Consider the following 144,179-nt stretch of genomic DNA (forward strand, 5'->3'; position numbering starts at 1 on the left):
ATAAATTCTAGCAGACCAGGTCTCCAGTACTTTTTTGACTCCTATTTCAGTGTCTATGCAGTTCAGAAGTATGATTATATAGATTAGAGGGAGAGTTCCATGTTAATTATTACTTTGTGTTTTCTTTCTTTTTTCTTTTTTTTTTTTTTATGATACAAAATCTTGCTCTGTTGCCCAAGCTGGAGTGCAGTGGTGAGATCATGGTTCACTGCAGCCTCAATTTCCTGGGCTGTAGTGATTCTCTCACCTCAGCCTCCCAAGTAGTTGGGACTATAGATATGCACCACCATGCCCAGCTCATTTAAAGAATTGTTTTTTTATAGAGGTGGGATCTCACTATGTTGCTCAGGCTGGTGTTGAACTCTTGAGCTCAAGCAATCCTCGTGCCCCAGCCTTGGAAAGTGCAGAGATTACAGGCATGGGCCACTGCACCCGGCCTACTTTGTGTTTTCTTACACATAACTATACCATTTGTCAAGGTGAGTAAAAAAAAAAAAAATCTCTATTCCTTGACCCTCAAAGAGCTTAACTAAAATAGGTTCCTCATACTATGCCTACCTGTCCCACGAACTCTTGAAATTCTTAGCATATCAATCAATTTGTATCTTTTCTTTCAAAATCCATTTTATTTCTTGTTTCCCCTGATGAAAGTGGGATGAAAAGGAAAAGAATAAATCTTACTATGGTGCATAATTTTGTTAACACTGAGTAAAAATTCAGAAATAACTAGCCTATTTAGGCTATATGTACTTTGGAAATTAGAAAAAAGAAAATATGAGCTGGAAAAAAGTGTATGTTGCAATAACCATGCAGTAGAGACCATAGATACCTATATCTTTTTAGAAATTGAAATATTTTAATATAATATATAAGGATATATTAGTTAACCATTGAACAACATGGGTTTGAGCTGCATAAGTCCATTCGTATGCAGATTTTCATCTACTTCTGCCACTCCTGAGATAGCATGACCAACCCTTCCTTTTCTACCTCCTTGGCCTACTCAGTGTGAAGACAAGTATGAAGACCTTTATGGTGATCCACTTCCACTTAATAAACAGTAAATACATTTTCTCTTCATTATGATTTTCTTAATAATATTTTCTTTCTTCTCACTTACTTTATTATAAAAACTCAGTATATTATATATACATAAAACATACAAAATATATGTTAATCAATTATTTGTGTTATTGGTAAGTCTTTTGCTCAATAGTGGGCTATTGATAGTTAAGTTTTGGTGACTCAAAAGTTACACCTGGATTTTTGACTTCATGGGGGGTTGGCACTCCCAACCCCTACATTATTTAAAGGTCAAGTGTCTATCTTAACTACTTTCATAGAACTACTATTTTTTTCTAAAATGACAATTATTTTTATATGTATTGTCATTTAATACAGTGTTCCCTTAGTGTCCACCGAGTATTAGTTACAAGACCATTGATAAATACCTCAATTCAAGGATACTCAAGTCCCTTAAATAAAATAGTATAATATTTTAATGTAATATACTTGTCATATACTTGTACCTCCCATATACTTTAAATCATCTCTAGATTACTTATAATACCTAATACAATGTAAATGCCATGTATGTAGTTGTCATACGGTATTGCTTTTGTTTGTATTATTTTCTCTCATTGTATTGTTCTTTATTTTTATTTTTTAATATTTCTGATCTGTAGTTGATTGAATCCGCTGGTGTGGAACCCTCAGATATGGAAGGCTGACTCTATTAGAAATAACATAAACTGTAGTAGAAATTAGCAATGATGTTATTTTCTCCACAGTCTTAAAACAGCATATTGAGCTAAAAGTTTGTTTGTAATACATATATAGCATCATGACAAGAATTCAATATATTTAATAAGTAGTTAGAGAGCAGACATTTCTCTCAGGGTTATAGCAACCTATGACTAGGATTATTCAGGTACCAACGTTATTAAATAATATGAGAATTGAAAGAAAAATCAGTATAACATTTAAAATTCATTTAAATGCTCAATTTTAATAGGAAGAAGAACTATATAAAACAAAGTAGAACTAAATTAATAACTGAGCCCTCACTTTCTTATGTGCTAGCTAGAAATGCACTGGTTCTTTCCACAAGTTTTCACTGTTATGCTATGGAAAGTCTGCATTAATTTTTAAAATGCTGTGCACTTTTCCTTAACAGAAAAAATAAAGTTGAATAAGCTGAGAGATGAGAAAAGAAGAACAAACGTTGGAGTAAACATTGCAGCCGAAACTAAAGTAACTGAAGTGAAAATGTTTTCGTAATGAACTTTGATGTTTAACAAGCCCAGACACTTGGAACAGCATAAGCTATATTAAAGCCTTTTATGAAAGGATTATGTTTTGTATGATGAGTGTTTTAATATAAGTATGGTACACAGCTTAAAATATAACTACATTCAACTCAAAGTAATTATGAGAATTCAGGCAAAATTATTTTCTCCTGTACTATCACATTGATACAGAAACAAAAATCTTCTGGAACCTTTCACTGACATGTCTCTCTCTATTTCAATTATTTTTGGCAGTATGTATTGCGTCTTTGCCTCAGCTACCTTTTATATCGACAGTTGGTAGCACAAGCCTTTTAACTCACAAAGGGTAGCAGCTCTTCAGCCAATCTGTGATAAAAGGGAAAAAATGAAATCACTATGGAAACTGCAGGAAGGATCTAAAAGCTCTCTTTATAAAGTAAACGTCTGATGTTTGTGACTGCAGGGGTAAAAAATTCATAAATCTCTATGATGCTATCATTTCTGATTTGTTATCACTGCAAATGCCAACTCGATATAGCCTGACCTTAGCTTCATTGAGTGCTGTCGGTTGAGAAACAGTGACTATTCAACAGGAGGAAAAGCCTGGTCGGCAGTCAGGTCTCGGGACTCGGCGGATGTGGTGGGACTGAGAGAAGAAACTAATTTTCTTGGAATGTTTCCTTTCTTTTCTCATCTGACTGGCTTTTTCTTTTAAGTCACAGTGACTTGATGGAATCAAACACACCAAAATGTTATGAACTGAGTTTTGTTGTTTTGTTTTATTTTGTGTCATTCAGAAATGGAGCAAATATCAGACCGAAATTCAAACAGAAAACTGTGTTTTGTCCCATGGACATGTCTATCTTTGATCTTGAATTGAAAAATGCTAACTCTCTCCTTCCAATCAGAAAGCAAATAAATATTACGGAGAAGCCATTCCCACTTCACCACCTTGGGCTCCAGGAGGAAAAAATGAAAACAGTTTTGACTACATAAGTCCGATAAATCAAGTCTGACAATAGCCAGCAACAGACACCTGTGTCAGGAAGGCATTTCAGAATATCAGTCAGTTCTCAGAAGTTAAGTGACTTTTATAAAAGAGTTGTAGTATTATTCAGATGGGGCTCTTTTTATTTGATAAGAGTTCACCTATGGAAGAGAGACTGTGGGATCAAGAGGACACTGACAATTTCTCCAATGTGAAATTCTTCACATTGGAGGATAGAGTCTAAATTTAGAGCAGATGAATATTCAAGTAAGTAGACCAGTTTCAGCATTACATATGCTACTATGCTTATTTCTCCAATGTTTACAATCAAATACTACTTCATTCGATTTTCAGGCAATAGAAACTCTGGCTTTGTACAAAAGTTTGTGGCAACTGTACGACAGTTGTAATGCACTAAAATGTCAAAGATTGATGTGCATAGTAATTGATTTCATATGGTCATGCTATATTTGGACAATTATAAACATTGCTAATCTAATGTTTCAAGGTACTTATGAACAATTAGCAATTCTGCACTAGCATCTCAAACACACTTTTGATGACAATAATATACTGAGATAAGTTGTATAAATCCCAAAAGGGCTGTTGTGTAAATGATATTAGAAAAAAATCAGAAAATAAAACTAGAGTATTCTAGTAGTAAGCATGCAAAAATTCAGTAAAATTAGCAAGGAGACTCTATTGCTTTTCAATAAGGTGCTTGTTTAAAATAAAAATTATGCCATCTGCAATACTGACTTATTTGGACTTCTACTACTATTAATGACTAACTTGGCTGTGTAGCCTTTAACATTTCCACAGTGCTTTCTCATATGTTATGAGTGCTTTCTCATACGTTATAAGATCAGTTATACAGAATCAAATGGAAGTGTGTGTTTGGGTACCCTAACATAAATACAGGCATACTTTAATTTGAAAATATTTAAATGCCTCATACATACTGACTTCACTGATTTTTTGTGTGTGTGCTTATAATGAAAGCCAATTATCTGTGGAGAAAAACTTGACTGGGTGGAAGGAAATTAAATTGTTTTTAAAAGAATTCCTTAAATAGCAATAGCTAGAGAAAGGTCCAGTAACATTTTAGGTCAGGAGTATAATGACTTTACCATGTAAATAAATCATGCTTTATCCTGACTTTTGTCAGAAGATTTGGATGGAGAAGACTCCACATGACAGAAGGAAGGGAGATGAGCACTTTCATGTGATGCTCTGTCTCAGAATAATACTCTACCAATTGCTGTGCAGATCTACCATCAGCTGTTGGAGAAGCTGGGTAGTCCTGTGTTACTTAAAGAATGGGATGTAGAATAATAACATATGTCTAGTAAGAAAAATTTCTAGAATGGCAATTCTGGAAGAAAATATGCATGTTCTAGAATTTCTGAGATTTTTCAAAAATGCTGTACAAAATAAATGTAGGAAAATCTTCACCACTTTTTTTCTGCCCAATTCCTTGGGGGAGTTTCCCAACTTCTATGAAATGCTTATGTGTTAAATATCAACTCTCATCAATCAGCTACATGGACATTTATTTTCATTGTGCTGTAAGCCCCAGACTACTTAAGAGCGCATTCATAGAAACATTTATGGAAAACATATTGTTTCATTTTCATATGCAGCAATACATGTCCTTTCCCTTTGTTACCATTCAAAATGTTCACATTCTGGTCTCCGTGTGCATGTTCTTAGAGTTGACTTCCAGCAGCTACCTTTGAATAAAGAAGGCAAAATACTCCATTGTTACTTCTAAATATCTGATTGCTTACTAATTAATGAGTAAAATACTTCATTGAGCTTTTCTGAAATGAATTTATCTCATTTAAACTGTAGGTCAGGAAGTTGATGAGGTGGACTTTGTAAAATGTGTTATTACTTTGCAGTGAGAGGATTGTTAGGGAAAACGCATATCTTTCCTTCTACTAATTACCAAATGGTCATACTATAAAATGTTGTAAGCATGTAGATGGTATGAAGTAACTCCTAATATTTTCCATTAAGTGTTCCATCACTTTTTAGAACATCACTCTCAGAAATACTGTTTTCACTTAGTTATGGATTAAGTGGAAATCTAATGTTTCTTCTAACCTGGATCTTAAATACTGAAAAGCCTTAGTTTATGTTGCATAGTACGTTTTCTAGTCAGTCAAAATTACATGATCATATTTTTCAATATTTCAATTTTGAATGTAATAATGGGCATAATTTCCTCTCACACCTGCAGAAATTTCATCTCTCATGTCTTTCTCCAACTCTCAAACAAGTACATTCCTATGGAATAGAAGTTACCAGGGAATCTCTTCATGTCACTCTATACTCACCATCTAAGGAGGGTCTCAGAAGTTGTTCATAGTTTTGCGTTATTTTATTTCTATTAGCAATACTCTGTAACACTGCTACTAATTTCTAAGCTGCGATCATCAGAAATCTTGATTCCGCACGAGCTTTCATTGCCAAACCCGTATTTGCTCTCTAATCTCAAATCGGCCAACTGAGATAAGATGAAGACTTTTAATTAGAATTTTAATATGTAATCTAAGCCATTTGTAGATTATGCACAGAGGTGATCTTCTATGTATTTAATAACTGCATGGAGAACTTAGATTGTGGAGAGATGATTTTTAACTTTGGTAGAGTTGGGTTACTTTTAGCATTCCCAGAGAGACTCTCAGAAGTTATGTCAGCATGAAGTTTATTGTGTGAATGAATAACTGAATGTAGCTGGAGCATGTCTTGGGGAATATTATAAAAATCAGAACAGTCTGTAATATAAAGAAGAGATTCTGTTTTCCTTTCACATTTTTTTTTCTGGGAAACCTAATTTTAAGTTGCTCACATCAAGTGATGTGGATGAAAAGGGATAGATACCCAGTAGATTCTCAGGAGCATTAGCCTGCCCCTTACTACTATTAGTGAGTGGTGTCTCTAATCCTCAAATGTTTATTTCTTAAAATCCTAGCACATGAAACAGTTATGGTTTGTTTTCTTTCAAGAAACAGTTGGCATTTCATGTTGGACTCTTGCTTGACATGAATTATTTGGCAAATTAGGGACTGAAGTGTGAATTATAAACTCAGAGCTATATAATGGACCTCAGGGGTATTCTAGGGACAGATATTTTAGTAGAGACTTCACAAAAAATTTTATTGAGAAAGAAATGATGCTTTTGCATACTCATGAAGCATATAAAACATGTATTTTGCACAAGTATGATACTTCTTTATACACACACACACACACACACACACACACATCCACACTCTTTATGGTGTCTCTGTGTTTTATTTTCATGTGCCCACGACTCTCATTAACGGTGATAACCCTCTGTATATACCTCTAGAAAATAATGGAGCCTGACCGTGAGAACTGTCTGTATTCAAACATGTTAAGAGCTGAATATTTAAAATTTGTTTGGCTCACCAAGCTTGGCTTTCTGAAGACAACAGAAGTGGGATAGAGAGATCAAAAAGAAAAAAAAAATCATAAAAGGGAATAACATCTAGATGGGTCCTGGGTAATGCTCTAATTGAATGTACTTACATCTAAGTCTTATCACATGCTTAGGAGTGAGCGCTTAGATGCCTCTTTCAAACTGCAACATTAGTCAGTCACGGGGGCCTTGCATGGAAGCTGTCACCTCCACTGTGATTCAGCTCTGTTCTATATGTGTACCTACCTATAATCTATCCTACTTTCTTTCACTGAATGGGCTTCTGCTATTTTGCTGTTAAGATAGTAATGTGAAATAAGGTTGTCCTTTGACCTTACAAAGATACACATGTTCTTTAAAATGGGCTTGAAAATAATCAGTTCATGCCACTTAGAAGAAGCAGGCTACAAGATTCTCTTGTTTTGTTCTTGGCTTATAGGTTATGATGAGTTTAGTGAGAAAGCCCGTATACTTTTCTCGTCATTCAGGCAGTCTTTTGATGTCCTTTCCCTTCTGAACATAATAGAAGCTCTCCCTGAGTAGAAACCACAAGGCAGCTTTTTCAGAAGTCACCAAGTTAAGCAATTTTGACTTCTGAAAGAGTTTCTAAAGCCTATATTAATTGCTCAGTCCTAGCTAAATTAGCATGACCTGAAATATTTTTAAAATGCTGGGATTAGGACAAGAGACAGTATGAAAGGAGGTAACTGTATTTTCTAGGTTGTTTTTTGTTTGTGTGCGGAGTTTTGAAACATCACGCAATCTCTTATTAGTTTCTTTCTAAAAAATAAAGAATACAAATGCTAGATATTTAGAAGAAGCTGTTTGGCAGTGCGCAGATATGTTCTACACATCTCATTACCATTAACAGGCATGCATGGCTAAACCTCCCCCTATTGCACTGAGGATTTACCCTCTGGCTTTGTTAAGTGATGCCTGAGTGTGGATTTTACAAAGGAGTTTCATAACCATTTTCTACACTATGCAGCACACCTACTATATCAGAATATGCTTCTTGGGTGAATGGTAGCGATTAATGAGAATTGATGTGTATTCAAAAAAAATTCAAAGAGCTTGTATATTAAGTCTTCTGGGGAAGGAGAGTTCCATCTCTTATTTTAACTAAATGACAAGCTACTTTTTGTTTTTCTATTCCTTGTCTTCTAGTATTGCTAAACAATCAAATGCAAGGTATTTTGTCTTCTTTCACTCCTTAAAAGAAAATCAATCAATTAATACACAAAGATAAAAGTGAGAAACCTACTGTAATCTACTAAGGTCCAGGAATTTAAAGAATCAAATGTACCTTCTGGGTTTCAGAATCCACCGGGGAGAATGTAGAGTAAGTTATTTTTCTCTGACCTTCCCTAATTTTGTCTCACTGCCTTAGATATATTTCAGACACTGGTGCAGTACTGGGGGTGGGAGGTGTTTTGGGGTGCTTGAGAAAGCAGTGGGATCTAAAAAAGAGACACCAAAGACTCTAGCCTCTAGGGAAATAGGTCTGTTGGGGTGGCTTTTTGTGCAGGTTTTCAATGTGCCACACCCCTTTGCAAAAGGTTGGGACCCCTTGGCTTTATTCACCCGGTTTGTGTTGGAGTATATATATTTACACTCGGGATGTTTTGAACAACCCTTATTCCTCTCTTTTTAAATCGGCTGCACTGTTCATCTTGAATATCAAGGTTTTCCTATACTTGCTAAGTCTTGCTCATGTAATCTAATGCTTCATTTCTTCCCCCCAAAATAAGATATTTGCATTAAATTCAGCATTTCAATAGCAAAAATCCCTCTTTGTAAAAGATACAGGATTAGTTTCTGCTGTGAGTTTATCTGTATCATCTCCATTTATTTCTCAGGGGTGATGAGAAGACTTTGCATTTGACCAAAAAGCACTAGTAAATAAGGAGTTAAAATGAAGGCAGGCTCGCTGGTTTGCTGAGATCTGTCAGAGTCTGACTGGCTGGCTACATATCTGTCTCTGGAACAATAGGTACCTGTATTCTGCACGGACTGCTGGGCAGCACTAGCACTCTGGAGAAGGTCTGCCGCTGTCTGCACTTTCCTGGTGAGAATCCCCAATGACAGTCCCACTTTTCAGTGGAGGAGAACAAAATATCTGTCTACTCTCTTGAAGAAGGGCACGGCTTTGATCATATTTGTTCAGGCTTGACTTGGCCGGAGGTTTTAGGTTCTTAGTCTCAAGTCAGCAGTCTCTCTCTCTCTCTCTCTCTCTCTCTCTCTCTCTCTCTCTCTCGCTCTCTCTCTCTCTCTCGCTCTCTCTCTCTCTCTTTGAAACACACACACACAGAGACGCACACACATACACAAGCGCAAATCCTCTCTTTCTCTTTCTCTCATTTCCCCTCATAGGTTCTATGCAGGCAGATGAGTGTCACAGCTGTAACTGAGGCACAGAGCAGTACACATAGTGGAGCCGATTTCCGCGATGGCGAGAGGGGGCACCGGAGGTGACAACAATAACAAGACTGTCCTTCGGACAAGTTTTAGGTAAGAAAATATTTATGCCCTGATTCTTGTATTTCTGCACTTTGTGTCTGCAACATTGGGATAGAAAGCGACTCTGGATAGGGAAATATTTTTGTGAGGGTATCATCTGTGCTGTCACTTGCCTGCAAACCTGTGTTCTCGGGGCTTTGTGTTACTGGAATCGTCGGAGGTGAAGTGTGAGCGGAGCTGAGTGGAAGGGTGAGCTGCTTTTTGTGTCTGTCTGGTGATATTCAGCATGCTGTTTAAATTTATATCTGGAAAAAAATTCTGTTTGATGATAGTTAGCAATGTTTTGTGCAACGTAGAGCAGCATATGGCCATGCAGAATTCAAGGGATGCTCTTTCATTCTTAATTTGTAATTATTTTTACACTCAACTGTACTGAGGTCAGAGAGGTTCAAAAATTAATGAGATTCCCTGTGGAGTTCAAATAGTAATATCTACGTGAGCTGTCACAAAAAGATAAGATTATGATGGTATGTTTTCAACATAGATTTAACTGTCTTATTTGGAACATACTCCATTTGAAATATATATGAAATGTACAATAGTTTATGGAAGCCTATATGTTTTTGGAAATTAGTCGGTTTTTTTAATGATGAGGAGAAATTGACTCAAAATTAGACTGTAGAGGATGAACACTTTGTGTAGAGATATTACTAAAACTTAATAGACATTGTTATGGCAATAGAGAATATCTTATACTTTCGAGGAAATAAGAAATAATGAATGAGTCGCACGCCAAAAAGAAATCTGCAAATGTGTTTTCATTTTAAGTAATACAAAAAAACTCAGCAGATATTTATAGTGAAACATTGCTGGCATGAACAAAGAAGCAAGTGTACACATAGATGAGAATTCTTTGTCACAAAAATGAGTCCAGGACATCGATTTAGGAGGTTAAGTGATTTTTATGTTCTTAGTGCCCCACAAAAGGGAGTCTATTGGGATGAGTCCAGACATTTAAAAATGTACCAAAAACTTTCATTTCCCACAATTTAAAAGCATTGTTTATGTTCCTGATACAACACATTGTTTAAATGAGGGGGACCGAAAAGCAGTCTGAATATGCAGTAATCGGGGCTAAAGATGGTTTTTATCCCCAGGTCCCCATTTACAAGATCCATTCGGAGCTTCCTGTGATATATTGTTATGTAAATACTGTTCAGCCAGGGAAAGCAGTACTATGGAGATTCAATTTACTTTGAAAGTTGTTCATTATAGCAGGGATGAATGTTATTTATTTGATGTGATTCAAAGGCTGGAAATGACTTTTTCATTGTGGCGCCTTTTGTAATGGGTGCAGGGTGATCTAATCTTTTTAATTTTGGCTTTCACACCAGTGGAGATGAAAAGAGATCTGAACTCATTTATCGGTTGCTAGGTCCTTCTGGAGGCCCAAGTCCTGTTGGTGGTTGCTATGGCCAGTCTGACCTCAATCTCCGTGGTTTTGGGGACTTAGCAGTCTTTTTTTTTTTTTTTTTATTGAGGAGCATGTACCTTGATTTATGTCCAAAATTGTGGCTGAACGTCTTTGTCTGCAAGTGATAAATGGTGCCGAGCAATTCATCAGTTCTTACAAGTAAACACTGCTGTCCCACTAAAAATATGTTTTGTTCTGAGTTAATGGTATGGAACAAGGCAGCCTCCACAAACAGCTATCTTTTATTGTGGAGGGGCCACTGAAACTTGGAGCAAAGTGGAGGAGATTGGCATTCATTTTCTTGTACATTAGCATTTCATTTGTGATTCGGATGATGCAGCTCTAGGTGGATTGACTATTAAAGGGTGAGCCTTCCATCTCCTTACCTTCTCTCTAGTTGGGGTGCCTGTGAAACCGGCAGGCTCTCTCCAAATGCCTGGATTCTGCTGGGGGAGTAAGAAGTCAGGAGTAGTTTGTCTGATGGTATTGGGATCTGCTTTGCAATTGCCAAGCTCTAAGGCACAAGCTGGCAGATGTGCTGCGGCTCTGCTACGGGCGGCTCTGTCGCCTTAAGTCGCAGGCTGGTTCTTTGGGGGAAAGTTTTATCCAATATTGGTGACTCCCGGGAATAGTCTGTTTGTGTGCTACTTAATGGTCTCTAGGCTTTCTTGTCTTGTAGAACCTTGTTAGAAAGGAGCCTTGGTGATTAAGAGGCTATGGAGTACACAGCCTTGCTTAGCAGATGAGCCCTTATCCATTTCCCGTTTCCTTAAAAACGGCTAATTGATGGATGCTGCAGAAAACATGCAGTCTGCTAATAAGATGCTGATGACAAAATAGGTATCAGGAAAGGCATTTATTGCTTATAAGCACCATCAGCTTCCTTTCGAGTGAGATTGTGGCTTTGTAGTAAAGTTTTTTTTTTTAAGTAATATGCTAATAGTTTTATTCTAAATCGGCCAGCGCTGAATATCTTCAGGAAAATGGGTTCCATGAGAAGTGACATCCTCCTCGAGTCAAAAGGTAAAAATTCAACATTTTTAAAAGTGCAATTTTCAAACCGTTTCCTCTACTTCTTGCCAGTAGCATTGGAAAACTGCTGTCTAAATATAATTATTTAAAATTTGATTTTTTAAAAATATTAAAGGTTAAAAGAGAAGAGCTTAGAGAATTTGATTGTTATCATTTTCTGAAGATTGGCTAGCTTTGGTGATAAAATGCAAGCAGGTGCTCCCTATGTTTCCCTTCAGCCTTGAAAATAAGCAGCTTTTTATTTCTTTAGAGAAAATGATCATTTTGGAGATCAATAAAAGTAATATTTATTTTATGTGGATTTTATTTCTAGAACTAGTAAATAAAGAAACAGGGTTAGGTGATGTCAAAAGGTCTCTTCCGGCTTGAAAATTCTTTACGAAGTACCAATTTTCTAAGGGAGCCAATAAGCATGCCTATATTATTGTAATCGCACTTATTCAACCAATGTTTAGCTTTCTTTTGTAGAGCAGCAGCAAAAGTTCCATGCTTCGGCGTACAAGTAATCATTGTGGCTTGAAGTAATTTCCAAATAATTGATTTTTGAAGGTATTAAAAAAACCCTGATATATTAGTGCTTTATTAACTCTGGGGTTTTACAGAGCTCAACTTGTGGCTCCTTTACTTGGGTTTCTTACTTCAAGTCCTCTTGAAGGTAATATTTTATATAAGTGGTTAATTTCCCAAGATTTAATTTTAGGTATTTGGAGACAAGTACTCCTTGGTATGTATCTATTATGTATATGAACACATTTTAATATAAAGTGTCTTATAAATTTCACATTGTGTTTTGCTTTGCTGTTATTTCAAAGGATTTAAGTGAATGGTGGATAGTGCTCAATTTCCTGAAATGATTAAATTCACTCTCTGAAGAATCTGGGGAAAAGGCCTGTAATGACATTTTGATGACTTTCATTTTAAGGTGTAATAGAAATTGAGTAAAATGTTTTAATAGCTGTTCTCTAATATCTCGTTCCAAATACAATGTTTTTATTGCTCATTCTAGCTTACAATTTTCTGGTGATAATAATGTTGGGTGGTAATTGTTTCTTGTATAGAAATCATTTTATCCTTATGTAAAAGTTATTTCAGAAAAGTCTTCATGCATTTATCTCAGCTGAAGCAATTGCATTGAACTCTTGAGATAAAACAGTGAGTATTTCCAGATTGCGCCTACTTTAATTTGACACTTCCTTAGGAGAATCAGGAGTGTCTTAAAGGGAAGAATATTTGATATGATAGTTTGTAGTTTAAGGAGAAAAACCAAAGAGGCATGCAAGTCAGAGAAGGCTGAGAAAAGAAGGAAAGAAGGAATAAATACTATGAGTGATTTTACTTTGCTTGGTTTTACTTTGTTTGCCAGATGTCATATATATTTTAAAATTTAAAATTGGACTAAGAAATAAAAAATGCATGTAAATATGCTGTTGTTATAGCTATCTTCTTTATTAAATAGGTAAGTGCAGAGATATAAACGTGATAAGATTACCGCTAATGTTACCAGGAACATCTTTGCACCTCAATTCTTTCAGGAGATGTACACACAAGTAACGTTAATCACATAGCTTTTAAAGAATCATGTCTTTTGGGAGCTAAAGTTATGACATATTAGATCAATTTTCGTGTAAGTCAAAATGAAATCCTGACATCAATTTTTCTGTGCAAGTTACACAAAGCCAATAGCTTCCAGACTGCATTGTTCTAAATGCTAATTAGACAAATTTTTATACAATTTAACTTGATTATAGTAAATAATTAGTCAGAATATAATATTGCTGAATTAACACACCATTAGTGTAATTTTTTAGAGAAATAAAATTAAGCTCTGGCATCTGATTACATTATTCTCTCCTGATATGTTTACTACATTTCTCCAAGTTTGCCTTCTTCTTGTCATTATGTTCCTTTTCAAATACCACTATTACAGACCAGCTATTATAATACTTACTTATAGTTTCTTTCTGCCTACTATAATTCTGCCTTTGTCTTTGTGCTGTGCCATTATTCTTATCTGTCCCCTAGAAAGTCGTATTGAATTTGAAGCTGTTTATCTGACCCATTTGCCTGAATTTGGGAGAGGTGGGGGAAAGGCTAAAACTTGGTTCATTAGAAATTGTGTATGAAGTGCTAAAAGATTTGAATTGGCTTTGTATGTTCACGGGATTGATATTAGGATATGGATTTTCTTAGTAGTAGCCAGTTATTTGTGTAATTCAATAAAATCTTTTTTTCAGCTATCTTGGTTTATTTTCCACAAAACAGAGCATCATCTAGGAAATTTATTATAAAGAATGCACTGCCAGGGAGCGGCCCTCTTAGATAGCTAGTAAAAATATCACTCTGAGTTACTGTTCTACCTTGTTGGCAAGGATTCATGGTAAAGCTTTATCTACAGGTTTTGTGTTTAATCATCTTTGTGATCCAACAGCAAATTTTCATTTGTTTCACTATCAGTTGGATAGCTGTTGTTTAAATGCTACCAGCATGATTTAAGAAAAAAGTTATCCTAAAAAGCTTAATTACACAGTCTAGGACTCACTAATAATTTATTCAGATTTTAAAATGTGAACATTGTATTTGCTTAATGGTGTTTATAATCTCTTTTTCAAGAGAAGGGCTATATAGACTCGTTACGTCCCTGAATCCTTCTAAAGTTGCTAGACTTTATGATCCTATAATACTACACTGTATATTGTACAAAACCTTTTCCATCCTTACTAATATCTCTAAGCCGTTCATTCATGCCCTTTACGTTAGTTGACATTATTTAAGCACAGTGTTCTTGTGATTTATAAGTCTGTGAATTTCCTGTGTTTTTCTGACAATTGAGTTCGCAGTTCAAATGCAGTTACTGAAGTATACTGGTAGGTTAGTAGTTTCCTTAGAGAGATACAAGGTAACACACAGTGGTCAGGAAAATATGGTTTGTAGTTAATTATCATGATCTCAAGTGTTTTAATATAGTTTACCGTAGAGATCCTAAAACATGCAGAATTTCCAGAAAATATTTAAAGAAGAATTCAATCTGCTAGAAATTGGAAACATGGAAGTCAAATGAATTATTTTAAAAATCTCCTCCCATATGGATTTAGAAAGCATTCATTCATTCACTCATGCATCAAATGTTTGTTCAGTGCCTACCGTGTGCCAGACACTATTCTCGTGGCTCTTGATTTGTCACCATTAGTTCAGTATTTAATATATTTTCCTGATTTTGTAGATTATGGGAATCTTACTAGTGATTTATACATCATCAGTGAATCACACATTGCAATCCAAATTATTTTGGAGCATATATTTCTCTTTTCTACTCTTTAAATGGCTTAAGATATATATATTCTAGGCATATATAGCAATTTAGTAAAAGGGGAAAGATTTATACAATCTGAAGAGAAACCAGTGTGTGTGTGTGTGTGTGTGTGTGTGTGTGTGTGTGTGTATGTGTGTATACATATACACATTTACAATATATATAATTGTATACAATATATATAAATGTATACAATATATACAATTTAGAAGAAGATATTGGTAAAACAGAATGTGCTTCAAGAAGTTATCTTATTGATATGTATTTAGAAAGTCTAAATTTATCCCATTTTCCTTATTATTCAGGCCCACTCTGCAGCAGACACTAAATTGGTTTTACTGTTTTTATGCTTCCTTCCAATGCTTCCTGTATTATTTTAAGGGATTTCTAATTCTAATTATGAATGGCTAACATTTACCTTCTATATGCCAGACAGTGTGCTAAGACCTTTACCTTCATTTTCTAATTTAATCTTCTCAGTCACTTTATGAGAATGTTATCATCATTACGTCTGCTTGTAGATGAGGAAACTGAGGTTTCGAGAAGTTAACTTCTTCAGGGTCACAGAGCTAACGAGCAGCTGAGATGACTTAAAATCTAGGTCCTTCAGGTGCCATTAATTTTTCTTGTTATTCAACACATATTATGGAGCCTCCGTAATGTCCTAGGCTTGTTCAAGATGTTCAGAATAAAGCAGTGGATAGAAAAGGCTTTAAAGCCCTGTACTTTATTGCCCAAGTCAATGTCCTTAGAATACAGGTACCTCATAACTACCTTGAGGCTTTTATTATGTTATTTTCTTCTGCATTCAGGAATTCCCCAGAGCCAATAGGATACAATTTTAAAATGTCAAACCTTTTTAGATCTCATACCATTTGGCTTCAGTCCTTCTTTCCAACTGTATCATTGTCTATTTCTAAATAGGGATGGTCTACACTGTAAGGCTGATTTGCTCATTGCCCCCACAAAGTTTGTCTTGCATTTTCTCTGTTCATTCCTGCACCTGAAATAATTTTGCCACTGCCTTCTCAAAGCCCTCAAACCTTCAATGTCTGGGTCAAAGCCCTTGGCTCCCAGGAAGCCTGTTTTAGAAATTAAATCCCCAAGTTCTTTTATCTGCATTGATTATTTAACACCTAACAGTTGCAACAACTAAGATGATTTGAGCGAGATAATGCTCCACATTTTTTACCGTGTCTGTGTTTGTAGGTGTGCCCAACTGACATACTGGCTAAGAGTTCAGGGTCCCAGCAGTGAAATAAGAGAAGAATATTAAAAAGATAGGACCCGAAGACTAGGAAGTAAGAGCCTCCACTGCCTAGCACAGTGCCTGGCATAGGGTATGCAGTTCATACATGTTTTAGGCCAGGAAAAAGGAGAGGAGGGGAGGGAGGAGGAAGAGAATGACAATGGAGGAAAGCTTGCAGGGAAGGAGAAAATAATACTCCTAAAATCATAATCTAAGGCCTTTAAAGGTCTTTAAATATTTATATTAGGGTTAGAGATATCATTAAGGAATATATTAATATATGCAATACATTTTTGATTCTTCCTGGAATAGATTGTCACTTTTATCTACATTAATACATTTGATATAGAATGGACTTTCTGGTGTTTCTAAGGGAAAGTGCAATTGTGTTGTGTTTGTGTGTTTTCCATCACAATTCAGGCCTACAATGCTGTTAACTCTAAGTTGATTTTGCTGTTTTACACTCTAAGTGATTATTTTTCTGATTCCTGGGATATATTTCAGTATCATAAAAGTTGCTGACCACCCACCACTCCCCAAAAAAGAGCCATTTCCTTAACCATCATAAAGTTTTATTAGCTAATACCTCATGTTGGGTTTTTATTTTCAATAAAAGCCGAATTCAACATTCAAACTCCTAGTGCAAATCTCCTCTATCAATAAACAGTACTTGTGGTTAATTTTTTTTATATTTTTGCTTGATTATATGCAAAGGTGTAGCCTCGAAATCTTAAGAGAGATACGTGTCTGTATTTTTATGAACACACAAACCAAGTTATTAAGATAGAAATTTTACTTCGTAGGAAAATCCAGGTGGATATTTAAAAAAAATCAAGTACTACTTCTGACCTCTGCTGTAAGGCTGTTTTACTGGCTGTAAGAGTCAGATTAATGTAGATAGATATATAGATAGGTCTTCCTTCAAGGGGGTATTACTTTTGCATAATATATGTGTAGCGTGTGTTAATTTTCCTGGGTGAAGCAAGCTAGAAAAGTTGCTTCTTAAACCAGTGACTGTAACAGGTTGTGTGTACCCTCTAACTTATATGGGAGGACCCTGCTGAAGCAGCCCCATTCTTTGGGAATTCCTACCTGCTAGTGGAGATAAGTGAGCATAAAGCTTTGGCCATGAGGCTTTGAGCTGTCCTGATTTTAAGAAACAAGAGATATTTCCACAGTCTGTCTTGTAGTAGTAGTAGCTGAACAGCCCGTGAGAGTTCCAGAAATGAACTGTGCTCCAAATGCTTATCACATGCTGTGTTGATGTCGGTAAAATGCAGAGGATGAGCTGGGCTCCCCTTTAACCCTAACTTTCTATGGTGATTTCATTTTGACACTAATTTCAGGCATGAACCTTGGCCCTTAGCTACAGTGTGTAACTGTTGGCATCTCGCTGCCACCTGGGTGCACAATGAGAGTAGCAAATGGAGAACAATATTTAGCCTCTGTGATTTGCCATAAGAACGCACAACATGCAGCTGGAAAGGGAAATATTTAATCAGCCAGTTTTCTCAATGCAGTCCCCATCAGTTGAGTTGGTTGAAGATTCTTTTTCCTCCGTATTAACGGCTTGTTTTGTCACTGTGAAGATAGATCCTTTGGCTTCCTCTTGAATTCTTATTATGCAAATTTGGGGACATTGCATATTAATTTGAACATACAAGCATAAAGGAGATATTTTATGCCAAATTCATAGCTCACTTTGGTCAAAAGATTTTTTTAAAAAGCTCCTGGAGTCCTCTGTTTTGTTAGTTGGCCGTGGACTTAATATGTGAAAGGCTGTAAGTGACGCACGAATAATACCATTCCATTTTTAGGCATGTTGTATGATGATGCTGTTGATCTTTAAAAGAAATTCCATTTGGTGACATTTACAGAAATAGTTTTGTGTTAGCAGCTTTTAATTTTAATTTTAAAAAATATTGAGAATGGTGTAACTTTCAAGTGGTGAGGAAGTCATCTAGAAGGTACATACTTACGTAATGGAAACTAGAGACATACATGGACTCTCATCAGATTTTGTGCTTATATTCAATCCAGGGAAACGATTTGACAAGTAAGAATATGGTATAGTGCAGAATGCCAGTATAAACAGGCAGATCGCCTTAAAGACTCAGATCCATTTTATTTTAAGCCTGATGTTTTTAAAGTGCTAGGAAGATCCGAATCCAGAGTCAAGTAGTCCTCACTTGAATCCTGCTGATTCAGTGCAATGCAGTCCAGTCCGTGACAATTAACTCAGTTACTTATTGATTGGATCTCTAATATTTATAAACACTTTAAACTCCTCCAGTCAATTATCTCTTTGATAATATTATTTTATCTTTTGGTTGGGTAACTAAAATAAGATAGATGGGTACATATGACAAAGAATTTCTGGTTCTTTCCCACAAAAGAAAATATTTCAGAGTTCAGAATTTCTACATGGTTTGGAAATGTAATTTTTCATTCCAAATTGGGTAAAAGTTGGTATAGTGTACTAAAATGGTTTTGCTTTGACCCCAATAATCACAATTATTATTATAACTTCGGAAAGATTTTCAATCATTCATTCACTCAATCATTCAATTGGCTTTTTTTCTTAATTATCTCATCTGAACAGTGTTGCTAATGGCACTGTGAAGGATTTTATAAAAGGAGAAAATATAATCGTTCTCTCATCAACTGTAGTAGAATTGGAGAGAAAAGAAAACCTTGAAGAACTAATTGAATAATATAATAAAATTACTGTTAGCAATCATACTTTAGTACTGTGAAGGGAAAAGCTATTTCTGCACAGGTAGAAAGCAGTATTAACAATCAAATATAACTTTTAGGCTCAGAATATAGGTTCAGATTATTTGTTGTGAGAATAATGAGAATATTCAGAATAAAGGCTAATTCTTGGAAATGGATTTTAGAATTTTCAACTAATTTCATCAGCAAAAACATAAGGCTTTCATTTCATAAAAACTTTAAAAAATGTAACTATGTCATCCTGTTAGTGATTAATTCAACTGTCTAAAAATTACAAATATTTTACTTTATTGAAGGTTTATAGTAAAATACGTGTGTGTGTATCGAAGGCTGGGGGCTTGGTGGATTTATTGGTGCCCTTATTCAACTTTGCAATAGTCTTCCGTAGTTTGGACATGAATGTAAATTGAAATATTTTAAAAATGGTTTACATCATTGCTTGTGCCTATCTTTTGAAATATGTCAACTTCCTCACTATCTTGAGAAGATAGGCTAACACATTCTATGTGATGGAAAACTTTTCAAAGCTGTCTTTCACATCCCAGGATGTGTAAAGCCCTGCCCATAGCTTCATTCTCTGGCAGAAATATTATACCATTTACCCACATAGATAAAAACACTATTCCAAATAAAACTTAACATTAAGCAAAGAGCTTTGGTATTGGTTCAATTCTCGCTTTCTATCTCAAATAGGAAAGTTTACTATTTTAAGGAAAAACAACTTTGTTTGCATGTTCATAATCATTTTCCAGGAAAGCCAAAGATTAGCAGGCCAAAAAGAATTGGAAAACTTCACTTTAAAAGCCTTGACATTTTTGCCCTTAGTTACCTGTGTGTTGAAAAGCAAAGGCCTAATAATGACTTAATTATTCTCTTCTTTTCTCTGGTGGAGTTTGTGTTTTGCAGATGTAGAAAAAAGAGCCTTGACTATTTCTGGCTTCTCTGCCCAGGGAAGGGAAGAATTGGCTAAAAAAGTACACATTCCTAGCAGACATTTCTTATTGACAGTGTATGGTGTTCTGTGAGCTGGGGAAGACAGATACCCTTTTATTGGGGGCAGGGGGAGGATGTAGCAAAGGACCAATTTTCCTGGAGATCCTATTATGTGAAGGGACTTATACTGGACACATCATGGAGAAAATCAGAAAGAAGGCTGCTTAATAAGACCCACTCCTGGATGCGGCCACTCTCTATTCTCAGTGTCTTTAGGAAGCAAGGTTCGCCATCCACTTGTCTAAACAGATAATGATAGCAGAGGTGCTACACACCTTCTCCCTGTGACTTGTGAATGCCTTTCGTGTTCCCAAATAAGGAACTCCTCTCACTGCTGTCTGCTCTGAGCTGTATTTCATTTTGATAGCCATTTGCAGGAGACACCTTTGAACTCCATGCCATGTAAAAGATGTGGTTGAGAAATTCTTCAATGGAATTTCTTCCCCTTTTCCCCTACCCTCATTTTCCTCTGGGTGATTTACAGCTTGAAGATTAGGTACTTAGAGACAGTATGTCTGGCCTACCTTTAAAAATACACATTAAGACACACACAATTTGAAGAAAAAAGAAGCCAAAAAAAAAAAAAAAAAAAAAACCTTGAGAAGGACAAAGGATTATATATTGAGGAAATATAGTATATGGTTAAATTTAGAAATCAGAAGAGTTGAAAGAAAATATGTGGAAAAAAATTGTTTTTATTGAATTACAGATTCAGCTATTCCCAGTTTCACTTTCGCTTGCTGAATCATAATGTCGAATGTCTTCTTCAAATTTAATTTTAGTGTCATGCCTCTAAAGTAAATATGTTTGAGAGTAGGCATACTCACTTTGTTACTATTAGGAGACGATACACCTCTTTGGTACATCTCCAGTGTACTCGTTCATAATAATTTAACTTTGACATAAATTGCTCATTGCCTTCTGTCTTTTCCCCAATAAAGTAGCCAAAGTATTTTGAGTAATGTTGCTTCCGAAAACAAATACAACTTCTTAGCTTTCATCTTGAAATATTTAAACGTGAAATCTAAATTACAGTGCTACATCAATCAGTGTCCAGCAGCACAAATTGATTGTCTTGTCCATATCTTGTCAGTAATCAGTGAGTTTCTACTTCTCAGGTGCATGTTTATTTTTCTAGGCTACATTGATCAGTCATGGTTTCAGCCATTTTTACCTTGGAGTGTGTGCCCTGTGATTTGAGGGCATTGGAAGGCTTTTGAAGGTCTAATATTCTAGTATTTGAGCATACACTTTCAAGAGAGGGTAATTGGAACACAGGCATCTATGTCTGATGGCATTTGGAAGATCTTCTCAGCTGATGTCACCTTTTCTTTTTCACCTTGGGGCTGTAAGAGAAGCAGCAACCTCTGTGGTAGGAAGAGTACAGCCTTTGGAGTCAAATCAAATTAGATTAAAATTCCAGACCTACTATGACCATGGACCAATTGCTTAGTATGTTTGAAACACAGTTTCTTCCTCTGTAAAATAAGGATTATAATAACGATTATAATACCCACCTTAGTATCTTTTTTTTTTTTTTTTTTTTTTTTACCATTTCCCACATGTCAGGCATCATTTTCACATGGACTAAAGGCAAGCATTATGATCCTTCACACTTTGCAAGTTACTATACAGAGGTTTAGAGAGGTTAAAAGAAAAAAACACCCAAGAACACACATAGTTGTTAAGTAGTGGGTCCTGTTGTTGATTATCTTATTCCAGTAGAATTTGTTTTTAGGAAAGGACGTGCAGGGTTCAAAAATATGTACATAATAAATATGTTTCCCAAATGCGATTTAGTTTAAGCCCTTGGTTATGATATTAGAGATATACTAAAGTATTAATACTACAGTGTTAAAGCTGTAATTTCTATTTCACCCACGTTGCTGCATCACATACCGATGTTGTTTGAGAGTGTGCTTTTAAGTGGCCGTGGAGGACTATATGCTATGAGAGCTGCTTTATGCTTTTCTTTTTGAAGATGTTGATGGTGCTCTCATCTTGATGAGCACAACTCCTTTTCAGTAAAGATTCTGGATAAATGTCTGTTGCATGGAATTGAATGCTAGTCTATAAGGCAATTTTTATACCTTAGATGAAGAGTGGATGCCATTTGCAGAAGAGCTTGACATTCTCAGGGAGTCATTTTATAGCCTAAAAGAATTTTATATTTGTGATTGTATGACTCTTGATAAAGAATAAAAAAAAGAGAATGATTTACTGGGAATTTAAAAGTTTCATTCTACTGTGGCTTCATCTGCTGCCCATTTGCAGGACACTGATAACTTCAGCTTCTTCTCCTGCTTCATCTGCAGGCTCTTGAAGTCTGTGGGATGCCCAAGTGTGTATAGAAACTCGGAAATAGCACAGTCCCTCTGGTTAAGAATAACATGTCAGTTTTCTTCTCTTGCTTTTGTGTGCTCTCTGGAGCTCACCCATGCATGATGTTCCAGTGGACTTCAAAGGCAAGTCTATGGTTGGATTAGCTCCACAGGACAGAGAGCAAGGTAAGAAATAGGCTTAGTGCTATCAAGGCCCACTGGGGAGCTGATAGAGCCAAGCTATGTGGTTTCCAAAATGATTTGTTCATTCATGTCCTCATGGAAGAATAGGCAAATTTGCATAATACTTTCTATTTTATTATCACCATTACAATTTCTGCATTTTCAAAATGGTGTCTGGACAGTACTCCAAAAGGCTGATTTATAGCTATATAATACCTGCACTTGAGGGGTTGAAGATCTAAAAAAAGAGATATAGATATAATAAATTTGGAATTAGAAAATACTACTAAAGTCATAAAGACATAAAATATTCAAATCATAGGGTAATTTGGGATATTAAAAAAGGAATGGAGGAAAGAATGGTGTGTGCTTCAGAAATTGCAACTAAGGGATATTTGCTTTCCAGAGGTTGCCAGCAAAGATGGGCTTCTTATAGAATTCTAGAGCCAGGCATTACTGAGGAAAGGAAGGTGGAAGATTAAGTGATTTAAAGACTTAGGAAAGACTTTAGGGGAAGGTTTAGAAATAAAATAGGAATGGTTAGATTATGAGGGTACGGAGGTGACTTGACTGAGAAGAATATGGCAGACTAAAGAGGGTTAAGAGACATAGTGCATGGGGCAGAGTCAGGTGCCCACATGCGCTTTGAAGTTAGGAAAGCCAGCAATATAAAATATCAATGTGGAAACCTAAAGAGGAAGTAGATGTGGTGAGGTCCGTGGATAAGCAGTGGAAGCAAACCTAGCAATCCTGCTGAGCATTGATAATAGGCTTTTTCATGAAGACTTGGAACCATGGAAAGGCACATGAAGAATCTTAATTTTCAGAAATCAAAAGACCAGATAAGAAAGGCCACAATAATCCAGGTGAGAGTGCAACAGATCCAGGACTGAGACTATAGCTATGATGTGAAAACCAAAAAGGGGGATAAATTTAATAGTTGTAAAAAATTATATAAAACAAAATAACAATAACATCAGCACAATTTAACACTATAGAGAGGAGGACTCAGAAACATAAAGGATAGAAAAAAATTAAAAACTGGTCATAGGTTTTGCTTCTCTGATAGAAAAGCTACTCATAGAGCGGACTGAGTAAGAATACGCAGGATCCCAGCAAACCTTTAAGGGAACAAACATACTTAATGCATGGTTTTTCCTCTGTCTCTGCAATGAGGAAGAGAAAGGATAAGGTTATTTCTTTGCACTGTGATTTATACCATTTTATCTTCAGGATCACAGGTATGTGTTGCTTAACTTTATATAAATCTAAAAGCACTTTTTAATTGTGTAGTTCCCCTCTGCCAGTTCTTTGAGGTCATTTTATTCAGCATTGTCTAGGGAGACACGGCAGAGAGAAATTGCAATCTGTGTGGTAAAGAAATCCGTGGACTTGGTATGACTGAATGTCAGGTTGAATCTCAGCTGTGGTTATATCCTTCTAGTGAACAGAGCAGAAACAGAAATGAATTATTTGTCTCCAGAAATTGTCTTTCTGTCTTTGCTTTTGGAGACAGTGGCATATGTACTAAGGCTGGAACAATTCTGCTTTGATTTGTCATCAAACACTTGGTATTGGGCTTTGAAAGGGAAGGAAAATATTGTGTAATTCAAATGAGCTTTTCATTTGAAAGTGGAAGGCTCTTTGTATAGCTATCGTTCCTAATTATCAGTAGATATTTCTCTTCTAAGATGTACACCATAATTTTATGACCTGAGAACTACTCAATATTTGCTTCAGTATCTATAAAACACATTTTGATTTAATTTCTTACATCGTAGAAAGTATAACCAGATTATCTGTAGTCTTCTCTTAACTGAAAATTCTGGTAGAGGAAACCATGAAGTGGAAGCATCTCATTTCATTGTCGTAAGGAAGGCTGAACTTGGAAAAAGGACTTGTTTAAGGTCACACAGCTAGGTGGTGACAGAGCCAGGAAAGTCTCAAAGCTATTTATACCCAGATGAGCCTCCTTTAACTTATGGTGTACTGTCCCTTCTCAGTGTAGGAGATTCTGAACTGTAGACAAACACCAGTGAGTATAATTGGCATTCCCCAATAAATCAGGTATCAGTTTGGATGTTTCATAGTGTGCCCATACACCTATCATACAAGCATTATTATAAATAAAGTGTAAGCACTCTGATAGTGACTGACAGGGCTTAAATAGGAGTTAAAAAAGAGACTTTTAGTGAACACTAATTATTTAAGAAATTGCCTTTTGTCTGATTTCCTTAGGAGATTTAACAAGAAAACAATACATCTGACTCCGTTTTATTCCATGTTTTGCTTGCTATAGAGCCTGCCATCCTAGGACCAGGGCAAATTGCTCCCAAATTTTCTCAAATGGAAAAAAGAAGCAGAGCAGCCTCTAGTAGAGCTGTGGTCTGGGTTGGCACTCGGGCACCAGTGTTCCGTGGCTCAAGTGCATCCATCCATCCTCATGTTTCTTTTGTCCCAAATGCCCTCTCCCTTGTCCTGGTCCCTCTCCATTATTATTCTGATCTCTCTCCTTCTCATCTCATTCAAACCTCTTGAAAATTTGGTGTATCTGTACTTTGGGTGTTTCCTTGTCTTTGCTTTTTTTTTGTTTGTTTGTTTGAGACAAGGTCTCACTCTCTTGCCCAGCCTGGAGTGCAGTGGCACAGTCATAGCCCGCTGCAGCCTCAAACTTCTGGGCTCAAGCAATCTTCCCACCTCAGCCTCCCAAGGAGCTAGGACTACAGGCGCACACACCACTGTACCTGCCTAATTCTTTTATTTTATTTTATTTTTTTGTAGAGATGGGGGTCTCTGTATGTTGCCCAGGCTATTCTACAACTCCTGGCCTCGAGTTATCCTCCTGCCTTGGCCTCCCAAAGTACTGAGATTATAGGCGGGAGCCACAATGCCCAGCCTTTACTTTGTTTTACAATTCCCAGCATCTGGCTTCTGCTCCTACCTTACTACTGATGAACCAGTAGTTCCTGAATTGCTAAATCCAGTGGGCTTTTAAATTATTTCCTAGATCTCTCTGTGCATTTGACCCCATTGATAGCTCCCTCCCTCTGAAAGTTGCCCATTCCCCTGGCTTCCACTGTATCGTACCCTCTGGGTGGTCTTCTAATTATGTCTTTTTGCCTCCTTCCTGGACTTCCCTTCTTCCTCTTCCCCTGGGTTCATCCTCAGCCCGTTGCTCTTGCCCTGTACACTTTCCCTCAGTACTTTCATCCACTATCATTGTTTGTACCTACTCAGACATTTTATTTGTAGTCCAGTCTCTTGTCTGCAGTTCAGACTCAAATATCCAACTGCTTGCCATGTCCAACAGGCACCCTCCAACCTAACATGTGCACACTAACCTCATCACCATCCCCCTTAACGTAGTTTCTCATTCTATGCTTTCTGTCTCATTTTGTGGCACCGCTGTCGACTCATTCATCTAAACTAGAAACCCAAGAATCACTTTTGGCTCTTTTTTGCCCACTTTTGTTTTTCATATCAAAGCCAGTACCAGGAACTGCTAATTTTTCTTTTCTTTTCTTTTCTTTTTTTTTTTTTTTTTTTGAGACAGAGTTTTGCTCTGTCACCCAGGTTAGAGTGCAGTGGCCTGATCTCGGCTCACTGCAAGCTCTGCCTGCGGGTTCACGCCATTCTCCTGCCTCAGCCTCCCGAGTAGCTGGGACTACAGGCGCCCACCACCACGCCTGGCTAATTTTTTTTGTATTTTTAGTAGAGACAGGGTTTCACCATGTTAGCTAGGATGGTCTCAATCTCCTGACCTCGTGATCTGCCCGCCTCAGCCTCCCAAAGTGCTGGGATTAGGGAACGGCTAATTTTTCACGCTAAACATTTCGTGAATCCATCTGTAAGGCTCACGATCACTACCACTGTTGTAGTTCAGAACTACTGCTACTTGTGATGTTTCATCTCTTGCTTGGACATTTGCACAATACAAATGACCTTTCTTCCATCAGCCTTGTCACCATGCGATCCACCTAACATGCAACCCAAAGCAGACCTGCTGTGTGCAAGCTTAAAACCCTCTAGTGTTTCCCTACTCTGCCAGATAAAGTACAAAATATTCCCAAGCTAAATTCTAGCCTTAAATCTGCTGCTTCCTCCCTCTTTCTAGTCTTATCTCTAACAATTTCCTGTCTTGCACTTTGCTTTCCAGCTACATGCAACAGCTTGGAATTCTACACATGAACCATATTATTTCTTTGCACATACTGTCTACTTTGCCTCTAAGTCTCTTCTCACTCTTCTTTCCTGGCCCACTCCTACTTTTTCTTCAGTCAACACAAGTGTGTCACCTCCTCCAAGAAACTTTCCCTTATGTGTCCTGTCCCCACCCCCATCCCAACTATCCTTAGCCTTATCAATACCCCGTACATAATCCAGTCATTACATTAATTATATCAGTATCCAATTTGTGTTAACCTGAGCTATACAGTTCATTGATAGCTGTTAGCAACTTATTTTCTTCAACTAAATTCAGACTTCCTTGAATAAGAATTTGGCACAGAACTGGAACGATCTTTGTCTGTTCCACTGCTCATAATTGAGTCATGAAGTTGTTCATGTAAGGATGCATTTATATATTTTTTAACTTTTAATTTTTTTTCTTTCATTTCTTCTGAGGAAGAGCAAACAAGTCACAGATACAAGTATCTTTCCTCTTCTCTTATGACATCCATACTTTATGTATATTTTACTCCAAAAAGAGGCTAAAATTAAGGAAGATGAAGTTATTGGCTTGCATATCATAGTGTCAAAGTGTCACAAGAATCTGTTTTCTGTTTCCAGAACAATCCTCTTACTATTTTATTACCTTGTTTCTCTGTGATTTTTTAAACATTTAAAGGTCTATTTTATGTTAGCTTTATTCAGTCACATACTAAGAACACGGATTTCCCATGGTGGCCAGTTACCATGCCAAAGAAAGGCTTTTAAAAGCTTTATTTATCCACATTTCAGATATATTTTTTTCATACCAAGAAATAGCATGCTTAGCTTTGCTGTCCCCAAAAATACTACACATGCTATTTTCTCAGGAAGAAGAGTGAGGTTTATTTTTTGTTAATGAAATGCCAAACAAGCCTGGCCAATGTGCCAGGCAGAATTAAATTGCAGCGTCTTTGGCAGTAGTCTTCATTGTTCCATCCGTGCAAGTGTTTTATGAAAATTTAGCTGAAGCATTTTTAAAAAATGTTTTGGCCAGATTCTTTTTAGAATAAAGTTGGGACATTCAGAAATTTGGGCAGTACTCATGATATTATAAATATTTCCAAGACTGGCTAAATAAGCCCCATTGTGATCTTACTCATTTGATTCAGGCTGCTCTTTCCACATCCATCTCAAAACTTCAGCCCTTGGCCAACACGAGCATGAATGTAGTGGCAAAGTTCAGATTTACAAACATTGTTTGTAAAGTCATTCTATTTTTAATTTAAATTCCCTCAACCTATGTTTTACAACACTGTTTATTCACTGTCTCTTTTTGTTCCTCCTAATATCAGAGAAGGAACAAACATACATGCCTTAAGGAATCCCTTTGGAAACCAAAGTTTCCAAAAAGCACACATCAAAATGGAAAATAGACAAAAAGTACATTCCAGTTTTTAAGTACATTGTCCAGTTTTTATTAACATCTTGGGGATTGGCAAACTTTTACTGAGCTAGTTTAGTCAGTATTTTAGTTTTTGTGGAGAATATGAGGTCTATTATGAATACTCATCTCTTCTGTGGTAGCTCGAAAGCAGCCAGAGACAATACGTAAAGAGAAGAGTGTGACTGTGTTCCAGTAAAACTTTATTGACACAAACAGGCAGCAGCCTGGGTTGGGCCACTGGTAATGGTTTGCCAGCCCTCCATGTAGCTTCCCATTACTCCTCATTACTTCCATTAGTAACTTTTTTTGTTTTGATTTTCGACATCATGGAAATAAATATTAATGCTTTACTTCCGTCACGAGTAGAATTGTAGGTTATATCAAAGACAAATGGAGGAATTTCTCAAAGATTAGAAAAAATTGATACTCTTTTAGATTTTTAAATCTATTTATTATTTAATTTATTTAATATTTAATTTATTTATTATTTATTTAATAAATTAATAAATAAATTAATTAATTATTTGTTTATGGGGGTGATTAGTGCAGAGGAACCCAGAAGCCCCTCATGCCAAGCACCACCCAAGATTTTTTCTATTTTTGAAGTTCCTGCTTACACAATTGTAAGTTTCTTGAGGGGAGCAAATAGCTGAGAATTTGTCTCACACTTTCACCATGACCAGGTGCATGGCTCACGGGACAGTCATATTTTCAAATGAATGAATGAATGACTAGGCCACTGTATGCTATTGTCAGTTTGATAATATTGTAGACAAAATATCAGACCCGAATTTTTAGTTTCTTGGCCCTTTGTGCTCTGTTATTTCAAACGTTCCCATATTAGTTGCACTAATAAAGGGCTAAAGAACCACGCTGTTGATGATGGTGAAAGTGGGATGTGCTTTCGCCTAAGCCCATGCTCTGAAACAGCTACTCATGGAGATTTTTGTGGTAAGCATGTATAGATAGGTTTTTTAAAAGTAGGGTACGATTTTTATTTCTAGTGCTTTAAATCTGTTCAGTTAAAAACAAGAAGGAACATTCTTTTTGTGGTGAATGTGGGCTGACAGCAAGATGGATTTACTAGTATTTTCTATTCTTCAGACTTGAGGTTAACATGGGCATAATGTTCTGGATGAAGCTTTGGAAGTACTTGTGAAGGGTAAGTGGCCGTAAGCCAGAAAAGATGCTATGTCCCTCAATTTAAAAATGTTCATTTTACAGAACAATGTGACCAACAGAAATTGGTAGGCTCGATGATTTAAAAAACTTGTAATTATACTCAGTGTTCTCTATGTGGAGGTGCTATGACTTATATCTCCTTCGTTTCTTTAAAAAATACTTGTAAAAATAATAGCTATATTGAAATTTAAATAGTGAAAAGGAGCTGTACCTCCTCCTTCCCCAATTCTACTTCTTTTCCCAGAAGTATTAATTGATTCTTGTCATTCACACTTTTTTCTGTAAGTACACTTGTCTATGTGTGTATGTAAAGCCCAAGTGGGACAATATTATACTTAACGTTCTACAAATTGCTTTTCGACCTAATGTATGTAGTGTATCATTCCATGCTAGCCAATGTAAACCTCCTTCATTCTATTTATTACTGTACTGCCCTTTATATAACCATTTTATACTTTTCTTTCTTTCTTCTTTAAGCACTATGGACTGTGCTTTGCTTATATTCTGAAGATACTTGTATTAGTTAATTAAGGAGATGGGAACAGCTCTTCTTCTTGTGGTGGGGAAATGAATATTTACCTTTATTAATCTAGTTCTACTTTTAAGTGATTTATAAATGATTGTCGATGGCGTTGTAGAGTTTTATAGCCCTCTGTCAAATATGTCCTCAGTTCTTACAGTGATATATGTTTGTATAAATGTGTGTGTCTATAGCAATTCAACCATAAGAGCTATGCCTGCACATGCACGCACACTCACATATGCAGATTTATTTATTTCAAGTAGACAGTTCAGATGGCCAAGCTCAGAAGTTGATACCATTCTGACATGTATCTGCCTTTTGTGACAATGGCATCCTAACAGATATAGTGTGCAGATGCTGAGCTTTTAGAATATTCCACCATCCTACAATAATTGCTACATGCTTTTAGTCATATTAACAACAGCATCTTTAGCTTCCTATGTGCCAAAACCTTTTTACTATTCAGAGACAGCTATTTTTAAAATTTCAGAATTTGCTTGCAGCCTTATTCTCTGCAAGATCTTCCCATCTATTTCAACTGTGTCAAACTATGATAAAAACAGAAGAAAACAAGGATAGACTATACATGTCACTCACGTTGGCTGAGAAATAAGCTGAGAGAGCAAGAATTGGATGAGGAAGGAATAAATGTAACATCATTTGAAAAAGAGCTCTTCTCTTTCAAGCTATATATAACTCTTCCATTGTAAACTAAGACTATTAATAACAATAATTATAATAATACCTTAGACTTCTCTAGTGCCATATAATTTACAGAGTCTTCCTTAGCTTTTAATTCCTTTCATCTTTTTGACAGTCTCATCAATTAGTCAGCACAGAGCTTATTATTTCCTCTCTATTTCCCCTTTCTGCAGTTGTCAGCACAGAGCTTATTATTTCCTCTCTATTTCCCCTTTCTGCAGTTATATCTTGCTGCTCTTTCCACACCTGGTGCATCAGGGTCAGACACGTAGAAGACTTCCCAGCCTTGAACACTACCCACAAGGCATTATGTTTGGGCAACATCCTTGGTGATATGTTAGAATGTGGAAATTTGTGCTGAGGTTAACATCCCCTTAGGAGAATACAAATCATCAAAAATCTCTGGTCAGACAACTTAGAATGATTGAAGTCATGCTGCATTTTTGAAATAGAGACTTGTGACTATTAAAAATGGATAGCATGGATTAATTCCAGAGATTTATTCTCAGTTATACCATAGAGTCATTTGCATTCCATCCATTTCTCTAGTAAATTAGCCACTGATAATCATAATTATGACCCTTAGGTACAATAGGACAATTAAATGCCTCCTGAATTATTAAAAAGTATTAATTTATGTCTACTCTATATGCAGTTTTTGAGTATTTTACTGCATTTCCACTCACTGAAAATTGGTTACCTGTACATATGATAGATACATAAGATTAAATTTTACTCATGGTAATATTTCATTAGAAGAAATTCCTATTCCTAGTGTTAAGCAAATGTGGTTATGTTATACACAGATTTCCTCTAGATTTCTGTTTGATATCCATGATCTTGACTGACTTGCTTGTTAGCTTTAGGTAATTACTTAAGAAAAATAATGCCAAGCATCTGCCTGATAATTTGTTATGAGCCAACATTGTCACATACATTATTTTATTTATTATATGAGCCCTCAAAGGCATTGTTACCAGCATTTTATAAAATAAGCCTCAGGAAGCATAAACGGTTTGCTCAAAGCCACATAGCTAATAAGTGGCAAAGAGGAGACACAGTTCCATCTGTCCAAGTCAATAACTTTTTCCATCAAGGCGCAGCCATCTTGGAAACTAGTCTCTCAGCATTTACATCAGGGCATTTCAGCAAGCCTTGGGCCTCTCCACATGTAGGCCCACCTGGCAGTGTGTCTTTTTAGAGCTTGTCCAAGCAGGTAATATCAGCCAACAAGTCAGAGATCCAGAAAGCTTGTAATCCTGATTATCTGTGCAAAGGGATAATGTTTCCCATAATACATTGCATTCCATCAACTTGGAGATAGGTACACAGAATGCATCCTTTTGTAGAGACTGCTTTATTTATTCTACAATACAAGCAAGACCATGATAGAGTAGGACCCTTTGTAATAGTCTTTTACCATAGGTAAGAATGGTAAGCTTTGAAAAAAAAATACAGATATAGACATTCTCCATTTACCTTGGATACAAAACAAGTTTTCCGCCTTTGTCTGATAAAAAGAACAGGCAGTGCGCACTCTAAAGAGGCAATGTGAAATAAGAGAGAACTCTGAATGGGCTTGATAATCACCTCCAGCTTTTTAAAAAAATTCTAATCAGAAATCTGTTTTTAAACAAGCTGCCCTAATGTGAATAAGTGACATGGCAAAGTCATTACCTTGAACATGCTCCTATGAAAAGCAGCGAAAGGAGGTGAGGGCCATCTTTGAGGAAGACAGACCTTTGCCATTAATATTAAATAATTATTTGTAAGAAACAAACGATGTCTGAAAGTAGGGCTGATCTAGAGAAATTGGAAACATTAGAGCAGGTTTCAACTTTTTCATGAGATATTACTGATACTGAATGTAAATTTCGAACCAGAATAAAGCTGATAACAAAGCAATACTACATTCATTCATTCTGGAATATTAAATAGAAATGGCTTCTGTATATATTAAGCCACTTATAATTATTTCTGACATGTTGAGTGTACTGGGGACAGAGAGAATAGAGGGTGATTGGGAGAAATGAATTTTTAATGGGATGTCAGTCTTTAAAGATTTGAATGAGTGGTCCCAGAAATGATCATTCTTTAAGTATGACATTGCCACTTAATAAACGAACAGAGAAAATACTGAAAGGAATTCTGTCAACATTCTGGAACGACTGTAATTTTGCACAATCAAGCAAAATGACAAGATCAAGCTTGATGTCATGCTATACGACTTGTAATTCTGTGAAATTATAAAACTTATGAACAAAAGGGAATGAGAAATGTGTAGCATTGGCATTGGGAGCAGCAGGGAGATGCGGAGCCTGAGATTCCAGTTCTGTCCCCTCTGACCTTGCTGATATGCAAATTGTTTCATTATGTAAAAAATAGCAGGGGTGAAACAATCAAGGTTTCCTAAGAAAAGAATTTCCAGTTTCACCACAGAAAAGATAAGTTTTGCATTTGGAACATCTGAGAGCATCTGAAGTGTTGTCTCATTAAAATTTATGATCATCAGAATTAATTCACATTCATTTCTTTAAGAACCAAATCACCTGGGTTGGATTTGTGTGTGGAATCATAAAAAAAGGATAATGAGAAATGACAGCAGGTCTATGGAGTAGCCAACGAGAGACACTGGGTAGATGTGAGCTTTTTTAAACTTTCCATTTGATATTTGGAGATTATTTGTTAGACTTTGTATATGATATGAAATAAGGAGTATCCTTTCCAAAACTTAAGTTAAAAGATCTAAATGTCTTTAAAAGAGACCTAAACATGCAACAATAAGAAAAATGAAACTGCCACAAGAAAATAGGAATTTTTTAATTTGTTCAGAAAATCTGAAAAGCACGTTTGATGGACCTCAAGCAGCTGGGGTGGAGAGAGTGGGGTATGGAGTAGCAGTAGTAACAGCTGCAGCTAATAATGTTTGTTGAAGATACTGGAGATAACGCTGTGACTGACACTGTGCTTAAGTAACTTAAAGATGCTCTCAGATAGAAAGTCTGAACATCAGATAACTTCCCCACATAGTTACTGCATGAGTCCATTCCCTTGGCTAGGGAAGCCTCATCCTCTCCAATGAAACCAGGTTGCCTTGTTTAGCTCCTCGCAGTCTTTGTTCTTCACATCCCCCGGTTGTCTGTGCCAGTAATTCACGGTTGAGGTTGCTGACGGTCTCTTGCCAGTAGAAGTCATTTGTGTCTTTCCTTGTGTTTCCATTTTCCTCCTAATCAGTTAATTGCTATGAAGAATTTATTTCTTCTCTAACACTTCAACCGTCTCCTTCTACCCCCACGGGTTCTAATTCTAAAACTGCTGCTCACTCTGTGAGACTTTCGGCAGAAGGCTGTCTCTGGGACATGCCATCCCCATCTAGAGACCTGGAGACTAATGATAGCTGAGATCCCATTTCAGGATGAGAGTTTTCTGGCCAGGCGCAGTGGCTCACACATGTAATCCAGCGCTTTGGGAGGCTGAAGCGGGTGGATCACCTGAGGTCAGGAGTTCGAGATAAGCCTGGCCAACATGGCGAAACCCTGTCTCTACTAAAAATACAAAAATTAGCTGGTGGTGCATGCCTGTGATCCCAGCTACTCAGAAGGCTGAGGCAGAAGAATTGCTTGAACCTGGGAGGCGGAGGTTGCAGCGAGGAACCTAGGTGGGTGCAGTTGGGATTCACATTGAGACACATTGATCGTGCCTTGTTTTCAGTCTACTCTCTTTGCCCCAGATGAGGCTACACACCAACCCCTTTATTCAAAACTTTAATTCTTGACCAAGGCACTACCTATATACATCAAGACTTTCTTTCTTTGAGGATTGCCAAAGAATATCTGGTCTCTGAGGTACGGGGAAATGAGGCAAAAGTGTCTCTCTTCACTGCTAGCTCCTTGGGGACCAGCAAGCGGCTCTCAAGTTGCGTCGTGGCCCAACTGGAAAAAGGCAGTTCGGTGCATCCTGGGAATACCCAGGTGAAAGTGTGAGATTTACCTAGAATAGGTTCTGGGCCTCTGGGGTTTTCACGCTGTCTCTGGTGAAGGTGTCCATTTTAGAACTGAAGCAAAAAGGTTTCAATCCGTTCCGTTTTCTTTGTATAGCACTTACCCAGTAGCTCCATACAAGTGAGCACTCAGTAATTAATTTTCTCCTAGTCCTTGCATTACACTTTCTTTGGGATGGAAATTTCTGTTTTATGCTCCAGAATAGCCATTTCTAACTCACCCATATGGCCTCAAAGAGTTGGGACTTAAACATAAGCCTATAAGCACTCAGATTATTGAGAAGTATGCATAAAAAATGGACAAGCTGAAGATATGGACAATTTTACTGATGTTTAATTGCACAATTGTTAAAATTGCATCACTGCCATCGAGGTCAATTTGACTTAAGTAACTCTGTTTAGAAATATGAATTATGATATAAAAACAATTAAGCAAGCAATACTTTTATGTTATTTAAAACCTTGCTGTATAGGAAAAGCTACTTTTAGGCCAGGCACAATGGCTCACACCTGTAATCCCGGCACTTTGGGAAGCTGAGGTGGGAAGATCGCTTGAGCTCAGGAGTTTGAGAGCAGCCTGGGCAACATAGCGAGACCTCATCTCTACTAAAAATACGAAAAATTAGCCAGGCATGGTGTCGTGCACCTGTAGTCCCAGCTGCTTGGGAGGCTGAGGCAGGAGGATCACTTGAGCCCAGGAGATTAAGGCTGCAGTGAGCTGTGATCGTGCCACTGCACTCCAGCCTGGATGACATAGAGAGTCCCTGTCTCAAGAAAAAAAGAAGGCTACTTTTAGCTTGTTAGGTGATAACATTGTAAACTCTGATGACTTTTTAGGTGGTTCTGTCACAATCTGTAATTTGTCTATTTTCTCGAAAATAGGGGGAATAAAATTACTTGTGAAAATATGTCTCAGTGAATTTTTAAATCCAAATTGTCCCTGTGCTGAAAGGATTTCCTGTGAGAAGAACCAATTTTTCTTGAATCTGTGTTAATACTTTCACACTACAATGACAAATTTTAATTGTTAATGCTTAGTTGCAGCTGAAGGCTAGTCTATATAAACTAAATATAATAATAACAATAGTTCATATTTATCAAATGCTTGATATGTGTCATGCACTGGGGTAAGCATTTTATATGGATTAATTTATTTAATCTTCACAATCCTAAACTGTAGTACTATTTTCATTCCCATTTTATAGACAATGGAACTAAGTCATAAGGAAATAAAACAACTTGTCTAACTTGAAATAGGTAGCATCAGGATTTGACCTCAGTAGGCCTGATCCCATGAGGTTACATTTAGGTACATGCTCTATTCCTAGGCCCAATTTAATCATTTTTATTCTTACAGTTCCTTTCTTATGTGATAGTTTTCACATTTACAAACATCTTAAAATGTAAGTTTTGAAAGGTGTAAAGGAAATCCTGAATGAGATTTAGAAGAATGAGTGAGTGAGAAATAGAAGAATGAGCCTGGCGGACGGACAGAGTAGTTTACAGAGTAAAGCTCTAGTTCCAGGCATGTTAATTCCACTCATATAGGAAGGAAAGAGCCAATGTAAAAACACCACTTTTTAATTTAAATCTCTATGCATAATGATATGCCAGTTTCAACACTGTGGCTAGGCCAAGCACGGCACCATCTAAGAGAAAACAGACACTGGCGCCAGACTGCACAGATTCAAATCCATCTCTACCATTTACTAACTATGGGATCCAGGGCAAGTTACTTGCTGTCTCTGTAATCCTGTTTCGTCATCTGTTAAATTGGGCTAATAGCATCTATCTTACAGGGTTGTTGGGGGATTAAATGAGTTTCTATACACAAAGCATTTAGGACAGTGCCTGGCACATAGTCAAGTACCATAAGGATGTTTGCTATTTCATTATCATCACCACCACCTCCACCACCGTCATCATTATCTTCATGTGACTAAAATATGTTTGGCAACAATTTTATATTTATATTTAGACATTCTCAGGGCTTTCATATAGAAAAAGAAGATACAAAATTCAACTTATCTTGGATGAACTTTTCTAAACAAGGCAATTAGAGCAACTGGATTTCTTTTGTTTTATAATTTGAATGGTAATTTAAAAAACTAATCAGCCAGATGTTGTCATGACTCCATCTGAAGTTGGAAGTTTGCACCCAGCGAAAGGGAATTTGATGTATAAATTGCACAACTATCAAACTGAAGCAGAGTGACTGAACACTTATCTTGAAAATCTTACGTTGGGATTGGCAAAAAAAGAAAAATAATGAGCTACTCCCATTTGCAAAGTCCAAGTGATTAGGGAAAATGGGTTTGAGTTTGACCTAATTAATTTATTTTGGGGTGATATTGCTAGAAGTAAGTGTATGTCATAGATAACAGTTCTGATAGATTCCCACACAGTTAAACCTTTGCTTCTGCTTTCTTCGATGAATCGAAATGCATGCACTCTGAAGCCCTCTGAGAGCATTCACAGGGGTAAGACAGGCTTTATTCCTCCAATGCAATTTGGTCGAACTCTGCAGCTCACCTATGGGGAAGGCTGGCAAAATTCCAAAGGTGATTAGTGTCGTTTCTATTATTTCACAGGGTGGAGTGTGTTTGAATGGATGGAAGGGAAAGCCTATAATTTCATGGCTGTTAGTAGAACATTTCTGCTAAACCACTTTTTATCTAAAACGTTCCAGATGAGTTGAGGGCACGGTACTGTCACCAGAATCGAATGCACCCATGGATGTTACTAAATCTTAACTAAACAAGTCAGAAAAATGTAAATATTTCCTCCAAAATGTTGATTACCTTTTAACCTGTTTGTGTGTGTGTGTGTGTGTGTGATCACAATCATCTTTTTAATTATTTAAACTCTGTGGATTTCTCTATTAATATAAGATTAGCATTGCGAGCTTAACCTGGACCAGTTGGGAAGAGGTATTGCATTTTAAAATTGTGCCACCATTGTCTTGTTTAGGAAGAATGACTTGGGTAATACCAAATGTTGAGTTATCAAGTATTTCAGTACCCATATGCATCATCTGCTGTAAGTGTAAGCATCTTCTCATTCTTATGGATTCTTTGAATTACATTATAAATGACTACCATGTCAATAGATTAGAACAACAATCGTGTCATGGCTTTTTTGTTGTCATGGGTCATTTTCATCAAATGTTCAGTAATTTCATTGCACTGTGTAATTAGGTGAAGAAACTCCACCCGAGCGTCCATGGGTCAGCTATGTGGACTCTAGCTGCCAAAGGCGCTTCTCCTTCTGAACAGAGCGCTTTGCTCAGCCAGTGTAGACATGGCCTGATAAACAATGGAACTTCTCCCTTGAGAACTGGAGTTTGGATTGATCTAATTCTTTAATTCAAAAATGTGCACAGGTTTGATGAGTGGTTAAAATGCCTGACTTTTAGTGAAACAAGAGCTTAAATTGACAGTACTGTGAAGAATTCAGTAATTTATAATGAACTTGAAAGGCAGTCGCACTCACTGTTGCAAAAGCTAATCAAGGGACTATCAAATCAAAGTTTTTACATGAGCTTAAATATCTGTGGCAGGGAGGTTGTTCGTGCAGGTTTATATCTGTCAGATCTTAACACTAAACCTGCCAGAGTGTAACATGGTCCTGTCACTTTTAACCAAGATGTCACATATATTGTGGGAAACACGCTGCTCTGCATTTTCTTTTCTAGGATTTTACTAGGAAAAGCAAATGTAAAATAAAGTTTTTTTGTTTATTTGTTTGCTTGTTTTTTTTTTTTTAACGCTACATTTTTATTTTGCAGATTCTCAGGATGATGGAGTGAGTGATGGAATAGGTTGCCAACTGTAATTACTCCACTCAGCACAGAATGGCTGCGGGGAAATATAATCAGACATGCCCAAAGAAGTCTGCTTAGGGTGAAACAAATACCTTTGAGGTTTAAATCAGGTGTGTAAAGAATATTGGAAACATGACTTCTTGTTGTTTTGTTTTTGTTTTTGTTTTTGTTTTGCATTTGTGTTTGTCAAGAAAAGTAGAAAGGCTGATGCTTCTTTCCTGTTTTTCCAACTCTTTTAATGCTATAAAATGCACCCCAAATTTAACCCATTCTCTCTCCTAGGATTTGATATACCCTGTTTACTCCCTTGAAGGTCCTCTATCTCATCAAAGCTTTAGATTTTAAAAGCATGATTGTAGATTTTTATTTTCAAAAAGATTTTGATTTTGGAGATATTTTAAAATTGGGAATTGAACTCAGATAGGCTTTACCATTTGTCTATTTTCTTAGAAGAATAAATGCTATTTGCAATATAAGAGTTAGCTGCCAGAAACCTAAGAAAGTTATGTTCAAATTATTTTTACAAATAGATGTTCACATCACCTTTAAACAGTAGTAATGGCTCAGAAAAAATCAAGCAAAGTTAACATCTTTTAAAAAATACAAACCACATTGCTGTACAGGATGAGGTTGTGCTTAATAACGTATGCTTAATTCATTCAGAAACTACACGATTTTTGTTGCTATATTTTGTTAGAAAGGAAGGAGAGACTGTTTCTACAGGTGTCATACAAATATCAATACTGAGCCAAGGATTATTGGATCCCATAGAACCACGGAGACTTGGCAGTGAAATTCTTCCAAAGGTGAGTAGGGTCATTGATTTCCTTTCCCATGCCTGCAGAAATATGACACAATTAACAGAGGCTAAATTTAGACAGGAAATAAGTCTGATTTGAAACTGTACTGTAAAAAAATTAGTGATACTTTTTTCAAACAAATAAATGAGAAAATGTAAGTAGAATTTCAACATATACATTTCTCTTATTTATTTTCTTAGATTCTTTTCTTTATTCTCTTGGGTACTTTTGAAAAATAAACCCCCAAAAATGGACTCCTTGACTGACATTTTATCTGTAATTCAGATCCTGTGATTTCCACGTGGAATACTTGCATTACACGATATAAAAGAGTCTCTCTCTTAAACCTATAACCAAGAATGCAGCAACCCGTCAGTTTCCAAGAAAAAGCATATTATCTGCATAATCACAATCACACTTACAAATATGAGCCCATCACTAACCTTCCTTATTTAAGCTATGTATTTTTCTAGCTAATTTGTGCTATAATTTTTAGACACAAACTTGTTTGTTTACATATTTTACAGTTTTTTCTAGATTTCTTAAAGCTAAAAAACTATACATAACATACTGATTGTTTGACTGCATTACTTAGCATTCCATCCGTGCAGGCAGATGGTGTTCCTAGGTTTGGAAATATAAATCCCATGGGAAGTCAGCTGAAGACCATTTTATGCATCACTCATCCTGTTAGAGCCCTGTGCTGTTCTGTCTCTCTATAAGGTAAGAGATTTATTGTGAATTGGCTTCCAGAAGTAGAAAATGTTGTATGCTAATGGATGTTCCTTCAAAGTGGCTTCTGGAGCTCATATAGAAATTGTTTTATAAGCAAAAGAATAATTGGAACAATTCAAGTTACGCATACATGCATGTTCATCTGTCCCCAGGTAGCATTTGGTTGTTCTATCCTGGGATCCACATTCTATAATATTATCTTCTTCATGTGAAGTGAGATGGTAAATTGTTAATTTTTATAATGAATTTGAGCAGAGTAGAGGATTAAGGAAAATAATTTAGGCCTCAAAGTAGAAAATTGACAAATTACCATCTTGCTTTGTCTGGGGATAGATATAATTTGAGTTTTAGTAATTTGTGGGATCAAAAATGGATTATAAGAAAATTAATCTGGGTGCAGTGACTCACACCTGTAATCCCAGCTACTTGGGAGGCTGAGGTGGGAGGACCCCTTGAGCCCAGGAATTTGAGGCTGCAGTGAGCTATGATTGTGCCGCTGTACTCCAGCCTGGGTAACAGAGACCACATCGCTATAAATAAAATAACATTAAAAGATAGTTAAAATATAAAATGCCTGCACATTCACAGTAATATAAAAACCTTAGTATTTTTTTTTAGATTATTACTTTTTGCTGGCCAGTCAAAAATTCTTACTTTTTTTTCCTATTCTGAACTTTCAGACTGGCTGAAACCACAATGGTTGTTTACAATTTATGCTCTAACTTTGGATCACCTAGTTAATACTCTGACTCCGATTATTACCAAAGACAATGTTCTATAAAAGATATTCTCTATTAGAAGGATGCTTCTGCATTATTAATAAAATCACAGGGAAAATGCAACATTTTGGATGTCATATCTGATAAGGTAAGATTTTATCATGTCTCGTAAGATGTGGTTTCATACGATTTTACCTATGACTATCCTAGCCCCAGGAAAGTTTTCATTTATCCATTTGATATAGAAATCTATCATATAAAGCTTCATATACAATTATTTAAACTGTGACCTAAAAGCCGGGCTATTGAATATCTTTTGTTTATGTGTAAGTCACGTTATTTTTACTGTTTTTTTCATCCGTTGCAGCTTAGAAAAATATAACTCGGTACACCATACAGCATATTTAAATTAAAATATAAATTGTGTACATCATTATTCTTATGGGTGGGGAGCCGCTGGGAAAGGCATGCTATTCTATAACCCTGGACAAAATTTGACTTTTGATGTGTGAATTCTTAAATGTGCACAAACCAAAGACAATGGCATATATACTTTGACACATTCTGAAGTTAAAAGAGGACATGAGGATTGTGTGATAAGTGGCAATTGTGTCTACTATTGTAATAATATAATGTCTGCATGACAAGAAAAAAGTACAAAAAACAATGGCGAGATGATGGAGAAGCTGAACATAAGTAAAATTCCAGGTACCTGTTGATGCAATATGAGGATACTAAAATATCTAGCCTTCTATGTATGCTATATATACTGTAATCCATCAGAATGGAGGCACTGTCTTCAAGTCCAAAAATATTAGTGTGTTCAACACTGCTACCCTGTATACTATATTAGAATCCCTCATAATATATAAAATATATATTATCCATGTCTGAGCAACGTGATATAGCCATTCTCTCTTTGGGTTAAGTATAGCTTATGATTTTCCTAAAATGTCGCAAAGATAAACATCTACTAGATAATTCATGATTTGTAAATATCATGACTGTCTGAGGGGAAGTGGCAATTAAGGGAAGCATAATTATCTTCAATGTGAAGAAGGTCTGGGATGACAACTTTGGGGAGCACAGTGTCTTTGGCTCCTTAGCATTTTCTTGACTTGCTTTGTTGTCGTCCTTCTGGTTCTTTCTGGATCCATCTCTCTTTTGTTTCCATTTGAAACCTCTATTGTATTCCAGTTGGCAGTTAAAGAACAGAAACACAGCAATAAGACTGCATGGCTACATTTTCCCAGTGCCACCAACTGGGATTTAAGCTGACTAACATTTTGAAAGCCCAGCCCATTTCATTCACAGCAGGATGGCAGGTAAAAGCATTTCTGTATTAAAGTATACACTTTGTTTCTTCAGGTTCTCGGTCTAATTTCTCTTGTTTGCCAGTTGCGGGGAGAAATGAAAGTAGGTTGGGGATGAAATGCCTGAGGTATTTAATCAAATGCCCAGCAACTCCTGATTATAGGATGCAAAAATTTCACTTTCGAGGATTAACTATGGTGGATTTTTTTCAACCCAAATGAGTGTACCCTTCTCTCCAGCATGTTATGGGGCTACTTTCTGCCACTGCCAAAATAGAATGTAGTAGAAGAATTAGAAGAATTCCAAGTAGTTTTAATAATAACTCCTGGGTTATTAAAAATTAAATATCTGGGGTAAAAAAACCCCATTAAATATACATGTTTGTGAAGTACCTCAAACATATATGTGTTTTACAAAATGTTACATGTCATTATTTGCTCCTATTAGAACAAGAAATTGAGAATGGGTTTCACAGTGTTCTGTTAATTTGATTACTGTGTCCTAAGTGGTAAGTATAAACCTCCTTATGTATTTTGTGAAGCTCACTTAATCAAGCAAATATTATAAAAACACACTATCATATCACTATGCTGATCCTTGACCTTTTGGCTTGTCACTCTCTTGTGTTGGATGTCTTTTTCTCATGTGCATGCACATGAAGCTTGGGGACAGAAAGAGTGAGGAAAAGCATTAGCCCTGCTCCCTGAATAGTAATGGGCTGTGGAATTGTCTTTTTGGAGGGGACTTCCCCTGGGAACAATGAAATTGGGATGAATATTATCAGTTTGCATTGACATTGAATGCATTTTTAAGGGAGCTTAGATCACTCTATAAGAGTCGTCTTGGATAGGTGAATGGAATACACAGTTGCAGTAGGAAGACTAAAGTTCTGAGATGTGTCAGATGACAGTGATAATATCATAACTCATTTTATGAATGAATCAAAAAGTTCCTCAGCTAGTGCCCACAGACTCATATATTGAAATAAATTTTACAAAGCCTCTTCTTTCCCTGGAGTCTGCACATATCCCATCTTACCATGGAATATAAACCTGCTTTGCTTGGTTTTGTATTCTATGACCATCCTCTAGATATTTCTTATCAGATTAGGTCAACAGTTAACAGAGAATACAGTGGAAAAGTAAAATAACATTTTCAAAGTTTTAGCAAGAAAAATATGAATAATTAAAGGTGAATGCATGTGCATGCTATGACTGTACCTAGAATCTTTTCAAGGGCTTGAGGTCCCTCTGTCTTAGTAATTAGACAAATTCTGTAGCCAGTTTGGCCTCACCCTGACAAAGATTTTCTATTTATAAATGTCCTTCGGGCCCATGAGGAATTTTGGACCCTCATTTATTTTCTAAAGAGAGGTTCAAGATCAACAAGTTCAAAATATTTCAAAGTTGCCATGCACTTCTCTGTTTAAGTATAGCAGCATTGCTGTGGATATAAACAAAATAATTCAGACACTGACCAGGGCAACTCCACGGCACTCTAGTGCACTAAATGACCCCCTCATTGTCTAATAACATGAGGCCTTACGTTTGTTTAGTGCTTTCTGGTTTTCAAAACCCTTTCCCATGATAGTCATGAATGAAGATACGATTTAGAGAGGTAGGGCACAAGGATGATTTTTTTTTTTGCCTTTCTTTTTCTAACTTGTTAAATGAAAAATGCTAGAGAATAAAATGTGTTTTGTTTTTTAATCAAAGAAACACATATAATGTGAATTAGAGCATAATTGTCATGGTGAGGAGATGGGGAAGGAAGCAGTCACCCTTCCGCTACTGTGGTTTGTAGGGGTCCGCTATGCTATGTTAATAAGTTTACAGCTCAAAAGAAGGCTGTACCATTTCTCTCTAATGTGACATAAAGTTAATAGACCCCTTGAACAGATTCATCTTGAAATATGAAGATCAATCATCCATGGTTCAGGTCAAATACCTGCTCACACATATTTACTGAGCAGACTAGTCCAAATTTTTCAACAAAGTAATAATACAAATAGAGGAGGGGAGAGAACAAGGACTCCTTGGGTCTAGGGGTGTTTCCCCAAGCAAGTTTTAAGCAAAACCATTTTTAATTGGAAGCTTTGTGATTTAGCTTAGAAATTCACTCTATTCTGTTACGATTATTTTACCATTTTTTAAAGTTTTAGTAATAAGGGGCTTTGGCTTCCTTGCTACGGGGATCTAGAATATTGATGTTATGTATGAATGTGGGTGATATGATGAAAATATTACCAGTTAAGTTTGGTGCACAAATATGGTGGTTGAACCAGAATTGGACTGGTTCGCATTTCTGCTCTACCACTTACTAGCTGTATAAACAGTTTCTAAACCCGCTTCTTCACCTACAAAATGAGGAAAGTAATCATCCCCGACACCATAGAGTGGTTGTAAAGATTAAACAGGATAATGAGTATAAAGCCTATGGTAAGGGGTTGACGAGTCTTAGCAATGATCTTTAATATTGTTGTTATTTATTGCCTGTCTTTGCATGTATACACATATCTTCTATATACAGTTTTTCTGTGTAATGCATTATGATTCAAAAAATGTTGCCTAAAATTACCTGATAAAAATATTAAAGAAAATTCTGTCAGGCAATCGTGGTAACTACAGAAACTAGGAAAATCGTGAAAAGCCAGTACCTTCTGTCAGCATTACCAGCCTTTCTTGAGAAGTCCTTATGGGCTCTGCCTCTCTGTTTTTCTCTACTGCTAAGACCTCCTTTCAATAAGGACCTGAAATTCATCCACACAAAGATCTAGATGACTGAGAACATTTGAGGTGCTGCCCCTGTGAAGGTCACTGACCTTTTATTACGGGTCAGATACTAAGCTGATGAGGTTTCAGGCATCGGTAGCAGCTGGAGACATTTGTCTGACAGTGTGATCTACCCCTTGCCTTCAGGAGCTCTCCTCAGAGTGGTAATGGTTAACTGGGCCAATGGGTAAGGTTAGTTCTGCTGAAGGTGCCCGCTGGGGCTGTCTATGGGGTTTGTCTGACATCCTCAAAGGCTGCCTCTGTCTCTAAGCCTGGGACCATTTAGGAATGTCTGTCAGCTTTTTCGATTTTGTTTTCTTTTCTCACATTTATATCTGTGAGTTTTGTATCTAGTTATACCTTAAACACAAACTGTAATCCTTTGAACATTTTTTCCTAATATTCTTTATTTTTGGATATACATCAATTTTTTTTTCTACCCACATCCCATCCATATACTCGTTCTTGCTTGTCCATTGTATTTCTTTCAGAGGTCTGTATTCATAATTGTTTTTCACATATCCAACTATTTTTCTGAGATGTTCTCCTGAAATATTCTTTTTTAAAATGTAACTTGTTTTACCTGTATTTTCTGCACCCATATTTTGGGATTTGAATGATTGGGTTCAAATTTAAGATATGCCTTCACTAGCAATGTATGCTTAGTCAGCTGAGTTTATCAGAGGTGGAAATAGAAGGCTCTGCCCATAGTATTGTAAAAATCAAATCAGATCAAAGTGTTTTGTAAACTCTAAAATGATATAGAGCTTTTTATGTTTTTTTCTTTTTTTTTTTTTTTTTTTTTGAGACAGAGTCTCACTCACTCTGTTGCCCAGACTGGAGTGCAATGGCACGATCTTTGCTCACTGCAGCTTCCACCTCCCAGGTTCAAGCAATTCTCCTTCCTCAGCCTCCCGAGTAGCTGGGATTACAGGTGTGTGCCCCAGTCCTGGATAATTTTTGTATTTTTGTACAGATGGGGTTTCGCCATGTTGGCCAGGCTGGTTTTGAGCTCCTGACCTCGGGTGATCTGCCTGCCTTGGCCTCCCAAAGTGTTGGGATTGCAGGCGTGAGTCATCATGCCCGGCCTATGTCTTCTTTTTACTCATTACAACTAGCCCCTCATGCATGTTTTTAAAAAGATGGGCATGAAGAGACACATCATGTTTAATAATTTGTGAAAGGAGAGATAGGATGATCTATCTTTTGACATTTTTCCCCATTACCTGAAAGAACTATTCTGTGCATTGCCATGATATGGCTGTCAATTGCCTTCTCCCAGCATTATATCATTCAACGCAGAGAGGAGAATTTTCTCCCATGTAAATGTAAGAGAAGAAACGTCCGCTGGTAAACAGAAGCAGCCTGTCCTGCTGCTTTGGGCCACATCCACAAACTGTTTCTCAAAGAGTTCAGATCCTTTTGGAGAGCATCAGTGTATGACATGGTCATATACTGACTGAATCAGTCATGGATTTCAGTCCATGATTCATGGACTGAAATCAGGAAGCACGAGTGCTTCAGGATCCTCAACACAAATGAGGGATGATATAAGTTAATATTTATCAAGAACCTACTGTGCATAAGACACTTCCAATAATAATGACTGCTGACTTGAGGTTTTTGCCAGACACTGCATAGGCACTGAACTACAGATTTTATCCAAGTTATTTATCCTTAAACCACTCTGTGACACTGGGATTATTACATCCACTTAACAGTTGAAGAAACTGAGGGCCGTCTGACACCAAAGCCAATATTAATTGGATTTTCCCCTAGGATCCTGGGATGCAGATATTATGACATGCATTTTGCAGCTAGAGTCATTGGGACACAGAGTGTTTAAATAACTTGTCCACATAGCTCTATGTGGAAGAGCTGCAATCCTATTCAGGTCAGCCCGACCCTGAACACTCCACTGCACTAACTTGCTGAGTATCTCTAATCTTGGGAAGAATCTTTCTTTTAGTTTTCTTTTAATTAACAATCAACTATGGATTGATACTTTCATAAAACAGAATACAATTGAATTACTAGAAAAATAAAATTAAAACCCAGACATAAAAGACAGAAACTCAATTTTCTATTATTAGATTCAACAAACATAAAATTACTCTGCCATTTTGCTATAGGTGTTTCTAAATGATTGCTCACAATGTCTGTGCCTATTTTGTGGTGGACCAGTAACAAAACTGCTGGACTCAACAGCCAGCCACAGACAAGGCTTTGAGGAGCACTTGTCTAGGACTGTGGAATATGACCTAGCTGAAGATAAGGCAGTTTCCTTATTCATTAGCAGAAGTCTTGTAGGCTTGGATTTAATTTCAATATTTACCAGTAAGGCCTTGGGTGATACCAAGGTAGGAAATAGACTAAAACACAGTTAAACGTTAAAAGTCATTGCCCCTACTTTTTGTGCTTTTTTATCTAGGGAAAGTTAAATGGAATGTCTTAACAATATACCCACAGGAATTAAATTAATTTTGTATGGAATATGTATTTGAAGGCCTACTGTCTTGTAACCTACATAACTGAGAAATGTAGACCATTGTAAATTAGCTTATTTGATAAAACAGGTATACCACTATATTGCAGGTATATTACTTTTTCTCCAGAGGACAGGCTCATTGTTGTGTTGATTAATTAACATTCTCACCCACCGTATCCAAGCAGGTTACAGAAATTAAAACTTGCAGGATGACAAAGCCAGAAAAGCAAACACATTTCTGGTTAGTTCCCACAGTGACACTACAGAAATGCCTGTCACCTGCCTCTCCTTGCTGGGCAGAGCAAGTTAGCTCAGCATTGGTCCCCTTTTCAGCATTTGTCAAAGCAGATCTTAGAATGGCCATGAAAAATAGCTGGTTAGTGTCATTCACGGGAGAACAGGGACTGTAGCAGGTACCTGTCTCCACCCATCGAGAAATATCCACAGAAAATAGATGAGAGAACAAGCCTTAATAAATAGACGATGCAAAAGTTGCTATTTTTGTGCTTATTTGGCAATATTATATGTCAGATTTCAAGACAAAACTTAGTTTATCTTGTTTCCTGGCCCACCCCCTCAAAGCACATTACTGCTGTTTGGAATGCCGCACTAACTTAGTATTAGTATGAGTTACGGTTGATAATGATTGGACTTTAAGGAAGAGGTACTAGATTAGAAGATCTGTTTGGACCAATCATTGCATTATATGTGTTGTAGTCATGTCAATGTAGGACTTTTTCTGCAATCAGTGGAGGTAAAAATAGTGGCAGAAAGTAGAAAGAATCCTTGTTTGTCTTATAATGGAGACTTTCTGGCCATTAAATTGGTGACCTTAGTGTCCTCAAGTTCAAATGAAACTGCTTCATTCTTGTTCTTAAGCAATGCTTTGTCTTGGTGTAAAATCTATTATTTAAATTTAATGTAATAATTCATACACTGATTATTCATTTATGGAGTGCACACTTATGCACCAGGTCCTGTGGGAGATTGCTAGATCTTGGAGATAAAACTCTGAATACTTGATTTTTCCCTCAAGAAGTTTCCACCTTGGTTGTGGAGGCACACAGAGGCAGACATTGAAAATATTGTAGCATCTGCTATAATAAATGATTTTTTTTGAGACAGTCTCACTCTGCCACCAGGCTGCAGTACAATGGTGCAATCACAGCTCACTGCAGTCTCCACCTTCTGAGCTCAAGCAATCCTCCCACCTCAGCCTCCCGAGAAGCTCAGACAACAAGCTCATGCCACCATGCCTGCCTAATTTTTTCTTTTATTTTTAATAGAGATGAGGTCTCACTAAGTGCCTAGGTTGGTTTCAAACTTCTGGGCTCAAACGATCCACCCACCTCAGCCTCCCACAGTGCTGGGATTCCCAGGCATGAGCCACTGTGGGGCCTCTATGAATGTAGAACTGACAAGCTCTGGCTGTCAAGTCAGGAAGTGCTTCACAAAATAATTGACATTTAGCCTAGATAAGGAAAAATAAATAAGAGTTCTAAATGTAGTAATAGTAAACACTTATACTGATATTCTTGTACAATGTGACTTCCTTGGGCTCTTTTGATTCATGACCTATTTTCTTGGGAGTCTTGGTCTCCCAATAGAGCACCTGTTTTCATGGAATCTTTCATGTTATTTCTCCGCTTTTCCATGTCATGTTCCTTGTGTCTGGGCAATAGCTAAAAGTTAGTATGGCTAAAAGCAAATTTTGTTTATGCTTTCCATATCTCTCCACTGCCTGTCTTTACCATATTGATTTCCAGCAGCTTCCTTCTACTTTCAAAAACTTAACATCTGTTGATTATTTTAATTTCCTTCTTCTCCTATAGCAAAATTCATCAGGAGTTAACAGGCTCCCAACTTTTAAATAGGACTTTAGCCTTGCCTGCCAGGATCTGCAATACAAGGCACACCTAAATAGCATTTAATTTGTTTAAACGAAAGGTTATACTGACTCAATTTTATCGACGTGAACTTTGACCACATGGAGACTTTAGTTTGAAAAAATTAAAATGGGTAAATTATCTATAGGGAGATTAGAGAATTTTAAAAACACTCCCTTTCTATTATTGTTTATTTTTTTTAATTCCAGGAAAAAAAAAAAAGGTGGGATGCTTATTAAAAAAAAATAAGCACTTTGAGGACTAATGACTGTAACCATGCACTGCTAACTGGCAAACCAGACGAAGTCCACAGACAAAAAAGATAATGTTTAACAATGGGAAAAATTCCCCAAGTGAGCCAAATAGGCCTCCTCGTGATGTCTGGCTGCAAATTAGACATTGGTGAATCCACCCAAACTTGGAGTCATTAATAAATGCCAATGCTACAGTAAATGTCAGCTAAAGTGTGAAGGGAGCAAATCCCTGCATGCTTCAGGAAAGTGGAAAAAGTCCATCTCAGATCTTATTTTTGTACAGACACACTTTCTATTCCCATCTAGAATATTGCAGTTCAGACATGGATAATGACTAATGCATCTTAAGATGCTCACAGTCACTGCTTGATAAATATACGTCACTATTCATTTATTAAGAAAGACCAATACAATTAAAACTTTTTTTTTTTCTTTTTTTCTGAGAGAGAGTCTCATTGTGTCACCCAGGCTGGAGAGCAATGGTCCCATCTCATCTCAGTGCAACCTCTGCCTCCTGGGTTCAAGCGATTCTCAGGCATGTGCCACCACGCCCTGCTAATTTTTGTATTTTTAGTAGAGATGTGTTTTCACTATGTTAGCCAGGCGGTCTCGGACTCCTGGCCTTAAGCGATGGCTCACTCTTGTAACCCCGGCACTCTGGGAGGCCGAGACAGGCAGATCACTTGAGGTCAGGAGTTGGAGACCAGCCTGGCCAACATGGCAAACCCCCATTTCTACCGAAAATACAAAAATTAGCCAGGCCTGGTAGCACACGCCTGTAGTCCCACATACTTGGGAGGCAGAGGCAGGAAAATCGCTTAAACCTGGGAGGCAGAGGTTGCAGAGCAGAGAGATTGCTTCAGTGCACTCCAACCTGGGCGACAGAGTGAGACTTCATTTAAAAAAAAAAAAAAAAAAAAAGAATGCACAGATGCACAAACTTTAATGAATAGGTTTAATCTAAATCTTAAATACTAGGTTTCCTAAAATACGTTTCTTATTTTATGTCAGTATTTTCATCATAATATTATAATATTGCCTTAAAAGCATTATTAGCTCAATGATCTACATGTGTAAAGAGTATGATATCATAAAACCTTACCTTTTACTTTTTGCCTTTTGTATTACCAATAAAGAGGGATTCTGAGAATTGTATTTATTTTTGTGAACATGAAGAAAAAAGGAGTCCCTAGAAAAATTAGATTTGCCTGAAGGGGTCACTTACATTTATTTTAAATATTTGTTTTCACTATACCTTGGCTATCCTAATGCATATGGTTTCAGACTTCAATTTGTTTTATATCCAGGATAGGAGGATAGGGAAAATGAGTGAGTTCTCTTTATGCATTGCTCTACTGAGTTCTAGCCTTTGGACACATAGAAAATGACTCTTGGACTTTCTCTCTCTGATTAGAGAAGGAAATGGTAAAGAAAGTAATATAAAAAGGATTATCTTCCTGGAAACCTTGGTCGCCCCTGTTAGAGAGTCTCTCATTTTAATCTTCATGTTATGTTCACTTTTATTTCACTTTGCTAGTCATGGCTTATGAAAGATTTTAAATGAAAAATATTTGATTCTTATTTTCTCTCTGGGATTTATACTTTGAAATAAGTGAAATTTAGTGTCTGACATGCAAATTATTCAGCAGTGTCTAAAGCAAAATCAATATAATGGTTTTTCTTAAGGCACTTGCAAGAGCAATTAGAAATATATTAATAGTTAACTCACTATGCTTACAGAATCACAAATGAGCATCAAAACAGTTCTGATTTAAGAAAGTCTCGGCAATCAATGATGAATGCCAGTCTCGTCAAATAAGTGGCTGCTTGAAAAGTTTAGATCTCTTGCATGGTAGCACACTAGCAGATGCTTGGTTCTGACAACAAAGACTGAACAGGTTTACAGTGAAAACTGAGTAACATTTGTGTTCTGCAGTAATGAATTCTCACTGTGAATCACAAGTGGTTTCTTTCATGCAAACCGTAAATATAAATGGTGGCAAAGCCATGCATTACATGTTTTACTAACTTCAGTCATTCTTATCCATTAACTTACAAAATGCACATATTTGCTATTGCATATTAATAATGGTGTGGATGGTACACAGGTGGCTTCTGTTTTACTAAGATCACTTTTATTTTTTATGTTTCTAGAGCTTTCAATATAATCCAGAGAGAATTTTAGAGCTGGGTTTAAGTTTTGATACCACTGCCATGACAAGGTGCTTAAAATGAATTTAAGATGTCTACTTATAAAATCCTTGTTACCAAAAAAATTCAAGATTTCAATTTGTACATTTTCAGATGGATGGAAAGAAAGTATGGTTAGATCTTAGTACCTGAAAACCGGTTCATTATCTTATACATTGCCAAGAGGATGAATATACAATAAATGTAATACATGCAGGTGTGAACATTTAAAATATTTATTGACTTCTGTATAAATGAGGTCAATTAATTATTCTAAAAACCCATATATTTAAATAAAAGTAGCCATTATAACTATTGTAAGTATATGTAATGATACATTACACTTTGAATATATAAACCAGGTAGGTAGATTGAAAAATATAAACGTTCGTGACCACATTAGATTTTATATTACAGTACAATTAAAAGGCATTTATTAGCTATCAAACTATCTTTTTAAATGTCCAAATTTATAACATAATTAAAACTTTATAGAATGGCTCAAAACCCTATTTCTTTTATGACTGATTTATCTAATTCATAAAACTAATCTGTATTTAACATGAGAGACATACTGAAATCAAAATAATGGTGAGCCTCTTTCCCTGTGTGAAATTCCATAATTATTTTTCAGCGATTAATATAAAATACTTATTTATCAAAAATATTTGTCAATATGAACTGATAACCTCTTATCTTCCAGGCACTGTGCTAGGCTCAAAGATAGAGATGAATGAGATAAATTATCTGTCTTTTAGGACATCGTCAAGTTGGGATGAGAGGAAAAATCAATAAATTGCCAGACAAAGTAGAGAAAATTTAGTGTCAGAAAATCCCTATGCGGTAACTGGGAAATGTGTCACCTTAAAAAGATGACATTTAAGCTGATTGCTGAAGCATGCGGATTGAAGACATTAGGGTAATCTTTTTTTTTTTTTTTTTTTTTTTGGCGATGTAGTCTTGCTCTGTCACCCAGGGTGGAGTGCAATGGCGCAATCTCCGCTCACTGCAACCTCTGCCTCCTGTGTTCAAGCAATTCTCCTGCCTCAGCCTCCTGAGTAGCTGGGATTGCAGGCACGCACCACCACTCCCGGCTAATTTTTATATTTTTAGTAGAGACGGGGTTTAACTATGTTGGCCAGGCTGGTCTTGAACTCCTGACCTCATGATCCGCCTACCTCAGCCTCCCAAAGTGCTGGGATTACAGGCGTGAGCCACTGCGCCCGGCCAGAGGAATCATTCTAAGCAGAGAAAATAACACCTGCAAAAGTATGCCACAGTTATGTTGGGAATTTCAATATGATGGAGCTCTGAGTGTACATGTATGTGAGGAAAAGGAGGTAAACAAGGAGTTAGAAAGATGTGATGAGACCAGGTGGTGATGGACTTTGAATATAAAGCAAAGACGTCTGGATTTTTAATTCTGTAGGGAATAGCTGACCAAGGTATATGATTACATGTCAGCTTTTTAAACAGCTTTGTGATTTGAAATTCTGTGTTGTTATTGGTTTTTTTTGTTTTTTTGTTTTTTTTAAAAAAAAAGATGGCTAACTCTGCCAACCATAGACAAATATGCATACTGGCATGGGGAGAAAGAAGACAGGAATTGTTAGAAAGATTTCATTATTTTCCAGCCTCCAAAATAATGAGGTAATTTTAGGCATAGTAATAAGAATGAGGAAGACAGACTAGATTCAATAAACATTTTTGAGTTAGTATCTGCAGATGTTAGTGGCCAGTTGAGTGAGATGGAGCAGAGAGAGGGAGAAGTTAATGATGGCAGTGAATGTTCTGGTTGAAAATACCACAATGGATGGTAGTGCCATTATGACTTATACCGGAAGTAGGCCAATTTAATGGGGCTGGAGAGGGAGATAAATATTGTTTAAAATGCCTCTAAGAAATCCTGGTGGAGATCTCCAGAGGTTAGTAATATGAACATGGAACTCAAAAGGTTGTGAGTGTTTCTTATTTTGTATGTCTTGAGACAGATGAGTGTTGAATGGAGGAGGTAGTATTTGTGAGGCTGAAGAACCTCTTTTTTCTCAACATCTAACCTGGGAGAATGAATGAAAGCATGGAAGAACACTGCAGCTGGGCACTTGGCAAGCCAGCTCACATTAAAAGAAAGTATAGAATGGAAGAGTCTGTCAAAGTAGACAAAAGGAAGCGAGAGACACTCAGACCAGAGTAGCCCTATGGAAACGAACGCAAAAATGGTCTTGAGCAGAAGAAACTCAGTGGTATCAAATTTCACAAAGTGGCCAAGTAGCATAAAGACAGGGTGGAGTAGTATCAGACTTTTGTTGGAAAAAATGTTTATGATTACCTCAGAGAGAGTGAATTAGTGGGAATATAAGTTATAGTATAATGGATGAATTAATGAATACGACTTGAGGAAGTTCAGAGTCAGCAATGGTAAGAAGGGAAATAAAATGTTATCTATAAGAAGTAGTATGACCAAAGTCAGGCTTTCGAGAAAGTGAGAGAGTTGAGCACATTAGAAGGGAAAGATGTTTATAATGAAAGAAATGAAAAGAAGAGAAACACTAATGAAGCAACTCCTGGGGGAGGTGGAAGAGAGTGCAAGCCAGTGCTGTGGAGAGAAAAATGTATACCTCCCTCCTCCAAGATTAGAGGAAAGAAGCTAAGCATGATTGTCAACTGGTAAAATGAGATTTCCTCCTCCTGGGGTCCTTTATTCTTTCAGAAGGAGGAAGAAAGGTGGTCAGCTGAGAGTGGACAAAAGGAGAATTGTAGAGATTTGTAATAGCTGGTTTGAAGACTAGGACAGGAAGCTGAGAAGATGCAAGTGAAGGGATTTCTGAGAAGCAGTGAGATGCTAAGTTAAGACTGGAAACCATCCCCTTATATTGGCATCAGTCTGCCCAGGGTGTAACTTTGTTGTTGTTGTTGTGTTTTTTTTTGTTTTTGATTTCTTTTTTAGCATCATTGAGTAGCTTCAGAGCAGTAGAGGAAATCTATTGATAAATTTACCCAGAGTAGGAGATTAATTCAGGAGTTTAACAGAAGGACAGGAGGCCAAAATATAAATGTCTGAAAGTAGTAACATAGTGGGGTAGAAACTAGACAGTCAAGAATTACAACATTGCTTCTGCTTTTTACTACAATCGTGGAGGTTTAGGCAGAAAGGCTTAATTTATTCTGAGGCAGCTTTAAAAGAAGACAAATATTTAGACAGAAATCAGCTTCTCTTTTTACTAGATTCATCATTGCGTAAGACAGCATAAATGGAGGAAACCTAGACTCACTGGCTAATTTTCTTGAGTTTTTATAGTGAAATGAATTCTCAGAAAGTTCATCCTTTGACTAGGATTTTAACCAGGAGACCGTTGTTACTTTGTTTCAACAGCTGTGTTACCACTTTCCTTCTCCCTTGCATTCTAGTTAGTATGGAATAATAAAAGATTGACCTTTGGAAAGGGAGCATTATCAATTTATTTATAAAGATTTCACCATAGGCATACAGCTGATACTTGAGTTCCTCTGATCTGTTGATGTCTTAAGTCAAACCTATAATTTACTGTTATTGAAATTTGTTGAAGTCTGCCTTCAAGTATAAAAAGCTTTTTCATTAATTCGTTATATGGGATATGGCATAGTGGACTATATACTGAACTTGCAGGCCAGGTTCTGCCCTCAGCCACTTAAGTCCAAATAGATCACTTTATATTTTAGGGCCTCAGTGTAATTAGCATAAAAAGAACCTCTTTCCTCTGAGGTTGAGACAAAGAGCCTGCCTTGTAGGAGAAGTCACCTTATAATAAAATTCCCTTAGGTGGACAACTAAGTGAGTTCTACATTCTCTCCTTCTCTCTCTTTCCCCATCTCTCTCCCTCCCCTGACCCTTCTCCTCCCCTCTCATACTGAATAAAGTCAGAATATTCTGGAGACAAATACGAGTAAGATCAAACATCACCTCCTTATCTCTCACTCCAGTCCCCAGTACAGGAGCCCTGGATTGATGGAGGTGCCCCTCTGTTTTCCTGGTGCAAATGTAACTTGTTCAATTATACAGCCAGTCAACAAATATATATTGAATGTCTGTTGTGTGATAGGCATTTTTTTGGGTGATGGTGACATCAGGGAACCCAATTCTCTGTAATACTATTTTTATTTCACTGTGTTAAAATTTTATGCTCATTTTTATGACTTCCCCACTAGACTATAGCTACCTGGGGAAAAGAATTTTGCCTTATTTCCTCAAATCTCAATGGTCTAGCACAATGTTTGACACATAGAGGGTGGTCAATAAAAGACTGCTGGATAAGTTAATTATTAGCTAATAGATTAATATACATGTACACTCATTTATACTCTGAGATTTATGAGAGGAAGCATTTATGGAAGACATAGTAAGTATCTGCTATGTTTAATTCAAAGAAATACATTTAATTAACTTGATTTGTTCTGTGACCTTAGAAATGAAGCAAATGTAGGATTTTAGAGAAAGTTACAGTTAAATTTCTCTGAGAAGCGTTTTCTGAGGTGCCAACAATAGATAGAGGCATAGAAAAATCCTATTCATAAAAACCAGAGGGGCAGATTAAGCCCATAGAGAAAATAAGATCTTTGGTTTTCATTGTTAAATCTAATAAGTGATTTCCATGAGTCACTTATTTATTTTGTAATTGAGCAAGTAATAAAATGAATTGAGCATCCACAGCTTTGTTACAAATGAAGATGGACCATTATGTGCTCTTATTTAATATGAAAGTAAATTTTCATGATAGTTTAAAAAATTGGTACAGTGTGTGTTCATAATGCTGTTATTCAAAGAGGTGATTATCCAGTTCCTCACAGTAGAATCTTAGTTATTCTATTTGAAAGGAATGTTTTCACCAAATTGCCAAATTCTTCATTAGTCAAAGTTGCCATAATCTTTGATCATATAGGGAGTTACTTCTTGGTTACTTCCTGAAGCCCAGTAGGTGAAACAACATTTGTCTTGCATGTTCGCTCTATGTGACATCCACCAAAATAGTCAAAAATTTAAAACAATTCAATTAATCACCAGTCTATTTTGACCCATTCCCACCAATAAAGTCGATAGGCCGAATGTTATTTTCCAGTCACTTTTTTTTTTTTTAAGTTGAACTGAGTAGTTGATTTGTCATTGTGCAAACACAATGTATTCACATGGAGTCCATAATTGGGATCTTGTTTCTCCTCTCTGGAATATTTTTACTTTTTCTCACTTCATCAATTTCTGCAGCCACAGTTACGAAAATCCAAAATTTGACTTAAATTTCGAAGTTGAAATTTGTGTTACTATTTTTGTTTGAGACTGGAGCAGAGGAGGGAAATTACTTCAGGGAAAATGTTTAGTGGGCAATTATAATAAACTCTCTGGAAAACTGTACTTCTTTTTTTTTTTGAGTTGGCGTCTCGCTCTGTCGCCCAGGCTGGAGTGCACTGGCACAATCTCTGCTCACTGCAACCTCCATCTCCCGGGTTCAAGTGATTCTCTTGCCTCAGCCTCCCAAGTAGCTGGGACTACAGGCACGTGCCACTACATGCTGCTGATTTTTATATTTTTAGTAGACATGGGGTTTCACCATGTTGGCCAGGTTGGTCTTGAACTCCTGACCACAAGTGATCCACCTGCCTTGGCCTCCCAAAGTGCATGAGCCACTGTGGCTTGTACTTCTCTTTCTTAGAGCAAATACAAATTACCCTAGAGGGTTTCTCTTTCGAAATTTCTTGCTATTTTTTCCTTTCGTATTCTCTTTCAATTTTCTAAAAAGAACTGCATGAGGTAGTGAAAGGAATATAGGATTTGAATTCTGAAGTATCTGATTTTGAATCCTGGCCCTGGAATTTACTTTTGGTGCGACCCACAGCAAGTTATTAATCTTACTATGCCTCAGTTGCCTCATGTAGGAAATAAGTACTATTTTGAAGAGTAAATGAAATAACTAATTACAGCAGCATTAAAAATGGAATGATTGACCTACAGAGAGATGTTTACTTTGTAGTTGAAACTATGGGGTATGACAATGACAAAATGACTGAGTCCATTAAGTCTCATAGGCTAACTAGGGCCATTACTTTATAGCCCCTTTTATACATACACCTTCATGTGTATACCTGTTGGTATAGTTTTAGCTATTGGAAACAATCTAAATCAACAAGACAGTATTCAACAGTTATGTGTCCGGAATTGGTGGGTTCTTAGTCTCACTTCAAGAATGAAGCCGCGGACCTTCACAGTGAGTGTTACAGTTCTTAAAGGTGGCGTGTCCAGAGTTTGTTTCTTCTGATGTTCGGATGTGTTCGGAGTTTCTTCCTTCTGGCGGGTTCGTGGTCTCGCTGGCTCAGGAGTGAAGCTGCAGATTTTCGCAGCGAGTGTTACAGCTCTTAAGGCGGCGAGTCTGGAGCTCCTCCCGGTGGGTTCGTGGTCCCGCTGGCTTCAGGAGTGAAGCTGCAGACCTTTGCGGTATTACAGCTCATAAAGGCAGTGTGGACCCAAAGAGTGAGCAACAGCAAGATTTATTGCAAAGAGAGAAAGAACAAAGCTTCCACAGCGTGTAAGGGAACCCGAGCCTGTTAACGCTGCTGGCTCGGGCAGCCTGCTTTTATTCTCTTATCTGGCCCCACCCACATCCTGCTGATTGGTAGAGCCAAGTGGTCTGTTCTGACAGGGCACTGATTGGTGCGTTTACAATCCCTGAGCTAGACACAAAGGTTCTTCACGTCCCCATCAGATTAGCTAGATACAGAGTGTTGATTGGTGCATTCACAAACCCTGAGCTAGACACAGGGTGCTGATTGGTGTGTTTACAAACCTTGAGCTAGATACAGAGTGCCGATTGCTGTATTTACAATCCCTGAGCTAGACATAAAGGTTCTCCACGTCCCCACCAGACTCAGGAGCCCAGCTGGCTTCACCCAGTGGATCCCGCACAGGGGCTGCAGGTGGAGCTGCCTGCCAATCCCGCGCTGTGCGCCTGCACTCGTCAGCCCTTGGGTGGTTGATGGGACTGGGTGCCGTGGAGCAGGGGCCGGCGCCTCGGGGAGGCTCCGGGCTGCACAGGAGCCCACGGAGGCGAGGGGGAGGCTCAGGCATGGCAGGCTGCAGGTCAGGAGCCCTGCCCAGCGGGAAGGCAGCTAAGGCCAGGCGAGACAGCAGCTGCTAGCCCAGGTGCTAAGCCCCTCACTGCTTGGGCCGGTGGTGCCGGCCGGCCGGCGGCTCCAAGTGCGGGGTCCGCGGAGCCCACGCCCACCCGGAACTTGCTCTGGCCCTCAAGCACTGCGCGCAGCCCCGGTTCCCACCTGCGCCTCTCCCTCCACACCTCCCTGCAAGCTGAGGGGGCCGGCTCCGGCCTTGGCCAGCCCAGAAAGGGGCTCCCACAGTGCAGTGGCAGGCTGAAGGGCTCCTCAAGTGCCGCCAAAGTGGGAGCCCAGGCAGAGGAGGTGCCGAGAGTGAGCGAGGGCTGTGAGGACTGCCAGCACGCTGTCACCTCTTAGTTACAAAGCCCTATATGGTTTTTGTATTTTAAAAATCAGTTTCATGAATAGAGAATGGAAGGGCTCTGGCTTGTCAAAAATACAAATAAGCAAAGATCCAGCAGCTTTAATGGACTGATTTATTCCTACACTCATTTCTAAATATTTATTGAGTAGAGTGCCTACTATGTGCTCGATGTTGAAGATGGAGAGGGAGAGTCAACAAAACAGACCAGAGCTTCTGCCTTCATAGAGCTTCTATTCTAGTGTTAACCTGTAAATTTAACCCTAAACAAATCTGATGAAGCTGTTGTGAAAGAGAAAGAGGGAATTAGTTCTTATATTACGTATATAGACGCAGTTTCCAACTACAGTAAATTAGAACTGCAATGAGTTTTATTTTTATTTTAAACACACCCATATTCTTTTTTTTTTTTTTTTTTTTTTTTTTTTTTTTTTTTTTTTTTTTTTTGAGACGGAGTCTTGCTTTGTCGCCCAGGCTGGAGTGCAGTGGCACGATCTCGGCTCACTGCAAGCTCCACCTCCCGGGTTCACGCCATTCTCCTGCCTCAGCCTCCCGAGTAGCTGGGACTACAGGCGCCCACTACCACGCCCGGCTAATTTTTTGTATTTTTAGTAGAGACGGGGTTTCACCGTGTTAGCCAGGATGGTCTCGATCTCCTGACCTCGTGATCCGCCCGCCTCGGCCTCCCAAAGTGCTGGGATTACAGGCGTGAGCCACCGCGCCCGGCCTAAACACACCCATATTCTTATGTTTATTTTTGGTGATGCAAATCAAAAGGGGTATGGATAAATTGGAGTGTCTTGGGAAGATAACGCCATGAATTTTTCTGAAGACCATGTGCTATGGTAAATGGTGTGCTATGGGAAATGGGTGAAGGAACTATGTAGGTATGTCCAGAAAAGAAAAGGGTCAGGAGAAATGATAGCTGACCTCAAGCAGTGAAGAGCCGACTCAAAGGAAAGGCAACAGATGGAGTTTACATTGTTCTACTGTAGGACTGGAAGCAAACAGTGGCAGTTTTTTGTGAGGTAGATGTTAGCTCAAGACAGAACTTTCCAATTATAAGGGTTATTCTTAAATAAGAGGTTGTCAAGGAGCAAGAGGTCACCAGCTTTCTCTTTGCAGAAGGTAACTCAGCAGAAACTGGAAGTACAGGGGCAAGAGTCAAGTCTTGGTAAGAGACTGGCAAAGTGTGCTTTGGATTCTATGACTCTGAAACACCATTCTTGCTCTGTAGTTAATTACTGCAATAATTCATAGCCCAGGAAAGCTCAGAGGCAACAAATTTCCAGATGACAACATCCTTATGGGTTTCTGACCTTTAAGGTTTCCTAGAATTTTGCAACTCTATAATTATCTCTGTACCTGGAAAATTCTATAGGAAATGACAATGAAGCTTTTCTTACTTGTCAACCATGTTCAAGAAATGTTTTCTGAGCATATGGATTTCACTTTTGTTTTCCAAAATAGTGACTGGAGATTTGCCTGTTTAAATCCCCCCAATTTTTGGCCAGGATTGAAAATGACAGGTTAATTCTAATGCCCAAATATTAATTTCTATGCCATATCTATATCTATATATTTCATTGGCCAATCTTCTGTAAATTTTCTGGATTTCGATTAGTTCATTCTGAACTGTTGACAAGCTAAATTTAGCTAACAATTCATTGCATTAAATGCCTGTTCATTCTTGGAAAGTATATTGATTTTTTTTTTTTCTTAGCAAAGTGACAAATACCATTTTCATGACAATAATAGAGATTAATTACATTTTATGGAACACAGAGTAAGAGCTGATCTTAGTGAGACAACCTTGGGACTTATAAAAGTGAAAAAATCATTTGAATTAATAATGAAGTTAATGAATTCATCTGTTGCTGATGAAATAGAAGTATTTAGAGAAAAATGAAAAGTTCTGCTGCTACACAAACACTGTCAAGAATTAAGACCAATTTCAGTACTTTGGAGGTGCTGGTTTTGTGAAACCTTTTTTTGTGTGTGTGAAACCTTTTAAAAAGTTAATACTCACTGTTTTCAAAGCTAAAGCTATGCTATTGATCTCTGGCTTACCTAAGCATACTGCGTGATAGTAATTATATTGAAAGACATTTTTCAATTAAGTTAGGAAAAGAGTAAATCATGATCAATGAAAACTAAATTTGAACTATTAAGAAGCCTATGGGGAGCAGTTTATGTTTCTGATATGATTTATGCTCTAAAATTTCACTAGTTTCCTTTTCACTCTTAACTTTTCATAGTTAGGCCTAAACTAAACCAAATATTCATGTGCTTTATTATTCTTCCTTGCTTCTCAGTATCACTTTCCTTATAACCTAAAAGGCGTTATTAAAAATCAAAAAACAAAAAATCTGCACATCTATTATAGTCTGAATGTATGTTTTTAGAGAATAGAAATAAGAAAAAAGGGAGGTATTTAAGATGTTGAAGTAAGTTGTGGCAGACCCGGAAGACAATGCATGGCTAAAGTACAGAATTACTTTCTCTGAAAAATCTTTAAAACAAGGAAACCAGTTCATGTCTGTTCAGGGACCTTGCCAGTTTCTTCATCTTTCATCCCCATCACCTTAGCATTGTACCAAACATAGTATTAAACACATAGTAGGAGATCAATAATAATTAAGTGAATAAACATGTTTTCCCAATAGGGAAAATAAATAAAAATCATCATAGCAATCAATGTTTGTTGAGCTACTAATTTGTGCCATAGAACTTTTGTATTTTATCTCTAATATTTGTAATTTTTACATTGTTATAGGGTGATAAGTCCCAGGGGTGGGGTAAGAATAAAAAAATGAGCATTGATGAAGCTGAATAATATTTAAATAGCTTCTGAAAATATATGTTTATGTATTTGGCATGGTTATGAAGAAAAATGACCATGCCTGAGGATTTGAGAAACACCAGAGAACTTACTGTGGATATTTTTAATCTATGATTGTGCTATTGTTTTAAAATATTTTCCAATTGTTTCACATGTATATACTTTGTCTCTTCTATAAACTCTTTGTTGGTAATTTTTTCTTTTTGGTCTTTCCTAGATGCTCTCCGTATCATCTAACTACAACTTTGTATTCAAAGAGTTTCTAAAAATCATAGGTCATTCCTATGATGAATCTCCAGTTTTTAGAGATGCATGATACAGAAACTATGTCAACAGTAGTTGACTATTTCTTTTTATCATATATCTTGAGAAATCCTTTATATTATTTTTTCCTTTTATTGGAAATGTAATTTTACATTATGGAAAGAATAGTTTTGCTCAAGAACCTAATGCTTGCTCATATCGTAAACCATGGCTCAGTTTGTAAACCATGGCTTTGAAAGTAACATAAATAAAACAACAGGTGTAGGGTGTGCTAATTGCCATCACATTTTGTAAAACCCTGCAGTACATAACTTATTCATCATTTCCTATCTGAATAGGTTTGGCAAAACTGTTCATTTCCCTGTAACATACACAGCCAGCAAGGGATACGTGTATATCAGTGGTGCTATTAAATATTTGAAAACTTGATTCAATGTATATTGAATATACCTTTATAATTTATAAAATTAAAATTTACTTTTTTCTTCGTATTTCTTACAATTAGGAGTGAAGGTAGATTACAACAAATTGCTGAAAAATTCACAGGTAAACCCTAAAAATACATAAATCTTCCTAATTATATAGAGAAATTCATGATGAAGTTATGTTCTTTCTATGGTGTTTAAAAGTTCAAAGAACTTTTCTGACTCAAAAGATTTATGTTAGTTTTGTGTTAATTGTTTTAGAAATTGCTATATAGGCTATAGAAAAAAATCCATCTTTATATTACGTAAAATTAGTAATTTAAAGGGCATCTATTGGGCATCATTTTGAAAATGAATTGCTGTAAAATTACTTCCTGCATATTACAAGCTACAATATTGTATGGGAAGTAAATACCTAACATTTACAATATTCTAGGGGAAGTAAATACCTAATAGTATTATTATGAGTTGTATAGTCTTATGAAAGGTATCTAATGAATGATCAAGTATCATAATTACATAATTTAGCCTATAAGTTCTAGTATTATGTGTATGTATTTATTTCAGACTCTACTCTTTAAAAATTAGATATTATAAAGTCTCCTCTTATCAGATGGAAAGATAGATGAATAAAAATGGAAAGCTTTTTGTAACATAAAAGTCAATACATACATCATTCACTTTTCTGAATGGTTTTTAAAGACTGTAATTTCACTTAATTTTGAGAATTAATCAAACAGAAAGGAAGCCAGCTTCTCCTTCACACCATCTTCAAGTGGCACTATTTTCTCAAGTTATTTAAAATCTTGGGCAAGCATTTAATATATTTTTCAAATATTATATAAGTTAAAATTTTAAGTGTATTAAGTTATAGAAGAGTTTAACTCATTGTTAAAAAATCTGAGTGATACAGACATGTAAATCAAAAGGGGAAAGCCCTATCTTCACTTCTTTTTCCATTCTCCAGATCTGCCAGTTAAGGTTTTTCTTTAAAGAAAGAAAAACATATATATATACACACAGAAATACTGCTTTTTTCATTAAAAACTGGATTATTCTATATGTATTTTTCTATAATTTGCTTGTTCAAATCAATCATCTTGAGCATTATCCCACAATAACAGGTTTTTCAGAATTTGAGATCATAACTGCATAGTTTTCCATACTACACATGCACTTTGATGTAACTATGCCTTTGCTGATGTTCTTGTAAATTGTCTCACACTTTTTTTCTGTAAATTAATAATTATATGAACATCTGTGTGTGTGTCTCTGTGTGATCCTTCTATTTATCATCATGGGCTTCTGTAGTTACTTTTCTAAGCTAGACTATAGTCACTTTTTTATTGTTAAGGAATATGTGCATTAAAATTTTTCTTACGTATTACCAGTGGTCCCTTGAAATGGTGTATCAATTTCAACTCCCATAAATAAGTATCAATTGTCCTCTTCACAGGACCTTCACCAGCACTGAATATTACTTAGTCTCTTAATTTTTGACAAATATTTCAGTATTTATGGATGATTTATTAATTTTTCTAATAATTATCCAAACTTATTTTTATTTCTCTGAATGGTTAGAATTGAGTAAGACCTTCTGAAAATGGGTACTTGAAGTAGAGTTATCAGAGATAAAGTAGAGCACTTTTTAAAAGTTTTTTTTAAATAGAAATGTTTTATTGAAATTAGTTCAACTTAAGTCATTCTTAAAAAATAAATTGGAATACTGATACATAGAAAAATCTGATGAGATTTGGGATTAAGGACTTCTGTTTTTAAGAGAACTGAAACTATTGATATTTATTTGGAGCAAAGATGAATATTATTACCATACACATTGGTTAAAATTAAAAAATTCTGATTTGAACTTCTTGTCCACAGTTTCTTCCTGCTCTCTCAACCCTCCCTTCTTAAAGTCCTTTAACTATATCCTTTAGTTCACTTCTCCCAAAATGCTTTAAAGGTTTCTCACTGCCTCATAGAGATTAACAATAATATCATAATTTGTGACCTTGTTCAAAAATGCAATTTCCAGGTCTCATCTCTGAAGATTCTAATTCTCAGTGTCTGGAATGGGTCTGATAACCTGAGTTTTCAATAAGAATGTTAGGCGATTCTCAAGACTATCTTGAGACAGACTGAATCACACATTCCCTCTCAAGTTCTCTCAGACTGGATTCTAGGTTATTCTGTCTCTGTTCTTTCCTCCTGGAAAACCAATTCCCTCCTCTCTACTTCTGTCTTTACCTTATCAAGTCCTAAGTCAAATCCAACCTTTTGCATTTTTTAGAAAAAAGGTCTCGTTCTGTTTGTTGTCCAGGCTGGAGTGCAGTGGTGCAATCGTGGCTCACTGCATTCTCAAACTCTGGGCTCAAGGATCCTCCTGCCTCAGCTTCCTGAGTAGCTGAGACTACAGGCACCTGCCACCATGTCCAGCTAATTAAAAAAAAATGTTTTTATAGAGATGAGGTCTCACTATATTGCCCAGGCTGGTCTTGAGCTTCTGGCCTCAAGCTATTGTCCTGCCTTGGCCTCCCAAAGTGTCAGGATTACAGGCACGAACCACTGCACCCAACCAAATCTCACCTCTTCAATGAAGAATTCTATATCTTTATCCCTCAATGGTCAACTTCTGCATTGTACATTTTCATCACACATTTGGTACTTAGGGTTTAGTACTGTTACTTACAGCTCATGTATAATTCTTCTCTTTGTCTCTGACAGTCCCTTGTACATAATGAACACTGTAAAAATGTGTTGGTTGGTTGACTGAGTGATAATGTAATTAGACTATGAAGGAGCAGGTCAGAGTCTGTATGTCAATCCCAGGAAATCACTTCTTGACATTTGGTGGCTTGTTTTACTCCAGGGAGATTTCAATGCTATCTCTTCAAATTGGATATTGCTTGTTTTGGTGACTACAACAAAAGCTAATGCTTACCATTTGTTCGAGTTTATTAATTGCATATTTGAATCAGTCTACATCAAGTGCGTGACAAATTTTATCCATACCAAAGTTAGAGTTTTAAAATTTTGTTTGAAATTTAATGTTCCACAATCGTATAATTTTTTCCCCAGTAGAGCTATGTTCCCAAAGGCCTAGCTTGCTTAGCTCTTTTAAAGTAGTTCAGCTTTCTTAAAAGAAAATTGTTTAGATGTTCAGAATCAGTTCTTATCAGTAGCTACAACATAACTTTTTTGCGAGATCATTAGAATAAATACAACATTTCTGACCGGCACAGAATCCTAAGTGCCTGTGCTATCTTCTTACTATAGTTAAAGAACCAGGTTATATAATTTGGTTTAGCTTTAAGTATAATGTGGCAATGTGTTCATAAAAATTGAAATACACTTCATGCTACTAAAAATGATAATTTTCTGAGAATGGAAAACAAGACTAGCATGTATTTACCAATGTTATTCAAGATTGTCTCAAGAAAAGCATTATTCATTTGGAAAAAATAATTGATCACAAGGTAGGCACATTGAAATACTGTTTCAAGGAATAGGAAATTTTGCACTATCTACTTCTCTTATTTTGAAAGTTCAAGCGCTTGGTAAAGTCACCTTGGAAAAATGGAGGTGATTTATTAATTTATTGTTTGTCTGGACTGACAATGTCTTGACAAATAAAAAGATATCCATCAGACATATCTATTTCTTTCTCTTAAAGCTAACAATTTAGTACAATAGTGGAACGTCTTTGGCCATCCTGGTCTCCTGTAGGTTTGGCTGTGGAGGAGCAGGTGCGAGCTTCCAAAGTGTCTTTACAAGTGTCGCAGTGGGGCTTCCCTCCCATGCCTCTGCAGGAGACAGCTCATCTGTTTAATCCGTATATTTTAGTCAACCTTTCTTATTATGCAGACAGGGCTCTGAGCCTCAGCTGGATTTTTGACTCTCTGAATGAATTGATGGGGCTCTTTGATCTTAACTGTGTATTGCATCTGTTTCATCCTTCCTCTTAATGCAGTCTTCCATACTCTTTAGTGGGTGCTTCTAAAATAAATTTAAAATTATAATTAATAATTATACAAACAAATAAAAATTGCCATTATAAAACCTAGGCACAAATTCCAGTTTTCATTTTGGCCTTTTATTTTTCTTTTTGGCATGCATGATAAACTTTCTTGAAAAATCCCCCAAACAATTTTTAATTCTCTTGCTTTATAAGGGACTACCAGACTTGAGAGTATTTAATTAGGTTCCTATGAGTGTGTATGTGCTTTGTAGGGCCAGGTTTGCATAAAAAATGGGAACTGCCAATCTTTGCAATTTAGTCAATTTTATGATAGCATAATATCTTTTTAATAGACCATATTGGAGCAAAAGGCATACAACCTACATAGAAAAATCTACCATGGAAACATAAGGATCCTGCTGGGCAGTGTTCCTCTGTTTGATAGGAGTGAGAAAGTCTGAGTTGCAGAGAAAATCAGTTAGAATCAGAATAAATCCATATGGAGAATCCATTCTAGGTCATAGGGTGCTAAAATATAATCTTTCTTGAAACAAGTCTTTAAAATGAAATGTATACATTCTTATGTGAGGTGGGAGTGAAGGAATATTGAGGGAACAGTGAAGGGAGATTGTTTGCTTACCCACCTGTAATCATTTAGAGTTATGATTAATTGAGCCAGAAAGTATCTGCTTTTATATGAGTGACCTTTGATATTCTAATCTGGTATTTTGGAGACTTGTATTAATTATTTTTAACTCTCTATGAATCTTCATTTATCTTTAAGTATACCATGATCTTGTGATGATAACGCAATGTCAAAGCTGTCAGAATAATTTCAGCTGAGCATAAAACTGATGTTTTCTAAGAGCCAAAGCCCTTGAGAGAGTCATGAAAAAGTGTCTCTCCAAGAGGAGGAATATTGTGATAATGACCTTTTAGTTTATTAAACATTTACTTTATCCCAGCATATATATGTATGTATGTATATATAATATACTAATAACCATTTATGAAATATCAGAATACATTTTTTCCTTAGTTACACTGAGATATAAAGTATGTAAAGAATTTAATTTCTAATCATAACTCTATAATACTGCTGTTTTAAAAACATTCAGATAACTTTCTTTCATTCAAAAGTATCTCTCAAGCCCCCGCATAGTACTCAATCCTGAACTGGGGAGATTTTCATCACTATTTTTGTACTTCCCATATGGAATCTGAGAATAACTGTGCAGGAAGGAAATGTGAAAGGTTACTCAATTCTTCTTTAGGCAGAGCCTCTCTGAAACCCCCTAAAGATAATTTTACCCCCCAATATTCAGTTTGTCTATCTCTCCACAAACTGAGATGTGACTTTATTTATTTATTTTCCCAGTTAACACTTCAATTTGAAAGAAAGCATCTAGAAACCAGCCAAGGAAACATAGTTGGTTTCAGTGAGCATTTTATTTAGATTCCCTGACTTTATTTGTTTTAGTTTCTTATCTCACATACTTGATTGCTGTGTTTCTTCTATTAAAGTGAAATGAAAATGTCTACACTCTTAGTCTATGATGATTTTGTGCTACTTGTACTTGTGAAAGTTATGATCTGGCCTCTTTTGCATAAAGTGGATCAACACACACCATTTTATTTCCATGCTTTCTTGTGATTTATAAGTCCCTAAAAGTTCCAACTTTGTTAAAACATGTCTATTTGCTCCACTGATATAACTCCCAGGTAAGTGCATGTTACTATATGAGAATTCATTTAAAAGATGTTAAATTGCTCCATGTGCATTTCCTTGTATTCATCAATTCTGACCTATATTCATTCTTAACTTACTTTCTTATTACTTCCTAATAGTAACTGGGTGAGTAAATTTACCTCCATGATTCTTCCTAAATGTGAAAAGTGATTCTCTTATATTACTCTTCAGAAACAGTAGGAGAGAAAACACATAGGCCGTGTGGGTTGAGATATAGTTTCTAGCTATGAACTGCCATTAAATGCCCTTATGCTCTCTGATCATGCCTTTTGCTTTATGGTCACATGTGGCCTCACTTCTTGACCATCTCCTATACCTATAAAATTTCAGAGACTCAACCTTGGGTTCCAGAAATTGCCCAAGGCCGTGTTACTTTTAAACTCAGAAGTTTGAACAACCCATTAGTGGGTCATGAAATCAACTTAGTAGATCATAACCTAGGTTAAAAAGGTAATAAAAAGATTAGAAATACGAATGCATTTCATGTTAGTAAGGGTATTATTTCATGAATATATTTTATCAAATATATTTCAAGTGTGTGTGTGCTACTTGGTTGTACGGTAAATATTTTCTTACCATAAATTTCAGTCAAAAAAGCCTGAAAAAACAAAACATTGAGTGAGATCATATAGCCTCTAATAAGCTTTTGCGTGGATTATGGGCTTTAGGATTTCGAGGATTATTTTACCATATCCAAATTTGATTATTTTTTCATGGGTTATCCTCCAGAAAATCAAGGGCATTAGCTCACAGCAATAGGCAAATAATAATGGAAACTTAGTAAATGCTTCCAGAATTGTTTGAAGCTAGGCTGTATCAGCTTCCTGAAGGTAAAATATTGTTACTGATTGAACCATTTAGTTTCAGGTCGTATAAGAAAGAGACACGAGCATTTAGTTGCACAAACAAAGCATACAGTTCACAGAAAAAGGATTTTGTTAATACCTTATTTGGTTGTTGGGCCAAGAAGAGTGAATATAAACTATGACTGTATACTTGTGTTATGACAAGAAACGAAATAATAATAATCGCTCTTTTAAAATATCTGAAGATTAAAACCTTTGCCTTTCATTTAAAAACAGCTTTGTAAATGTGACCATTGTTTTTATTACTAATAATATGTGGGGAATAGGGAGAGATTAGTCAAGGGGGACGAAGTTATAGTTAGATAGGAATAAGTTCAAGTGTTCGGTTTGGTTAACAACCTTGTGTTGTATATTTCAAAATAGCTAGAAGAGAGGATTTTGAATGTTCTCACCTCAAAGAAATGACAGAGGTATGAGGTGATGGATATGCTAAATACTAATTTGATTATTATACAATGTATACATGTATTAAAACATCACACTGTACTCCATGATAGTTATTACATGTGAATTAAAACAACAATTAATGATACAATTTTTTTTTCTTGCCTCTGTATCCACCAGAAGTTAGCATAGGGAGGAAATTCTAATTGTGCTACTATCGCACAGCTTGCATCTTATCTCATAACTGAGAAATATTTAAGTGCTGTTCAGCAAGGTAAGCATGAGAAAGAGAAGATAAGAATTCACATAACTGGCCAGGCGCAGTGGCTCATGCCTGTAATCCCAGCACTTTGGGAGGTCGAGGCGGGCGGATCACGAGGTCAGGAGATCCAGACCATCCTGGTTAACACGGTGAAACCCCATCTCTACTAAAAATACAAAAATTAGCCGGGCGTGGTGGTGCGTGCCTGTAGTCCCAGCTACTCGGGAGACTGAAGCGGGAGAATGGCGTGAACCCGGGAGGCGGAGCTTGCAGTGAGCCTAGATGGCGCCACTGCAGACCAGCCTGGGCAACAGAGTGAGACTCCGTCTCAAAAAAAAAAAAAAAAAAAAAAAAATTCACATAACTGTATGGTTGAATATCCATTGTGTTCTTTACAAAGTATGTCATTCTTTCTGTAACATCCGTGGTGGAATATAACCTTAGTATTACACAACCACCATCAGCAGCAGCAGCATTTGAGAGCTTAGCAGAAATGTAGAATGTCGGGCCCCATCTCGGACCTACTGAATCAAAATCTGCATTTTAGCAAGATCTCCAGGTGATATACACGATCATTAAAGTTAGAGAAGTCCTGGTATACAGGATAAGTCTTACCAATTGCTGTATAGACCTATGTTCACTTCATGGATAACATTTGCTCTGGAAAAGAAAAATTAACCAGTAGAGAGAGCCAGCAACTGTTCATACCCTAGAGCTGTGATTGGCCGCCTAATAGTGTCTAAAATTATGATGCTGAGAATGACACTGCTGCTGCTGTGGATAACACCCATTATCAGGTGTTTCCAAGTGTTAGCCATTTTGTCTAATATGTCAACTAATCTGTTTAACTATCATCTACCTCCTGAGTTTTATGCTCTTTTACAGACAAGACAGTTGAGGCAACAGGTTGCCTAGGATCACCACCCCCTTGTAAATACAAGCATTCTGATGGCTAGCCTCAGGTATGCCCAGGGTAGAGTCTGTGACTGGGAGCTGAACTTTTTAAAAGTAAGACAGACTATTTGTTTCAAATAGGAAGAAACTATGACACTTGAAAGCTGCCTATGAAGTTGTCAATTGAAATTTGTTTAGATAATATTTGTAATGAGCAATGTGTTCTCCAGTTTGCATATTTGAAAAGATAAGGAAAGCCTTCTGTTTTAAGCTCATATCACATGTTCAGGCTATCAGATCACAATTTATTATGTATTATGTGCCATGTGGCATCTTAAGCCCCATTAGAGGCCCTTAGCCCTGGGCATTCTACTGGCATCTAAAGGATGCCTTGAGAGTGAGCTGCTTTTCTGAGGACAAATATTTGTACATTTGTAACATGGGGAAAGGACTCCTTACTTGAAATGGCTTTAGAATTGTAGAGAACATAGAAATGCAGTTTGTCTCTTGTGTGCTAAATTAAATCCTTTTAAAGGAAGACATCCTTTGAGAAAGGAGATGCAGGAATACCAACATTTTGATGTTTATTGGGTGACAAAAATCAACTCAATCAACAAATGGTTTTGAAAATAGCATTGAAATGTGAATTGGAAGCAAAAGGTAGTGAGGTCATGTTATGGTGCAGAAAAACAATGCTGTGTGTACTGCTGATCAACTAGGTAGGCATTAGCAGGTGGATCATGGCCACTAGCATGGGAAAGGGAAGAATTTTTATAAATGAACTAGAATAGACTGCATATTCAAGTAGGAATACTGACTTTTTAAAAAAGTTATTACATTTGTTCCTGGTTTAAAAGGAGAGCTACATATATAACATAAATTCATACAACCTCAAAGGATATACTGTGAAGATTAGTTTCTTCTCCTCTTCTGTCCCCAGACCCAAGTTTCCCTACTGACACAACCAGTGTGTGCAGCTCCTTGTATATTTTTCAGAAATATCCTCTAAATATCTCATAAAGAGTTATGAAATACCTTCATAAATAAACAGTATATGAAAAATCCTTGTTAAACAAAAGGATAATATACCAGGGGCCCCTAATCCCCTGGCCACAAACCAGAGCGCAGGTCTCTAACCTGTTAGGAACCAGGCTGCACAGCAGGAAGTGTGTGGCCTGCAAGTGAGAGAAGCTTCATCTGTATTTATAGCCACTCAAAATCACTTGCATTACAACCTGAGCTTCGCCTCCTGTCAGATCAGTGGTGGCATTAGATTCTCATAGCAGTGCGAACCCTGTTGTGAACTGTGCATGCGAGGGATCTGGGTTGTGCACTCCTTATGAGAATCTAATGCCTGATGATCTGTCACTGTCCCCATCACCCTCAGATGGGACCATCTAGTTGCAGGAAAACAAGCTCAGGGCTCCCACTGATTCTACATTATGGTGAGTTGTATAATTATTTCATTATATATTATGATGTAATAATAATAGATATAAAGTGCACAATAAATGTAATGCGCTTGAATTATCCTGAAACCATCCCCCACCCCACTTCTGGTCCATGGAAAAATTATCATCTGTGCAACTGGTCCCTGGTGCCAAAAATGTTGGAGACAGCTATAATATACAATACCCATTGTTCTGCACCATTCTTCTTTTCCTTAAAATGTATCATAGAAATACTTTCATATCGGTACTCCTGCTTATACTTTATTCATTTTAATGGCTCCATGGCATTCTACAGTATGAATATAACATACTTTATTTAACCAGTTACTTTTGGTGACTTTTTAGATTAGTCTCAGTCTTTTGCTGTCATAAATAGTGCTGCAACTATGATCCTTGTCCATGTATTATCAAGCATATGTGACTATATAGATGTCCAGGTCTTCACATTCATAGTCCTGATTTATTTTTACTAAAACTGTCTAAGCAATGGGGAAAAAATAACCAAGCAGCATAGGAGGCAGGGTAATAATAATAATTGAAAATAGTATTTGCTGTGTGGTAAGTAATTTATAAGTATACATTTAATTCTTAAAAATCTAGAGGAAGCTATTTATTACTATTATTATTGTTGTTATTACTGATTTGAGTGAGAAAGCTAGGATATGAATTCACCCAAGATGCTTGTCTTTGGATCCGTTGCTCTTGTTTGCTACACTGTACTGTTTCTTGGTGATTCTGTTGCTACTTTGGCAATGAGAGTGCATTTATTGGATACCTACCATGTGCTAAGCAGATGACATGTGTTAGTCACAGTCTTCATGATAGCCCATGAGATGTTGTTGTTGTTGTTTAACAGATTCTTAGTAAGGTTTACGAACTTGCCCAAAGTCCCAGAGCTAGTAAGCAAGGCGCTAGGAATGGCCTGGAAGCAGGATGTCTGACTCTTGTGACTCATGACAGAGAAGGGAGTTTCAGGTATTGATTCTACATCTAGCAGGCTGGAAGGCAGAAATAAAACTAATATACATATGAGGCTTAATTAAACATATTGAAGTGATAAGAGGGATAGGAAGGGCTGTCACAAGGACCAACGGAAGACAGTTGGTGGGGCACAAAAATAAAAGCATCTGTAGCAGAGAGGAGCCATGTGGATCCAGAATGCACTCTTCTCTATGGAGAATGTTTCCAAATCTAGATTGCTTTGTTCTCACCAACTGCTTCAACCGTTAAAACATTCCACACCTGTACATTGCATGTATACCTTCAACAACCCATTGTCATTAGAATGGCAGCAATTAGAATGGAACATATGGTGCTTGCATGTCCTAGAGAAAGAACAGCCTTAGGTGACTGCTCCGAGTTGGACATTGTGGCCACAGGGAGCAGAAATCAGCAAGTGCCCCGCATTAGAAAATAAAAGTAAGAGTGCTGAGATTCTTCAAGGCAATGCCAATTTCTCCAGGTTAGCTTCTCCTATTTTAATCTCTGTTTCCAGCAGTTCTGCATCTTTGTAGGTATGCCATAAGCAGCCATAAAAAAGGCACAATTGTACAATCTACAGGTCTAGTAAAATTATAAGTCATGTAGGTCTTATAGAAATTATAATTTTAACTGAAGTCCTCCATATCTATTGTTTTATTATTATTGCTGTTACTATTTTATAAATCCATTTTACTATCTAGACCATGTTTCTGCGTTTGGTTTCTTAAGTTTTGAATACTGAGTTTTCCTGTTTCAGAGTACCTCCTTTAATGCAGTGAAGTTCTGGTAATATTTCACAGAAAAAAAATAAAAGGTGTAGCACAAATACGTCAGAATTATTTATATGATGGTTATAATAAAAAATAATAACTAAGATATATAATGAGTTTTCCTGTAGGTCAGAAAATATGCCGAGTTTTATATACATTAACTGGTTTAATATTAAGAACCTGTGAGGTAAGTATTACAATTATTATCGTTGTTCCCATTTTACAGATGGAGTCTTTGATTCTACATTTTGAGATTAACAATTAGAATGGCATTAAAGCAAACTTTTGTAAAAGAAGAAAATACTTTCTAATTCTACAAAACATATTTTCGATTTTAACACTTCTCCATCCAGTCTTTCTTCAAATATACTCAGTAATCAATATATGTACAATTTTGTATTCTGCTTTTTAAATTCAGTATAGTCATAAAAAGTTGGTTTTATCAGTCTTTCTTATTACCATATAATGACTGCCTATGATTAATTGCCAAATTTATTTCTTGATTTCCTCCTTTGGAGACATTGTTTCCATTCTTTCTTATAGATACTATTGCAATGAAAAAACATTGTGTATATAGCATTATTTTATTCTCTGGGAATTTCCTAGGAAACTGTCCCCTCTTCCACTCAAAGAGTAAAGATCTTTCTGACTCATTCTAACTCCCTGAGTCAAAGTCATTTTCATAGGAACAAATAGTGAATATTATTAATGCTTATTTTAAAATCTTAAGAGAAATGTCTACTTTGAACTCTTTAGGAATAAATTCTTTTCAGTATTTTAAAGATATAAGTTTGAATGCATATGTCATTAATATATGGGTAATCCATATAAAGCCTAAAGAGTAAATTTTTGCATCATTTAATTTTAAAAGTAAGTGAGTAGGCTGAGGAGGATGATATATACAAGGTAAGTATTTATTCTTCATCGACATGTATTTCTTGAGAAACGGCTATGTGCCAGGCTGTACAGCAGTTGCCAAGGCTATGATAATGGATGGGATAGAAACAGCTTATTTCCAAATAGGGCATCACTGAAAGTCATATCACAGATTCTTTGTCCTTGACGTTGTGCCACAACACACTCTTGTCCTGATATTTCTGATTTTTTGTTCTTTTGCTTTTATGGAATCTGACTCATTTCTTACTATCAGCCCAAGACACAAAGGATAAAGAGTATCTTACTCTCAGCAAGATATCTATATCTATATAGATATAGATATATAATTTCTAAAAATTTCTGAAATCATATTTTCTCCCTCCCATGCCAGTTCTGGTGGGACTTTAGAAACCTTTTTGTCTTCCCAGGATGAAAACACCTTGCTCTGTAGTTTTAGGAATCCCTAAATCATCTCATCCTCATTTTTATATCTTAGGTTGCATCTAAATACATTTATCAGTTTATCTTTGCAGCACTTTAAGCTAAACAGAGATTTTGGGCCCTCCATGGCAGGAGTGTTCTCATGTAAAAATAAAATGTATTTTAGGATATGTGTCATGAATTATTAATATAGTGCACCACAACTGCAGTTTTCCGAGAGAGAGATAAAACATTTTGTGTTGTGTTTGGCAGCCAAATATACACAATTCTTAGGTAAAATCAACTTCAGAATCACATTTTAACTTTTCCCTAAATTTCCCCATCCCAGAAAGACCTACTAATTTATTGATAAATATAACTTTATTGCTTTATGATATAGAATTCTCTTTCAAATTCTGCTGTGCAAACTTTTTATTTTGTTGATACTCAAACATTTTGGTGGTAATTCTTTGGTAAAAATTGCATCAAGGTAACGGCTTACCATGTAGATCAAGCCCTTTGCTCCTCCATTGGATGCTATGCTCTAAAAAATATTGTTACATCATTTTGTAGGAATGCTTCTACGCATTACCTAATATATATTGAGATTTCAGTAAATTCATGATGCATGTGTTGTGTATATCAATCGATCAATAGATACACACTAATATATGATTTCAGTAGACAGACTTTTTGAAGGAAAAATTTGTATTAAAATGTAATGGTATCTTCCCCCAGCTTAAATTTGTATGTTATTTTTAGCTGACATGCCTAAATTAGTTTTGTAATGTCATTATATGAAAATATGATTTGAACTTTTAGCAAAGATAAGTTTCAGGAATTGGAATTTATAGAGTATTCGTCTTCATGAAAAAGGGATAGATGGAGGTAATTTCATAATGTCAGAATACTGATTCCACAGGTTGAATTGGGCTACCTCGTTGTAAAGCTGGCTCTGCTGGGTAACAGTTGACTCATAGGCATCACCAACATAGCACAGAGGTAGAGAAGAAAATATTAATACAAGGGCATCTGAAAAAGGAGCTGTGATCAATTTTCTAAAACTTTCCTTAAATTTCTAATATCCTGTAGCCTTAACATTGGGATTGCAGTCCTCCCTGTTGCAACTTAGCACATACCCTACTGTCTGAACTCAAAACCCTAGGAACTACTGTCTGAGATCTGAATGTATTCTTGGTTCCAAATCAATCTTGTCACTCCTCGGAAAGCAATGCAAGATAATAAGTAGTATTCACCTGATTGCTTTCCTGCTCCGAGACAGCTGGTGACGCGTGTCTTCCTGATAACCAGGAGTTTCAGATCTAAGGCAGGGATAAAGGGAAACTGGAAGCTCTCGGAATCTAAATGTGACAGTCGATGGCTGAGGAGAGGGTCAGAAGGAATAGAATCTGTGACACGTATGAGAAAGGAACAAAATTTATCTGCTCTGGTTGCAATGATTAGATGTCTCTTTGTCTGGCTTTCCTTGCAGTGGGTGACTGATCGTACCCGCCAGCTGGCTAATGTCATAATTAACAAAGTTGCTACTACATCTGCAAAGTTTAATCGAAAAATTTGCCAGTGATATGATGGCATTGTCACAGAGAACACAAGGGACACGGAGTCGACTTTTGCTCAAGGTGGAACGACAGAGCTGTGTAGGCAAGATGAGAAATTGCGAACTTGTTCGGCCAAAGGTATGTTTCTTTCATAATTCCACATCCTAGGTTTTCTTATTAAGATTTTTGTTTGATGGTTCATGGGTTCTTTTTTTGTTTCTTGACCGAAATGATTCAGAAAAAGATCCGTATGCTTTTCGGGCATTTATAGCATATTCTCTGAAAGCTTTTTTTTTTTTTCCTAAATCTGTAAATTCATAATATAACTAAACAGCTTTTGATGATGAAAATGGAATATAAAGCAATATTTTCTCTGTTGAGTCTAACTAATCTTTATCAGTTTTCAGAATAAGTATTTGGTAACAAATATCAATGGGACATTTATATTGTGTAGCGTTGGATTTATTTTGCTCAACAATGTAAAAGCCGTTGCTCTGCTATTTTCTATTGTGTCAACCTAGTTCTAGGAAAGGAAAAAAAAGCAAAGTGTAGTTATAGAATATGTAGAGGTTCTATTTTCGTTTCAAGACATGCTCAAAGGAAAGCTAAGGTCTTGACTTAAGTCGTACAACATAATTGGGGCTTTTTAAAACAACATTTATAAAGACGACTATCTCTTGAAATTATGTTCTATTTTCCAGGGCCAGTCTGGTCATAGACTATTTACGTGTATTTTCTTTTTACTGTGATTTGCTTTGCTTGATTGAATATTTAAGATTTGAGGAGTTTCCCAAATGATAGTCTTCCTGTATTGCTAATTAATGAGCGTGAATATTGATGAGGAAGGGCATGTGCCTGTGTGTATGTGGCTGTGCACTTAATCTAAGTACAAAGAGGGAGGAAGAGGTCTCAAAAATATGCAGAAGGCAAGTTTGGGTTATTTATGCTGTGTCACACCACCGTTACAATATCAAGGCAATCAATTTGCAATATAATCGGGGACATATATTAAGGTTCTTTCCCTCCATGTTTATCTGGGCCACTATATCATGGCAAAATGCAATAATTTGTCTTTTGCCCATTACTATTGTCTTTTGTGTTAATAGCACTTTTTAAATGTTATGAAATTACATTTTGGAAACAAATTTTGCACAGCATATCTATTTTAATAAGCTCATTTAAACTTTCTCATGGTTTTATTTCTAATCATGGGAGACTAGACATTATCAATATATTCATTTCAAAATTTGACAATCACATTTTATATTCTCAAATAAAAATGAATCATTTTATGGCATTATGAATTTTAAAGCCTTTCAGTGTCTAGATAATTTTAAACACTGTTTATCAAAATTTTGGTGGAAATTTGACTTAACAGATTTCTAGTCTTCACTAAAATTTAATTTCATCAGTAAGAAAAACTGAAAGTGGAGATTTAAATCATTATTTTTTATATTCTGGACACCATGTTTACAGGAGAATGTTTTTCTTTTAATAACTATCTTTTTGTTTCTCTTTTGTTTCCTTAACTTTGATTCCCCACCCCTAGCCCAATGTCTGGCACATAATAGGCATTCAGTAGGTATTTATCAAATGAATGAATCAATGAATCTAAATATTTCCTCTGTTATTCAAAGGTGGTTAACATTTGCTTCCTCCAAATCAGTAAGTTTTGTATGCAGTATACATTGTGAATAGAAATAAGTAGGTGAATAGAAATAAGTAGATGAATAGAAATAAGTAGATGACAATTACAGACAATAGGGAGGATTAAGTTCCTAAAGTCATATATTGTTATTTTAACCTAAACCACCATAATATTTTGTGTAATTGAGATTTGGTATTGTCAGAACTCTGTTGGAGTATTGAAGGTCTATGAGGATTAGAAAGTGCCCAGAAAGTGGTTCACAGCTGATGTCCCGTTTTTGTTTTTTGTTTTTTTTAAACAGGATTATCTCCTGAGATGTGTAGAAATGAACTCTTGTCAGAGTTTCAAAGGAATTAATGTTTTTTGGTAAAATGTGCTAATGTAAAGAGTGAGAAGATTAGTGATATATAATGAAAGCAATGCATTCTTTTGCATGGAAATGGGAATATAATAAATGTCCTGCAGGTGATTGGGGCTGTAGCAATTTTATTGAAGATTAAAGTTTGATTGACCTTTGTTAGGGTGATTAACCCTTCCGAAATTAAAAGCCAGAGCTGAATTATTCTGCTCAATTTAAATGCAAACATCGAGCAGGTCGTATGTCATTCAAATAATAATAATAAAATCTTCCTATTTTAATTTTCATTTTTGCACTTCTGAGTGGTATGCTGCTTTAGAAGGACCATAGCTCTCGCAAAAGCATTCTGGTGGTAGAGAATATAGAATAACGTTACAAATAATTGGGAGCATATAGGAAGAGTCCCAAGCACTACTGCCTGCATTCGAAACATCAAAACCACCATCCCAACAAAAGCAGGGAGCATGAAGCCAATCTCTGTACACTGAAAATGCATGCTCCCAGTAGAAAAACAACCTAGGGATGTCCTGAAGGGGTTAGGAATAAATAACAATGACATCTCTATTCTAGTTCAGTGCCAACCACCGAAATTGCATACCATATCCATGTTAAATCTACATGATGTCTCCTGGAAATGCGTGCTTTTTGGTACAGTTGCTTATGAAGCAGTTTCTAAAAGTTGATTATTTCTGATGTCTGGAATTTCATTCTCCATGATCTCTGGTAGTTTCTGAATATATTCAGTATTTTCATTAAGTTCCAAAATGCTGTAGGAGAAGCTAACTAATTATTTGCAATGCCATTTAATGGTTTAGTTTTATTTTTCTTTGTTAAATTTTCTAAGCCTTGGTGAAAAGTTGTGTATTCACATTTCTTCAAAAAACTGTTTCCATTTTTCATATCATGTTAATTTTGTTTAGTTCTAAGTCAGTGAATATTTTTAGTCTTAGGTCCCACCACATAGTGAATGTGTCTGCCTTTTATGTGTCTGTGAACTATTAAAATGATAATAAAGGTTCTCTTCCTTCCATATGTAATTTATTTCTCTTTTTTCATCAAAGAAGTCACTCTGAATCTGTCAAGGTAGAAAAGTCCAAGGCATTATAGTGTAAAAATTAAGAAGCCTGAGGTGCTATAGTTTATTTTTGCACAAGCTTTTCATGTATTCTTTTAACATCCTTCTGAAAGATAGGCTTCTACTCCAAGCCTGTGAAGAAAGTCAAAGATGAAAAACTTGTGATAGAGTGACTGAGCTTATTCAGCTGGCAAAGTCACTCTGGCATCCTCCAGAGAGCTGGATAATACCTTGAAGCATAGATTAATAATATGTTTAACTAAGATCTGTTTGCTGTAAGGATGATTTCCTAATTCTTAATTGTGGGACAAGTGTTCAACCATAAATTGTAAACAAATACGTTGTTCTGTACCTTGTCTGATAAAGTGTAGATTATCAGCTTTAGCTTCAGTACATTGAGTTGTCAAACTTTAAAAAAATTCAGTTGTTTCATGATACTTGTTTTCTTATCAAAGATAATTTTAACTAAAAGATAAACATGAGCACTAACTTATATCTCTAAAATAAGCAATATTAATTCTTCAGACATAATTTAATTATCTTCTCTAATTTAGATTAATCTTATTTTACCTCTTAACAGAACTAAATGAAAATAATCTTCAGTATTAAAATTTGTTATAAATACAACATTCTCTAAAGCACAAAAAGCTAATGTGCTGAACTACTGATAACATCCTTCTCTACATTGTCATTAATTATTAGCAGTCTTTTTATTAAAGAAAATCATGGGTTTGGAAGGTGAAATTCATATTGTCTCAGTGTAGAAAAAAGTGTTGGTGAAAGAGCAAAGGAAAATAAGATTATACTTTGCTAAATCCCAGATCCAATAATTTATTTTGCTTCAGTGTGCTTCGAAGACATTTTATTTCTTTATGTTGCCTTTGTTTTCTATCAATCGGTTTCCACCTAATCCACCCAGTCCCAGCCCTGACATTTTCTCTTATAGCTGTGAAATAACATTCTTTGCTATGAATAAGCCAAGATTAATCTATTTGATATTTTATAGACTGCATATTTTAGCTGGAGCGTTTCTGTTTAAAAAGCAGACTGTTTTAAAAAGTGACCAATGGTGTTGTTTTATTTGTTGTGCATTGTTTATGAGTCAGCAATTTATTACAGAAATTTAGAGTAGATGTACTATAAGTGATTTTATTCTTCTGGACTAAGGAGAGATAGCAAGTGGCAGACTCAAGGATTTTCTAGGTTTTTTAAAAAAATTATTCATAGTAAAAAAGTAGTCACATATGAATTTTTCAAGATTATCCTCTTTAACAGACAATAATTCTAAAATAAAATTATTTGGTTAATAATGGTCAATGGAATTACTTCTTGTAATTTGTTTAATAAAATCATAAAAAATGCTCTAGAAACAATAAGTGTCCCAATGTTAACTTTCCAACTTAATTAGGAAGATTAGTTTTCTAGGACTAGTTTTCAAGTGAGTTGGAAGGTGACCTAATATAGCGTAGTGGTCTGTGGCCTATTTGATACAATTTACGCTATTCGTATTAAAATTATCATACTATCTCTGTGTATTACTTTGGAATCAGAGAACTTCATAAAAAGATACTTTTAACTCAAATGCCTTCAGCATTAGCATTTCTGGAGCCATCATTGACTAACCTTTATTCAGTTTCAACAAGCCTTTATTAAGCACCTACTATGTTTCAGGTACTCCCCCCAATCCAGTGAGGTGAGCCTATGAGCCATGTTGTATAAACAAGAAACTCACACTCAGATTGGCAAAGGTTTTACCTGAAGTCAGATAGCTAGTCAGTGGCACAGCCTGGTTTAGGAGCTGGTGAAGCCTTTCCTTCACCAAAGCTGTCTTTGGAATAATCATAGCATTCCACTTTGCTAAAACTTGGAGACTATGAGAACAGGATTTTTGCAAGATGAATTTAAACCATTTCCACAGAAAAAGGAATTTACTAAAACTCAGGAACTATGATGAGATAATTAATTCTGTACTGATTCACTCTAGAGGAAGTATGAGAAGAGGGAGTTTAGAGTGCTTTGAGTAATACGCTGGGTCACCCATGCAATGAACATTACTCAGTGGGCTTATTTCATAGACAGAAGACATTTTCCTCTCCAAATATTAATAGTTTAGTTCATTGAAAACCAATCATTAGGCTTTTTAAAAAATTGTCTTTAAAATGCTTGTGCTTACCTTTCTTTTAAAATTCATAAATAATTATGTTTAACAGAATCTTAAAGTCAGAGGCATCTGTCCTACCTCATATGGTTTCTTTGGTGTGAGCAGTTTGACAACCTGTTGATAAATGTGTCTCTGTATTTTATAATTCCTGCTCTTGAAACTGAGTATAAGTCTGTTAGATGTCTATGCTGTCAGGAATTGCCCAATTGTTTATGACAAATGCATTTAAAGGAATATGTGGAAAAAATATTTTTGATAAATATCAAAAAATAAATATAGAAGTACAGTATTGCTGCAATGTGAGGAAAAAACATGCAAAAAAACTTTTTTTCTCCTTTTCTTACTTATGAGAATAAAAGAATTAACTTGAGTTATGCAAAAAGTAAACTTCTGCAAAATTAGACCAGATGGTTCCAAAAATTTGGGATTGACAGATTCATTTTCACTTGGTGATTTCATCAACCTTCTCATTGTTGACACTTTTGGTTTGTAAACTCTCTGAAGTTGACACAGAGAAGTGTGGTCAGTCTAAATCCATCTCTATATTTATCCGCAGGGCCTAGAAGAGATGCTGATATGTGGTAGAGAGTGAGGAAGTGTTTGTCAACTTGTACTGAAAGTGACTATTACCATTAAGATAAAAGTAGGGACACTGAGCCCAGTACTTCATTATAAAGGCCTGGTGTTTACACTAAGAAATAAACCTAAGCTTCAAAGTCTGAAGGAGGAAAAAGAAGTAGAAATTTGTGAGTGTGTATATTATACACAAATAATCTCCATCCTAGATTATTCTTATATCTACTTCAGATGCTTTTTAAAATGATCCAGGTTTCTTTACTTTAGCTTTAACTTATGCCCATAAATCTCCCCTTAGCCAGAACTTGTTGGTCACTAGTTAGCCACTTATTACTTCACAACAATGAAACTAGTTTTTCTGAACCGATTAAAATATTTAATCAAAATGATCAGTTTGGTTTATGTTTGGAGAGAGAGAGAGGAAAAACAACTTAGAGTCTTCATTTTGAAAATGAATGAAAAAGCAACTAAAGGGCATTGTGTAGAATCAGAGAAGTTGAAGAATATTTGCAGGAAAATAAATTGCTATTGTGATTCTAATTACAAATGAAAGTGTTTTGTAGCAGAGAAAATTAAAGTGTGTAATAAAATGAGACATACTGAGAGAATCTTCCCTAAGAGATGCTAGACAAGATGGAAGATCGTTTGACCAAAATCCTTTCTAATTATATAAATACTTTAGAATTCATTAACCATTTGAGTCCTGCTTGATGATTAAACCCTTAGGCAGATGTGAATCAACTTTACTATGTGGAAACATTGAGGAAAACATTTATAAAAAATATGATCCAATTTCTGAAAATACAGGCCAATTAAAGACTGAGATTTAATTTAGGAATTTTACTCTGTCTGCATGATGTATATATTAATGACGATTTCTCTTGTCTCATTCTTTATCTTCACGAGCAAAAGGAGATTTTTACTCATTGACATATTATTGAAGAATCTCGCTTTTTTGCAAAATTACACATTTTTTTGCATAAATGTGCCTAATTACCTGAATTCAGTTTTGATTAGCAGTGTTAATTGATGCAGCTGTGGATGGTATCTGTTTACCCAAATTACCATGTGCAAACAGCAATATGTCTGGAAGTGAATATGCTAAACTGAAAATACTAATTAGGTAAGACAGATTGTTATTCAAGTCACATCGTGGAGCTTTCTAATGAAAGCCTGGATGTGTCAGGGTTTCATGATATTCAGACAGAAATGTCTATATTACATATGATTTCTAAATTTAATTCATAAGAACAGATGGGATGTCAGCCAGGGTTCTTCTGCCTTATTCTGGTATTAATGTGAATATTTTACTCAACTGGAGATATATTCATGTGTTTTTTTGTGGGAAACTCATTATGTGCTTTGACAATATGCCAGCCCTGTACATCCAGACACATCTATTTCTTGATCAATGTATTTGAAGATTATATCCACCTACCATCCCAAAGATGAAGATGGATAAGCCATCTTGCAAGCTTAATCACATCAGCTGGTTAATTTAATCAAATCAAATAATAGAAAGGTTAGTTAAACAGGCAGCTTAACTGAGTAATATTTTATGGATGTTTTCCTTTTGCACCCCCCAAAAATAATAAGAAAGGTTTGATCCTAGGATTGTTAAGAATCAGTGAGCAATTCACAGGACTGAAAGGTGAATTCGCATTGCCTTCAGGTTGTTTTGAATCTTTAATCATTTAAAAATGGATAGCAAAACAGTGCTTATTTTCTAGTGCCCGGTTTTAAAGTGTTAACAGCCTTTTTTGTCTTTGGTTTCCATTACCTCTGTCCTAATGCATGACCTGCTTTGCTTAAGGTTTTTCTTGAAAGAAAGCGTTAATCTTTACTTTCTGCTGTGGCACTCAGAACTCATTAATGGCAGTGTAAGTTAGAGGTATCTGAAGCTTAGAGTACAAATCCTGCACATCAGATAGTGAAGAAATAATGGACCCATCTTTCCTTTCCCAAGAGGCTAAATAACTGTGCTTAATGCATAATAAGTCTCCTCTTCTCAAAGCCTGTGAAAATAAGGCCTCTTTACTCAACCTTAAGAGTTTAAGATCCCTATTAGATATTTTAAGATGCCACGAGCTAAATGGGGGTGATTTTCATGATGCAAATTTGAACATAATTATAGTTTGGCACATTTAATTTAGGTTTAAGTGAGAATCATAATTACCAAAAATTGAATTATTTCAATTATGCTAATTTCTATCCCCAAAGTTTTGTGTAATTTGGGTTCACTAAAACAGGTTTAGATCCTGCAGAATTACAATGGAGTCTCATACTAAAAATAAAAAATTTGTGAAAATGATTCACAAATGATTCACAGCTAGTTACATCTTAGGTACAGAAATGTCGACATACTGTTAACTGACCCAGGAAAACCGGAGGGGCTGGGAATGGCTTAAATCAAAAATAGAAAAATGGGCATTATGAGTTAACTGTTTGGGCCATTTGATTACCATTTTCTACATCAATACTAATTTTAACATATTATTGCTATTTGCTGTCTAATCAATGAAGCTAATTTCAGTATTTTAAAAATAAAATTTGTGTGCATTACAGTTGTGATTATTTAATAGTACACTTTCAGAAAAAAGAATACTGTAGTCACCTTCAGAATTATCTTGCCTTTGATTATCATTTAAAAGCATTAGGCCTTTCAAAGGTGCTTAATGTAAAATTCCTTAATTCTTGGAGATGAAGAATTGGAAAGTTTCATTTCCCTGTGGCTGAAGGTAGCTTGGTAAATGCTCCATGGACAGTGCAAGAGGGTTCTTTGTTACAGAACCAAAGTGTATGTGTATGTAACTGTGTGTGCACATACATTCATAAAATCGCCTAACCATTGAATTCAGACACTAGATTTGGCCAACCAGCTTGATTTGTCAGGTATGTTTATTTCTGAGTTCACTAAGGCAACTGCTAAATAAACCCAAGTCTGCTTTTACAGCACAGACAAAGGAAGAAAATTCGTTCCTAAAAGTACAGCAATCTATTCTAAACAAAACGATGCCTGGGCACTTTTTGCTATCATGAGATTATCTAAATATTTTAGTAAAGTTTTGTTTTGTTTTAACCTTCATGTGGAGATGCGAACGTGTTTTGTGTAAGACTCTTGACACACATGAGCATTTCTACATTTTAACTTTAAAATGGGAAAACAGGTCAGTGATGTCAAATCGGAACCAGGGTTATGAAATTTTATCAGACATTTCAATGAATTGTCTTTAGGCAAATCACCCAACCTCAGTGTGCAAATTAGTTAATTTTAAGAATAAATATAGCTATCTTTCTGACTTACTAAGGATTTATCATTTGTGCCCAAGGTTCAACAGATCTGTAAATGAAGTGTGTGAATCTTGTCTTTGAACTCTAATTGGCATGTGAGGGAGGCAGGTCTGACTGAGTTAAAGGCTGAAGGACTTAATCCTTTGAAGAAATTTTGATTTAGTTTTATTACCTCTAAGTATTGCTAATGTATTCTAAAATTAATTTGACTCTGACTGCTTGGCATATCCTGATTCCCTTTCCAAAGGATAGATCGTAGGCGCATTGAGGGAAATCTATTTCTTTGTTAACCTTCTGTCTAACCACAGTCACAGCTTTACCACTGAGTAGTGTTGTAGTGGTGTGCACACAGTAGGGACACTTGAAGTCTAAGAGAGTGAACAGTGGTTACCATGAATAAAAACTATGACCATTAACTCCATTTGTAACTGTCAATCGCCTATATTTCACGATTAGTGTATTACCTGGCCCAGGGGCCATAAACCCCCTGAAGACATTTTAAAAAATTTAAAGCTCCTGTTTTTGAAAAAGCTGTATATTTTTGGTTGGTTTATTGTCTGACCAAAGGAACTCTATAACATTTCACAAAGAATGGAATTCATTTGAACTTGTTCCCTGAAAAGTATAGCACATGGATTAATACACACTTGGATTAATGCAAATTTCAGACAAATGGGACTTGAATTGCTAAGCAAAGCTTGTAGACGGGCAGACCTAAATTCAAATTTTGCCTTTGTCATTTGCTAGCAATGTGACTAGGAGGCATTTTCCTAGATCTTTTGGGCCCTAGTTTACCCATTTGGAAAGAAGAGAAAATAATACCTATTTATAGTGGTGTTGTGAATGAACTATATAATGTATATAAATGCCTTAACCCAATGCCTAACGTCAAGTTTATACTCAGTAAATAATAACTATAATTACTGCATAAAGTACAGTAGCTCTGTGTTAGAAACCAACAGAGGCAATTAGAGAAGGTTTTAAAATCTGGTTTTAAATTTAAGTTTAATTTACTTAAACTTCTAAGCAGTAAAATTTCCAATCACTGTGAGTGTATCCATAGATTAGATAGATAAATAGATAGATAGAGAGATAGATAGATAGATATAGATATAGATATAGATATAGATATAGATAGATACACAAGTCCTTTTTGTCCCAGGTGTATATATATATGTGTGTTTTGTACACATATATCATTTATGTAAGGACAAAATTAAATATCTGGCTTACTGAAAGTATATAGTACATACGCTTCTGGCTTTCTTATTTTCTAACAATTTCTAACAGTTATACAACACTTCATAGCTCAAAAATAACGCTATACACATTACCATATTTGATTTTCAGAGCAGCAAGACAAGACAAGTGATATTGCATTCATTTTCTATAAAGTACATGGAGATGTTAAGTGATTTACCTGGTATTACTTCAGTGAAAACAGGAAAGATGAAGGTAGGAGAATATACTTGGAATCCTTTTCCGGACTGTTTGGAAAAACAAGGTAATAATACTGTTTTTCCACGGAATATTGGCAAACAAAAATGTGTTAAGTGAATAATACTACATTTAACTATAGGGCACAGAAATGAGTATATTAAGAAATCCAGGTTTCAAAAGGTGGATAGAATTAGTTTCTCCTCGGTAAACATTTATTAAGATACCCTGACTCACTGCCTTCCTTCAACAGTTAAACATTCTCATTTCCACTCTTATTAATAGGGCTTGTATGAAAATGGAGTGGGCGAGTTAGAAAAGCTGGAACCAGGAACTTAGGTCTCCCTCAGGCTCAGACAAAAGCTCAGAGATCTAAACATGGTAAAATATCTAGAGATTTCTTAAGAAATTAGCACATGGAGGCAGATTTAAAAAAAAAAAAAGAAAAAGAGAAAGAAGATTCTTCCTTTCCTTTTTATAAGTTTTAGATAGGAAACAGAAAATGACCCAAGGAAGCCATTGGATTAAAGTATTTTACTGATTTAACAATTATCTTACAAATACCTTCTGTATGTCAGCTATTGAAAAGGCACTATAGGAACATAAAACGTGCAAGGCACAATGTCTTCCAGGATCCTAAATAACTATCCTTATTATTATAATAATTACTATATGCTTATTGCAACAATGATATCATTAACAGATAAATTATTTGTCTTTTAAATTCTGTGGATATTAAGAAACACATTCATTCATGTATTCCTTCAACAAGCATTTATTCCTTTTTGCACTGGGTAGTGGAATATGAAAGTGGGCTTGGAAGTCAGGTAGCCTGAGTTTAGATCCTTGGTTCTCCACTAATTAGAGGTGGGGACAATTATATGAATGTTAGCTTCCATGTCTATAAAATTGAGTTGATCATAAGATTGATATGAGAATAATGATTTGCAAGGTACTGCCCCTTGTGCATGGCATACACAAGAACTACTCTATTATCATTATTATGCTTCTCCACTCAAGGGATATACAAGTAGTTGGGGAGTGAAATAAACACACCTGAAGCAACTAGATAATTTTAATATGACATGGAAATCATTGTAATCTCATTTGGCCTGGACTCTACAGGTGCTGATGAAACAGGAAAGGACTTCTCGAAAAAGAGAAAATAATACCAAAAATGTTTTCTGTACACACTGTACTGTGTGGTGTCTAGGTCTAGCCATGTCTTTGTTCAATATATGCAGCCTGATGGACACCTCCACTGTTAATTTAGAAACCTACAACATCTGTGCAATTTAAATAGGACCAGAGCCCAAACTCCAAAACACATAGAATATGATTTCCTATTCAGTGTGGTTGAATAGGACCACATCCATCCCTGGGGCTTTGATTCATGAACTACACGGCCCTAATTGACATGGGGTTGTTGCCTTTTCAGATAGCACGCATGGCAGAGTTTCGGTGTATTTGGACTTGTTCAGGGTTCTTACATCCAGAAAGTCCAAATTAGATTTTTGTCATTAGCTTGTCAAGCTTCTCTTAAGTCCACTTAATGAGGTCTGCAGTGGAATGTCTTTTATGTTCTGTGGCCTTTATGCTTAGTCTCAGCTACTCTCAACTGTGGCTGAGAAGTTAATGAAGTTACCACAGTGTTCACTTGAGGTCTGCTGCTTTTGAAAACACACCTCGTATGTGTTTGGGTATTTAAATTCTGTTTTCTAGCTTTTAGGGTTTATATCCTCGTGGTGCATTCAAGTGCTATGGAAATAAGACCAGATGGATGTGACAACCAGCCATTCGGGAAATTACATACACATTACATTTTAAAAAACCAGTGTACATATGTCTATCTGGATGTGCTCATATGCTGGATTATTTTTGTTGCATCCAAATGGTTGGGATTTCAGTGAAGCAGTTACTTAGAATGTCAGCATGAGCATTCCTTCCAGGAGGAAAGCAGGGCCCGCACCAAGCCTTTTTGTCAAAAACAGTTGAACCTGGGGACAGAGTAAAGGCCATTCTGCATTTCTCTACCTCCTTTTAGTTTTTTCCATAGTTCTCATCACTACAAGACTTTATACCATAAAGTTGTTGGTTGTCTATCATCCCTCTAGAAAGTAAATGCTATAAGGACTGGCAATTTTTCTGCCCTGTTTAATACTTTAGTGTTTGGCACATAATGAGCGCTCTATATATGATAATGAATACATTCACAATCACTGGGATAATGAAATCATATTTAATTCCCTTCCCTTTGTGCTGAAGCCGGCATAATATGGAGGTTTTCTTTTGTCTCTTAAATGATGTGCGTATGACTACGAATAATGCTCCTGCTGCTGTCTAACATTTATATAATGTTTACTATATGCCAGACACTGTTCTCAGTACTTTACATCTAATTCTGACAAACCTTTGAGGTGGGGGCCGCTATTCTCCCTTTTTTATGAATGGAAAATGGAAGCACAAATCCTATCTGATAGAGCCAGGATTCAAACTCACCGGTATGATCTTCTACATCTCATGTTGTTAAAATGTGGCTTCTGGGGTTTGAAAATAAGTCATCTCAGGAATGTATCCATCATTTTGGTAAGCAAAGAAAGCTATCTATAACCATGATCTCTTAGTTTTGTGCTATTCTTAAATATGCAATTCAGTTTAGCCCAGTGGTGCAAAGATAATTATTCCCATTTTACTCTAAGAAGTAGGAATCTGTAGAGGCATTCACTTTTCCTATTTTGTATTATATCTCTTCAGTGATTTGCCTACCTCCTTGCCCTTCTATCAAAAAGAAAGAAGAAGAGGAGACTAGAAGACTAATGCTATAAATAAACACTCCAGGTTTTGATGCTAGTCAGAATATTGCATTAACAAGCCCAAAGCATATTGTCAAACTAAATGGAAAAATTGGTATCGGGGATTTTATCTTGGCTTACTCATGGTTACTCAAGTTCATTCTTACTAAAACATATTGTGATAGAATAATCAGATTTAGATTTGAAGTTAAGACATATTATATAACTTTTAGTAACAATTGTGCCTGCTCAATTGGGTTTGGTTAGACTGATAGTAAAAATTGGTTTGTAATCCTCAGCAGAGAACCCACGTGATAGTGTAGGCTTTGTCTTAGGTTAGTGCCAGAATTGTAAATTCCTTAAAAACTGGTGAAAACCAACTCTAGACACATAGGTAATCAGAGAGTGGACAGTATGTACAATGTAATGGCTAAGTCTTCAGAAGAATGGCACAATTTTCAGGGGTGTATTTGTGTACTGGGGGAATCGAGTTCCATAGCCAAAGATGGTACCATACCTTCGCTAGAATTGTAAATTATGTTCATTACCTATCAATTTCCTTGAAACCTTTCTTATTGTCCTTCCACACAGCAATATTATTTTATCAATTAATTTCTCTACAATCTACTCCAATCAGTCCAGATGGTCAAATCAATTTTCTTGTATCTCTTTTTCTCCTGAATTAATTAGTCCAATGAAATCCCATTAAAAAGTCACATGGCTTTTTGGGGGTTTATATAATCCTGTAGATTCCTGCTATATAATATGTATTTGTTACCTAATATGATAGAATGTCAATTTCTGCCCCTACTAACAGAATAAGATGATTCATGCAAAATGCTTAGCAGTACTAAGTACAGGGTAAAAAATTCCAATAAATGACATCTATTAATAGGCATCTATTATTTGTAAACATATTCAATACGTTGGAAGAGAACTAAAGAGAATCATTTTTCACAAGACCTTTTGGATGTGCCCATGGTTTTTCCCATTCTGGGTCAGAGCAACAAAATCACATTTACATTAAATTACACTCTTGCACTTCAGGCTCTCTCTAGTCTATTTCCTCATACTTTTCCTTTCATATACTGCATTATGAAGGCAACTGGTACTCAACTAGCAACCATCATCATCACCACCATCATCACCATGATAACTATATCTCCCAAAATAGTACCAACATTTATGGAGTAGTTTATAATGCACTTTACATATGTTTTCTTCTTTCCACAGTCCACAGTGGTTGACATTGCGAGTATAGAGGGAACATCATGGAGCTGGTGAGGGACAGATCTAAGATTAAGAGTCTGACTCTTAGATGTCCTTCACAATGATAAATAAGAGATTTGTAGGATTATTAATGCTGTGGATAATTTTGAATAAACCCTGCAGACATGTCCCACCCTCAGAGAACAATTTTTTGAAAACTAATCAGTCATTGAGCTTGACCTTAAGGAATGTGAATATTCTCTCCTGTATCTCTTCTTCTATCACCTTCAGTTAGCATCTTTGGAAAGCGCTCTCAGTTTTTGGCTTCCAGTTACTCCCAAGCTTTTCTAGCAAGTAGAAATGCAAACAGATAATCAGGGGATAGGGCTAGGGATATTTGCATTTTCATTAGGACTATAAAATTTCAAGGGCAGAAATATGGCAGGTTATGGGATTGGATGAGGAAAAAATCCTAGGGATGAGCAAGTTCTAGTCATATTTCTAACACTGCAGGTTACCTATGACTCCACGTAAATATGTCTAACAGCTTTAGAATGGAAGAAGAGATGGATAGGGCACACTTTTTACAAATTACTTGTGTCACTGGATGGGATGAGAAATGGGAATATGCCAGTTTCTTATGTAAACAACAGTTCATCAAGTGACATAAACACTTCAGATAACAGGAAGGATTTACCTGCTGGTGCAATTTTGAGTGTTTAGTCACCATTGGCACAAAAAGAAAGTAGGAACTGTTAAGAGGATGACTTAAGTAGAGCTGAAGGAGATATGCCTCAATCGTTATTACCATCAACTATTGTTATTTTTTTATGGTATATCCTAAATTTGGTAATTTGGTTGTCATTATCCTTGAAGGGCTTTTATCTGAGGTGCATTGCTATTTTTGAGGACTTTTAATTTTTCCCTGTCACTGACAATATTTGAAAAATACTACTTTTTTGTGGAGAGATCTAATCTTTCACATCTATGTTTTAAATCAAGGAAACGGGCTGGGTGTGGTGGCTTACACCTGTAATTCCAACACTTTGGGAGGCCAAAGTGGGTGGATCACTTGAGGTCAGGAGTTTGAGACCAGCCTGGCCAACATGGTGAAACCCCATCTCTACTAAAGATACAAAAATTAGCCAGGCATGGTGGCACACACCTCTAATCCCAGCTACTTGGGAGGCTGAGGCAGGAGAACTGCTTGAACCTGGAAGGTGGAGGTTGCAGTGAACCGAGATCTCACCACTGCACTCCAGCCTGGATGACAGAGCAAGACTCCATCTTGAAAGAAAATAATAATAAAAAAAATCAAGGAAATGTTGATGCCAAAGTAAATTTTGTGACTGTTTTATGGTAGTGGAAGGTTAAAAAAAATTCTTAATTGACAAATTAAGATTGTATATATTTATCATGTACAATATGATGTTTTGAAATATGTGTCTATACATGGGGAGTGGTTCAAGGAAGCTAATTAACATATACATTATCTCACATACTTATCTTTTTTGTATGTGATGAGAACACTTAAAATCTACTCTTAGTGATTTTTCAGGCATACAATTAACTATAGTCACCATATTGTACAGTAGGTCTCTTGGACTAATTCCTTCTGTCTAACTGAAATTTTGTATCGTTTGCCCAACATCTCTCCAACCTCTCACCCTCTCCAGCTCCTGGTAAACACCATTTTTCTCTATCTTTCTATGAGCTAAACTTTTGTAGATTCCACATATAAGTGAGATCACACAGTGTTTGTCTTTCTGTGCCTGGCTTATTTCACTTATTTCATTTCACATGAAATAGCCAGGCATAGAAAGATTGAACTGGAGGTCAACTGGAGGATGACCTCCAGTTCAATCTATGTTGCTGCAAATGACAGGACTTTATTCTTTTTTTGTCACTAAATCATAATAATAATATAATAATAATATGTATATATAACATCTACACTATGTATGCGTATCACATTTTCTTTATCCATTCATCTGTTGATGAACACTTAGGCTGATTCTTCATCTTGGCTGTTGTGAATAATGCTACAATGAACATGGGAATGCAGATATCTCTTTGACTCTTTGACGTATGAATTTTATTTCCTTTGGACAAATACCCAGTAGTGGGATTGCTGGATTATATTACAGTTTTATGTTTAATATTTTGAGGAATCTTCATACTGTTTTCCATAATGGCTATACTAATATACATTCTAACCAATGGTGTGAGAGGACTCCCCTTTCTACACATCCAAAACAACCCTTGTTGTCTTTTATCTTTCTGATAATAGCCACTATAACAAGTTGAGGTGATATCTGATTGTAGTTTTAATTTGCATTTGTCTGGTAATTAGTGATGTTGAGCCTCTTTTCATATACCTGTTGGCCATTTGTCTGTCTTCTTTTGAGAAATGTCTATTCAGGTGCTTTGCTCAATTTTAAATCAGATTATTTGTTTTCTTGCTACTGAGTTGTTTGAGTTCTTTATATATTTTGGATATTAGCCCCTTATCACATGTATAGTTTGCAAATACTTTCTGCCATTCTGTAGGTTTTCTCTTCATTTTGTTGATTATTTCCTTTGCTGTGCACAAGCTTTTTAGTTTGATGTATTCTCATTTGTCTATTTTTGCTCTTGTTGCCTGTGCCTTGGGGTCACATTTTTTAAAAATTGATTACCTACACCAATGTCATGGAGCTTTTCCCTTATGTTCTAATCTAGTAGTTCTACATTTTCTGTTCTTACATTTAAGTCTTTAACCTATTTTGAATTGATTTTTGTATATAGTTTGAAATAAGAGCCTACTTTCATTCTTCTCCATGTGAATGTTCAGTTTCCTTGACATTTCTTAAAGAGACTGTTCTTTTCTCATTATGTAGTCCTGACACCTCTGTCAAAAATAAACTGACCATAAATGGGTGGGTTTATTTCTGGTCACTCTATTCTATTCCATTGGTCTATGCATTTGTTTTTACGCTAGACCTGTGCTGTTTTGATTACTATAGCTTTGTAGTATATTTTGAAGTCAAGTAGTGTGATGCTTCCAGCCTTGTTCTTTTTGCTTAAGATTGCTTTGGCTATTCACAGTCTTTTGTGGTTCCATACAAATTTTAGGATTTTTTTCTGTTTCTGTAAAAATGCCATTGGAATTTTGATAGGGATTGCTTTGAATCTGTAGATCATGAATATTTTAACAATATTAATTCTTTCAATCCATGAACATGGGCTATCTATTTTAATTTTGTTCATCAATGTCTTATAGTTTTCAGCATGTAGGTTTTTCACCTCCTTGGTTAAATTTATTCCTGAGTATTTTATTTATAGTTATTATAAATGGGATTTTTAAAAATTTCTTTTTCAGATAGTTTATTATTAGTTTATAGAAGTACTGCTAATTTTTATATGGTAACTTTGTATTCTGCAGATTTACTGAATTTGTTTATTAGCTATAACAGGTTTTTTTGTAAAATCTTTAGGGTTTTCTATAAATAAGATCATGTTGTCTGTAAACAGGGACAATTTAACTTCTTCCTTCCAATTTGGATGCAGAAAACATATTTTGATCACATAAAAAAACAAATGGAGGAAAGTCTAGCAATTGAATTTTTAAAATAAATAATGGAGATTGACTTGAAAAGGTTTATTTTCATTTTATCCCTTGCAATAGATATTTTTTCAAGCTCTAACATACACTAAGATCTGACAGCAGAAACTTTTGAAAGAATGATTTGAGAACATCAACAAAACAAAAAGATTTGAGAGTTTGCAGGAAGTCTGGCCTTACTATTTCCTACTATGCACCCTGGGTGGTTTTGAACTCTGAGAGAGACTATGAAACATATATATCTGCACATCATTAGCATTCAAACGAGGTTCCATAAGAAGTTGAAATCTCCTTAAGGGAACATTGGTAGAACTTCAAGTCCTTTATAGTTTTCAGAAAAGAGTATGTTTTATCGTACCAAATCACTGGCAGAGAGTTAAGAATATACATTTTGTATAAATATGTATTCACTTAATTCATCAAACAGAATCTTTTCTTTTATAGCCAAAAGAGCCATTCTCAGAGAGCATATGGGCAATCAAAATATTCTCAAAGCCTGAAAGCCAAAAGTAGCTTTTGGTTTATTTACTGGGGTATGTCTTTCTAAACATTCTTTTTAAAATTAGCCCGAAAGGGCAATAAATTAGGCCTCTCTTAGGCCTGAGTGAATAAGAAAGATGAGGATTCAAGGACATTCAGCAAGGATGCCATTCACATGGTGTCTGTCTCAAGGGGTAGACCCAATGTGGTAAGTTTAAACAGGAAAAAGTAAACATAGAACCATTACTCTGTTCATGCAGTGCAGTCAAAACTTTCTCAGCAACATGCTTTTCACAAACTCAATGAGGCAGCACGGTTGTCAAGAAAATATATCCCTGAAGGTTTTTCCGTCTTAGTTTTTCCCCTGTTCCAATCTCTTTACTATCTGTCAGCAGAGTCTGAGATACTGATGAGAAATCATAAACATTAAAGAAATAGATGGGTCAATTTTGATAGAAATGGAACTGTTGACATATAAGCAGGTGTTCATTAATGAAGGGTAGGTTCAAGACCAGTGCTCCACAGAAAGAGAACAAAGTGAAATAACCCAAGTTTGATTTTCAAATACCTATAGAATTCGGTATTTTGTAATAAATGTTTTATTTCCCATTTTATATGCCAAGAGGCCAAAACATACAATGTTTGTTAAGTAATTAGTATCAATCAAAAGTTTAAAGTTAAAAACAAGTGGAGAATATCAAATGGTATCATTGGTGAAGCACCCTTTCTCAGTGTTCTAAATATTGTATTGACAGCCATTAAAAATAAATATATAGCACTTTGGGAGGCCGAGGCAGTCGGATCACCTGAGGTCGGGAGTTCGAGACCAGGCTGACCAACAGGGAGAAACCCCATCTCTACTAAAAATACAAAAATTAGCTGGGTGTGATAGCACATGCCTGTAGTCCCAGCTACTTGGGAGACTGAGGCAGGAGAATCACTTGAACCTGGGAGGCGGAGGTTGCGGTGAGCCAAGATCATGCCATCGCACTCCAGCTTGGCCAACAAGAGTGAAACTCTGTCTCAAATAAATAAATAAATAAATAAATAAATAATAAAAATATTAAAAGGACTGAAATAATGTCCATAGTATTTCAACAATCCAACATGAACTTGCTGAGGGAATTCACCTGTGTCAGGTAATTTAAGATGTAGTTAGCAAATTCTCACTTTCCTGGAATCACATAAAATATTCATAGATTCCTGTCAGTAACTGCAAAGTTAAATTTAAATTCCCATTCCTGGCTCCATAAGATAAAATATTTCTGTAGGATCTCTACTTTCTCGACTTTATTATTCTTAGTGCAATTGGAACTATTTTGCAATCCCGTGCCACTATGCATCTAGAACATAGCATCATATTTTGTGGCATCTCTCCTTCATAATTGTCTTTGGAGCCATATATTCATGCACATACATGCAAAATGCAAAAGGGAAAGTATTTGGCTTTTCTAGAATTGCAAATTTATAGAGTCTTTATAATGTCATTGATCCATTCATCCAGGTGAATAGAGCACTGACTCTGTTCCAGGTAGCTTACATATATAACCTCTAATTGTCGCAACTCAGAAAAGTGGACAACATTATCACTATTTCGTAGAAGAGAACACTTAACTAATTGTGTCAAATCAACTTTTCTGAAGTTACTCAGATTGGACCTTTAAATGAGGCTGACTCCAAAGACCATATTCTTTCTACAACACCACAATATGCTCTCTTACTATCTTGAGAGGCTCTACCAATTTAAATAGAAAAAGCATTAATGGCATTCATGGTTCATTGTTTAAAAAAAAAAAAAAAAGACCAAGGTCTGTTTCATTTTCCACTAAACCTCCTTAGTCCTCTTGGTAATTGAATAACCAAGCCCTGCCTTTTGTGTGCCATCAATGGGCAATATAGAAAGGTAGATAAAGGAGAAAAAATAAAAATAAAAAAGAAAGAATATTCCATCTGTCTACCTGGTAGTGGCTCATAGAAGAAGCAAAAGGGAAATACTTACTTGCCTGCTAATTATTTTTCTGTTTAAAGGAGGAAAGGAATAGCATGAGGTGAAGGATAAATAGAGAATATTGATGTGGTAATAATGATCAAAACAGAACAAAGAAGAGTTGATGTAGGGGTTATTTCTCCATTGCTCTGGCCATTCCACTCTTCGCTGAATAAGTGTATTCTGTTTGGCTTTCAAGCTAGGGTTGTCATGCAAGAAGTGTACGTTAATTTCATATTTTCTCATAACTTTCTTTTGGGGATAAGCCTTTTGGTTTCTGCTGTTTATTATTTCAAAGGCATCTATATGCTAATATGTTTTATGCTTATTATTTTCATGTTTGTCCCTTAGGTTATGCTTCATATCACCCACGAGGGAGGATCATATCTCATAAAAACTTTCAAATTTGATTTTGAAAATTATTCAGAAAAATTTAAGCCGTGCTATCTGCCCACATAGGAAAGACTATGCTCTGGAGAGTCCTGTAATTTGCAGAAAATGGACCGAGATAACATTTGAGTTTCATGCTACCAAAATCCTCTTGAGAAGGACAGCTAGCTACCCAGAATATTTAACATTGTGACATTGAAATGTTGGATGAACGATTAAAATGAAGAATCTAGTCATAGATTGTAAGAAATCGCTAAATTATTACGTTTAGTTCAAAGAAGAGAAAGGAAAAGCTGTTTTCATTCCCCCCAGCCTCTGAGGTGTGTTACCTGCTTCGATTGCTGTAAATACTGTATTTTAATTGTATGTTATCCTTCCTTTGTGTCATTTCTAGAAAGTTAATTTTAATGATACTAATGACTGAAGCTGAGTTTGTGCATAGAGGAAGAATCAGATAAAATAGAAATCTCATATAATAAGCCAGCTTGATGTTTTCTTCCAGAACTTTTATTACAGAAATTTTTAAATAAAGTCGTAATCTATTTTGAAAGCAGGTTGGTATTTAAAAAGTGAAATAAAATTAGCCAATTAACCTGACATAAAATATTTCTTCAGGCATTGTCTTTTAAAGAAATCAAGGCTTAAAAATGGATTCCTTGACATGAATTCCTAGGATTCCTAGTTTACCTTGGAGGGCATTTATCATTTCTCCCTTGATTGGGAATTGGACTCCTTTAGTTCCAAAGCCCTTCAAGGGTACAAATAAAGGGCATCATTTCACCCTCTACTGTGTCATTCCCTGCCCTGCTCTGTTCTTAAGCAAGGAGTCAGCAACACTGAGGAATTTGTACTCCAGGTTTAAGTTCGTTTTGTGTACCGGCCTCCTCTTTACTCATTCCTCTACCTTTCAGTAGCTGCACCTAAATCCCTTTCTATTTTGTTGTTGTTGTTGCTGTTAAATGCTTTCACTTTTAGACCACAGCAGTGACTTTATTCTGTAAGAAATGCAACCCAGCTACTGGTATTTCTCCTCTTGGTTCATTTTAGTGCCTCTTGAGCTACAAGACAGCTTTGTTAGTAGAAGAGTTTGCTCTCAGAGTTGGAAGAAAGGTCTCCTGAAAGGAGTCCTGACAAGCAAACTAGGCTCTCCTCCAGACAGAAGAGGGTAAGAGTGAGCCTACAAAAGGCAGGTGAAGACAGGTACCTGGACAACATGTGCTAGGTCAGCCTACCAGCATTTCAACACTTATGGTCATCATCTCTCTGTAAATAAGAACTATTGCTGGGGATACATTTTGTGAATTTGTTAGGATAAATGATTGGTAAAATGTTATTTTACCAGTTGAGACATGACTGTATTTGGCACATTTTGTTAAAATAAAAGACCTATAATGGTTTATGTGCTAAACCCTGTGACCCATCATTTTTTTTATTTTTATTCTAATTATTTGCCTGTGATAATAACAAAATAGCGATCCATTTTACCTTTTAAAGTTGTGTTTGGAGAATAATTCATTGAACTAACACATTTGGCTTAATTGCAGCCCCAGCTGTGAAGAAATGGCCTTTTCTTGCTCATCTCAGAACATAATTCAAAGATAATTCAAATAGAAAAGAAATTTATGCACAGTTAGGCTCCAGAATTTGTGTGGTGCTGTTGAGCTGTGCAACCTGATTAAGCAGCCTGCTAGGAGTGTGCTACTCTCTTTTTGAACTAAGTTCCATGAGGGCAGGAAAGATGTCTATCAACAACTCTTAGCTCATAGCTCTAGAAGGTGGTTGCAGGTTGTGGACTTTTAGCAGGTGTGTTGTGGTCATGCCTCAGTCTAAATGAGCAGTGAACTTTGGCTTAACTCAACTTCAGAAATGCTGTGTGATCTTCAACAGTTGACACTCCTGGTCCTGTAATGCCCCTGAAGCATGATGAATAGTTTGAAGCTTTGAAATAATGTAGACTCAAATCAAATAAGCCTGGGTTTGAGTCCCAGCATCAATACCTACTAGTTTTCTGACCAAGTCCAATCTCTTCTAAGCCTCTCTAAGCCTCATTCCCAGCATGAATAATATTTAATTGAAAAAAAATCAAGTTTACTTAAGTTGACTGCAAGGACTAAATGAGATGATGTATTTGCATAGTATACACACATAGTAAATGCTCAACTAATGGTGATTTTTCTTTTCTTTCTCTTTTTTTTTTTTTTTTTCTGAGATGCAGTCTTGCTCTGTCACCCAGGCTGGGGTGCAGTGGCGTGATCTTAGTTCACTGCAACCTCCGCCTCCCGGGTTCAAGCGATTCTCCTGCCTCAGCCTCCCGATTAGCTGGGATTACAGGCATGTGCCATTATGCCCAGCTAATTTTGTATTTTGAGTAGAGACAGGGTTTTGCCATGTTGGTCACGCTGGTCTTGAACTCCCGACCTCAGGTGATCCATCTGCCTCAGCCTCCCAAAGTGCTGGGATTACAGGCATGAGCTACCGCGCCCAGCCAGTGGTGACTATTTCTATTATCATTATGACTTTTAATAGTAATAATACTTCTAGGATTGTTATTATTATCATTATTAATCGTATTAATGATTATGCAGAAGGTCCAAAATTTTTCCCTATGGATAACTTAAGTAGTAGAAATCAAAAGATGCATGCATCAGATACTTTTCTGCCAATAAAACAGGGCCTACAAAAATAAACGTGGACAATTTCAAGTTTTCAATGTGATTCACTGGAGACCTGTATATCATCACAAAGTTTCAGTAAACACTTTTAATTTAAAAAAAAAAGTCTTAAGATAACCCAAAAGGTGAAAATTTTGAAGATTCACAAAATGTTATTACTCGTATCTAACCAATATCAATTATTCAGGTGAGATAGAAATAAAAAGTCAATTAAAAGCTAGATATTTCTACCCTCATTGCCAAGAATCTAGGTGTCTAGCTAATGATCTTGCTCTTTCCCTTTTTTGGGGTACTTGATATTATGAAATGTTTTGTTATTGGCTGCTTATATTGCTGGTAGTAGTGATTATGGAATACAATTTAAAATTATTAAATATTGTGAGGAATGGAATTGATCAGAATGAAGGCTTTCCATAAGAAAATACCTTGCTAGTTGAAAAGCTCCAGTGAGCTTCCAGGACATCTTCATGGGGCCGGCATGTGATATGAAAGCAGGCAGCTGGGTCTCAGGGCCATTGAAAAGTTATGGTCTTGCTGCTAAACAAGAGAAGAGTAAATAGGCTTGTATTTGTCTCTACAGCATATGGCATTGCACAGAAAGAAAAGTCAGATGTTAATTAAACCTTTGCAGGGTTGGAATGGGTCATCCCATTCTGTACTAAAAAGTCAGCTTTGACCTTTAATTGCATGTCCCCCCCAAAAGACCTGTAAACATATTTGCTAAAAGGTTCTTATTGCATCCAAGACTCCTTTCAAGTAAAAAGAAAAATATTTTTTCTTTGTATTTGGAAGAGCTCTAATGACAATACAGCCTTTATTGAAATAATATCTTGAGTGTATATTGATACCTTTCATTTAATGTTTACCTTTTCCCGTGGGTTTCCTTCTTTCACAAAGCCTTTCCTCCATGGAAATGCTGACAGTAAATTAACATCCATGCTTTGGTGTATTTTATGGTGTTTCATTTTAAATATTCACACTTGGATTAAAATCCAACATCATCTACGTTTCGCGTGTTTAGCATATAGTAGAGGCTAAATAAATAGCAGTTAAAAGAAAGTAATCTCACTAGAATTATAGCCACAATTTCCTAGGTTTCATTTCCATTCTGTCAGCCCTCCGTGAAGTTGGTATAATTTCCCTTCAAATGGGCGAGATTTGGAATTGTTCACAGTCACAAGTGAGAGAACAAAATAAGAGAGATTTTCATTTATAAGATTGCCTTTCTCTTATCTATTGGTCTTGCCTCCCAGACTGTCTGTCTGTCTCTGGAAAGCAAAGTCAATAAAAATGATTAGAGTTGACATCTCACAAATGTACACCCTTAAACCATGAAGCAGTAATGCTGTGCAGGAAATATTTTTCTGACCTTTTCAAATTGCATCCAACTGTCTCGGGAATTTCTCAGTGACTAGAGGTAATAAGGTTCAATCCATTTTACCGGCTGGCTTCAAATTTAGTTCCTCCGAAGCTCTAACTTATCTATTCTTTGCATCTTGGTCCCAGCATCCATTCGGCACAGAAACCCATGCATCTAATCTTTCTTCCCCCTTCTCAGGTTCTTGCTAAAGGATCACACTGTGGAATCTACAACCATGACAACTTTCCACTTACTGCTCGCTTGAAAAACAAAATATTAGTACAAGAAGATTAGTGGATCTGTTGTCTTTGAGAAGCCCTGGTTGAACTTAATTAGCTTTCAAATTTCATCCCATCTTACGTCTCAGTTTTTACCTATGTGATTTATGCCTCAGTAATCTTCATTCTGTAAAACTTTTTCAACTTAACCAAACCATGGGCATTCTCTCGAATATTAAAGAGGCAAAAATATGTGAATTTCTTTTATGTTAAATTAATTTTGCTTTTTCTTCTGTGAGTCCAAATGCAGCAGACATACTCCCCTAGAAAGGAAGGGAGTCAGCCAAGTGTGACGTGTTAAAAGGCAGCTGGGCGGCCTCTTCACCGTGTTCCCTGAAGGAGAACAGAAAACAGAAGCTGGGGACACATTTCTTAACCTCATGAAAGTGTTGGATGTCAGGAAGCCTTGACAAGAAATTAAAAAGCTTGTCTTACTTTTTATATTTAGAGCATCTCCATGTTGACTGTGATTCTGGGGAGATATCAGTGTTTCCTCATTTGTAGGACACACCAAATTCAATAGCATTCTCTGCTGTGTTGTTCCCAACCATTGCCTCTGTACTGACTTCTGCAGAGGAGATTAGAATCTTGGCTGGAATTTCCTGTGGTCAGTGGAGCTTGGAGCCTCTTTCTGGCTTGGAAGGCATGTTCATGGGCAAACAGCCACCAGGAGGAAAAAGTCTTTTTGAAGTTACCCTTTTAAGAGTCTGCATTTTCTTGTACACTAATTATCAAGTTTGATCGTCATAAGATACTTGACTTTATAAAAATGAGATTATTTCAGACAACCCTATTTAGAAAATAGACTTGGGAAAAAGGAGGTGAAAAGCAGACATTTTAATATTTACAACACTCTATTTTTTTTTCCTGAAGAAACTGTATATTCATGCCAAAGTTCATCTTCATAATACGGCTTGTCTTTTTCACTTAAAACAAGGTGCTTAACGTTTTTGGTCAAAGTTAAAATACAATACACCAAGTTATGTATAAAAATAAGCTGCTATTTCATCATTTTATCTGTCTTGATAATAGAATCACAGTCCTGATGTTCTTTTATGACTTGGGTGTTGTTAGATGGCATTTTGTTTAGGAAAGATGGAGTATTTTGGCAGTTTTGCAAATCAGATTTACTTGATATTTGCAATGCAACTTAATGTTTTTATCACTAGTCAAGGAAGAGTGAAGACTTTCAGGTGCAGTAATTAAAGCTGTCTGTTTCTTGAGTGGAGTTGCAGTACACCTGAGAGGTTGTTAATTCAGCTGTGTGTATGTCTGCACGTATGTGTGCAGCCATGTGTGAGGTGTGCATACTAACTTAAAATCGGGATTGGAAGGCAACAACTCTGAAAACAAATAGAGTCTATTTTCTCCCTGTGGATGCCACCTCTTAATAAATTGGAGACTTAGCTATACCTATGAAACCCTTTCAGAACACAGAATGGCTTAGCTGATTGCTCTAATTATTACACGTTTAGTGCCTCCTCTTTCTCATTTCTGAGATATATCGTCTTTGCTTCAGAACCTGGAGGTAAAACAAAGTCCATGTTTAGACTTCCCATTGCAAGCATAAAGTGATTTGAATCTGGTAGAAGAACAAAGTGAAGTGATGCTGGGGGTCACTTTGTACTGGGGTTGTTTTGCTTTGCTGGGTGTGCTTAGAGTTTGGAAGGTGGCTGTGGAATGAATCAGGTAGAGAGGCACAAAGGGAATAGGTCACCTAATTAACAGTGCCAGTAATAATAATGGCTGATTCTTACTGGACAACTACTACTTACCGGATGTATCACAGATAACTCATACAACCTCACTTAATCTTTACAGGAGCCCAATAAGACAGGCACAACTATCTTCGACTTATAGGGAGAAAAAGTGAAGCTTAGAGAGGGAGATTGTATAAAAAAATTATTTTTACATGGAAAGGAATGAAACAATCTATTCGTTGCAATCGTTGGTGTTTTTATTTTTCCTCCTCTACCTTTTCCTTCTCCTTTCTACCCTCTTCCTTCATCACCTCCTCCTCTTTCTTCTTACTTAGCTTCTCCTTCTCTTTATTTTTCTTTTCTCAAACACAGAATGAAATGTGGCCAGGTTGTTAAAGCAGTGTCCCATTGGGTCTTGGTCAACAAGTACAGCTTGTCCTCCTTCGTCATGGAGTTGCTCTTAGTAGAGCTACTTATTTAATTATTTTGAAAGTTTGATAAGGGCTAAGAGTTCTGGCCGATGGCTTATTTATCATCACATACTTTTCATTAACTTAAAAGACGAACACAGGTGGCAGAGTATGGTGATTATATGCTGTCCCTCATAAGCTCACATTCAAATCTGCCTTCTATCTTTTGTCTGTGTTAATGATTGTTCAGGGTTAAAAGGCAGAAAGAATGAATTGAGGATAGCAGATGTCCAAAGATATTTTTGTGAGTAACTCAGTAAAACCTGTTTCTATAAAAAGAATGTGTTACTGTATCAGGATATCTAGGAAATTAAATTTTTTTCAAATATACAGCTGAGTTTTTTTTTCTTCTGTTTCCCTCACACATCAATATTACAAACATAAATTCCTGATTGCTAGAGCAGGCTTGTTTTTGTGATGTTAGCTCAATGGAGATATTGATGCCCTGGGATTCAATTTCACTCTTATAGTGATGCCTAATATACTTCAATTTGTGTCTCAGGGAAGGGGCTTGGTTATTTATTCTGGGTAAACTGGGCTTTTTGTGTTGCCACAGCATCACTTAGACTCCTGATACTGAGGCCAGCAACCTGATGGGGCCTCATTTGTTCCCAGGCGTAACAGAAGAATAGAAAATGGATTCAAATCTAAGCAGAGTAGTAGAATCTCAAAAGCTCTGTCACCAACACTCACTGCAAATATACTCTTCCTAGAGGGAATGTTCTGAAAATTTGGTCTGCATCTCACTTGTGATAAATATCCCCTTTAAAAAAATTCACACAGAACGATACAAGAAAGGCAGCATGGTTTTAGATGCAAATATGATTTCGAGGTTTCTCTCTCTCTCTCTCTGATATACATTGGGTCTGGGGTCTTTTGAATATGCATGTGATCTCAGTTTAGGGTTCATGAATGACTTTGTGTTTTGCATAAGGCCCTTTTGATTTCCACTCTTACTGTTATAGGAAATAAACTCAAAATTGTATAAACAGACTAATTGTTCTGAAACTATCTGCCACGCAGAGTTCATCTTCAACACTTTGCTTTCTATTATTGCCAAAGGAAGGGAAATGACAGCATTGGCTTTAAATCTGTAAATTTAGTAGTGGGGCACCAGCCTGTGCTTCTGTGATGTACTGGTAATCTCCACTTACTGTCAGGGCTGCAGCAGTATTTATTTTTCCTTAATTGGAACCCCACTGATATCCTGTGGGATTCCTCCCAACCCTCCCCTTGGCAAGGCAATATATCCATATAGACCTAGATCATAAACGCCATGGTCTATTGTAATATTATAGTCAGGAATATCAACACTGGGATCAAAATTAAACCAACCTCCAGTTTCTAGACTGCCTTTAGATATTATTAGGAACTCAGGACTTTTCTCAGTGTTTATCTTTGAAGTTACAGAAATGTCTGCAGAAGCTCAAATTGAATATGCTTTATCACAGTGTTTCCTCCTCTGTTTTAATTCTTCATTTTCATTGCTTCTAGAAGTGTGGGGATGACTGATTACATTGCAAACTATTACGCATAATGAACAAGTAAACAACAAACACGAGTGGTATGGGCACTCTATATAGAAATGTTATTTTAAAAATACCTTCATCCTTTCTAGGTGAACAAATATAATAAGATGCCTGGAAAGCCTTAATTTTATCAAAATTAAATTCATTAAAATTAAGTAATTCCTTTTTATCTTAACTTTCGGTGTCAAAACAGGATTTGTTACCTTGGACATCAGAGAGCCACTTCGTTGTCTTTATTTATGGTTTCAGCATTTGCTTTTCCCATGTGCTATTTTCATTTTTGTCATTGAAGTTCATGAAGACTTAATAATTATCCCTCTAATTTTCCAGAAAAAAAAGTTGATTTATTGAACTGACTGCACAAAAAGAAGAAGAAGAAGAAGATCAATCTGACATTGTAGGTTAATAGTAGGGAACAAAACACGTTCATAATTAGAAGAGAAAAGGACTTTCCTTGTTCATTCCAGTTTATAATAAAAAGCCCCTCGCTAAAGTGTCTTAGAAAATAATGCATTCAGACTGAGTCGAATTACCGCCTAGCAGATTCTATTTATCTGTAGCTTAAAAAGCAGCTGCGTTTTTGTAAAAAGCAATGAATGTGGCAGTCCTACTTAAAGGTAGAAGAAAAAGAACACCCCTTGTTTTGTAATAAGGGGATTTCCAATTTAAAAGAGAGAGCAAGACTGTTGTGTGAAGTAGGGTTATTACATTCACTGTATTCTATCTCACCCACCAGGAGGCTAATAATGAAGGGGCCGGGAAGGAGGCCAGTGCTACCAGGGTTATCTCACAACCTCAGATGCTGGATAAGTCGACGGAGGCAGAATCGCTTTGGGATGACATTCAGAAAGGCTGGAGTGATTACTTGCAAGAGAAAAGCCTACCTATTCTTTCCAAGGTAAACAGTTCATTTCATCTGTCAGTGGCATGTTTCAGCATACAAATATGTTTATATAAAGATATCTATAAAGTTTTCCTTTTAAAAAATCATTTTAGGTGCAGGAATATTCCCCTGACCTCATCCAGTGGTCCAGTAATGAATTACTGGAGACCTGCCTTAGACAAAGAATGCACTCGGAGCCCCAACACACCTAAAGCCACGCTTTGAAGGATCTGCCAAGCTCACTTTTAATCATGAGAAAGAAATTACCCACACGGAGTCAGCAGAAAATGAGAAAGTAGAGCTCGTGCTGTGAATAATTCCAGCAAGTGCCAAGGGGCTAGTTGAGGAATGGCTTCATGAGGTGAATATCTTTAGCTTGTACTTAGGGTTTGGTTAGCGTATAATCATTTTCTCTTTTAGGAGCAATGACTATCATACGTGTATTTCCTAACTAAAGAGTGCTCAGAGCATTTGTCAGGTTGTTGACAGATTTAATATCAGTATTGCCCATGTTGTTATTTACTATGACTAATTTTACGTTTGTAAATATGCAAAAATCAATTTAGGCGGAAAGGCTCTGCTCCGAGCCAATGACTGCTACTAGCTGTATGTATTTGTGTGTATTGCTGTGAGCGCACGTCCAGTAATTTATGTCTCTGTGTCTGTATGTGCCCTTGTTCTGTCTTCTCTCTGTTGTGAACGCAGGTTGGGAGAATTAGCCAACCATTGGGTTCTCAGATGTGGTCCCAGGCTTTCATTTGATTTTTGGAACGGGAAAAAAAGAACATGTCACATCATGATTAATGGTGAATCTGAATTTTCAATTCACATGAAAGGAGGAAGGGGAGGGGATATGAGTCAAGTGACAAGACTAACCTTTTCCCTTTGGGACGAGCATGATTCAAATTAAACATCACTTTCAGTGTGAAATTAGTTTGAAGGTTTTTTTTTTTTTTTTTTTGGTGCCTGGTTTAACTCCTTGGTGGCTGCTCATTCAGAGAGGATTTCTTCCATCCCAGCTCCGTGCCCAGGTCTACTCCCAGTAGCCCACAGTTCCTCCTCCTTTGTTTTATTTTTCTAAAGATCAGGTCCAGGAAATGAATATTTTACCATTTCAAAATCTTCACTCCTCACAAGATAAGATTCTCCCTGAAATGTGCGTCCCAAACTAATGTTTTAATACATTAAATCAATCAATCTGTTAATCAATAATAACATTCTTCTTTTTTTAAAGATAATTTTGCCAGGGAGGAGGGAGAAAGGAAGCAAGGGATCCTTTTGAAAGGCATTTTGAGTGCCCTCCACTTGGTGCCAGTTTTTGCTGGCTGAGTGCACCACAGAGGAAGAACAGCAACAAAACTCCCAAGTTCTCTCCTGAGTCTCTAGTTTCCCACATAACAGTCACAGGATTGCCATGCCAACCTTCAGCAATGTTGGCTTTCAGCAAGCATGTGCCTCAACACTTTAAAACTGCCCTTCAGTACTGATCCAAAGGATGCAGGTCCAAACTTGTAGAAAGAACTCGCTACCTGAGCAAATGCAAGGCTGCCTTCCCATGTATCCACATTCTTGATGCTACCATTTAAGCATCAGCAGATTTGATATGTGATTGACTCTGTTTCTGGAGTTTGGTGGCTGGTGGAGAAAGGGAAAGTGTTGAGCTGGCTAAGAAACAGTGTATTCTTCTGGTGTATTTTCAAAGGGAAAATGGTAGGGCTCTTGAACCCCTTTCCTAATGGAAGGAGAGATGTGGTAGAGGAGCGGTGGGGGTTGGGAGGGTAGCTGGTGGGGAGAGCTGAGCCAGCTGGGGGAGGAGGTAGAGGTGGAGTTTGGGAGGTAGAAGGTGGAGGCAGATGAGCAGCTGTGTTTATTTTAAAACATATCATTTAACCCTCACCTAAAAACAAATTGGAGAGGTTTGGGAGTGCATTAATCTGGACCCAATTAGCATGTCTTTCTCCTTCAAAAGTGCAACCTGATATTAATGAATATAAACTAGAGTTTCAGATGCAGTGCTTAAATCATTTGCATGTTTTCTGCATGATAATTGAATTTATGTATGCACTTCCTTTCATTTAACTATTTCCAGTCTCTTCCCTGTGATTCACATAAACCAGGATGTCATGGTAGTCACCTCTAGATGGAAATAGCTTGCCTAGCCTTTACTCCTAAGGAGGAACTCAAGTTCTTGTTTCTTTTATTTGAATTTGAATAATGCATTTTTAAAAAATAAAGCAGACGGCAGTGCTTAATAGTCTGGAATGCTGTTTCGGGAGTTGGTAGATAGGCACCTCAAGTTTATTTTTTAAAGTCCAGATAAAACCATTGGGATTTATGGTATTGAGTTTTCAGTGGTACAGAGAATTGGGTTTCAGCATGGCCACTTATAAGTGTTTTAATAATACCAAGAGCAATGTCACTTTAATGCAGCATGAAGAATGTTCTTGGTCTTTGGACTTGAGTTATTTAGATCACTGAGAGATTTCAGTGCATAGTATTGTTTCTGGCATCGTTCTCACTTTTGTAGATGGGGTGGGGGATGCATCTCTATAAAAGGCTGTAGGTGAGCAGTTACAACTTAGTATGCTATACTTTTTTATTTCCTTTTTGTTATTTAGGTGTAGAGAAAGCTTAACGCTTACATAGTCAAACAGGTACTAAGATCCCGACTCCCCACCTGACCCAAAATGAAAAGTCTAAAAGCCAGCATGGGTATGTAAGAAAGCTTTCTGGGGAAAAGTTGGAGCAAGAGGCTTGAAATAATTCCTCTGGTTTCAGTTTGCATCAGTGATTTGTCTGTCTTCTGTCTTACCGTACGTGTTTCCAAGTTCAATGTCGAAGTGATGAGCATTTCTCCAGGAATTCTCCCCAGTGTCCTTTGTTTTTGGTGAATTCAATGGCTGAATGTTGCTGAGTGTCTCTTGGTCTTGTTTCCCGGTCCTTGTAGCTAAGAATGTCGTGGAAGGATAAAATCTTGTTAATTTGTGATGTCACAATTCAAGTGTGCTTCCTGTCACTTATGTGTAGTTTAAAATGTTCTTTAATGTAGCATGAAATGATTGGTTAGCTTTGAAATGGTTGTGAAGTCATGTGAAGAAAATAAGTTTTGCATCCGACCAAGATAAATTCACTCTAGTGCTTTATGGCTTTTTATTCCTATGTGATAGTAATAAAGTCTCATGTAGGGATGGAAGCCATGAAATACATTGTGAAAAATCATCAACTAAGAAGGGGCCATCAGTATAGAGAACGTTAGCCTGTGGAGCTGTGAATGTGATGGAGACAAGATTTAGTGTATAGCTCTGCTACCTGCCTGGTGTTCCTTTGAGTTTCTTTATCCTTAGATTTGACAGCTGAGAAATCTAGGTGGATTCATATTCGTAATCATTGATTAACATGCACATTTGGGTTTGCACATTTTTGTTTATCATACATTTTTCTCCGTTTTCTATTAATGAACATGCTCTAGGGGAACTATTAATAGCCCGCCAGTCGGGTAGGCAGCATTCAATCCTTCTATGCCTTCTTTCGCCACCTGTTGAGGTCTTTCTTCTGCAACAAAGAAGAAATAGACAAATCAGACTTGCCCTCTTGGAAATGTGGTCCAGATTTCTCTACTCCCAAGCTCCAAAAACGGTATACATTGGATGGGCTAGGTCAACTCCTCCTGAGAGCCATAAATCCGCCAAGAGTTGTTTTCCATGTAAGGGTGTGGTACAATGGGGAATACCTGATGTTGGAGAAAAGCAGGAGGACTTTAGAGTGGAGTTGCATTCTAATCTCTCTGCCACTTCAACTATGTGACCTGGGGCAAATGATATAAACTCTATAAGCCTCTTTCCTTATCTTTAAAATGAAGAGAAGTAATACCTACCTTGTAGGGCTGTTGTGAGGATTAAATGAAGTAATGCATACAGTGCCTAACAAAGTATTTAACCTCATAGTTTTTAAAAGCTCATGAAATATTAGTTTTTCTTCCTTCCCCTCTCTCTATTTTCTCTCCTGTTCCCTTTTCTCTCCCTCCTCTGCCCTCTCCTTCCTTCAGATGTTAGTCTAAAACAGCACCTTGGATCTAAGCAGCACCTTTGAGAAAGAAAAGACTGCTTCAAGAATGTCTAGTTGCACCTCCTTTCCGTATGTGGCCTAAATGCCTAGGTTGGATCAATAGTTTAATTTTTTTATTGAACTGTTTAATATTGACTATGGACTTACATTCACTTTTACTGTTTTCTGTATATTTATTTTTGCTTGAAGTGTTTTAATATTGACTATTTACCTCTGCTCATTTTTATTGATTTTCTGTATTTTTTCAATGAAAATTATAATAAAAATTATTTTCGTTATCTTTTGTCTATTTCCTTTACACAATGGGATTTTAGCCTGTGTCTAGGCTGCTCCAGTTAGAAAAATGATGCTTTTTTCTTAAAAACCACCCACTGTTAGTACCAAAAGAACTATATCCCCTCTCTACTCTCCACTCCCACATTTTGTTTGCATATCAATGTGTTGGGGGACATTTATCAATCTAGTTGTAACTGTGATGCTCATTTATGTTTTAAATATATAAACGTTAGAATTTGACTTTATCACTAAAGCCTAGGAATAATTGTCAATAAAGGAAAGGACTTTGCAAGTAACAGAAACTTTTTTAAAATTATAGAATAATGTAAGTGTATTGCTATAAAAATAGAATGTAGTGAAAATCAGTGACACCACATTTGTATCCAGAGTTTTTATCATCATCAAATTTGTTCTTTAAAACTCACACTTACCCTTGTAACCCCAGGTCCTAGAAATACCCCTGATAGTAGGGCATTAGTTATTTGTGAACAAATGAATGGGAAAAGAGGGGAGAAAGATGATGTGAGAGGGAGAGAGGAAGGGGGAGCCAGGAGGAGAATAAAGAAGCAAAAGGCCATATCATCGTAGGAAATATATTGTATATTTAGGAAAGCAGGGCAGACATGTGCATGCATGGGCGTGCACGCACACACACACACACGCACGCACATGAAGGCCTACTGCAAGAATGAGGAGTTTAAGTTTGGAGTAGATATTACTACACCACTCAAGATAAAATGTAATATGAGTGGCATAGAAAAAATTACTATAGGGACCTCATGTAAAGAAAGTTTTCTAGAATCAGGGAAAGATTAATGTCAGGATATAGACAATCAAATTTCCATAGGCAAGAGTCAAGGATTGAAAATTAATGTGTCAAGGAATTCATGAAAAGCTTAAGTGAGTGGTTCTTGGGAATTTTTCCAACACACAAAGTATTCTACCCTGGAGAATATATTTACTTCTAAATATCTTCACAAGTACCATTTGAAGCAGATAGTAGGTTTTAATGGACACACTTACTTAGATTAATTAATTACTGCTGAGTCTCAGTGGGCTGCAATCAGCTATTACCCATATGGGATGAGATAAGTCTAAGCTTCCAGCATGCTGGTGATTTCAGGAATGGCCATGTATTTGCCTACTTTCCCCTTTCCTGTACTCTTGTGTGGTTCTATCTGAATTCCAATACTTGCTTCATCTCTGAGGCAACTTGTGCAAAAGTGATTGTCTCCAAGAAGGGCTCAGCAGCTCCCAAAGCTCTGGATATTGACTCTGTCACCGGATTCTGACATTTTAAAAAGTATTGGCTGGCAATAAATCTCACAGGGTATTCCTATGTAAAGTGCATATAAATATGTTGGTGAGTGGAGCAGAATTCTGCAATGAAAGGTGATCTCCCTCAGCAAGTGAATGAGTAAATCTCTCAATCTTGCCACTGGCCTTGGCACAAGCAGGAGACAAGCATGAGGAAAGAATGAGAGTGTGGCAAGATCACAGAGCCATCTTTCTCATGTTGCTTAACTCTATGCCCTCATCAGAAATTTCTCTTCATCAGAGGTCTCACCAACAACATTGTCTTAGTCATTGGAGGACAATATTCATGGGATCTGGGTTTGGGCAGCTTAAGAAAAAAACCATACGTCATCCTACATATTCAAATCCCAAAATGGTGCTATGGAGTTGGTAGGCCTCCTAAGAAGGTGAAATAGAGAGTTTGGAAATCTTATCTCATTATTTGAGTAGTAACAGGCACACTGAACCCATCATTCGAACCGCAGAGCCTGATCTTTTTCATCACAATTTGGACCTCACCAAGTAGACATGTACACTGTGTGTCTCAGGTGCAAATGAGCTCATACTGGCACACACCCTTCCTCTTGCCCACCTTTATCAGCAAAGTCACCCACATCTGCACGTGAGACATGACTGAGGAAGAAATAGAACCTGCAGCTTGGGATCAGGGTGGGGTCTACCAGGAGAGCAGAACCCAAAACCTCAGTGAACACCAAGTAATGTGACCCTCTTGGTCATGAGCCTCAGGTTTTCTGCTTCTAAACCAATTCCTGGAATCATATCTCTGCAGGGTAGCTACTCCAGAAAGGGTTTCCCCAGACCCGGTTTTTATAGGTTAGACTATTCTTGGATTTGAAACACTGATGTCCAAAAGGTGGAGTGGGATGGGGTTTGAGGAAAATCTCTCTTGATTCTATTAGATGGCCCTTCTTACAACCTTCCATAAAAGAGACTCTGAAACATATGATAATTCAGAGATGGAAGTCAGTGATACCAGGCCTTTTTACCTTTTTCTTCACCTTTATTCCTTATCAAGAAGAATGCAAAATAAATCGGTTGGTTCAAGGTAATAAGGTTTGCCCTTTTAGTTCATTGTTTCATTCCATTAGCTTTTTTTCTCTTTCATCTGTTTAACTGGACATTAAAAAATCTTTTTTTAATGATAAACATTCTGAGAGTATGTTTTAGCAGGGAATACATAAGCAATTTATTGGTAGTCCAAAATTAGGTTACACAATGAGGGCTCAATAAATGTTGATGACTTAATTGCTTGCTTAATTAAGCTCGAAGTTCTTATAGTGACCCCCAAGGCTCACATGGTCTGCATTCACCCCATGTTTCTGACCTCATCTCTTACCACTCTCCCCATTGCTGACTTTAGGGTATTTCATAAATACACCAAGTGTACTTCTACTTCAGAGCCTTTGAAATTGTTTCCTTGACCTAGAATACCCTTCCTGGATATTTACATGTCCACTAGCTCACTGACTCAAATCTCTGCTCCAAAATCTCTGATCAATGAGCCTTGCCCTGACTGTGACTATAAAATCACAAGTCTCCTCCTCTTCCAGACTCCTACCACCTTGCTTTTTTTCCATAGTACTTTTCGTCATCAGATACACGACATATTTACCTGTTTCTTTATTTGTTTATAGTCTTACCTCCCTAGCTCCGGGGGGCTGGAAGAGAAATCTTCCTCTTTATTTGCTACTTTGTCCCCAGAGCCTAGAATTATGTCTGCACATAGTAGACATTCAAATATTTGTTAAAAGAAGTAATACATATATGGTACTTCCTGGCATTATTGTGTCAAGACACCACCATTATATGTCATGACAACAAAGAATCATTTACATTTCTCACCGAATTCACCATGCTTCAACCATTAACTTCTTGTGAGACACATAGTTTTGCTTTTCTAGTTTTCCCTCTTATAAATAATGCAGAGATGGATCTTTCTTTGCCCATCAACTTTTATCTCTATTTTTCCTTAGAATAAATTCTTAGTAGTGAAGTTAACAATTTAGAAATTAATGAGCATTTTGTGGCTCTTTATAACTATTATCAAATTGTTTTCCAGGAATGTTGTACCAATCTACACTCCTAGCAGAAGTAAATGTCAGAAAATTTTTGTTTACCTTCTTTTCTTTATCAGTGTTATGCTGTTTTGCACAAAGTTAACCAGATTCCCTTGCTGTCTCCATTCCTGTTTTTTGTTCCCTCTGGGAGTGTCTGTCAAAATGTGCTGCTTCTATTTACTTTTTCAACTTTGATCTTAAATTTCTGGAATGAAAGCAATCATTTTAGAAATGGAAAGAAACCATAAATTATATATTTCAATCCCCCATTCTACATATGACGAGATGGAGTTCACACTGCTGACTACTAACAAGGCCAGGAGTGAGAGACACAGGACTTTGGTGACTCACGTCAGCACCTGAAAATATTTGAAAACCGTGAGTCACCAAATAGGAATCAAAGTACACCATGCTAACTCTTAAATACCAGTGTCTACCTGTTCCTTGTTAAAATTAAGGTCAAAATGTCCACAAGAGTATCTCTCGATGTTGAGAGATTAGCTCTGTTTGTGGTGTGTATGAAATAACTTTGAAGTTGCACTACCTGTTCTACTTACTATGTTAGCTTGTTCCAGAATCTTTTGTTTATCTAAGACTCTTGCACAATCTGGCTCCTTCATATTTGTCTTTTTTTGTGTGAATTTCATAAAATTATAAGGTAACCAAGAAATGAGCAGCATTTGTTAAATTTCTTTGAATAAAAGTAAAACAATCAGATAGTTGGTATTCCTACTAAAGAGAAAGGCCTTGGGCTTTTACAGAGCGATCAACAAATCGTCATTTGGAGACTTTGTGGAAATGGCGATTCACACCAGCATGTACATTTGTATAAGCCTTTGGAGACATCCACATCTATCTTCACAGATAAGCACATATAGTCTCCCATTTATCTGTAGAGAAATATACATTAATGAAGAACTTAGAATTATATGTTGCCTTTCCTTTGAAATCTTCAAGACTAGTCCTGTGGTTTTCTTCAACATTAAAAAAGCCTTAATAAGATGTTTTTCAGCTATGATGTTCTTACATTACTCATGAATTTAATTGTTAGAGGAATGCAATAGATCAAATGGTAGTTAATATCCATAGTAAAGAAGAACTGTTTATTCCCAGATTTTGAAGGATGAATCAGTTGAGCGTTTAAATAGGATACTGTGTTCTGATAAAAATTAGTAGTATATGAAAATATGTCTTAACTGGAGACTACTCTAAATGCAGGATGTCTGTAATTTCTATTTATGAAGAATACACTATTATTTACAAATAGGCTTTAATGTCTCTAAAGAAAATGTAATAGCCTAGATAAAATAAACAGATGACTTAAGTTGACAGGAGAAATCCAAAAGGAATGATAATGAATAAATTTAATAGATGCTCACTATGGTTGTATGTGTAGATGTGTACATGTGAGCATACCCATTTGTTTCAGGAGCACAAATTTCTATTAAATTCAAGGACCAAGAGGCAAGAGGCTCGAAAGAAAACCAGGCTTTAAGCAAATACTGCACATGCTTTTGCAAATATTATTTTCATCTGAAATATATACCTCTTGGTTATGGCCCCCTCCTGTCCAGATTATAGAAAATAATTTCAGTAAATATTTTTCTCAATTTCACCAAGTTCAAGTTTTTAAAGCCAGTGAGACCCCCCACCATCTGTCAGCAGTTGTAGCCTCTCAAATCTAGAAAACAACTTTGTCTTAAGATGTTTATGGCTTTCCTGCCTCTCACTCCATTTCTGCACTATCTTCCTCTCTGAGACACCTTGGAACTAAGAACACAATAATCCACTAATAGCCTTTTAGATACCCTGTCTTTTACATAAATTTTCTTGATTAATTCTCTCAACAATCTCACTAGGAAGTTATTGCCCCAATTTTTTTTTCTTCCAGATTTGGAAAGTAGGGCTTTTAGAGATTACGATTGCCTGGGATGTTTTTCAAAATATTCTCATCATAACCTTGATGTCAGTCCTCAGACCGAGGACAGGACCCGTACTAGGTGTGCCAATTATCAAGATATTGTCTCTCAGCTCCAAACTTATCTTCTATGCTTTGTGTAAGGTGATATAGTCAGATCCCTTCACTCCTACTTCTCATCAGGGCTTTGAGGTCAAACAGAGAGTGCCCACCACCCCTCCATAAACATTCCCCTCTCCTGTCGCCTCTGATGATTGAGCCTGCCCAGTTGAGGGAAAGCTTGCAAGCCCTCTCAGCCCCTCTGGTTCTCTCTGTCCATATTGCCAGCCTTTCCCCATATTCTTGGTAAAGGTCAGAATGATGCTAGAACAGATAGGGATAGCCCTCTGGGCAAAAGCCTCTGAGTACCTGCATAGTAGGTTTCCCGCCTCCCAAGAGGGAGCAAAGTGTCAAGGGTCCCTAGGTCTCTGTGGGGTGGATTTTCAGACCTTCCCCACATCCTTATGCAGACAGTGCAGCTGAGGAAGGCTTATATCCTAATTCTACTAGGGCATGTGACATCAAAACTAAAGGGAAGTTGAGGAAGTAGATATTTGAAGGAGGCTCAACCACCCTGTGGCAATCCACATAAACTTTTGATAATGGAACACAGAACACATTGTGTGCAATGGTAGCTGGTAAACAGGACAGTGGAATTAATACAATGAGAGGACCCTCCTCTGCTCCTGGCTAGATGTGTGGCCATGAAGAAGTTACTTACTCCTTTGAAGCCCAAGTTCCTCATCTTGCTTTTGCAAATGTTATTTTCATTTAAAATACATACCTTTTGGTTATGGTCCCTTCTTATTCAAATTATAAAAGCTAATTTCAATAAATAGTTTTTTCAGTTTTATCAAATCCAAATCCAAATTAACCCCCTAACTTGGGAGTGATTTCCATCCTTCCCATTTCAGGTTGTTCTGAGGCTCTCCTCAAGAGATATAAGCAGAAATGCTTGAAAACCATAACAGCACTATGGAGACTATGAAGATATAATATCTCCAGGGTTATTAGATAGAAACTGACATGAAAAAGACAAAAACGTCATTTCACTTGAAATGTAATGTGTAGATTTGAAATTCATTTGCTGATTTATGTGCCAAGTCCTCTGCCTGGGGCTAAGGATGTTGTCAAGAACAAAGCAGACACGGTCCCCAATTGGGACTAATGGCATGGTGGGGGTGACAGGGGAACAGACTGAGTGAGTGGTGAAAGTTGAATGAATGCTGTGAAAAGGGATGCCCAGGGTTTAATAGATATATAGGGTGATTCCTTTGGGGTAATCAGAGAAGGCCTCCTGGGCAAGCGATATGAACTCTGGTTTCAGAGGAAGGAGGCCACAACATCACGACTATCATAAAACTAGAAAACACAAAGTTGACATTCTTCCAGTCTCCATTTCCATATCTTAAATAAGGATTCAAAGTAGTTCCTCCTATTGTTGCACAGACATAAAATTAAAATGAATTCTTAGGTTGAGGGTGAACTTTTACACAGAACATTTTCCATTCTGATCCTCCTTGGCTAGCTGAGCAGGGCTCAGTATCTCCTGAACCATGGTTGAGAGGTAAAACCCCATTTCTCTTGATAGGTATAAAATAGAAACCCACACCTCTATCTTTGAGGGGATACAAATACCTTTCCTATTCCTACATAAACAAACCAAGGGGTTTCCCTTAAGGGGTGAGGACAAGTCAACTCTAAAGCTTTTCTGTTACTTTCCTCAATTTTCAGCTACTTTGCTAAATAAATGTCTCCTTCCCTTCACGTACAAAACTTCTTCAGAGACTTGTCATCACGTGTGACCTTGGAGAAGTTATTTAACCTCTCCGTAGAGGAATGGTAAAACCTCTCTATAGAGGATGTTTCTCATACGGTTGTTGTAGAGAGTAAATTAGGTATGACTTAAAATAGTGCCTGAAATATAGTAAATGTTATACAAGTGTAAGCTAATACTATTATGATTATAACCATCATCATTATTATCTTACTTCCTCCTTGCTCTCAGTTCACTCTAATTTGCCTTATAACCCATGACTCATCTCTGTAAATAGCTGCTGCTAAGGTCACCAATAATCTTCATGTAGCTCAATCTAATGAACTATTTAAATCCTCATTTACTGACTTCTCCATAGCAATCTATGCTGTTGATCAGTGGCTTTAAATATATATATTCTCTTTTGTGTCATTTTGGCCTCTATGACACAACAGTTTTCTGTTTTTCTCTTATCTCTCTAGCTACAGCTTCATTTCTTTAGCAGGTTTTTCCATTTTTGCCCAAACATTTAATCTGAAGTTACTTAAGATTTCGGGTATTTTCCTGGGCCTAGATCTCTTCCTCTTCTTTCTCTGGGAAATCTCCTCCAGGTCCATGGAGTCAATAACTTCTTCCCTGATCTCTTCTGAATTCCAAGTCCATATATCTAAGTTCTTCTAGACACTGCCACTAGAATGGTTCAAAGGTATATCACTTGCAACAAGTTCAAAACTGATTAGTTATCTTCTGCCCTAAACCTGGGCCTCCTACACGTTTTCTTATCTTAGTGGTTTATACCATTTGGGTAAAGCAGAAGTCTAGGAATAATCCTTGAAACAATTTTTTGACCCATTTCTAATCTAATTCAAAGTTATATTGATTTTTATGTCTTACATATCTACGAAATCCATCTGTGTCTCTGTCCTCACCACCACTACCCAAGGTCGACATGCCAAAACTGCTGCAATGGCCTACAATTCCAATGTGTTTTGAATCCTCTCTGGGCCTCCAGTCTCACAGTGCAGCCAGACATAGCTCTTCAAATTCAAGTGTGACATGTTGGCTTTCTTTCCTTCTTAAATCCCTTTAATGATTTGCCAGTTCTGTTAAAATAAAGGCCCAAGTCACCACCATGGCCCATAGGTGCTGTATGATTTGGACGCTGTTTACCTCTTCAGGTTTATCTCCATTCTCTGGGCAATCTACTTACCTTAGCATCCCTTCCCATCTCTTCCCACCCTCATGGCTGCCTCCACCTGGAAGCCTTTCCGAGCCCACTTCTCTGCCTTTCTCTCTCTAGTTCACATCTATTCAGCCTTCAAACTCTTCTCCCATCTATCACATTCCTAGCTTGTTGTCCAGATCAGGCTCACCTGTTACTTATTCCCATCAAAGCATAGTTCTTTCTTTCAGAGCATTTGACTTGGTTTCTAATCAATTATTATTTGCATAATTCATGTTTTTCTTCTCAAGTATAATTGATACTCCATGAAAGCAGGGACTATTTCTGGTTTGTCCCTATTTTTCTCCAACATTTACCAGAGGGCCTGGTACACAGAAAGAACTCAATGTTTGTTGAATGATTGCTTGAATAATTTCTCCATCCTGGGATAACTTATCAGAACATTTCATGTTTCTTTTCAAAAATCTCAAATTGCCTCCCAAGCTTGATTTCACTACATAATTATTCAAAGAAATAAATTTGAGGATTATAATTGAATTTTGGGATGAAATATGGCAAAAATTCCTTTTTAATAGATGTAGCCTCCCTGTAAAAGTGAGGTTCATTAAAGTAGAAGTTGGAAGAATTTGTGAAAACATCCACAAATAAAGTACACAAGATTCAAATGGGAGCACAGCTGCAATTAATTTGAAACCTAAATTGTGTTTTTGCATCAACAAAGTTATAGAAAAATGAGTCATGAAGTAATTGTTATTGTGACATAGCTCCATGTTACAGTTGAAGTACTTTGCACAGCTGTAATCTCAAACTACCTTGAGGTTTGCCACATTCTTTAATTTTCTGATTGATTAAATGGTTTATTTGACATTTTGGCAGATCACAGAAATTGCTGAATAACAAAGCCTCCTTTCATTCTTCATTATTTGCTCTCTTTGAGCTTAATGCAAATTCTTTAGGAACAAAAATGTAATATTCCTTTTCTATAATTTTGTTTCGGCGTTGTATTTTTACCGATAATAGTAGCAGTTCCTACACAAAAACTTCACATTATTAACTTTGATATCATTCTGCCTAATAAAATATAATACATAATAAGATATGAAGTTCATACCATACTCAGACTTTTCTATTCTTGTCATTTGTATAGAGGATTACATACTTTTATATTCTTGTCATTGGAACAGAAAATTAAAAAAAATAAAACCTCACTGGTGATGGGAAAGTTTTTCAATTTTGGCTGTCAGGGTATTATTTGGGAAACTAGGTATTTCCAGGTGGCTAGCTAAATGATGGTTTGGACAGTTTTACACTGACTAGATTGGCCAAGGGAGAGCTTTTTGGTTCCAAGCTCATTTTCTCTGGCCTGTTCAGTTAGCACCGATTATATAATACATATTGCATAGTTGGTCCTCATCCACTGGGACAACCCACAGACCTCTGTTTACCACCACCAACTGACCTCTGACTTGCAGAAGTTTCTCAGCCTCACTAATTAGATTATCAAACCTACTCAAGGAAAGAGGGTATTTGTTGTGGTGCTGACTGACTAGAAAGGCTACCCTAACACGCATTCATTGAGTTCCTACTAAGTGATAGGTGCTTTGCTAGGCATAAGACATAGACGCTGGAAAGACACCGACTTCTCTCTGATGCAAGACGCTCAGGCTGAAGTGGGGAAAGTAATTGTAATGCAGCATGATAACTGCTCTATTAGAAGATTGAACCATCCCCCACCCAGACTTGGCAAACAAGGAAAGGCTTGTTAAGGAAGTCACATCTCAGCTGAGATTTGAAAGGTAAGTTGGAGGAAGCCTAGTGAAGAAAGCTGAAGGAGGAATGTAGAGCGTTCAGGATAAAGCAGCAGCCCGTGGTAAGCTTAGAATCATCATCCACCACGACAAGATGCAAGATAGGTAATCAATTCAGTACATCAGAATCACTGGCTATGAAGAGAAGATTCAAGCAGAGACCTGCAGGGTATGTCAAATAAGGAGTTATATTTTATCTTGTGTGCAATAGAGAGCCACTTAAGATTCAGAGACAGAGAGAACTGTGATCAGCTTTGGTTCTCGGGAGGATCTCTCTAGCTGCAGGGTGGGAGAATAAGATAAGATGGGGGCAGAGAGACGCGTCAGGAGGCTGACACAGTAATCCGGGAGAGAATTTATCAGGACCCAAACTACAGTGGTAGTGATGGAGATGGAGACTACAGGGGGCAGATTAGAAAGCTATTAAGGAGGACTATTAAGAAGGAGTTTGCAACCAATCGAACATAGGCAGGGAAGGAGGAGATAGAGTTGAGAGTAATGTTTAGGCTTCCTTGGGTTCCTACATGGATGGCATTACATTCCATGAGATAACACATTTCCTATCGGCAGTGCTAATTAAAAATAGCTGGGCACACTCCTGGATCCTGGATATTTTAAGTAGAAGGGATCCATAGCCTTCTGTAGCTGAAAGCTTTCCTCTCTATGCAAGAGATTAGGTACTGTGGCTTTTTTCTTCCACGGGAGGCTTCAGCTAGGTGGCCCTTATGTTGGCCCACCCTCCCCTCTGTACTTAGTTAGCTCTTTTATAACACAGATCAGATGGTGCTATAATTGTCTCTTAACTGTTTTCCCCACCAGACTGTATCTTTTGAGCAGAAACTGTGTTTTATGAATCATTACTCATTACTCAGGCATTCAAGAACTCAACAATGTGTGCAACATTCCTAATGTTTACTATGTGTCAGGCTCTGCTCTATTGTATGCTAAGGACCTATGTGCCTGGCACATAGGAGACCCTCAAAAAATGTTCGATGAATTAGATTCAGCCCAACATATGATTTAGTTGGCTACTACTCAAAGATTTTCACTCTAATGTGAGAAAATATCAAAATGTAAGCTTTTGCAACACATTCAAATCTACTCCTCCCTTCAGTACAAGCTAAACTTTCTTCTTTACTCAGTGCCACCACTAGACTCTTGTCATAAAGGTTTAAGTTTTTCACCTGTCTTGTTTTATTGGTCTCATGCTTTTCTGGGCAGACTGCATTTTGGTCGTACTCAATATAGAGAACAATAATGTCTGCTGTTTTTCCAGGACAATGGTAATTAGCCATTGGTGCTTTGCAGTCAATTCAATCTGTGTTCAAATCCTGATCCTGTCACTGGTTAGTGGGATGTCACATCTACTTTATTTCATTTTCAGAAAATTCATTTTCTCATCTTCATAAAAATGGGAATAATAATAGTATGCACATCATAGGATGGTAAGAAATAAATAACCCAGTAATTGACGGAATTTACTAAATTTACCTATAGTGATTCCATTTATGGAAATGCTTTTCAACTTTCAGCATTTATTTAATGATACTTATTGATGATCTGTGACATATAAAAGCTTGTAGCATGGAGGATGCAAAGTTGCATACCTTAAGTCTAATAAAGGAGACAAAATATCAAATAGACAAGTTACTGTACTAAAAGGAAGCATCTAATAAGTGCCACAGCCTGACCCATTGCTATTTCTCAATGTTGCTTTTATTAATATTGTATTAATAATAGACCCCATCCCCAGATGGGGATATTGATAATATCAATTGTATTGATAATAGACCCCACCCCCAGAAATGATGATTCAATTGGCCTGGGTAGCTGGTAATTTTTTAGATACACCCTGGGTGGTTCTCTGTGCTGCACATTTCAGAACCACACACAGAAGAAATACAATGAAGAAGAAATTACTTTTGGCTGAGACTCCCGAAAAAAGCTTCCTGTAGAAAGAGTTATCTTGACAGATAGATATGACCATTTTTAAACTTAACTAGGTGTTATACTTTTTATTATAAACAATTAAAATGATAACAATTATTTTGAAAAAAAAGCAAAAGACTCATCCCCAAATCCTGTCACGTTTTTAAAACGCTGTATTTCTATATATTTTCCTTTTTTTGTTCATGCACGTATTTATTTGTCACAGCAAAGCAAAACTATTCAATAGAAATATAATTTAAGCCACAAATTCAAACCATATATGTACTTCTACATTTTCCAAGACTTACATTATAAAAATTTAAAAGACACTGTTAAAAGTAATTTTATTTTTTTTTTTCTTTGAGACGGAGTCTCACTCTGTTGCCCAGGCTGTAGTGCAGTGGCGCGGTCTTGGCTCACTGCAACCTCTGCCTCCCAGATTCAAGTGATTCTCCTGCCTCAGCCTCCCAAGTAGCTGGGATTATAGGTGCCTGCCACCGTGCCCAGCTCATTTTTGTATTTTTAGTAGAGATGGGGTTTCACCATGTTGGCCAGGCTGGTCTCGAACTCCTGACCTCAAGTGATCCACCCACCTCTGCCTCCCAGAGTGCTGGGATTACAGGTGTGAGCCACCGCACCTGGCCTTAATTTTTTATTTAACTTAATATATATCTAAACATTATCATTACAACGTGTAATCAATATAAAACTAGTGAGATGTAGTACATTCTTTTTGCATACTAAGTCTTCAAAATCCAGTATATATTTTACATTTACAGCACATCTTAATATAAACTAGCCTCATTTTAAGTGCTCAATAGGCCACATGTATCTGTTGGCTACCATGTTGGACAACATTGTTCTAGAAGGTATGATTTATACGAGACATAGTAGAGAGTCAGAAGTAGTCAATATATTTTAATTATTGTTGTTGTTTTTGTTGATATATTAGGTTGGTGCAAATGTAATTGCAGTTTTGCCATTAAAAGTAATGGCAATTAAAAGTAATGGCAAAACCACAATGACTTTTGCACCAACCTAATAGCAATCTGGTACAAGACAATCTCATAGAGTCAGACCATAGTGTAGATTGCCTCAAATACTGGGTTAAGGAGTTTGTATTGTATTAAATGACCATTAGAAAGCACTGACAATTTTGATAAGAATATGGTTTAGCTGGGATATATTAGATGAGTTGAAAGAAAGAGCAGGCTGAGGTGAGAAGACATCAATTAGAAGTCAAAGGGAGTGGTCATTATGGCATGGATTCCAGTTAAGGCAGAGGAGATGGGAAGGAAGGAACAAATGGGATAATGTCCACAAAGACATGGTGATCTATTTAATTCAGGATTGCAGTAGAGAAATAATAGAGTCAAAAATGACTTCTTGGCAGATGAGAAAGTCAAGAGAAGAGTTGCTCTAGGGGTAGGAGTGATTCTGTTCTGTTTTAATCACGTTGAAATTGAAATCTAAGCAAGATGACTTCCTGATCCAAATGTCCAGCCAACAACTGGAAGTTTACCTAGAGTGAAAACTGAAACAGGAGAGTAGAGAACATAACAGAGGAGATCTGTAGAGGAATATGAATCCTGCCTTTAATTACCTAAAGAACTGGTATTTGGGAAAATGAACACAGTTTACAAGTACAACTCTGTAAGGCAAAAGTAGCACCAGTTGGCAAAGCTATAGAGAGGAAGTCTTTAACTACATATGTAAATAAGTTATGTAATGCATTGATAATTGTCCATGCATAGAATAGATGGCCTCAAAATGTAGCAAATCCCTTAGCCCTTTTTCAGAGCAAACATTTAGAAATTAAAAACATATGGGAAATACAGGTCAAATGCCTTTCTTCTTTTCTAACTAGGCTTTGTATTATTTCTGCGAGAGCTTATTTAACCTCCAATCTTAAACACATAACCTGAGTAGACTCTACTAAATTCCTTTATTCCTAAGTTGCTGAGCTTCCTACCCATTCATAGTTTAACCATTAGTAGACAGATACTGAGCTTCCTACCCATTCATAGTCTAACCATTAGCAGACAGACACTATTAGCTTCTCCAGATTAATCCTACCTCTGCTTGCTCTGGGTCTTTCTAAGAGAAAGATTTTCTCATCACATGGTTCCTCTGTTGTCCAACTAGGCCTACATTTTCCTTGGCTTTCTTCTCTCTATTCTACCAATGGGAACTATTAAGAGAAAGTGTGTGCTTTGTCTTCTAAGAAGAGTTCATGACTCCTTTTACACCTCCTGTCTCTCCCTGACTTGAATAAGAATCAATGAAAATAATAGTTATCAACTATAAGGTTAAATTGTGGTATGGTTTTGGTATATGTGAAAAAAAGTAAAATCTGAACATGCACGAGGCTGCATGCTTTCTTCCTCTTTCCCTCTCTTTTTCCTCTGTTCCTCCATTCTTCCCTTTCCTCTTCTGCCTTTCCCTCTTCTGCCTCCTCTTTTCTTGAACTTTTGTCTTATTTTGCCTTGACTTTGGAAGTGCTTATAATAAGGGGTCTCAGTCTTGCTCCCACTAGGGATAAGGATTCTTCCCTTCCACTTTCATCTTTTTAGAAAACAAGAAGGATTCTGGAGGGTTTGTGGGCATGCCAGATAACACTGTTTTTGTTTGTCTTATTTTGTTGTGTTTTGTCTTGAGCCCAACTTCTACAAGCAAAAGAAGTTGTGTGGATTCATATAGCCCAGACTATTAATTAAAACCTCCTCTATCAGAGGAGGATACAAGGAAATAGCTAAGAGAATGGACACTGGACTCAAGCTACCAGATTCAGTCCTAGCTCACTAGCTCTATGTCCTGGATTAAAGTGAATAACCTCTTTGTTTTTTCCATTTATAACCGTAAAATGGGGATGATGCATTATTTTTATATTAGTATGGCTGACACTGAGAATACAGCAGTAATAAAACAGATAACATCTCTGCTCCAGTAGAGCTTGCATTCTAGCAAAGACAAAAATCAAGTAAATACATCTTTTCATCACTACTTAATAATTTATTAAGTAGTGATAAAAACATAACGGAAATACAAAACAAGGTAAAGGGGTAGACAGTGATAGAAAGGTACTCATTTTCATGGAATAATCAGCTAAAGCTTTTGTGAGGAGTAATGTTTTGGCAAAGACCTCATATATATCTGGACAAGGCATAACTAAGCTGAGGGGACAGCTGGTTTAAGATGCGATGAAGGAAGCTATTTTGTATCTTCAAGGAACAGCAAGGAGACCAGCATAACTGGGGTAGAACAGGAGACACGAACTATGGCAGGAGAATGAAGTCAGAGAGGTAGAGGGAGGACGGATTATTTATGGCTCAGAGTCTGTGGGATTGAAGGTTGGGTGGTGTTCTGAGTAAAATGGAAAGTCACTGGAGAGGAGTCAGATGATTACAAAGTATTTCACCAGTGCACTTAGAATTCTGTATAAAGCTGTCATTTATGGAGATGACAGAAGATTGAGGGAGACGCAGAATGGGGAGATCCAGAATTTATAACCATATGCATTACATTTGAGATGACTATTAAATTTTTATTTTGAAAAGTCAAGTAGGAAGTTGAATATATACATTTGGAGGAGCATTTGAGTGCCACTGAAAGTCCATGTGAGATGAGAACTGACCACTGAATTTGATGACAGAGAGGTCATTAGTGACCTTGACAAGAATAGTTTAATATTTCCATATTTCCATGGGAAGATGAAAACCTGACAGCAGGGAGCTATAGAGAGAATGGGAAGATGCTGCTTCTGGCTATAATGGTTGAGCTTGTATCAAACTAACCCCCTGCTGAAATAACTAGAAAAGCTGGATTTTAAAAAATCTATTTGAAGATATCTGAGAGATGCTAAGAGTGACAGTACTAATTGGCCATGATCCAGAGAGAAAGAAAGGGCATTGAAGAAAGCTCAGCAATTGTTGCTGGGTTTTTTTCCCCCAATTTAATTCGCTTGCTTATTTATAAGTGGTACCTGGAGTAAAGGCTGGGAGGCCAAGCAGAAAGTGACAGCCATGGAATTAAGAAGATGACCAGGAAGATGGCTGAATATGAACAGCTTCAATCTGCAACTCCCAGTGAGACCAACACAGAAGGCGGGTGATTTCTGCATTTCCAACTGAGGTACCCAGTTCATCTCACTGGGACTGGTTAGACAGGGCTTGCAGCCCACGGAGGGTGAGCAGAAGCAGGGTGGGGCGTCGCCTCACCTGGAAAACACAAGAGGTCGGGGAACTCCCTCCCCTAGCCAAGGGAAGCTCTGAGGGACCATACCATGAGGGACAGTGCTATCTGGCTCAGATACTACACTTTTCCCGTGGTCTTCACAACCCACAGACCAGGAGATTCCTTTGAGTGCCTGCACCACAAGGGCCCTGGGTTTCAAGCACAAAAACTGGGTGGCCATTTGGGCAGACACCGAGCTGGCTGCAAGAGGTTTTTTTTGGTACCCCAGTGGCGCCTGGAATGCCAGCGAGACAGAACCATTCACTCCCCTGGAAAGGGGGCTGAAGCCAGGGAGCCAAGTGGTCTAGCTCACTAGATCCCACCCCCACAAAGCCCAGCAAGCTAAGATCCACAGGCTTGAAATTCTCACTGCCGACACAGCAGTCTGAAGTTGACCTGGGACACTTGAGCTTGGTGAGGGGGAGCATCTGCCATTACTGAGGCTTGGGTAGGCAGTTTTCCCCTCATAGTGTAAACAAAGCCACTGGGAAGTTCAGACTGAGCAGAGCCTACCACAGAGTGGCCACGCTGCTGTAGCCAGACTGCAGCTTCCTCTTCTCTGGGCAGGGCATCTCTGAAAGAAAGACAGCAGCCCCAGTCAGTGGCTCATAGATAAAACTCTCATCTTCCTGGGACAGAGCACCTGGGGGAAGGGGCAGCTGTGGGTGCAGCTTCAGCCAACTTAAACTTTCCTGCCTGCCGGCTCTGAAGAGAGCAGCAGATCTCCTAGCACAGTGTTCGAGCTCTGCTAAGGGACAGACTGCTTCGTCAAGTGGGTCCCTGATCCCTGTACCCCTTTACTGGGAGACACCTTCCATCAGGGGTCAACAGACACCTCATACAGGAGAGCTCCAGCTGGCATCTGGCGAGTGCCCCTCTGGGATGAAGCTTCCAGAGGAAGGAGGACGCAGCAATTTTTGCTCTTCTGCAGCCTCTGCTGGTGATACCCAGGAAAACAGGGTCTGGAGTGGAACCCAAGCAAACTCCAGCACACCTGCAGCAGAGGGACCTGATTGTTAGAAGGAAAACTAACAAACAGAAAGGAATAGTATCAATGTCAATAAAAAGGACAACTACGCAAAAAGTCCATCTGAAGGCCACCAACTGCAAAGACCAAAGGTAGATAAATCCACGAAGATGAAAAAAAACCAGCACAAAAAAAGCTGAAAATTCAAAAAACCAGAATGCCTCTTCTCCTCTAAAGGATCACAATTCCTCACCAGCAAGGGAACAAAACTGGACAAAGAATGAGTTTGATGAATTGACAGAAGTAGGCTTCAGAAGGTGGGTAATAACAAACTCCTCAGAGCTAATAGAGCATGTTCTAACCCAATGCAAGGAAGCTAAGAAACTTGATAAAAGGTTACAGGAATTGCTAACTAGAATAACCAGTTTAGAGACAAACATAAATGACCTGATGGAGCTGAAAAACACAGCATGAGAACTTCGTGAAGCATACACAAATATCAATAGCCAAATCAATCAAGCAGAAGAAAGGATATCAGAGACTACAGATCAACTTAATGAAATAAAGCATGAAGACAAGTTTAGAGAAAAAAGAATGAAAAGGAGCAAACAAAGCCTCCAAGAAATATGGGACTATATGAAAAGACCAAACCTGTGTTTGATTGGTGTACCTGAAAGTAACGGGGAGAATGGAACCAAGTTGGAAAGCACACTGTAATATATTATCCAGGAGAACTTCCCAACCTAGCAAGACAGGCCAACATTCAAATTCAGGAAATATAGAGAACACCACAAAGATACTCCTCGAGAAGAGCAACCCCAAGACACATAATTGTCAGATTCACCAAAGTTGAAACGAAGGAAAAAATGTTAAGGGCAGCCAGAGAGAAAGAGCAGGTTACTCACAAAGGGAAGCCCATCAGACTAACAGCAGATCTATCTGCAGAAACCCTACAAGCCAGAAGAGAGTGAAGGCCGATATTCAACATTCTTAAAGAAAAGAATTTTCAACCCAGAATTTCATAACCAGCCAAACTAAGGTTCATAAGTGATGGAGAAATAAAATCCTTTATAGACAAGCAAATTCTGAGGGATTTTGTCACCACCAGGCCTGCCTTATAGAGCTCCTGAAGAAAGCCCTAAATATGCAAAGGAAAAACTGGTACCAGCCACGCAAAAACAAACCAAAATGTAAAGACCATCGACACTATGGAGAAACTGTATCAACTAATGGGCAAAATAACCAGCTAGCATCATAATGACAGGATCAAATTCACACATAACAATATTAACCTTAAATGTAAACAGGCTAAATGCCCCGATAAAAGTCACAGACTGACAAATTGGATAAAGAGTCAAGACCCATCAGTGTGCTGTATTCAGGAGACCCATCTCATGTGCAAAGACACACATGGGCTCAAAATAAAGGGATGGAAGAAGATTTACCAAGCAAGTGGAATGCCAAAAAAAGCAGGGCTTGCAATCCTAGTCTCTCATTAAACAGACTTTAAACCAACAAAGATCAAAAAAGACAAAGAAGGGCATTACCTAATGGTAAAGGGATCAATGCAACAAGAAGAGCTAACTATCCTAAATATACATGTGCCCACTACAGGAGCACCCAGATTCATAAAGCAAGTTCTTAGAGACCTACAAAGAGACTTAGACTCCCACACAATAATAGTGGGAGAATTTAACACCCCACTCTCAATATTAGGCAAATCAATGAGACAGAAATTTAACAATGATAGTCAGGACTTGTACTTAGCTCTGGACCAAGTGGAGCTAATAGACATCTACAGACTCTCCACTCCAAGTCAAGAGAATATACATTCTTGTCAGCACCACATAGCACTTATTCTAAAATTGACCGCACAATTGAAAGTAAAACACTCCTCAGCAAATGCAAAAGAATGGAAATCATAACAAGCAGTCTCTCAGACCACAGTGCAATCAATTTAGAACTCAGGATCAAGAAACTCACTCAAAACAACACAACTACATGGAAGCTGAACAACCTTCTCCTGAATGACTACTGGGTAAATAACAAAATTAAGGCAGAAATAAATAAGTTCTTTGTAACCAATGAGAACAAAGACACAACATACCAGAATCTCTGGGACACAGTTAAAGCAGTGTGTAGAGGGAAATTTATAGCACTAAATGCCCACAGGAGAAAGCAGGAAATCTCTAAAATCAACACCCTAACATCACAGTTAAAAGAATTAGAGAAGCAAGAGCAAACAAATGCAAAAGCTAGCGGAAGACAAGAAATAACTAAGAGCAGAACTGAAGGAGATAGAGACCCAAAAACTATTCAAAAAATCAATGAATCCAGGAGCTGGTTTTTTGAAAAGATTAACAAAATTGATAAACTACTAGCCAGACTAATAAAGAAGAAAAGAGAGAAGAATCAAATAGACACAATAAAAAATGATAAAGGGGAGATCACCACTGATCCCACAGAAATGCAAACTACCATCAGAGAATACTATAAACACCTCTACACAAATAAACTAGCAAATCTAGAAGAGATGGAAAAATTTCTGGACACATACACCCTCCCAAAACTAAACCAGGAAGAAGTCGAATCCTTGAGTAGACCAATAACAAGTTCTGAAATTGAGACAGAAATTAATAGCCTACCAATGAAAAAAAGCCCAGGAGCAGATGGATTCACAGCCGAATTCCACCAGAGGTGCGAAGAGGAGCTGGTACCATTCCTCCTGAAACTGTTCCACACAATGGAAAAAGAGGGACCCCTCCCAAACTAGTTTTATGAGGCCAGCATCATCCTGATACCAAAACCTGGCAGAGACACAACAAAAAAAGAAAATTTCAGACCAATATCCCAGATGAACATCAACGTGAAAATCCTCAGTATAATACTTGTGGCTGGGTGCAGTGACTCATGCCTGTAATCCTAGTACTTTGGGAGGCCGAAGGGGGCAGATTGCCTAAGCTCAGGACTTCAAGACCAGCCTGGGTAACATGGTGAAACCCTGTCTCTACTAAAGTACAAAAAATTACCTCAGCTACTCAGGAGGCTGCGGCACGAGAATCGCTTGAACCCAGGAAATGGAGGTTGTAATGAGCCGAGATTGTGCCATTGCACTCCAGCCTGGGCAACAGAATGAGACTCTTTCTCAAAAAATAAAATAAAATAATAAAACAAAATAAAATAAAAAATACTGGTAAACCAAATCCAGCAGCACATTAAAAAGTTTATCCACCATGATCTCATCAAGTCAGCTTCATCCCCGAGATGCAAGGCTGGTTCAACATATGCTTATCAATAAACGTAATCCATTTAAACAGAGCCAATGACAAAAACCACATGATTATCTCAACAGATGCAGAAAAGGCCTTTGATAAAATTCAACACTCCTTCATGCTAAAAACACTCAATAAACTAGGTATTGATGGAACATATCTCAAACTAATGACAAACCCAGAGCCAATATCATACTGAATGGGCAAAAACTGGAAACATTACCTTTGAAAACAGGCACAAGACAAGGGTGCCCTCTCTCACTACTCCTATTCAACGTAGTATTGGAAGTTCTGCCAAGGCAATCAGGCAAGAGAAAGAAATAAAGGGTATTCAAATAGGAAAGGAGGAAGTCAAGTTATCTCTGTATGCAGATTACATGATTGTATATTTAGAAAACCCCATCGTCTCAGCCCAAAAACTCCTTAAGCTGATAAGCAACTGCAGCAAAGTCTCTGGATACAACATCACTGTGCAAAAATCACAAGCATTCCTATACACCAATAATAGACAGAGAGCCAAATCCTAAGCAAACTCCCATTCACAGTTGCTACAAAGAGAATAAAACACCTAGGAATACAACTTACAAGGAATGTGAAGGACCTCTTCAAGGAGAACTACAAACCACTGCTCAAGGAAATAAGAGAGGACACAAACAAATGGAAAAACATTCCATGCTCATGGATAGGAAGAATCAATATCGTGAAAATGGCCATACTGCCCAAAGTAATTTATAGATTCAATGCTATTCCCATCAAGCTACCATTGACTTTCTTCACAGAATTAGAAAACACTACTTTAAATTTCACATGGAACCAAAAAGGAGCCTGTATAGCCAAGACAACCCTAAGCAAAAAGAACAAAGCTGGAGGCATCATGCTACCTGACTTCAAACTATACTACAAGGCTACAGTAACCCAAACAGCATGGTACTTGTACCAAAAGAGATATATAGACCAATAGAACAGAACAGAGGCCTCAGAAATAACACCACACATCTACAACCATCTGATCTTTGACAAACCTGAGAAAAACAAGCAATGGGGAAAGGATTCCCTATTTAATAAATGATGTTGGGAAAAGTGGCTAGCCATATGCAGAAAACTGAAACTGGACCCCTTCCTTACACCTTATACAAAAATTAACTCAAGATGGATTAAAGATTTAAACATAAAACCTAAAGCCATAAAAACCCTAGAAGAAAACCTAGGCAATACCATTCAGGTCATAGGCATGGGCAAAGACTTCATGACTAAAACACCAAAAGCAATGGCAATAAAAGCCAAAACTGACAAATGGGATCTAATTAAACTAAAGAGCTTCTGTACAGCAAAAGAAACTATCATCAGAGTGAACAGGCAACCTACCGAATGGGAGAACATTTTTGCAATGTATCCATCTGACAGATGGCTAAAATTCAGAATCTACAAGAAAATTCAACAAATTTACAAGAAAAAAACAAACAACCCCATCAAAAAGTGGACAAAGTGTATGAACAGACACTTTTCAAAAAAAGACATTTATGTGGTCAACAAACATGTCAAAAAAGGCTCATCAGCACTGGTCATTAGAGAAATGCAAATCAAAACCACAGTGAGATTCCATCGCTTGCAAGTTAGAATGGTGATCATTAAAAAGTCAAGAAACAACAGATACTGGAGAGGATTTGGAGAAATAGGAACGCTTTTACTCTGTCGGTGGGAGTGTAAATTAGTTCAACCATTGTGGAAGACAGTGTGGCAATTCCTCAAGGATCTAAACCAGAAATACCATTTGATCCAGCAATCCCATTACTGTGTATATACCCAAAGGATTATAAGTCATTCTACTATAAAGACACATACACACATATATTTATTGCAGCACTGTTCACAATAGCAAAGGCTTGGAACCAACCCAAATGCCCATCAATGATAGACTGGATAAAGAAAATGTGACACATATACACCATGGAATACTATGCAGCTGTAAAAAAGAATGACAAACCGAGAGCCAATATATTTATTGGTTATCTAAGGAATGTGATAACCTTTGCAGGGACATGGATGAAGCTAGAAACCATCATTCTCAGCAAACTAACACAGGAACAGAAAACCAAATACCGCATGTTTTCACTCATAAGTGGGAGTTGAACAGTGAGAACATATGGGCACAGGGAGGGGAACAGTGCACACAAGGGCCTGTCGGGGGATGGGGAGCAAGGGAAGGGACAGCATTAGGAGAAATACTTAATGTAGATGACGGGTTGATGTGTGCAGCAAACCACTATAGCACTTGTATACCTATGTAACAAACCTTCACGTTCTGTACATATATCCCAGAACTTAAAGTATGATTGAAAAAAAAAAGAAGAAGATGACCAGACCTATAGGCAGTCTAATAGCTATAGAGACAACAAATTAGAGGTAAGGGGGCTGCTAAATGACTCAGGGTTTCACTGGGAACCCTGAAGGGCTTCACCTTAAGAATAAAAACAAGCAGGAATAGATCTAGCTCCAAAAAGAGTAAAACCCAGCTTCTATTCACCTCACAATGGAGTGACGGTCATCCAGAAGCAAAAATGAGTCCTCTGGAGTAAAGCTGTCCAAGGGAAGTTTCTGTGATGATGGAGATGTTCTATATCTGTGCTGTTTAATGATGTAGCTACTAGCCACATGTGGCTATTGAGCACATGAAATGTGGCTAGTGTGATGAAGAAATTACACATTTTAATTAATTTTAACTAATTTAAGTTGAAATAGCTCCCTGTGCCTTGTTACTATTACATTGAATAATGTAAATATGGAGGAAGATAATGTTACCCAGACCCTTTATTTATCTTTATATATTTTTTATATATTATGCCCATTTTAACAAAAAATTACTAGCCATGTCAGAATACAAGAGAAAAAATTACTAAGAAAGACAACCAAAAAAGAGAACTATAATTAATGTATCAAAAAACTTGATAAAAACATGATAATTTTAGCAGAAAACTGGTACTAGTATAATAGAAATAAATGGAATTTATAGCAAATAAAATCTAAAAACTTAGTAGATGTGTTTGATCACCAATTAGAAACAACTGATAAGAGAATTAGTCAACTATGAGACAAGTCAATAAAAAATGCCTAGATGGAAATCCAGAAAAAAAAAGATAACGTAGAAAAGCATCCTTTAGGAATATGAAACATAGTAAAAAGTTATAGCATACATGCAGCTGAAGTGTCAGAAGGAAAGGAGAGAGAACAGAGGAGAAATAAACATTCAAGACGTAAGAAGTATTCAAAACTGATGAAAGGCTTCAAACCAGATTCAAAAAGCCTCAAGCATTCCAAGTGAGATAAATGCAAGAAAACTACACCTAAGCACAGCATAGAAAGACTACTGAAAATTAAAGACAAGAAGAGGCTCTTAAAACAGCCAGAGCATAGAAAATATGTACTACCTTCAAAAGGAGCAATAGGGCATTGCCTGACTTCTAAATGAAAGTGATAGAAGCAGGAAGACAATGGGGTAACTTTGAAGGGATGAAACAAAATAATTGCAAAACTAGAATTTTATACCTAAATGAAGATATCTGTTTAAATGCAGGCCAAATAATGTTCTTGCACAAAAATAAAGATAGCAGACTTGAAAACATAGAAATAGTAAGTGTTTTAGGCAGATTTTTTAACAGAAGGATTTAGGCAGATCGTTTTGGTCTCAGATGAAAGACACAAGTGCCAGAAGAATAAAAATCACTAGAAAGGGTAAAATGTAAGCACTTCACATAAGACAATTTAATGGCTGGATGGTGAGTAGTGAAGAGCTATGATTGTATATATTTCAGGATTTAAGATTCAAATGAATCATATAATTCCTTTTTGCATAGCATATATCAGTTTCTGACCTAATTAAATTATAGCATCATATCTCTTACCACCCCATAAGAAACTGGGGTAAATCTATGAATAAGGCTGGATTGGTTTTCAGGTTACCCCATAAACCTAAGTAACTGACATTATTAGAACAGGCACTGTTAGCAAAATGAAACATAACAGAGCAATGCGTTGAAGACAACATAAATGAAAACAATTATTTTGTGTTGAACATCTGACTCTTTTCCCTCTCACACTGGAAATGCATGCATAAAAAAGATGTGCTAATTCTAAATATTTTATTGACCACCATTTTGTTTTAGGACAATAGACTGGGCTATTAACTTGAGAGAAATCTTCACCCTAGTTTTCTTTTTCATATTAATTAAAACTACTTCACTTTTTGGAACTTGTCTTTAAGGGAAGGTTGTAGAGAAAAAAATATATATGGTAATGAATTAAACACTTGAGATGGAACCTTACTTAGAAGTAAAATAGCAAAACTAGAAAGGACCTAAATGTTATTAGGTTGGTGCAAATGTAATTGTGGTTTTTGCCATTGAAAGTAATGGCCCAAACTGCAATTACTTGTGTACCACCCCAATATTTAGTCCAGGGAGTTTTGGAGGTTTTAAAGAGGGATGGGTCTTCTTAGGGGTGAACACAAGGTAGATGGGGGTCTTCTGATTTCTTTCTTCAGCCTGAGCTGACCTGGGTGTTCAGTTACAATTGTATTTGAAGGAAAGTTCCACTGATTACATGGAGGGGAAAGAAATCACTTTGCAAATTAAATGGCAGCCACTGGTCTAGTCCAACCCACTCAATGAGGAAACTGGCTCAGAGAGACGAAAATAAACAGCAAAGCTTCACATTTCAATTTTGTGGAGCTTCAAAACAATTTTTTTTTGTAATAAGCCTGGAGTTTTATTCAATGGAAGTACTCATGTGTGAAACCTTACATTAGTCAGGTTGAGAAAATTACCTGGATAATTTCACTGGCAAATATAGCAGTAATCTGAAATGATTTAGCATGGGACTAATGACACTTTATATCATTTTAAGTGCAGTTAAACTTCTTAATTACAGACACTCTAGAGACTTAGAAAAATTGCTACAATTATGGCGTGTCATTAATTCTAAGGAAACATGGCTTCCTGGGCAACACCTGCTAGGTCCATACAGTTGCCAGGCTAATATGGAGTATTAGAAATTAATGGTTTCCCTGCTTTCAAGCCACAGTGAAATTTCTGAAATTTCTGTCCAACTTAACTAGTGTCCATGGTGGTTCATTTCAATATGTTATGACTATATACTTACATTTTACAACTTTCAGAGGTTGAGAAAATTCATTGCAAGCATCATGTGTTGGTCATAGAATAGGCAGAAGCTGATTCCCCTAGAACTGCACATACTAAAAATGAATCTTTTAAAAGAAATATTATGTGCTCAATGCAAGATTATAGAATAGAAAATAAAACATGGTACCCCACCCATATAACTTTTTCACTTCCAACTACAAAAGTTGAGTAAACAGTGATGTTCTTGGTATCACTTCATATATGTCAGATGGGCGAAGGAACATTTATGTTCATTTCCTTCAGCTTTAATCAAATTATCCTTTGGCTTTAACTATGAGAGCTTTCAGATCTTCTAGCCCTTAAAATTCAGGCAGAATTTTATCTTCATCAGCCACAAGAACTACAGAGCTGTAAAAAGGTAATTTCAGCCATGCGACACAACCATGTTCTTTAAAATCAGTATGGTGATAAGAGTTAACACTAATTATCAACTGCATGCCTGATCTTGTGCTTTACACACATGATCCCAATATCATCCACCCAGCAAGCTGTAAATACTGCAGTTATGCATGTTGCATAGATTCATAAACTTAGATACAGGGGAAAAAAAGAAATTGTCCGGTATTGCAGAATTTGTAGGAGCTAAGCTGAGCCTGGAGCATTATTACTTTTTACTCCAAAATCTATGCCTGAAAGATACTTAACTCTACTTGCAATACTATGACCAGGAAAAGTAGTATCTCACATTTGAATAATAATGCTTTGTAGGTTACAAAACCTTTCATGTCACCTTGTTACATCTGATCCATAAAATTCTCTAGTGAGGCAGGAAAGTGAGGGATATAAGATAAAAAGAAGTTATAACATGCCCAATAGTGCATACTTTTTTTTTTTTACTCCAAAGTCTAAGTTTTCTTCCCCACTAAATCATACTTCTCCCCGGGCAGTAAAATAATAATAATAATATTAAAATAATGTAAACATGTGTCAAATGCGTACAACATGCCAAAAGGCTTCTCTCCTCTCTGCCATTCTTTTTTGCTTGAACTTCTTAGTATTTCTTTTAACATTTTATTGTCTACAGTAATGTTAATGGGCCCACAGTTGTCTCAGCTTTCAATTTGGAATTACCTTTCCATTATACACTGTTCCATATATTACAAACATTCAGGAGCCCTGTAGATCATTCCTTTATCCTTTTCTCGCTATTCTCAATATTACTAACCTGGCACAAGATCTCTTCATTTCACACCTGAATTACTACAGCTTCCTAATCAATCTTCTTGTCTCCTCCAATTTTATTTATCTTCTTGCTTCTATGCAATACTTTCCCTTGGCTGTAACTTCTTGAGCAGAGTAACTTATCTTGTACATTCTCTTTCCTTCCCTGTAATTAAAGTATTTGTGTTAGAAAAATGCCAAAGGTTCTTAAAATTTTGATATTAAGAGATTCCTACAGCATTCTTACCAGGGTACCCTGCTTCACCTTCCATGGCTCTCTATTACATACAACTTAAACTCCAACATTTTTAAAGAAAATGATCTTTTTCAATTGTGTCCTAATTTATCTTTCTAATAATTCATTCCTTTCTTTAAATTGTCATTTATTCCATAAATGGCCAGTTGGTTCCAAGTTGCACACTATGTTTTTTCCACTCCAATGAAAGTTATAAGCCTTATATCTTTTCCCCAAGGAGAGCTTCACAAGACTACCATAAATAGAAGAGTATACTCTGAAACAATAAGATAAGCATGTTTAAAATATTTGAAGAGATAAAAAGGAATAGAATCAATAATAGAAAAATTAGACCTAATAAAAAGGATACAGAGTTGAAAAAGAACCAAATAATTTCATTTTAGAAAAATTAAATGGACAGATTAACGCATATACTAAATGTGGCTGGTAAGAGAATCAGTAAATTGGAAGACTGATTTAGTGAAATCATCTTTGCAAAGCAGAGATGATAAAGCAGAAAATTGGGAAGAGCATTTAAAAGATGTGAAAGCAATAATAAGAAAATCTAATGATAGCTGTATCAAGAGTTGTAAGGAATGAGAAAAGCAAAGAAGTGATTTCAAAAAAACAATGGCTAGAAATTTTTTTTTGTTGTTTTTTAATGAAGGAGCACATGAACCCATAGATTGAAGAAGCACTAGTTAGAAAAAGCTGTTACAGAAAATAAAAATAAACCTACAGCATAGATCCTAGTAAAACTGCAGAACATGAAATGCAAATAGAAATTATGATATGGAATAAGAGAAAAAGATAGATTACCTTCATAAGAATGGATTCAAGTAACAGCAGACTTATCCGTTATAATAGGTGCTATGATACAAAGGAATAGCATCTTCAAACAAACTAAAATTTTATAATCTGCTAAATTCTCCTACAAGAATATAAACAAAAAATTACCTCTTTAGAAAATAATAAGATTATATAAAATCGTGATCTTCCCAGAAAAATCAAGAATCTGTCAATGTATTTCTTACTTTAAGGAGTGTATACACTGCTAGAGAAGATGACACATTCATTTTCTCATTTCTTTTCACTAATTTATTATCTTATACTAGGTCTATTAGTATAATTTTTTCTCCACATTGTTTTTTGATCAACATACTTAAAAATCAACCTTTATCAAACTACTTCATGCTCAAAAATGCTCAGAAGTTGGCTGTCTAAAATTATCTAAGCCAGGGGTCAGCAAACTTTTTCTCTAAATATTTTAAACATTCTGTAAATATTCTAGGCTTTGTGCACCACATATGGTTTTTCTTGCATATTCTTTTTTATTGCTTTCTTTAACATCCTTTAAAAATGTCAAAACCATCATATACAGCTTGTAAGCTATACAAAAATAGGCTATAAGCAAGATTTGCCTGGGCCATGTTTTTCTGACTTCTGATCTAAACTCTGAACTTGTCACTCAATGTCTACTCTTTGCAGGCTTTGTTTTAAACACAGTACTACAGAAACCTGATGTATTTAACAGAATAAAATATGTTCACGACAAACAATAGCAGAGGAATATATATATTGACTTTCTGGTTGCCAGATACCATAGGTTGACCAGGGAAGGGGTGGGGCAGTTATTGACCAGGGAAATTTAGAAAAGCTTGCTCTTTAACAGGGCTATGATTTAAAAGTGAAGCAGTCAACTGGAGGCTTTATCAGTCCATATTTATCCTTGGAACTATGTCCATATATAGGAGACAACAAAAATTAATGGGATTTTTCTCCTAAATGTGAACAATTCAGTTTAACATTCATATTTTATGAATACCCTGAACAGATCAAACACTAGCTGAACTGCTGGGGTTGCAAAGAGGAATAAAACCGTCACCTGCTTGGAGGACGTCAAAATCTACAAAGAAGAGGAGGTAGGTGAATTAGTCAAAGAATAACACTTTAAGTTCATGGTTGCCAATTTCAAATCATTGTTAATTAAAAGGAGGTCAAAGGCAAAGTGTAGAGATTAATCTTGAACACTTACCATAAGCCACTTAAAAAACAAAAACAAGACACTTCTTCCGTACAAAAAAATACTTGGTTATTTAAACGCTCTGTTTTCCTTTGGGTATAATTTATTAGTTACTTGAAAATTCAAAATGTATCAGTTGTTTCCTCCAGTTCTTGTTTGTTCAGATACATCCTTATCCTCTTTTTATCAACCACTGTGTTTGGGGAGAGTTTAGATTAAAGACTGCTCTAAGCCACTCATGTTTTCTGCAGAGGATGTGGCTGTCTGTGGGTTGTGGTGTGTGCATATGTGTGTGTGAGTGTGTGTGTGTGTGTGTGTGTGTGTGTGATGGGTGGGAATGGGGGTGGATATGCGTATTGCTGTCGGTAGAGGGATGAAAAGGCCTCCCTTAACAAACAAGAAAATTGCTTTGCTTTCTTGATCTTTTAAACAACCAAGAAATCCCTGTGAATTCTGTTCTGCTTCCAATCATCAATTACATCACTCAATCAAAACCCCAGTGCAATCACCTTCCAGCTCCCCACATAGCCAATGCTACACGACATAACTCCAGCCATCTCAGCACTGAAGCCATAGCATTAACAGAATGTATCAAGTTATTTGTGATGCTTCATTCACTGTAATCAGAAAAAGAAGTCAAGTGGGCACATTTATCATGGTAACCGTGGAGTTTGTAGGTGAGACAATCTGAAGGGAGAAGGTACCTTTGATTAAGTTAAGACAAACTATAATGGATGAGTGTTCTGCTCATGTCCAATAAATCAGCAGAGCCTTTCTAGGCTAGCAGACACAGGAATCATTGGTAAATTAACACTTGCTAGAGTTGCTATGTTGATGCCGTTAATGTGAATCCTGCCCAGATACCTCTACGGCAGAAAGTTGGGAAAGGAAGTCTAAATAATCTTGAGAGGATATTTGTGATTGATGACTGCAAAATGTATTACCCATTGGACTTATTCAGAGCTATGCTTTAATAAACCTCAGTCTCTTTTAACGGTGGGATATGGTGAAAGGTCGCTGGGCTCAGTGCTGACAATTAGACCAATTGACTGAAATGGCAATGGTATTGAAACCATTTTGTACATGGATCAGCGTCTCCTCAAAGGGGCTGGGGGTCAGAAGGTGTCATTTGAAATAAGAAAGTGGGAACCTTTTGTTTTGGGTTTCTCTGTGTCTATAAATTTTGGGGTTTTTCCCCCCTGGGATTTCTGAAGCCATGAATAAAATATGAGTGTGTTGTCTTTCTTTTTCCTTAATGAGTGATTGCCCCGGATGGTAGGACATTCCCCAAACAAAGAAAGCCACACTCTGGATTTATTAACTCTTAGCAAATGTTTGTTCGATGCTGGGTAATAAGGAGGTTTGCCGGTGCAGCAAGATAAAAGGCTTCTCCACTTTGTGTTTATCCTCTGGGTAATGAACAAACAAATTGGCGATTTTGTATTTTTCCTGTTGGAAATTCATAAGGTCACCTGGGGAAAACAGAGAAGGTTAACTGGCATGAACACTTGCCTGTAAGCAGGGTGTCAGGAAAGAAAGGTCACAAATGGATGAAATATCCCAAACCGTAACCAGTGCAGCCGCAAACGCAGGGCCCGAGGAAAGGAAATTGCATTTAATGAAAGCAGAGCCTTGGGAATTGCACTGACGGGCATGCAGCGGATCCTGTGTTTTCAGCATGCACATGTTGAGAAAACCTTAGAGAAAGCCAGTGGAATAGTATCTCCCTTGCGAAAGCCCTTCACTTTTTGCCACCTTCTACTATGTCCTACTCTGTTGTTTTTTTCTATCTTCCCCCTTTGTATTCTATTTCTCTACCCACTTTTCCCATTTCATTTCTCACTGCAGAGGAAAGCTACTTGCTAAGGGTCAAAGGGTGGCAGTAAAAGAGGCTTGAGGAAGCTGGAGCTATAGCCTTCAGGTGATTGATAATCTACACAGAATACAGAGCGTCCGGACCTGCCTTCAACTTTGGTTGCCAGCTTTTCTTAACATGAAGCAAAACTCATTCTTTCTTTCCTTTGTTAGACACTGACTCATGAGGAACCAGAGAAATGGGATTTCCTGCAAGTTTGTGGGATATTTTTCTGCAAAGGTACACTGGTGATTCTCTCTGAATGAACAAAACAGTGTGGTTAGGTATTCTGTTAAGTTAGAGGGCAAAGGCTGGGGTCATTTCCTGTCAACAATCTTATTTCTTTGCCCTGAGAAAAATTATCTTTCTTCATCCCATTAGAAATCTTTATTCTGCTCCACAATGATCTAGATTGGTTGAAGCTTGAAAAAAAAAAAAGAAAAAAAGAAAAAGCTCCTCTGATTGACTGATTGCTTTTCCAGATTGGAAAAGAATTTTTTCCTGATGATGGAGACAGACAGGTGATGTTTGCCACCAGAATAGACAAACTGAAGGAAGAATGGGAGAAAAAAAAATGACAGAAGGAGGAGAGGGAAAGATTGGAAAGAGAAATGGAAATATGGTTATTCATAAAGGATCAGTCTATGAGAAGGAGGAAAATTGTAGAAGGGAGAGAAAGAAACGGGGAGAAATCCAACTGGGAAGAAATAAGGTTGGTATAAGAGAGATTGGGCAAGGGTTGCGGGCAGTAAGTTAGTTCAGAAGAGGATAATGTTGGACTTCAATTATTCCCACAGTTTTTCTGTCCTTCACAAGTGTAAAACCACAGGATTCTCACTGGGAAAACCTTCTCATTCTTTACCTGGGAGGTAAGGAAGACCAGAAAGCACTCAGAGGAAAAGGCATTGTGTACATGTTACATCTCAACTTTGAGGCACTGGGGAAAGCTACGGGTGTGGCATGAACTTCCCAAGTTGAAGGGAAGCATGGACATCTGTACAGTCTAACTTGCTCATTTTGCAGATGGGAAAATCAAGGTCTGGATTGTCTGTCATAGGGGCTCATCCAAAGTCAAGACAGCGTGTTAGAATGATGCAGGTGGGAGCAGAACCCAAATGATCTGCCTCTCTGTCATCTGACTTCCACAGCTGCTGCTAGAGCTGGCCATTTATTTCTCATTGCAGGCGCCTGGTCCCTGACAGAGCTCTGGGCTTCTGCCAGCTGCTTGCCCCTCACAGCTCTGACACTAGAAACAATAGGGGGTTACTAAAGGTTTCCAAGCAGGGGAGTGATGTAACAAAACTGGGTTGGCAGAGAATCATTCTAGCAGCTGAATATGGTGAGCAGGTGGAGTATAAAGAAATCACAACACCATAAGGCCCTGATAAAGTACCTGTGTGACCTTGAACAAACCCATTAATCTCTGAACCCAATTTTCTCGTATATAAAATGATGGCATTGGATAGTCCTATGCACGTCTACTGTTTTATGATTCTTATCCTCCCCTTTCTGCAGTTGTGGCCATTAACGTTACTTAATTGTAGCAGCTGACAGGCTATGGCATGCCTGTCATTTCTTGCACTTTGTGTTAGCCACAGGGGCCTTGAGGTAAATTGGCCGCTTCGCAAACAAATTCCTGAAAAATGGCAACTCTAGCGGCTTCCCAGAGCTTGGACCATGGAATCCAAATGGGGAAAAGATAGGAGCATGCAAATGTCTGTTTAACTCTGCTCTCTTTGATTAATGAATATTATTCAAGGCAATAGCCATAAAATACAAAGAATTTACACAGCAAGAGAATCTATACCAGTTTCCTCAGCCCCAACCAGCTAACAGGAATAAAACCACGGGTTCTGGCTGAAGTAGTTCAGTAACTAATTGAAGGCAAAGAAATAACAGTCAGCTAATTCTGTCACTGATGACATTGTCATTATGAAGAAAACCTAACTCCTTAATTGTTTTGACTCAGTTGCTTGCTTATTTTATGTTTTAAAAGGTGTCATTTTAAAGAAAAGGCCATCTCTTGGCACAATCTCTCCTTTAAAATCAGGTTGATAATAGCCCATTATAGAGAGAAAAGGGTCAATAATGAGAGTGTGGAAATAGTGACCCCTTGTCATATATGAAGATAAGACAGTCCTCCAAAAAATAAAATGCTATAGAGAGAACATTGTTCTAATATTTTCAGAAATGTGAGTTACTGTTCACAAAGCATACTCTGGGGTTTGAGAAAAAGTTGCTTGCAGAAACTAAGTAAACAGACAGCTTTGGAATGTTGATTAAGGACGGGGAAACTAAACCAGGATTTGTTGTTGGATAATCAAATTTTATATTCACAACTGATGG

General features: G+C 36.8%; 2 long non-coding RNA genes and 1 other non-coding gene across 13 annotated transcripts; 2 read left to right on the forward strand and 1 right to left on the reverse strand.

Annotated features, from left to right (window-relative positions):
• The first annotated feature begins 8,588 nt into the window (after nt 1–8,588).
• On the forward strand, nt 8,589–110,887 carry LOC109028982 (uncharacterized). 7 transcript variants are annotated; one of them, XR_010129394.1, is made up of 11 exons: nt 8,589–8,777; nt 9,083–9,220; nt 38,255–38,400; nt 38,992–39,096; nt 39,686–39,813; nt 40,506–40,692; nt 41,742–41,869; nt 76,578–76,782; nt 106,398–106,559; nt 106,658–106,905; nt 110,590–110,887. It is a non-coding gene; the product is annotated as an uncharacterized lncRNA (long non-coding RNA). The 7 variants fall into 7 exon arrangements; XR_008670063.2 differs by lacking the exon at nt 110,590–110,887 and adding an exon at nt 110,014–110,155 and having other exon boundaries at nt 8,590–8,777; nt 38,988–39,096; XR_008670062.2 differs by lacking the exons at nt 8,589–8,777; nt 9,083–9,220; nt 110,590–110,887 and adding exons at nt 9,604–11,666; nt 110,014–110,155.
• Nucleotides 66,051–109,487, reverse strand: LOC109028983 (uncharacterized). Of its 5 annotated transcripts, none has more exons than XR_002008014.3 (5): nt 109,357–109,487; nt 105,865–106,017; nt 100,750–100,861; nt 87,174–87,240; nt 66,051–66,469 (listed from the first exon to the last, which is right to left on the reverse strand). It is a non-coding gene; the product is annotated as an uncharacterized lncRNA (long non-coding RNA). The 5 variants fall into 5 exon arrangements; XR_008670057.2 differs by lacking the exon at nt 87,174–87,240 and adding an exon at nt 95,523–95,681; XR_008670058.2 differs by lacking the exons at nt 66,051–66,469; nt 87,174–87,240 and adding exons at nt 91,439–91,538; nt 95,523–95,681.
• MIR135A (microRNA mir-135a) lies at nt 109,664–109,763 on the forward strand. The gene has a single exon (NR_106210.1). It is a non-coding gene; the product is annotated as a microRNA mir-135a (primary transcript).
• Nucleotides 110,888–144,179: the final 33,292 nt, after the last annotated feature.

This window comes from Gorilla gorilla, chromosome 10 (genome assembly GCF_029281585.2).
Source record: "Gorilla gorilla gorilla isolate KB3781 chromosome 10, NHGRI_mGorGor1-v2.1_pri, whole genome shotgun sequence".
Taxonomy (NCBI): Eukaryota; Metazoa; Chordata; class Mammalia; order Primates; family Hominidae; genus Gorilla; species Gorilla gorilla.